This window comes from Eretmochelys imbricata, chromosome 3, assembly GCF_965152235.1.
Source record: "Eretmochelys imbricata isolate rEreImb1 chromosome 3, rEreImb1.hap1, whole genome shotgun sequence".
In the NCBI taxonomy this organism is placed as follows: Eukaryota; Metazoa; Chordata; order Testudines; family Cheloniidae; genus Eretmochelys; species Eretmochelys imbricata.
This window is the reverse complement of record NC_135574.1, coordinates 148,960,042-149,103,153: the sequence shown is the minus strand read 5'-3', so window position 1 is coordinate 149,103,153 and position 143,112 is coordinate 148,960,042. Positions and strand designations below refer to the sequence as shown.

The 143,112-nt window shown below is 46.7% G+C and overlaps 3 protein-coding genes across 12 annotated transcripts; 1 reads left to right on the top strand and 2 right to left on the bottom strand.

The window, feature by feature from the left end:
- Positions 1-41,890: 41,890 nt before the first annotated feature.
- On the top strand, positions 41,891-60,845 carry CCDC167 (coiled-coil domain containing 167). 2 transcript variants are annotated; one of them, XM_077813606.1, is made up of 4 exons: positions 41,891-42,033; positions 49,852-49,946; positions 56,537-56,589; positions 59,902-60,845. In XM_077813606.1, exons 1-4 carry the CDS (start codon positions 41,995-41,997, stop codon positions 60,003-60,005), a joined length of 291 nt encoding a protein of 96 aa, XP_077669732.1. In that variant the 5' UTR covers positions 41,891-41,994; the 3' UTR covers positions 60,006-60,845. The 2 variants fall into 2 exon arrangements, with proteins under 2 accessions (XP_077669732.1, XP_077669731.1); XM_077813605.1 differs by lacking the exon at positions 41,891-42,033 and adding an exon at positions 42,476-42,640.
- A 634-nt stretch (positions 60,846-61,479) lies between these two features.
- On the bottom strand, positions 61,480-118,402 carry CMTR1 (cap methyltransferase 1). Of its 3 annotated transcripts, XR_013345702.1 has the most exons (25): positions 118,259-118,402; positions 112,822-112,953; positions 104,857-105,008; positions 91,423-91,581; positions 86,388-86,480; positions 85,680-85,751; positions 84,922-85,016; positions 84,748-84,820; positions 84,334-84,532; positions 82,199-82,317; positions 81,852-81,948; positions 80,500-80,632; positions 79,011-79,190; positions 78,547-78,603; positions 77,564-77,621; positions 76,524-76,592; positions 74,580-74,711; positions 73,931-74,053; positions 72,494-72,585; positions 71,764-71,832; positions 70,181-70,228; positions 69,407-69,519; positions 68,820-68,873; positions 64,021-64,876; positions 61,480-63,394 (listed from the first exon to the last, which is right to left on the bottom strand). XR_013345702.1 is itself a non-coding variant. In XM_077813603.1 (24 exons), the coding sequence occupies exons 2-24, from the start codon at positions 112,946-112,948 to the stop codon at positions 64,572-64,574; spliced, it is 2,619 nt and encodes an 872-aa protein (XP_077669729.1). In that variant the 5' UTR covers positions 112,949-112,953; positions 118,259-118,402; the 3' UTR covers positions 61,480-64,571. The 3 variants fall into 3 exon arrangements, 2 of the variants coding, with proteins under 2 accessions (XP_077669729.1, XP_077669730.1); XM_077813603.1 differs by having other exon boundaries at positions 61,480-64,876; XM_077813604.1 differs by lacking the exon at positions 61,480-63,394 and having other exon boundaries at positions 64,613-64,876; positions 68,820-68,928.
- A 1,552-nt stretch (positions 118,403-119,954) lies between these two features.
- RNF8 (ring finger protein 8) lies at positions 119,955-141,053 on the bottom strand. 7 transcript variants are annotated; one of them, XR_013345700.1, is made up of 10 exons: positions 140,934-141,053; positions 136,075-136,203; positions 130,879-131,631; positions 128,942-129,004; positions 126,713-126,802; positions 125,401-125,508; positions 124,367-124,578; positions 123,448-123,560; positions 122,308-123,364; positions 122,079-122,215 (listed from the first exon to the last, which is right to left on the bottom strand). XR_013345700.1 is itself a non-coding variant. In XM_077813601.1 (9 exons), the coding sequence occupies exons 2-9, from the start codon at positions 138,304-138,306 to the stop codon at positions 122,064-122,066; spliced, it is 1,554 nt and encodes a 517-aa protein (XP_077669727.1). In that variant the 5' UTR covers position 138,307; positions 140,934-141,041; the 3' UTR covers positions 119,955-122,063. The 7 variants fall into 7 exon arrangements, 3 of the variants coding, with proteins under 3 accessions (XP_077669727.1, XP_077669726.1, XP_077669728.1); XM_077813601.1 differs by lacking the exons at positions 122,308-123,364; positions 123,448-123,560 and adding an exon at positions 138,253-138,307 and having other exon boundaries at positions 119,955-122,215; positions 124,374-124,578; positions 140,934-141,041; XR_013345699.1 differs by having other exon boundaries at positions 122,308-123,560.
- Positions 141,054-143,112: the final 2,059 nt, after the last annotated feature.

The following is a 143,112-nucleotide window of genomic DNA, read 5'->3' as shown; positions in this document are numbered from 1 at the left end:
ATCCCTCTGCCCATTAGGTCTGTGTCCTCACCTTCCAGAGCCAGAGGAGCAGGGAAATTTGGTATGGAGGCAAGTGCTCTGGACTATAGGCTCTAACCCCTGATGATAATCATCATTGTAAGACAGCAGGCATGCAGCAGCACCTGCTGCAAATCAAAGTGTACTGCAACCTCAGCAATGAGCAGAAGAGAGCAGCATCAAGGAGCCCAAGTGGCACTCTTTAAATATACATCAGCATTTCAGATCACCACCTTCCTGCAGCACCCAGCAATGTGAGAGACAGATCATGAGCCCAAGACCACAGAGCGGTAATTAGAAAAGGCGAGACTGGGTTTGTGTCTGTGTTTTGTGTATCACAGCTTCAGAGCGAGAGAGACTTTGGTGCAATGAGACTTGAAATACACTCTTCAATCTCCTGGGTCCTAGAAGAAACTTCTTAACGTGCTTCCATAGGAACACAGATATTGCCAGACTGGATTAACCCAGGGGTCCATCCAGCCCAGTATCCTGTCTCCAACAGTGTCCAGCAGCACACGCTTCAGAGAAAGATGTGAGAAACTCTGCAGTAGGGAATTAGGGGATAACCTACCCCCAGGAAAGGTCCTCTTATCTCCACATAGTTAGAGGGTGGCTTATGCCCTGAAGCACCAGGTAACATCAGATTTTCAAAGCTCTCATCAAGTAATGCCCAACTCCTCTGTACATGAGATGCTGTGTGAGAGTGAAGGCTTCTGTCCCTGGTAAGTCTCTCCAGCCAGCGTCACCAAAACCCAGGGATGTGGCTAACATATGGAGATGGAGAACCCACCTAAAACTTTGCCCAAGAGTCAAACCATTCTGTGTCTGCTGGTTTAGTCCAGAAGCAGATGCACTAAAATTCTGGGAGCGGGACAGTCTCATGGTATTTCTGACCCAGCCAGAACCAGGAGGCACTGGAATGCACTCAAAGAAGCCTGTTCTCATCAGACTTGCAGCCCAGTGACCTTCAGATAAATTTGAAGGAGCTCTGGACAAGCATCTGGACTTCTGGGTGCTCCTCTGCACCTCATGTCCTTTTGAGGTCCCACTGCTAATGCCCATCAGATGGATCTATCAAGCAATTGGGCAATCTTAGCTCCTTAGCTCTGTTACTGGGGGTGAGGGATCAAGTTCACCCAGAGTCACTAAAATTACTTTATGTAGATTTTTTTTTTAAAACAAATTACTGGATGGATCTGAAGAGTGACCACCTGCCTATCACAATCACTCAGTTGTCCAAGTATAGTACCTCAAATAAGTCATTCAGCAAACAGCAGTAAATTATGTGACCAGCTTTGCAAACTGGGCAAGTAAGGGGAGGAAATAGGTGGTGAATATTGTTTTTTGATGTAGGAATCATTATCCCCATTTTACTGATTGAGAAATATACAAAAAGAAGTTATCACAGGCAGCTGACCCAAGGGTGCACAGTCAGCATTATTGCTCAGGAGTTCTGGTCTCATAGCGCACTGTTCAATCCACTAGACCATGTTACCTCGCCTGCATTATTACAGATGCTCACAGTCCCGTTGGTTACTTAGCACTTGGCAGACTTCCTCAGTGGATTGCTGTGGCTAGTCAATGGTGTTTTTTGTAGTGGGAGCTCCAATTCCAAATCTTTCATGGTCATAGCTCCCCTCTTTGATGTGAGTCCCAGAGTATGGTTGGGGAAAGGCTCAGGGAACGGGCTACAGAGCATTTCACTCCTACATCACTGGCATGAGTCTGGCCCATATCAGTAGTCACAAGAAGTCATTAGCACTCCAGAGCTGTGTGGTGGCCTGTGTGAAACGAACTTTTATAAAATGGATAATCAAAGCATTCCCAGTGATACTAGAAAGTCCAGTCTAAAGCCCACTGCTCCCCCTATATAAGGCTGCTCTTGGGAAGACAACCATGCTGTACATTATACAGAGGGGAGCTCAATTCTGCCCTCACTTGCATTCGTGCAACCCCCACTGAAGTCACTGGGGCTGCCTAGGTGGAAATTACAGCTGGATTTTGTCCACAAAGTGAATCACAGACTTGAGCAGGGAGGACGAGAACTTTAAAGAAAAGAGCACTATAGAGAGGGAGAAGTGTCTCACCCACACCATGCTCATGCATAGTACCGTGGACTGAAACCAGCCCCCTCGTATATATATGTCAGACGCCATTAGAGTATCCTAGAGTAACAGCCTCCAAGCTGCATCACCGTTACTCTACGCCATAGCAGTTTGGACCCGGGCTGTAGTATTTTTGTTTTGGATGTGCAGATGTGCTATGACATTGCTGTTATCTGCGGTGAAGAGAGGATAGTAGCACAAATCCCAGACTCATCACGGGCTATTTTGTCTTAGCACAAATATCTCCCTATTGTTCTTTTGCTGCTCAAGCCATCAGTAAAATACAAGCCTCTGCACCAAAAAAAGGAACCACAGTTCTTGGCTGGCAGATACCTCCTGGTCCTCTGTTGGTCCCTGTAACAGGGCCGGCCAGCACCCACTTGTGGCCAATGGTGCCTCTGTTGTGCCCTGCCCCTGTTTCCCCCTCACCAAGGCTCCTTTAACAAACCCTTCCCCCCCCCCGCCCCTCAGGCTTTAGCTGAGCACTGCCCTTCCCCTTCCTGAGAACTGCCCCTTCCCTGGGGAGCACTGCAGGAAACTCTCCTTCCCTGCAGCTTCCTGCTCCCTTTTACCCTGGGATCACCTGATTCAACCCCAGGGTGGCTCGTCCTATACTCAAGACTGGCTTACCCTCAGGCTCTCTGGCTTAGGGCAAGCCACCCTGTTACATTCCCTAGGTCCTTGCTTAAATATAAGCCCTAGCTCTATCATTAACCCTAAAGCAGTCAGGATAAGAAGTATTATTATCCAGTAGCTGAGCTAAACGATTAGCCCTAGCGCTGTGCTGGGCTTCTATGGCTACACCATAAACCGCACTGATGCTCTGCAGCCATCTTGAATTGGCTCTTTCTCCCTGTCATACTTATTGCTGTGGTAGCTCATGGCCATTATCTTATCAGTGAGACTTGGACTGATAGGCCCAATCCTGCAAGGAATTGTTTTCTCCTCTGGAGAGCTCGAGTATATGATATTATCACCCATGTCATGAGTGGGCTAGAGCTTAGGAGGCTCTGCTGCTGGGGCAAAGCCATCATTCGCACCGCTTTTATAAGCCTCACATGAACCCCCCTCGCTGCCCACTGCATAGGTGTAGAGGAGTTTGTCACTAGTGCTCTCCACCTTTAGGGTACTGGGAAAGAGGAAGGGGTGTCTCCTCTTGTTCATTTTGGGTAAGCAAGCTAGCCTGACTGAAATACAGGAAATGCCACCTAACCGACTTGGGCCCATAGACCCTGTACTGAAGGTTTGGTTTGAACTAATCCAGCAACAAGCACTAACGGCCCGATCCCAACCCCATTGAACTGATGGAAAGGTTCCCATTGATTCTACTGGCCTTTGAGCATGCCTCAGTGGAATCAGGGATTTGGCATTTGTGATGGGATTGGTCGATGGCTGGCTTGTAACCCGCCCCCTTCAACCAATGCTTGCTACTGAATCTTCAAGATTCAGGGGTTTGTCTACACTTGAAATGCTAAAGCGGCACAGCTGCACCACTGTAGTGTGTCAGTATAGACAGTACCTACGTCAGCAAGAGGGGTTCTCCCATCAGAGTAAGTAATCCAGCTCCCTGAGTACTGAGCTAGAACTGTGTATATCAGGGATTAGGTTGGGTTCATTACGGTGCTCGAGGAGTGGATTTTTTACATCTCTGAGTGATGTAGCTGGGTAGCCTAACTTCTGAGGGCAGACCAGGCCTCAGTCTCTGCGGCGGAAAGGAGAGTAAGGGTTGTAGATGGTAGCAGTGGTCTGAAATGTAACTACGGGAAATATAGGCTGGACACCAGGAGAAATTTCCTGGCATAACAGGTTTCAGAGTAGCAGCCGTGTTAGTCTGTATCTGCAAAAAGAAAAGGAGGACTTGGTGTACCTTAGAGACTAACAAATTTATTTGAGCATAAGCTTTTGTGAGCTACAGCTCACTTCATCGGATGCATTCAGTGGAAAATACAGTGGGGAGATTTTATATACACAGAGAACATGAAACAATGGGTGTTACCATACACACTGTAATGAAAGTGATCAGGTAAGGTGAGCTATTACCAGCAGGAGAGGGGAAAAAAAACACCTTTTGTAGTGATAATCAGGGTGGGCCATTTCCAGCAGTTGACAAAAACGTGTGAGGAACAGTGTGTATGTGGGGGGAATAAACATGGGGAAATAGTTTTACTTTGTGTAATGACACATCCACTCCCAGTCTTTATTCAAGCCTAATGTAATGGTGTCCAGTTTGCAAATTAATTCCAATTCAGCAGTCTCTCGTTGGAGTCTGCTTTTGAAGGTTTTTTGGTGAAGAATTGCAACTTTTAGGTCTGTAATCGAGTGACCAGAGAGATTGAAGTGTTCTACGACTGGTTTATGAATGTTATAATTCTTGACATCTGATTTGTGTCCATTTATTCTTTTATGTAGAGACTGTCCAGTTTGGCCAATGTACATGGCAGAGGGGCACACGATGGCATATATCACATTGGTAGATGTGCAGGTGAACGAGCCTCTGATAGTGTGGCTGATGTGATTAGGCCCTATGATGGTGTCCCCTGAATAGATATGTAGACACAGTTGGCAATGGGCTTTGTTGCAAGGATAGGTTCCTGGGTTAGTGTTTTTGTTGTGTGGTGTGTGGTTGCTGGTAAGTATTTGCTTCAGGTTGGGGGGCTGTCTGTAGGCAAGGACTGGCCTGTCTCCCAAGATCTGTGAGAGTGATGGGTCGTCCTTCAGGATAGGTTGTAGATCCTTGATGATGCGTTGGAGAGGTTTTAGTTGGGGGCTGAAGGTGACAGCTAGTGGCGTTCTGTTATTTTCTTTGTTGGGCCTGTCCTGTAGTCGGTAACTTCTGGGTACTCTTCTGACTCTGTCAATCTGTTTCTTCACTTCAGCAGGTGGGCATTGTAGCTGTAAGAATGCTTGATAGAGATCTTGTAGGTGTTTGTCTCTGTCTGAGGGGTTGGAGCAAATGGGGTTGTATCATAGAGCTTGGCTGTAGACAATGGATTGTGTGGTGTAGTCTGGATGAAAGCTGGAGGCATGTAGGTAAGTATAGCGGTCAGTAGGTTTCCAGTATAGGGTGGTGGTTATGTGACCATCGCTTATTAGCACTGTGGTGTCCAGGAAGCGGATTTCTTATGTGGACTGGTCCAGGCTGAGGTTGATGGTGGGATGGAAATAACAGAATACTGAAGAATCCGGCATAACAGAGTACTGAAGAATCTCCCAAGGGAAAGGGTGGGAGCCCCATCACTTGGGACACTGAGAATGACAATGGGCAACTACGTTGCCTCTGGGGGAATGCATTGCAAGGGGCTGTCCTGCACTGGCTGTGCTTTCTGCCATTCTATAAAAAAGAGGAATGGAAAGTTGCAAAATGCCCCTTTCTGAGGAAATAGGGGCTGTTAAAGCTAAAGGGAGTATAAAGAAAATTGGAGGCGGGTGAAGAGGGAGCTGAACAGGTTGTAAGTCCCCACAGCTCAGCTGGAAAATGCTCTAAGTGAGAAGAAAAGCAGCCCTGAGATAGTATGAAAAAATTGAGGCTTTAAAGACTCAGTCACGCAGATAGAGTGTCAGATTTCTGAGTGTGCCGCCTGGAGACGTGAACCTGCTGAATGGAGACGTTTTCCTGGAAAGTGTGATTAAAGATATTCTGAAAATTATGGAAACAGATCACCCTCCGACAACTGGAGGTACAAAGCAAATCCCCAGCTGTGAGCCGGCAGCACCAGGGAGGCAACCCAGACCAATTATAGTGACATTTTTAATTTCCAGGAACCTGGAGGAACAGTAACCTAGAGAAGCAGGGACAATTGTATTATAACTCTGCCAGGGCTGCACTTTCTCCAGATTACACCTTGGAAATCCAAGGGGAAGAGGCGAGCTTTTAAGGAGGGTTTTAAAAAATAATAGTTTAGCGACAAGAGGATAAAATAGTGCCTGGGGTTGGGGAAAATACCCCCAAATGGAGACTCTGCTGCGGTCAGCAAGGCTAGACTTGAAATTGCATGAAAACAGCCAACTGGAAAGATTTCAGGGTACTTCCTGCTCCCAGCTGGGGCATCAATACATCAAGAGCATCCTGATATGTCAGTGTAGCCACAGGCACTGACTTTTTTTTCCCCAGTGGGTGCTCCACCCCTGCTCCATCCTGAGGCCCTACCCCCACCCTGCCCCTTCCCATCCTTGCTCTGCCTCTTCCTGCCCCTGCTCCAGCCCTTCCCCTGAAACCCCCGCCTGCCACTCACCGCTCTCTGCCCTCTCTCCAAGAGCCAGCCACCAAACAGCTGATCAGCAGCCCTGCCAAACAGCTGTGGCGGATGGGTGCTAAGCACTCCCTATTTTTTTCCCATTGGTGCTTGAGCCCTGGAGCGCCCATGGAGTCGGTGTCTATGAGTGCAGTCACTTCCAGATGCAGCCCTCACCAGGAACAGCAGAGCTGATGGGTGAAAAAACAAAACAGTAAGGGCTGGTGTGAGCATAAAAGGGGAAGGAACCTTTCCTACGGCTCACGTCTGCCCAAGAGAGTCCTTAAAGTGAAACTGGGGGTTGCCATTTTAATGGACTTCAGTGGGGATTTGGTTAGTGCTGGGTGGGAGGGAGGGGGGAGCTTAGCACAGGTGGGGAATTTTTATTTTAAGAAAAATAAGTTAATCAACTGGCAGATGGGGACCTGTTGTGGTGAACGGTTATATGAGACATCAAGTAGGTTACGAGAACTGGCTATATTTAAAAGGAACAGGAAAAAATGCTAGGAACTGGGCTAATGAGCAAATGAGGAGAGTATATAAACATGATAGTTAAAATTATACATATACTGTTCTCGTTTGCCTCTCAGACAAGCCACTAGGATTTGTTTTTCTCTTTTGTCTAATTTTAACTGTTACTCTTAGTCTGTTTTATACAGAACCTAACCTTTTCCCACATATATACACATGTGTGAACTAAGAAGACGTGCTAGATCTCACCCTTTGTCTATCGCTTGTGTTTTTTATACTGCAAGCTCTTTGGCACAGATCAAGTGACCTATGTTTGTCCTAGCACAAAGGTGCCTCTGTCTAAATCAGAGCTTCTGGGCACTACCATTATTATTATTTATTATTATTAAGAGTTATGGCTCTGTACAAATGTAAATATTTTAAAATGTTTTCCACTTGCTAGTCAATCAAATTGGCATCCGGTGGGGTAGAAACTTTTGGATAAAATAAACACTCAACTTTTACCTGGCATTTATACCAAATATTTCTGTGAAATAATAATTTATAAACATATATTAATTTGTAATACTACTAATATTTTCAAACATCTAAAAAGGTTTGGTTTGAAACCAGAGTAAAAGTTCAGGGTGATGTGATCATTTATCCAAATGGTTTAACCACTCACCGCTCTAGTGTAAATGGGTCAGAAACATCCATCTGAGAATATTATCCATGCCGGGTTCCTCTCTAGCAGCCACAGAGCTGGCTTCAGGGCTGTACACTGGTCCAGCTCCCAGCCCTCAGTGGAGATGGCAGGGAGGGGGCATAGCAAGAATGCCCTGTGTTACAGCTATTCTTTGCATGCCAAGGCCCATGGAGCAGCCAGTAGGCTGCTCTAAATTACACTAGAAGCAGGGCAGGCCTCCAGCTTATGCTAAATAAAGGTAGCAACTGTAAGCCACCTTTGACCCCACTGCTATTCCTGTGCTGAGCACAGAAATGGAGCAGCTGACAATCAGGCCCTTTGTGTGGATGGACTGTACTTGGTAATGTGACTAGCCAGTAGTCTTCTTGTTGCTACAGTGGACGTGTCAGACTGGGGCACAGTATATTTGGTAAGCGTCATGTCATGAAGTTCCGTGTGGTTATGTTAAAGTCCCTAATAATGGCACTGCAAAGGAAACCATGGGAAATTATTCTGATTTGAACTGCTGTTTAGAAACTACTGTTGGGTTTCTAACATGGAAGGTGGGGGGAATAAAAAAGGTTGTTCAAAGGCACAGACAAAAAAACACTACAGTTTAAGAAGCAAAAGCCTTCTCTGGCAGATAGCGAACAGGAGAAAATGAAAAGTAAATGGGTTGCTAAAATGTTTTACACTTCATACTCATCACAACCAAGGGGAGTCGCCGTTTAATGAGCAGAGATGTATCATTTCACTTATTGAGCTGTCCAACTGATGATAAAGAGCCTTACATTAGAGCGGCAGGATTAAACAACCTGCAGATAAGGATTATAAATTGTTGTGCACCAAATGTGAACAAATTGCCCTTAAATGTCACTCTGACATGGATAAATCAATACTATCTGTAAGGAATAGTGTCAAGGGCAAAGTTGAGGGGCGGGCCTAATGCGCCCACCTTTACTAAACAGATCTTAATATAGGCCCCAATTCTACAAAGGGATTCACCTGCTGTACCCTTATATCCACACACTGGTCTTTGCAAGATCCAGGTCACAGACATTACCTCTTCCACAGTATAGGGGCAGCTGGAGTTTGGGGGTGAGATCCCTGTTATGCTGGGTAAAATGGCTACAGCAGCATACAAATCACCTGTTCCAGCTGAGGGAGCACAGGTACTGTGGAGGACGGCCAGAAGGCTGCTTTCTGAGGACCCCCTCACAAGCCCTGGCATAGGGGTTGTGCCAGAAGCAAGGCTGGGGTGGGAGGGTTGTGTCAGGGGAGGGCTGCAGCATACATTGCTGTCTACTGTGCTGGCGTCCGCAGGCCAGCAAAGGGAGGCAGCTGTAAGTAAGGCTAGGTCTACACTACAGCTTATGTTGGCATAACTTATGTCACTCAGGGATGTGAATAAACCACCCCCTGGAGCGACATAAGTTACACTGACATAAGCGCCTATGTGGACAGCGCTATGTCGGCAAGAGAGCTTCTCCACTCACGGAGGTGGATTTATTATGCCGACTGGAGAGCTCTCTCCTGTTGGCATAGAGTGTCTTCACCAGAAGCACTGCACCAGAGCATCTGCGCCAATGCAGAGCTGTATGTGTAGCCAAGCTCTTAGACTGGTTCCTAGGGCTGTCCAAATTATGCCAGGTACCTCTCCAGCCCCTTGAGTAGCCCAGGATCGAGGGTGGCTTAAGGCCACCTCAGACCCTGTCCCCCTGGTATTAGAGGCACAGCACAGAATCACATCCTGAATCTCCTACAATACACAGACACAATCCCAACCCCACTACTGACCTCCCTTTTATTCTCACATCTTTTAGCATATCAGATGTGACATTACCCAGGGTACAATCTGGACAGATGAACAGCTGTGTACCCTCTGTTCTTTGACCTGTAGTGCCTTTTACATGGCTTTGCTGTAACAGCTACCACTCCTGTTCTGCTCACACACAGCCTCCAGCATGTAAGATACTCCCAGTTATATTGTATGAGTGCTATGGCCAGACATTCTTGAATTATGTTGCAGAGTAACACTAACAAATTACCAGTCCCAGGGTTTCCCCCAGAAATGTGTGTCTTGTACTGCCCAGCTTGCTCCTAGACAATACAAACTCATATAAAATACGTCATTTCATTAACAGAAAATGATATGCACAAATCCTGTTATCCCAAATGGAGTTTCCCAAGCACTTCAATTCAAACACACTGGTTTAGATAAAAACAATAAAACAAATGTATTAACTACAAACAATAGATTTTATGTGACTACTGTAGAACTGATCAATGAAATTGTTTTTAATTGTTCACTTTATTAATATAACTTCATAAGCAAAGTTTTATGAATGAAACAACATTCATTCGTAAAACCGGTTACCCCAATAACTGGCTAATTGAGTTTCACTTTCTATCCAATTGCTGCTTAAATTGCTGAAACTTACATTGTTCCAGCATTGTGGCTTCTGCTCACTGTTTGTCATTCATTATACTTGTCTATTTTGTAACTTCTGTTCACTGTTTGCCATTCCTTACACTTGTCCATATTGTAACTCAAACTCCATTTTAAAATGCTCACTCCATTTTGTAAAAGCTTGCATTTTTGCAAAACCCTTCATTTTTGCAAAATCCTGCTGTAATCTTACTAGTTTAGTTTAGATGTGTGAATGAAGTATGTATGGATGATAGAATCAACCTCCAGCCCCAGCCTGTCATGATGAAATAAAGTGTAAACAGCAACAGCTGAAGATGCAAACAACAGCCCTGACAAAGCAAGAGGAGTCCATCCTAAAAAGAAAAGAACAAAAGTACAACTGAAGAAACATCAAAGCCAGGTCCCAGGCTGAAAGTCTTGTCTGCAGTTGACGGGTGATCAATCACACCGAACCCAGAGGCAGCATGACACAGCAAGACCTATAGACTCTGGATCCAAACTAAAGCCTACAAAAAGGATGGGTGAAATGGAAGACTTTGGAGGGTAACATTCTGCTGCCAACATGGAAGGGCATCGGTGCATGTCCAACAGAGACCCAGTTCTTCCTTGTGCCCAGCTTTCCTGGCCAGTTAGCCGCCACAAGCTACGAACCCAAGCCACGAACTCAAGCTACATTCAGAACTGGTAACTATACAGCAGCTGCAGAACATTTGGTGTGTGTGTGTGTATGTACATAGGTATTAGATATTAGTTATTGGTCATAAATCAAATTGTGTTATTATAATAAACGTGACATCTTGTCTTGTCCCCTGAAACGATCCTGTGTAGTTTTGTCTGCATAATACTACAAGTAATGAAGCATAAAAGTCAGAATTCATTACAAGAAAATACAAGCAAAATGCAAGTAATGCCTAACTTTACAATCTAGAGTGAATTCAAAGCAAAGTTTCTCTCACCACATGTTCCAACAATCTTATTGGCTGAATTTCTTTCAGTTAGGATTCCTCCCCAAGTCCAATGCTGCTTCCTTTGTTCTTCAAGTGTTGTCGACACTCTGTGTAGAGAGAAGGGAGAGATAATTTGGGGTGTCTGGTCTCCCTTCATATTGTTCTTTCTCTTCTTTGAGAATTATCTCCAGCTGAGGTTCAGTAGACAGAAAGTTTGTGTGGATGGAAACCCCCAGCTGTTTCTTTGTCAAGATGTAGATTTTTCGCTCATGCCCTCTTTCCTGCCAAAGAATGGCTACTTAACCAGGTGATGGTCCATTTTATTTTATTGACACCTGCCTGAGGTGTCAGCTAGCCTTTTGTCTCAAGGGAACTAGTTTGTGACTGCTTTCCAGACTTGGAACATTTCTTAGTAATATCATAGAGTAGAATCTTATAACTTTACAAATAATGTTGCCACACATATTTTACCAGGACAATAATGATCAGTGAATTATGAGTTTTCAAATGATACCTCACAAGGCAAACTTTATACAAAGTTTATCATAGTCTTGTAAAAGGGGTGATCATAGGAGTAAAGACAGTCACACCCGGTTCACAGATGATGCCCAATGTCATTCAGTTTTGCTCCTGGGACAGCCTCTCATAATAGATCTTAGCACCAGAGCCGTGGAGACAGGAAGCTTCTGTCTCTGCTACACCGTCATGACTCAGTACAGCTGTCAGTGGGGAGCAGCATGAAATTCTTAAACCTTGACTACTCTAGGATTAGGACTAACATTTCCCATCATTGCTGCCAGTGGCTCAGCTCCATTGATGTTAAGAAAAGGGAGAACACTAATGTAAGCAAAATGCCAGCAACCATTGGTGTTTTAAGCTCCACATTGTACAGACCTGTTCTGTGCAGAGTCAGACAGCCTAGTGGTTAAAATGCACGTGGCTGCCAGGAGCCATGTCTTCAGTGGTACTCCTACCATTACTACCACTGATGGAGCTGCATTAGTAGTAACAACAGTGAGAATTTTTTGGCAAAAAACCCTCGTCTAAAGGATAGGAGTACTAGTGGCACCTTAGAGACTAACCAATTTATTTGAGCATAAGCTTTCATGAGCTACAGCTCACTTCATCAGATGCATTCAGTGGAAAATACAGTGAGGAGATTTATATACACACAGAACATGGAAAAATGAGTGTTATCATATACACTGTAAGGAGAGTGATCACTTAAGATGAGCTATTGCCAGCAGGACAGCAGGGAGCTTATGCTCAAATAAATTGGTTTGTCTCTAAGGTGCCAGTAGTACTCCTTTTCTTTTTGCGAATACAGTCTAACACAGCTGCTACTCTGAAACTAGTCTAAAGGATGCAGACCATGAAATGGCAGGGTCACATATGCATAGTATAAGTGCAATCAGCCACTGACCGCAAAAGAAACAACAAGTCCTCTAAGTATATCAAAAGCAGGTAGCCTTGCAGAGAATTGATGGGTCTTCAGAACCACCAGGGAGTAAAGGGAGCAATCAAGGCTGATAAGGACATTTCAGGGAACCATGATGATTTCTTTGGATCAGCTTTCCTCAGAGAGGATGTTGGGGAGGTAAATACCCCAGACCCACACTTTACAGATAATAAAGGTGAGGTATTGCCCAGGGCTGGGATCTCATAAGAAGAGGTGCTGAAACAAAGCGATGAATTGAAGAGCAACAGGTCTCTGAGACCAGATGGTACATCTAAGAGTGCTGAAGCAAAAACAACATCATATCTATCTTTACTAAAGGTGAAGGATGGAGTGCCCCAAGGTTCTAGCCCTAGTGGATTGCAGAGGAAAGCTTGAAACTGTGTCCCCAGAGCATCCCCAAGTTTCAAATGAAAAGAATGCCAAAGTTATTTATTTTTTAAATCTCATGGTTTTTAAGCCAATCCCATGATTTTGGGAGGGCTGACTTGTAATTTTTGAATGCTTGGGGTTGGCAATATTGGGAACCTAACCAAGGTAGGTGAATGGGCAGCCCAATGATGATGAAATTTGGTGTTGCCAAAGGCAAAGGAATGTATGTTGGAAGAAATAAACTGAACTACTCACGTGCATTGCTGGGCATCACTGAGGACACACCATGAAGAGCTGCCAGATATGCAGCAGAGGTCTACAAAATGCACAAAATGTTAGGGTGCATAACGAATGGGATAAAAAATGCTGCAAGCATCATCATGGCCTGAAATACTGGGCCTGATTAACTGTTGTGTGACCCAGCAGGGCAACTCCACTTGATTTCAACAAAGTTACACCAGCATAAAACTGGAGCACTGCAGAAGTGAATCAGGCCCACTGTGTTCAGCTCTCATCACTCTATCTCAAAACAGATATAACAGAAAAAGAGAGGGGCCAGGGATGGGAGACAAAAATGATTAGAGGCCTGGAGAGACTTCCGAATGAAGATGGATGGGAAGATTGGGACTCTTTACTATAAACAAGAGATGAATTGGAGTGGGTGTGCTTAGCAGACACATTAATGAATGTTCTAGCAAAGGGAAATCAGACACTCCTAGTGGCCCTCCCACACTACAAGAACCAGGGACACATGATTAAACTGAAAGCAACACATCTGAAACTGATAAAAGGAGAATTTTTTTACACAATAAATTATTAACCTCTAACATTCACTGCCACAGGATTTTGCTGGGGCCAAGAGCTTAGTAGTATTCAGAACAGGATGAGACATTTATGTGACTGATGAGAACATCTACTGCTGCTCTAACCAGAACAGAATATTTCTTGAAGGGATATTAATCCCTCCTGCCTCAAAGCATAGCCCACCCCGATGGATGGGGGCAGGAAGAAACATTTTGCATGGATAAGTTGTCCACTACAAGATTGGTTGCATCTTCCTCTGAAGCCTATGGTACTGTCACTGTCAGAGACAGGATACTGGACTGAATGGATCTCTGGGCTGAACTGGTAATTCTTATATTCCAGTGGAAGTGATTTTAATTATTTTTCTTATCCCTCTCTGTATTGGTCCATCAACTGTCAAATATTGAAATCTAAGAAATTTAGTGCCTCAGGAGCAAAGGGTATTCTTGCCTGAGATTAGATTACTGCTTGATCTCCTGTAAACATTTATTTAGATTACAACCTGACCAATATTAGTGTAACCTTTCTTACTCAAATGGTTAGCCAATTTGTGGTTGGCTGTTCCTGTTAGTATGAGAAATTGATGATGGAATCAAGTATTTCTTTGATGCAAATCTATTCATTTACAAAGTTCTGTTTCCTTGAATCAAACAGCAGGAGACAGTCTCTTTGCTCACTGTTCCAAGCCCCTTTCTAGCCAATACTTAGCCCAAAAGCGCTCTCTCTCTCTTTGCTTTCTCTGAGTCACACTGCCAGTGCTTCTGTGGCTGTGACTGGTGCTTCCTTGCTGCCTTCTAAGTCTCTGGAGGCTGCATCTTCTCTCTTTCTCACACACATACCTCCCATGTAGTTCAGTTTCTGAACAGCCCTGTGTTATAGGCAGTGGCTCTATTCCATAAAGGAGCTTGATTGTTTCTTACATTTATCTGAATGAAGGTCACCTTCAATTAAATTACCCTCAGCATAACAATATGTTTTGACCTCATTCACCATTATCAACTTCATTAATAATTCATAGCATGTTAAAAATGTCTCAATTATCAGAAACTGGAGAATAAACACTTTTGTGTTAATGGATTGAAATAGGGGTTGCAAAGCAAACTGAATTCGTTTACATGATATTTTTCATTTAATATTGCACCTTCCATCTGAAGGGTTCAACCTCTTTTACAATATTTCATTTACATGAGTTTTACAACCCCTTTCTGAGGCTCATCAGAATCGTTACCCCCGCCTTCACAGATGGGGAAACTGAGGTACCATACAAGTAAGTGATTTGTCAATTTCCCACAGGGAGCCTGTGACCAAGTCTGGAGTAGAACTCAGATCTCCCAGAATCTTCTGTGCCTTCACCACAAGGGCGTCCTTCCTCACCTGAGGGCTCATAGCAAGGCACCACTAATCATAACACTGGCCTTTGTATAACATCTTCCACGTGAAGAACTTAGAGCACTTTCCAAATATTAACTAACGTCTTGTCTATACTACACAGTTTTGTTGACAAAAGTCAGGTTTCATCGACAAAACAGTGGAGGTGTACACACTACAATGCTCCTGCCCTCGATTTAACTCTCCTGCTACACCGACATAATAAAACCACCTCGACGAGACGCATAGAGCTTTTTGCAACAAAGCTAGAGCGACGCAGTGTTAGTATAGACACTGCACTTGCTTATGTTGCCCTATGTGGCCTCCAGGAGGTGTCCCACAATGCCCATCAAGACCACTCTGGTAAGCAGTTTCTACTCCGCTGCCCTGCATCCCTCCCCCTTTAAAGCCCTGGACATTTTTTAAATTCCACTTCCCGTTTGCTCGGAGTGGACAGTTATATCACATCTTCCTAGCTGACCATGCTGGCTTTCCACAGCAAATGTGCTCCTGCCAGGAGTACACCGGAGTTGTTGGATCTGCTGGGTCTGTGGGGAGAGGAGGCTGTGCACTCGCAGCTCCGATCCAACCGTAGGAACTTTGACATCTACGAGCAGATTGCCCATGGCATGGATGAGAAGGGGATCAAGGAGCTGAGGCAGGTATGCCAGAAGGCAAGGGAGGCCAACTGTCAATCTGGTGCAGCACCAAAAACATGCTGCTTCTACAAGGCGCTACACACCATCCTTGGAGGCAACCCTACCTCCACTGCCAAGAGCCCTGTGGATATTTCAGGGGACTAGGGGCAGCAGCCAGCAAAGTCAACTCTGAGGAAGAAGAAAAGGAGTACTTGTGGCACCTTAGAGACTAACCAATTTATTTGAGCATGAGCTTTCGTGAGCTACAGCTCACTTCATCAGATGCATACCGTGGAAACTGCAGCAGACTTTATATATACACAGAGAATATGAAACAATACCTCCTCCCACCCCACTGTCCTGCTGGTAATAGCTTATCTAAAGTAATCTTCAGGTTAGGCCATTTCCAGCACAAGTCTCTAAGGTGCCACAAGGACTCCTTTTCTTTTCACTTCAGAGAGTGCTGCTCATTGTCATGTCTCTTGTAAGAAATGTTAATCTGTGTATTGCTGTTTAATAAAAATTTAGTCTTCCAAAGACAGTTATTCTTTATTTGTGACCTACACAGGGTGGTTGCAGCAGAAATTCATACACAGTAGCAATCGGCATATTTGCAGACTACAATTAACGCTCAGACAGGAATCATAACAGGGGTCATTCAAGGTGGCAAGTAAACAATGCCTGGCTCAATTCATTATAGAATCACACATTATTAGGGCTTATTGTCAAAATGCTACTTCAAAGCCTCCATGATTCGAATAGCCCCCGATTGACTCCCTCTAATAGCCCTGGTGTCTGGCTGCTTGAAATCAGCCACCAGGTAATCCACATGAATGTTCTGCGCCAAGAAAACTTTTCCCCCTTGGCTTCACAAATGTTATGCAGAGCACAGCAGGTGTCTATGACCCTAGGAATATTGTCCTCATTGAGGTGTAACCTGCCAAAAAGGCAGCACCAGTGACCCTTTCATCTGCCAAACACACATTCTACAGTCATTCTGCACCTACTGAGCCTGTGAAGGTTTCCAGTGTAAGACTTCATGAGCCATGGGAGTAAGCGGTAGGCTGGGTCTCCCAGGATCACTATTGGCATTTCCACATCTCCTTTTGGAATCTTCTGGTCTGGAAAGAAAGTCCCTGCATAGAGCTTTCTATACAAGCCAGTGTTCCTGAAGATGCATGCATCATGCACCTTCCCTGACCACTCAGCGTTGCTGTCAATGAAACGACCCCGGTGATCCACCAGCACCTGCAATACCACAGAGAAGTAGCCCTCTATGTTGAGGTACTCTGTTGCAAGATAGTCTGGGGCCATGTAATGGTTCTCCTCACTTGAGGTTGGTTGGGAAACATGGCCTAGTGGTCAGGCTGCAAACTTTGACCAGCAGGGGGGTTGTTGGTAGGGGAGCCCAGGCCCTCCAATTCCATCGGACTCCAACCCACGGCCCTTTGGGCAACCCAGGACCCTTTGGGCAACCAGTGGTCTGGCAACTGAGGCTGCTTAAGGCTGTCCTCCCTGGCCACTTCCTATATCCTCCCCTACACATCAGCTTGGTTCAAGGTTTTCCCTTGCTGGGGGAAGTCCAAATCAAGAAAATAGAGGGGATTACCAATGTCCAAGGTCCACATGCAGGGAAGGGGGGGTACTTCCCTCTCTGGTTGTTTCTGGGTTGAGTTCTCCCTTCCTTCAGGATGGGCCCCTTTGGGGCAGTTGTGTCAGAGACTTCCACCTTCCCTCCGCTCTGCGCTATATTGTGCTGCTGGAGCTCTGGGCTGCAGCGCTTTTCTCCTGCAGGTCTGCCCCCAAATGAGCTGTTTCCCTGCCTGTTAATTCCTCCACCAGATGGAACATTTGCTGCAGGTGTGGCAGGGCAGGGCTGGCTTGGTCCAAAAAAATCACTTAACCCCTTGTTGCTCAGAGTGGGGTTTGTACACCCCATCATAGGTCAAAATTGGGATATGTGTGCCATCTATTGCCCCGCCACAGTTAGGGAATCCCATTGCCATAAAGTCATCCACTATTTCCAGTACATTGCCCAGACTCATAGTCCTTTGTAGCAGGAGGCAATTAATGGTCCTGCACACTTGTATCACTGCAACCCCCACGGTGGACTTCCCAACTCCTAACTGATTTGTGACTGATCAATAGTAGTCTGGAGTTGCCACCATCCACACCAGCAATCACCACTCGCTTCTCCACCGTTACAGCAGCTCTCATTTTGGTCTCCTTCTGCTGAAGGGCGGGGGCGAGCTCTGCACACAGTTCCAGGAAGGTAGCTTTGGACATCCAAAAGTTCTGCAGCCACTGCTCGTCATCCCATACCTGCATCGCAATCTGGTCCCACCACTCAGTGCTTGTTTCCTGAGCCCAGTAGTGACGTCCACCATGTGCAGCTGCTCCGCGAATGCCAACATCAATCTTGAATTGTTTCTTTCCATGACACACAGCAGGGCAAGCACCACTGATTCCTGTTCAGATTCGCTGCTCATGAAATACTGCAGGATCAGCTGCGTTGTGTTCATAACATTTATCACAAGACTGGTGAGCAATGCAGGATCCATGCTTTCCGGCAGACATGGTGGGTGCAAAGTTTACAGGGGCAGCTGAAAAACATTATGAAATATACTTGGAAGCCCTTGGAATTATGGAACAGAGAAAACTGCATCATGGAGGGGTGATCTCGCCCCCGTGATGCACTGCGATCCATTCTCAGAACACATAGTGAGAGAAGGTGGTGATTTGCACAGTGGGATAGCTACCCCCGGTTCACTGCTCTCTCTGTCAGCGCTAGAGCACCCACCGTGGATGTGCTTCGCCGACACAAGGAGTATTGCGTGAACATGCACAAGCAATGTAATTACAGCGGTTTATGATTGTCTACTTAACTTAAATCAACTTACCTCTGTAGTGTAGACATGGCCTCAGACTCACAATGTCTCTCTGTGCGGAGGCGGGTCAGTAAACATTGTCTCTATTTTGCAGATGGGAAAACTAAAACACAGAGAGGTTAAGTGACCTTCTCCCATACAGCAGCATAGAACCCAGGAGTCCTGACTCCCACTCCTCCTCTGCTCAGCATGGGAGGCTTTCAAGTACCGTGTCACAACGGGTGACATGCTGAATCAAACCAGTACATCGTTACAGAAGAAGATGGAAAAGAACGTGTCAGTACTAAGACTGGAATGTGAGGCAAATAAAAATAGAGAGTTTTCCACAAAGTGCTATTAAAATATTGGAAGAGATGCTGAACTCAGCCTGTCTGAACAGTACAGTACATACCATGCATGGGGAATAGTCTAATACCCATGAAGGTGGTGATAAAGCCAAGAAATTATTAGCCTGCCTGGTGAAAAGAGAACAAGAAGATAAAAATATTCTCTTAGAGAGGATAAAGAGGGATGTTTATTATCCCAGCAATAAGGTATCAATGATGTTTTTGTGGATTACCATACATGATTATATACACAGCTAAATACGGTGTACTCAGAGCAGGGTTGATAGCCTGCTGGGAAGATATAAATTAAAGCAGTTTTGGAGGATGAATAAAGAACTTTTCAGATAAGGATATAAAGATCAGGGAATACAAGAAGCCATCCAGTTACCGCATTAAGGTAAGAGCTTACCTGCAGGATGTAATAAAGGCATTTCATCAGCAATTCACCCTTTAGTTAGCCAAGCTACATACTGAAACGTTCAGCAAAATAACAGTGGAACCGAACTGCACAAAGGCCCAGAGCCTCACAGGTAGTTAGGCACCTAACCTTTGATTTCAATGTGAGCTACCTTTGAGGATCTGGGCCCAAGCCCTCCAAAACCTGAGACTTTTCCTTCTTTTTCTTTACATCTTTCTAATGTGGAGCTGGTGAAAGGCCCCAGCCTGACATCCCTGGAGACAGGAGTCCTCATTTTAGCTGCAGAACTGGTAGAGGCCAGGGAACAGCATTGCAAGCTACGCCACATCACCCTGCTTTAGCAGTGTAACTGGCCCTGAGCCTGAGGGAAATCTAGAGGGAAGTTCAGTCTCCAAGATCTTGGCCTCTCTGCTGAGGCTGACAACAGAGAGGCAAGTGACAATAAGCTAATCCCAGATGTGCCAGTGGTTTCTGTGACGTGATACCTGTTCACTGGGAACTGGACTGAGACCTACCAAACTCATTTCACATGGAGGCTGCCAAACGTCTGTCCGCTCTTGTTAACTTCTGCTGGTGAGGATTTCTCTGAATGGCCGTGTGATGCAATGTAGTCTCCCAAGAAGAATTAGGAGTCCTAAGTTTCTCCACTTCTCTGTAAAGCAGCCGAGAACAGGCCACTGACAACTAAATAGAAGATTTCCCCACCAAACCTAGACTAGGTTGGAAAGGGGTGAAGCAACCAAACTTCCATTTTTCTTCTTATCACCAAAATCCCACAATCCTTTGCAGCTGGGCTTCAGTATGATTTTTTGAGTCAAGAGCCTCAGGACTAGGTGGAGCCTTCTTCCCCTCTCCACCAGGCAAGAGCAGTCAGTGCTCAGAAAAAGGGCATTCTGGGAAATGGAGTCCTAAACTGACAGCAGGCCTATGAGAAAGAGGCGCTAGCACAGTGTGAAGGGAAGCTGTGAGGAGCTGCCTCTCTCTAAAGAGAGGGAGACGGCTGGAGTCAAATGCAGGGAATACTTACTACCACAGGGGCAAGCCCTCCCTTCTGTCCTGAGTTAAAGGGCTTACAATAGCCCAGGAAGTTGTGCGGGAGCATTCTGGCTTTGATTTTCAAAAGTGTCCTCTCATTTTTGGGTGCCTGTGTTTTTTAATGACTCGTTTGAGACAACTTAGATGTCTGTAGTTTGGATATTCAAAAGCTGAAGCACACAGAACAAGCAGACACTGGAAAAATATATGCCTGTGGGTGCAATACTAATTGAATAACTGCACAGAGCTGGAATGAGCAGGTGCAGTACGTGTTTGAGGACATTAGAGGGAGATTAGTTATAGGGCCAGACAATGAGAAGGGAAAGATACAGCCAGAACACAGGAAGAACACCGTTTCATCCTACTGACTGATTGCTTTCATCAAAACACAGCTGACTGTGAGATTTGGCCCACAGCTGCACTTAGCCCTGGGTATATGCCATAGCCAGGGGCAACCTTATGTAATTTATCAGGTTATTCCATTGTTTTGGCTTCCTGCTTCTCAATATCTGACTTTTTATGTCTTCTACTTTGGGACTAAAACAAATTGTCCAAACAATAAGGCCACATTATGAACAGTGAGAGTGATTAATCACTGGAACAAACTGCCAAGAGAAGTGGTGGATTCTCCATCTCTTGATGTCTTCAGATCAAGACTGGGTGCCTTTCTGGAAGATAGGCTTTAGTCAAACATAAATTATTAAGCTCCATACAGGAGTAACTGAGTGAAAATTAATGGCCTGTGTAATATAGCAGGTCAGACTAGAGGATCAGATGGTCCCTTCTGGCCTTAAACTCTATGAATCATTATATTCTCCCTTTTAGAAACCGAGGTACAGTTTATTCTCCTGACCGGAAGCCAGGAACTCCTGATCCCAGCACTAACACCAAGTCACTGCGTGACCTCTGGAAAGACAATTCCAAGTCTCTATGCCTCAGTTTCCCCATCTGTATAACAGGAATAATACCCACTTCACAGTGGGGCTGTGTGAATTAATTAATTTTAGCATCATTCTGAGGATTAAATGCAGTAATGTTTGTGCAGCGCTTTGAAGATGAAAAATGCCGAGTCCTAGCAGTTGCCAAGGTACGCCTGAATTTGGTATCTTGGCTGCACAAGGTAGGGTTTTATCAGCTGTTTGCACACTGTTGTGTGTTGTGTTTGACGTGTATAAGCCTAATTAATTTTTTAAAGAGACAAATCTTGAGTGAGGAGGGGTGGGAAGAGAAAGTCTGAGCTTGAATCAAATGCAGGGGAACATGGTGACTCTACAAAAAGACACGGGCAAGACAGAGTCACTAATGTTTTCCTGTTCTCCACAGTGGTTCCATCTGGATTCTTCTGACCAGAAGAGCTTTTAAAGCATTAGGTTACACATCCTAAATCCAGCCTGAATTTAAAATTAAAAACTCAAAACACCTCTCCTTAACTCAGTTTCTAACTTTAAGCCAGAAAGGGGGCACGGGGCCCAGTTAGACCAGCGATCCTCTCCCTACCTTGCACACGTCCCATCCTTTGCATTCCTTATGTTGTCCCATTGTACTGTCATGTATTGCTGCCGTGCTTCAATTCAAGCTAGGGGCAGGACAACACCTCACAAGAATGTTGTGGCTCTTGGCAATACAATATTCTCTTTCTCTCACTGGCTGCTTTGAGTGAATGGGGCTGTTCCTTTTCTCTCACCACTTCTTGGGGGTGCAGGGAGAGGAGCCTGGGGCCTCTGATTCAGTGCTCCTTGTGCAGCCTTGTGTATGAGGAACACTCTGCTTACTTTTGCGGATACAGACTAACATGGCTGCTACTCTGAAATCTGCTCACTCTGTTTTCCTCAGTTCCCCCATCTGTGCAGATAGTATTTAGCTCCCTCTCCAGGGAGTTGCAATCCTTCCTTAACTAATTAGCGTGTGTAAAATGCTTTGAGATCCTCAGAAGGAAGGTGCTAGAGAAGGGCTAAATACTATTATCACCTCTATTTTACACATCACACAGAATTATTGAGGAGCTGGCACTGCCTGGAGAACCCTGGTGAACAATTCTGCTTACATAGCAGGTACTGCCTGCATTTCTGTTCCTCCATTATCTTAATCGCTGGGGTTGTTAGCAGGAAAACAGGATCTTTGCCTGCTCCTGTTGCTTATTCCCCATCTAAGGTCTGAATTCCCCATTCGTGGCATCCCAATTAGCTGCTGTGGAGTTGATTGTGATGTTATAAATGGGGGATTGTGATCCTAGCTGGGGAGCAAGCTTCAGGGGCAGAGGAGGTTTCTAAGGGCCGGGATGCCTGTTTTCATGCCAAGGCCCCTAATAATGAACTGTGACGGGAAGAGAAATTAGCTAAACCAAATGGCCTCTAAACTGAGCAGTTCTGAAGGTTTCTCCAGAAGGTTCTTCCAAGCTAATTCTGTTACCAGTCCCTCAGTCCACGGGTCTTTCCAACAGCATTTTGGGTCCCTGCAGCTCACAGCACTGGCAGCCACTCAAGGCCCATAAGAGTAGCCATTAAACAAAAAACAAAAAACAAAAAAACTGTTCTCGATAATTTGAAAGTCAGCTCTACAGTTTAATAAATTCAGAGCTGGAAGGGGACCCTTTCCTGAGCACAGGCAATTAGAGAAGCGGGTCAGGGCTCAGCTGCTGTATAAACCGTCCCCCCGCATGCCGAGACAGTACATGCTGGGCAGGCTTGCACGTCATGAATAGAGCAGGACCATGGGCTTTCCTCAACAGGAACTAGGGCATGACTGGCAAATTCTAAGTGCTGGCCTGAAATGGAGAGGCTCCTATGGGGCTGTAAAACTTTGCATCAACTCTGTGAGCAATATGGGATGAGTAACTGGGCTGGAAATCCTCCTGCCAACCAAGGGCAGCTACTGGAGTAGCCCCCACAGCTCCTGTGCTCCCACTTCATGGGGAATTAGCCAGTAGGTGCAGATAGTCATGGATCCACCAGCCCCACCACCTGCTGAGGTCATCAGCTCAACTGGTCCCTGGTCCCTGCTCTGCCCTCAAGATTCTCTGTATGGCTGGGGCATAGGGAGCTGTCTGGAGCAAGGGGTACAGAGCTCCTGTGTGAACCCTGCAATCCTTTTCTCCAACCCACAAACACTAGTTCTGTTGCAGCCAGAGATCTCTGAGACATGGTATGGTAGGGGAACTGCCTGAATAGTAATGGGAGAACCTCAGCTGGTTTAGGGAAGGATCCCAAAGAACTGCTTTTTCTAACTTTCTCCCAATGGCCCAAAGCTCTTGAGGGCAACAAGTCTGATAATAATAGGCCATCTTGAGAGATTTCTATTCCTCCTGGCATGTGCAGCAGCTGGGAATGCTATGGGAGCAGACTGTCTTGTGGTATTCCAACCCTTGCCTGATACCAGTAGCCATCTAAATGAAAAATAGTTTAAAAGAAAAAGTTACACCAGCATCAGCACCTCAGAGTTCAGCCTGGTGCCCTGGGCTGAGACAGGTTCCAGTACTAATGTGGTCCAATTCTATTACTTCATCGCCTGTTCAGAAATGTGAGAACAGTAGGAGAATGGAACAGACTGCCTAGGGAGATTGTGGAAGTGCCTTCACTGAAGGTTTTCAAAAGGAGGCTGGATAGCCATCTGTATGGGATGGTTTACACACAGCAAATCCTGCATCTTGGCAGGGGGTTAGACTAGATCAGTGGCTCTCAACCTTTCCAGACTACTGGACCCCTTTCAGGAGTCTGATTTGTCTTGCGTACCCCCAAGTTTCACCTCACTTTAAAACTACTTGCTTACAAAATCAGACATAAAAATACGAAAATGTCCCAGCATACGATTACTGGAAAATGTCTTACTTTCTCATTTTTACCATATCATTATAAAATAAATCGATTGGAATATAAACATTACACTTATATTTCAGTGTATAGTCTATAAAGCTGTATAAACAAGTCATTCTCTGTATGAAATTGTAGTTTGTACTGACTTCGCTGGTGCTTTTTCTGTAGCCTGTTGTAAAACTAGGCAAATATCTAGATGAGTTGATGTACCCCCAGGAAGACCTCTGTGTACCCCCAGGGTATGTGTACCCCTGGTTGAGAACCACTGGACTAGATGACACTTGCAGTCCCTTTCTAACCCTATGGTTCTATGAATCTATGATCCTAAGTGCACTGGCCATAGGGGCTCACTTTGGAAATACAAGGGCTTGTTGGCTGATCCATCCGCAGATGCAGCACTATATGCAAACGGATGTGTCTGGGAGCAAGGCATCAGGTTTCCAGCTAGGATGAAGAACCACTGAGATGGCAGCAGAACACGCAGCCACAGGATGGAAAAGTATTTCCTCCCCTCCACCCGACAGTGAAACACTGGCAGGCCATGGCAGTCTAAACGGCTAGCTGCACCTGGGACTGACACAAGGTAGTTTTGTCTGTTTTTTCTAGCTGCTTTACGTTTCTCCCCCGTTCTATGTTGTTCTCCATCCCGCTCCAAGCCCCTGACAGCTTCTCCGAAGCAGCACTCTTGATGTCATTTCTAGGACTGGCCACTGGAGGCTGGAGCTAAGTAGTTTGGCTTGTTTTCTCCTCTCTCTAGGTTGTAATGTTTGGGCACAGTGGGGTCCACTTGTATGTCATTATGACACATTCAAATCCCACTTGCCTGTGCCATTTATAGTTCAAATCTCAAATTAGAAAAGAAAATGTTCGTCTCACGCATGGGAACCTTTTGTTACCATCTCATGCCTTCCGCTATGGTGTGCTGACACTGCATTCGCAGCCAAGCAGCTGCCTGCAAGAAACAATCTGGATCAGCACATATTTATCTGGCCATGCACTAGCACTGCAAGTACACATTCTCCCAGTTTCTGAGCCATCAGAGGAGCGCTGGACTCCAAAGTGGGTTGATCCCTTGTTGGGGAAGAAATGAGCTGACCCAGACCAGGAGACTGTAGTCCTAGTCTGCTTCATTCACAGACAGGTGTACTCGTGAGCAACGATAGCAGAAGCCTCAGCACTTTAAGAATTGCGGCAAAAGAGCAGAGTCTGTACCCCATTAGCCAGCAGCAGCTTCTCTACCTTCTCAAATCAGTTCAGGTCAGTGTTTCTGTGTGTCCCACACAAACTAAAGAGAGGCCTCCAGCTCAAAAATCCTCTCCTGTCCGCAACATCAGGCACTTGGTTCTGAATGTTGAGCAAGTCAGCTGGCCCCCCCCCTTCCTCTGGGATTGTCCTGCTAATAGAGAAGAAGCCATTTTAGCCTATTGCATTTGAAGATGGGGTTCTAGGTGAGGTTCGTTTGCTGTGGCCCTTATGTTTAACTCTTTGATGCAGAGTTTCACCTCACAGGTTAATTTCAAGGATGTATTTGCCATAACAAATCATAAAAATAACTCTTAGCCCTTTTCAGCACAACAGCCCCTTTCTCCTGAGGATCTCCCTGCGCTTGGCAGATATGAATGATTCACACCCAGGGGAAAGTAGCTTAGTATTATCTCCGTTTTACTCAAGGGGAAATTGCAAGACAGAGAGAGGGTAAGTGACATGACAAAGGATAGGGAGTGAGTCACTAGCAGAACCAGCAACAAAGCCCACAAGTCCTAACTTCCAATCTCATGATCTAATTACTAGACAGTGATTAACCCATATGCACAGACACATCCCTCCTCCTGTGGGATCCCATCTCTTGACCTGGGGATGGATGATGTGGTTTGCATGCATCTGCCTTTTTCGTGAATATATCAAAGACCGAAAGCCAAGATTTCTTGCACGACCTTCTGAAGCCAATTGTCCAACTGTGGCATGTGATATAGTGCTACATATATCGCTCCAGGCAATCGTCACGAAGGTACCAGGGTTACATATGTGGATCCTCGACAGCCTGTGTCTCTTTCACAGCTTCAACAGGATCCTCAGAAAGTCACTGGACATTGTTGGTGGATGGATAGCTGGAGAAGTTAGAAGATGCAGTGAGAGCTGAGTCTATGGCAACTAGTCTATGGTCTAAATTTTCTGGTGCTTCTGCACCATCGAAGACCCAGTGAGATTTCACTATGAGGCAATTTCTGAAGAGGATGTGTTCAAGGTCTATCAAACCTGTGTACTACCTGTACTTCTCTATGGGTCAGGAACCTGGACCCTCTTACAGGAAGACTTGGAGTGGTTAGAGGCATTCCATATGCGCCGTTAGCACCAAATTCTGAGCCTAAAGTGGTTTGGCTTTGTGTAAAATGTCACAGTCTCACAAAGATCTGGCCTTCCTTCAGTAGCTCACTAGATTCAAAAGTGGCGTGGCAAGCTCTTCAGCCTTGTTGCCAGGATGGACAAATACACCCCACCACACCATGCTCTCAAACTCTCCATCGAAGCGCAAGGAGGTGCACGCCCTGACCCTACCTGGTGCCACCAGAGATATGTGGATTGGCAGGATTATGCCAGATCTGGAAAATTCGCTATCCAATGGCTGGCATGATGCCATCGACCATGGTCACTCTGGCTGATGCAAGAGCCCTCAGCAGGCTATACATGTTTGATGGTGAGGATAATGATTGATGATATGGTGGATGAAAGCCCAGTCTTCACCCATTGCCCAAAGTGAGTTGTCTCTGGAGCACAGAGAGCTTGGTTAACTTCCTGCACCACGTTGTCTGTCATTTTCCTGCTGTCTCTGCCCTTCCCAGTTGTGACTAGGGTTACAACTTCTATAGCACCACTGGTGGACATGGTGCAAGACGCATGGGACAGCCAGGTCCCTGCCTCTGAGGATAAGAGGATGTACTTGAAAGCTCACCTGCTCTCTGGTTTAAAACCTATGGAGCCAATCCTGTCCCCTGCCTTGTGCAGGTCTGAGGCCCTAAAAACAGCACAAGGGCAACATTTCTGCTGTATGTGGGCAGGCTGGCTACCCTGCTCCATGCCCTCCGGAGGACAGCTGGGTGGCAAGTATCTCCAAGGCAGTGTGCAGAAGGGATTTTGCTTATGTGTCTTTGGAAGGGAAGAGCATGGCCGGGGGACCCACAAAAAATGCAGGTTTAGCCAAAATATGTCTATTCCTTCTAGGGGTGCATAGCCTGCCACCGTCGATGCTACAGCCTGAAGGCTGCATGGCCAGCTGTGACGTGACTGCTTGGCTGACCCATGCCCTGGCTGAGTTTGAGGGGAAGGTTCCATCTTTTCTACAGCACGTAGCTCCAATGCAATATCCAACTATATACTCTGCAGGGCCAAGGAGAGGAGAATTTGGCCCTAATTTTGCAGATTCTAGAAGCTGAGATAAACTTCCTAGCACTAGCGGTGACCCTGCAAGGGAAGGGAAAGCATGTGGTGCCTGGGAGGGCACATACGACATATAGTCTTGGGCAATGACTAGGGGGGCTTGGTACATCTGCTGACTATGATTTAATCCGATATTCCTCTTCCATGGATCAATAGAAGCTGGGGGAGGAGGGGTGTCTGAAGAGGAGACATTACTGTACAGCCATTAAGTAGAAGGTAGTCAGAGTATGAGGCCTGGTGAAACTCAGCCTCTTTTGTTGGCAATTTCTCCAGAAGTGTGCTCGTACTGCATCAGATGAATCTCAGCAGCAACTGACAGGGAAGATTTCAATCAGAAATCTATCTCCTTTAAGGACTGCTTTTGGGGCCGCACTGCGAAAGCAACCTGCAATCTGTTTCCTAATGGTGCGTGGTAATGGGGCCGGCTCAGACCAAGGGCGCATGATGGAGCAAGAGTAAATGAGTCCCCTGAACACATTGCGGAGAGGGAAACAATCAGAGCAGTCACTATTGAAATACAGGCCAATTCCACTCGAAGTCCCTCTGTAATAATAACAAGATCCCCAGCTCTCCCCCCCACTCCACTTGCCTCCTAACGTTGAGCTAGTGAGCAAATATTATCCTGACCATGAACTGGATTCTAAATCACTTTGGATGGGTCCCATCTCAGCAGGCCAGAGACTGGTGGCTTGAACTTGTGAATGTGTATTATTCTGCTCACCTCTGCCTCACTGTGCAGGGCTGCCTTCCACCTTAGGCGCCAGGAACAGCATCCTTTATAATCAAAGGTGTATGCTACTTGAAGGATAAGACACACTCTAACCATGCACTGACATAAAGTGGGGGTCGGGGGGAGATATGCAAGGAGGGAGGACTTGATTAAGGTCTAAATTCCCCCCGGCACTTGGAGAGAGAACTAGAAACTCTCCTTTCACCTGACCAGCATTCAGGAAGCTCCTCCTTCACGGACATGCCATTGCCTTGGAGGGAGGTCGCACTACCCAACAGTTATCGCTTTGCAATAAAGCAAAACATGGCTGCTGCGTCCCCGGTTACTAGGACTTCATTAAATCAAGGAGCCGAGGCTGCATGACTGCAACCCTTATGGATCCCTGCGCAGGACAGGCATCTCCACAGCACTGACTAAGCTCCCCAGATGTTATCCCAGCAGGTGCTGGGCTCAGGGTAAAAATTGGGCTGGATTGTAGTGAGGGTGTTAAATTTCTTTGGTTGTTGCAAAGTCCTGGTCAAAAGTTTGGAGGAGCTTGTCCCCAGGATAGTGACCACATCTCGTTTGAACAAGGGCCAGGCAAATGCAGACTAGCTTCTGCCTGGGATGTGATGACAACTCCAAATGGCACCTTTTTACATTTCAAGCCCAGCTCCAATTCTCCTCCATTTGTGCAGCAGCGGTGGCTGTTTACTTAGCCTGGTAAATAATGCATACTGTTCTCGCTGCTCTGCAGCCAGACAAAGGCAGGTAGTGTATCAAAGAGTAATATTGTACAGCGAATTGCAGTGTAATGGCAGTAATTTAGTGCCCTGTAGGTGATCAGAAATTCAGAAAGTACCAGAGCCCCATGATCTGTGCTGACTGGCAAGGTGACTGGAGATACAGTAGAGAGTTTGACCTTTGGATTGTCTCCAAGCTAAGTGGAACCATAAAAAATTCAGAAGACCACACTGTCTCCCAGACAATGGGTTGTTGGGTAGATAAATAGATTTTGTGTGTGTCTCTGCATATCTATGCACACGTAGTATATTATGTGTGTCATATGTATACATATATGCGTACACACACACAGAATATATTCGGGGGGTGCATGCAAATTATCAAAGAAAGACTGATCATGAATCAGTCTAGTTATATAATGAATAGGCCTGGGGCAGCTGAAGGTTTCTTTGGTTATTTCTTATTGTCTGCATGCAAGAATGAGAAGGGACTTTTCATTAGGGTTCCAGCAGGATCCTAGCTGGGGGAGTCTCAATTCATTTCACATGCAGGCTCACAGATAATGATATGTCAGCGTGTACTGGGGGAAGATTCAGCCTCCTTGGCCACCACAGCCTTGAGGGCATTAACATTCCTTTCCGGAGTGTTTGTCTCTGCTGATCATCCTGGAAGTCATTCCAGGCTGGAGAAATCATATCAGGAGAAATATGCTATTTTCAGGCTCCCTGCTAGTTCCTGGATCCGAGGGCAGCTGGAGGCGTGCTGTGTGTTCCCTTGGAGCTCAGCAGAGACCTAATAATCACTCCCCTGCAGTATGTCTACCCTACGAAATTAAGTCGAATTTATAGAAGTAAATTTTTTAGAAATCGATTTTATACAGTTGATTGCGTGTGTCCCCACTAAAGACCATTAAGTCGGCGGAGTTTGACCACAGTACTGAGTCTAGCATCGACTTCCCGAGCGTCGCACTGTGGGTAGCTATCTCACAGTTCCCACAGTCTCCACCACCCATTGGGGTTCTGGGTTGAGATCCCAATGCCTGATGGGGCAAAAACATTGTTGCAGGTGGTTCTGGGTACATGTCATCAGCCCTCCCCCCCCCCCATGAAACCAACGGCAGACAATCGTTTCGCGCCTTTTTTCCTCGGTTACCCGTGCAGACATCATACCATGGCAAGCATGGAGCCTGCTCAGCTCACAGTCACTGTACATGTCCTGGGTGCTGGCAGACGTGGTACTGCATTGCTACACAGGAGCAGCTCATTGCCTTGTGGCAGCAGATGGTGCAGTCCGACCGGTAGCCACCTGCTGCTAGCCTATCCCTAGCCACCTGTACCACCTGCTGCTAGCCTATCCCTTGCTCCCCCCTCCCTCCCTCAGTGAAAGCAACGGCCAACAATAGTTTCGCACCTTTTTCGGTGCAGGCACCATATTGCTGTCAGCATCGTCATCCACCCGCCGCTTCCGCTGCCACTCTGCTCTCCTGCAGATGCCATACCTCAGCAAGCATGGAGCCCGCTCAGATCACCGCAGCAGTTATGAGCATTGTAAACACCACACGCGTTATCCAGCAGAATATGCAGAACCAGAACCTGCAAAAACAGGCGAGGAGGCGACGGCAGCACAGTGATGAGAGTGATGAGGACATGGACACAGACTTCCCTCAAAGCATGGGCCCCAGCACTTTGGACATCATGGTGGTGATGGGGCAGGTTCATGCCGTGGAAAGCCGATTCTGGGCCCGGAAAACAAGCACAGACTGGTGGGACAGCATAGTGTTGCAGGTCTGGGACAATTCTAGGCTGCGAAACTTTCGCATGCGTAAGTGCACTTTCATGGAACTTTGTGACTTGCTTTCCCCTGCCCTGAAGCGCAAGAATACCAAGATGAGAGCAGCCCTCACAGTTCACAAGAGAGTGGTGATAGCCCTATAGAAACTTGCAACGCCAGACAGCTACCGGTCAGTCGGGAATCAATTTGGAGTGGGTAAATCTACTGTGGGGGCTGCTGTGATCCAAGTAGCCAACGCAATCACTGAGCTGCTCTTATCAAGGGTAATGACTCTGGGAAATGTGCAGGTCATAGTGGATGGCTTTGCTGCAATGGGATTCCCTAACTCTGGTGGGGCGATAGATGGAACCCATATCCATATCTTGGCACTGGACCACCAAGGCAGCAAGTACGTAAACCGCAAGGGGTACTTCTCAATGGTGCTGCAAGCACTGGTGGATCACAAGGGACGTTTCACCAACATCAACGTGGGATGGCCGGGAAAGGTACATGCCGCTCACATCTTCAGGAACTCTGGTCTGTTTCAACAGCGGCAGCAAGGGACTTTCTTCCCAGACCAGAAAATAACCGTTGGGGATGTTGAAATGCCTATAGTTATCCTTGGGGACCCAGCCTACCCCTTGCTCCCATGTCTCATGAAGCCATACACAGGCACCCTGGACAGTAGTAAGGAGCTGTTCAACTATAGGCTGAGCAAGTGCAGAATGGTGGTAGAATGTGCATTTGGACATTTAAAAGTGCACTGGCGCAGTTTACTGACTCAGTTAGACCTCAGTGAAACCAATATTCCCATTGTTATTGCTGCTTGCTGTGCACTCCACAGTATCTGTGAGAGTAAGGGGGAGACGTTTATGGCAGGGTGGGAGGTTGAGGCAAATCCCCTGGCCACTGATTACACGCAACCAGACACCAGGGCGGTTAGAAGAATACATGAGGGCTCGGTGCGCATCAGAGACGCTTTGAAAACCAGTTTCATGACTGGCCAGGCTACCGTGTGACAGTTCTGTTTGTTTCTCCTTAATGAAAACCCGCCCCCTTGGTTCACTCTACTTCCCTGTAAGCCAACCGCCCTCCCCTCCCCCCTTCAATCACCACTTGCAGAGGCAATAAAGTCATTGTTGTTTCAAATTCATGCATTCTTTATTAATTCATCACACAAATAGGGGGATAACTGCCAAGGTAGCCCGGGAGGGGTGGGAGAGGGGGGAAGGACAAGGCCACACTGCATTTTAAAACTTATTGAATGCCAGCTTTCTGTTGCTTGGGCAGTCTTTTGGGGTGGAGTGCTTGGTGCCCAGAGGCTCCCCCACCGTGTTCTTGGGCATCTGGGTGAGGAGGCTATGGAACTTGGGGAGGAGGGCGGCTGTTTACACAGGGGCTGTAGCCTCTGTCCTTCATGCCCTTGGAGATTTTTTCAAATGTTTGGGCATTTCATCTTTTGGAACGGAGTTCTGATAGCACGGATTCATCTGCCCATACAGCGATCAGATCCCATACCTCCAGTTCGGTCCATGCTGGAGCTCTTTTGCGATTCTGGGACTCCATCATGGTCACCTCTGCTGATGAGATCTGCACTCACCTGCAGCTTGCCACGCTGGCCAAACAGGAAATGAGATTCAAAAGTTCGTGGGCCTTTTCCTGTCTACTTGGCCAGTGCATCTGAGTTGAAAGTGCTGTCCAGAGCGGCCACAATGGAACACTCTGGGTTAGCTCCCGGAGGCCAATACTGTCGAATTGCGACCACTCTACCCACACTACCCCAAATTCGACCCAGCAAGGTCAATTTCAGCGCTAATCCCCTCATCGGGGGAGGAGTACAGAAATCGATTTTAAGAGCCCTTTAAGTCGAAAAAAATGTCTTCGTTGTGTGGACGGGTGCAGGGTTAAATTGATCTAACGCTGCTAAATTCAACCTAAGCTCGTAGTGTAGACCAGGGCTCAGAGAATACAAAACTGTGCAGGGATGCGGAGGACTGTCACCTCACATTTGCAGAGACCTCGGTGCGGGAACCAGCTTTTTTCTCCTCACTGGCTCCCACTGTGCTGTGCTGTATGGAGGGAGCTCTCAGCAGCCCCACCGTCCTCCAGTCCCTGTAACTCTCTGTCATGCTCAGGGGGGTTCTGGGCTGGGGGAGCCAGAGACATCTTCAGCAAAGCTTTGTGTAAGGCCGGGGGCCTAGCCCTTGCTGGTGGGCCTGCACACAAGGGCCTGAATTGTGTGTTTAAATAAGTGAGAGTGGACTGAAACCGGGAAGTGCTTGGGAAGGACAGTGATTAGCACAATGATAATGCACTTTCTTTTTAAATAGCATCCCGTGTCCCGGAGAACCACCGCACACTTTACAGGGTGAGTCAATCACAAGCCCCTCAGAGGAGGAAAGACTTGGCCTGACTTTCCAGAGAGGCATTTGAGCATAGGACAGATCTGTTGGCATCAGCTGGTGCACTCGCCAGCCCATCCATCGCTCGACATGCCTTCTAAGGAACTGTGCAGCACCACTGACAGTGCAGGACTAGAGCCTTTCATTACCCTTTAGCAACACCTTGCAGCTTCTCATTCCCCTGCAGACAAATCTCCCACAGGGCTGCATTTTTCATAGGCAGGCAGCATGGCCTAGTGTTATAGCCCTGGTCTGGAACTCAGGAGACCTGTGCTCTATTGCTGGCTCTGCCACTGGCCTGCTAGGACACCCTGTGTAAGTCACTTCACCCTGTGTAAGTCACTTCAAACCCCACACTGAGCAACAAGGGCTTAACGCAGGGGTGGGCAAACTACGGCCCGCGGGCTGGATACATCCCTGCAGCGCCTGGCGCCTTCTGGCACCGCCCTCCGCAGCTGCCATTGGCAGGGAACGGGGAACCATGGCCAATGGGAGCTTTCGGGGGTGGCACCCACAGGTGAGGGTATCACGCAGAGCCCTCTGCCCCCACCAAAAGCCGCAGAGACATGGTAAGGGCTGCTTCCATGAGCGGCACGGGGCCAGGGCAGGCACGGAGCCTGCCTTTGCCCTGTTGCACGCCACTGCCACCCTGGAGCCACTCAAGGTATGCGGCTCTGGGCCAGAGCCCGCACCACAAACCCCTCCTGCACCCTGCACCCCGCATCCCAACTCCCTGCCCTGAGCCCCCACCACACCCGGCCTGCACCCCAACCCCCTGCCTCACCCCCACACCCCTCCTGCACCCTAACCCCCTGCCATACCCCTCCTGCACTGCCACCCCCTGCCCTGAGCCCCTTCCTGCACACCGCACCCCCTCCCGCACTCCAGCCCCCTGGCCTAGCCCTACATTCATGGCCCTGCATGCAATTCCCCACGCAGATGTGGCCCTTGGGCCAAAAGGTTTGCCCACCCCTGGCTTAAGGGCTCATTTTGGGCTCAGCCAGCCCCGCCCCACCACAAGAGCAGCAAATGCTTCGACTGCTGGAGGAATGAAAAGGCAGCAAATTAGCTCAGCTGGTGAGCAGTGCTGAATGTGAGCAGACTTGCAGCCCACAGCTCCAGCAGAGCAGAGCAAAACCTAAAGGCTCTGATGCAGCTGCCTAAAGGGGCCCTCCGTGAGGAAAGAGGACCCTCTGCGAAGACAAGCAGAAAGGGAAGTATTTTGTGGTGACTCCCTCTTGCTTCCTTGGGATTTGGATTTTCCCATCAGGTGAAGGCCTTGGACTGAGGTGACCCCAGGAGGGGAGACAAGAGAAAGAGGCCCAGGGAGGACAGCCTTAAGTAGTCTTGGTTGCCAGGTTACTGGTAGCTAAAAGGGCCCTGGGTTGGAGCCTGGTAGAGTGGGAGGGCCCGGGCTCCCCTCCCCACAAACCCCTTGGCAGTCTGGGGTTGTGGCTGTGACCACGAGGCCATGCTTCCCAACCAGACCCTGAGTGGTGACCATTACACAGGGTTATGGAAACACAGGTGTGTTACAGAAATACAAGTGTGAACCTCAACTCTCCTGCCTTGTAGATGGACCTCGGTCTTGAATTTTCCCTTTCATCCCCTCCCTGGTTCTGAAATCACCAAATCTTCAATGCTGGAGCATTTAGCTGCAGTTAGAATTGCCATCTTTAAAAGTATCAGGGGCTAGCCGTGTTAGTCTGTATCCACAAAAACAACAAGGAGTCTGGTGGCACCTTAAAGACTAACAGATATATTTGGGCATAAGCTTCCGTGGGTAAAAAAACACTTCTTCAGGTGTTTTTTTACCCACGAAAGCTAATGCCCAAATAAATCTGTTAGTCTTTAAGGTGCCACCAGACTTCTTGTCATCTTTCAAAGGTCATCATCTGGACTCTGTGGCTTCAGGCTGGTGCACTGTTCAGAAGTGAAATGCTACCTTAGCCCTGAAGACATCCATTGTTCATTGGTGAACAGGTTCAGATCACATAGGAACCAACCCAAACTCAGCTTCTTAACTAAGTTTGAAAAAGTTTGGTTAACGTTTCCGCTCGTCATTAATGTTCATTTTTTCATGTCTCTCCCAGATTGTGGCTAGAAACTACAGATCTATAGCACAAAAGGTCATTCTTGTGGTCTTACTGCCCTGACTGGAAGCAGGAGACATCTCCTAAGAGAGCTTGATGCAAGGCAGAATGACCTAGAGCAGGTGAGGGCCACATCGGGTTTCCAAAATTGTATGGAGGGCTGGTTAGGGGAGGCCATGTCTCCCCAAACAGCCAGGTGTGGCCCGGCTCCCGCTTCCTATCCGACCCCCACCGACGGCTCCCCCGGACTCCTCCCCATCCAACCCCCCGGGCCCCTGACAGCCCTCCTGGGACTCCAGCCCCATCCACCACCCCTTGTCCCCTGACCAGCCCCGGACCCCCTACCCCTGACCGCTCCCTGCCGCCCCATCCAACCCCCCCACATTCCTCACTGCCTCCCCGGGACCCCTGCCCTATACAACCCCCCTGTTCCCTGCCCTCTGACCCCCCCGACCCCATCCACACCCCTGACCACACCCCCGAACTCCTCTGCCCTCTATCCGACCCCCTCCCCGCCCCCTTACTGCGCTGCCTGGAGCACCAGTGGCTGGCGCAACAGCCACACCGCCCAGAGCACCATGTCAGGCCGCGGCTCTGCAACTGCGCTGCCCAGCCGCCCAGAGCATGGCGCGCTGAGGGGGAGAGAGAGGGGGAGGGGGAACAGCAGGGGAGGGGCCGGGGGCGAGCCTCCCGGGCCAGGAGCTCAGGGGCCAGGCAGGAGGGTCCCGTGGGCCGGATGTGGCCCGTGAGCTGTAGTTTGCCCACCTCTGACCTAGAGGAATGGGCATAAGCTAAGGACTTAGCACTTACAGGGGTCATTCCTGAAACTTCTAGTAACTCCCTTGAGCAACGCTCTGTATCATCACGAATGAGGATAATGATCCCTCCCCACGTCTCAGGGACTAGACAACATTTTTAAAGGCAAGTGATGCTGTTCTTATGACTTCTCCAGACCAATCTGGCAGACTTCAGGTAAGTTTAAAGACTACATATTTGACTTAGCCCTGCGCCAGTGCCTGAGCTCCCGCCGAAGTCAATGGAGCTTGAGAGCAACTGGCAATTTGCAAGAGGCATTCCACACCTTTGAGAGTCACGCCTCCGCACATGTCCTAGGCTTGCAAGTCAAAGGGGAGCCATGCATGGCAGTGAAGACAAGCACCAGCCCTGGTTGTGGAATCCCTTTTCAGCTGAGTTGCTTACTTCCCAGACACAGGTAGTCTCGTGGTGGGTAATTTGATTAATTTCATTCTAATTAATTCTGTAATCTCAAACTGTTCCTGAAACCTGTGCAGAGCCCGTCAAGGTAGAAGCACAGAAGGCGACACAGGCAAACTAAAGATTCAGTCCACTGGCTTCTCTATATTTATCTTACCAAGAAAAACAGCCAACAGCAGCGTCTTCCAGCCTGCAGGGTCCTGATACCAATTTCTGTCATGCCCACGTTTCCCGGTGGTCCAGCTCAAGAAAGGGGTGGACGTGACTGCATCAGAATTAGTGTCCTCTGGGCTATAATCATCGCAGGCCAAATTCATCCCTGGAGTTACAGTATATGGGCTGGAGGGGGGTTAGCCCCATGGTATTGTGGGGGACAGGGAGGGAAGGAGAAACAAAATGTAAGGGAAAGTCCTCTTGAACATAGGAAACTGTTCCAGTCCAACATGCCCCATTCAGTTCCTGACTGCCCCCCCTCACCCATCCTTTCCCTGCAGCACCCCACATCCAGCCATTTGCTTCAATTCACCCTCTGCAACCTGTTTTGTCAGCAGCCCTCTCAGCCCTGAGAAGTAAATTAAGGGGGCATCTCTGTCCCAATCCCCTACCCTGGTAACTTCTGTTTGTTCCCCTTTGCAGAAAGCAGTTCTGTACAGGTCCCCCATTTTACTCCCACTTGCCGCACCATCACATTATTTCCCCCTCCTTGTTGATGCCTTCACTGGGGCAAACTGTTTCCCACAATCCTCTTTGGAATTTTAAAAATCCAGCAGGGAGTGCTTCCTAGTGATCAGAGCTGGGGCCAAGGAGTCAGACCTACTGGGTTCTGTGCCCACCTCTGCTACTTACTTGCTGTGTGACCCTGGGCATGTCACTGCCTCAGTCTCCCTATCTATAAAACGGGAGTGTTGATCCAGATCTTCCTCACAGAGTTGTGAGAGGATTCACTCATTATGCTTGCGGAGCACATTGAGAGGATTCACTCATTAATGCTTGCGGAGCACATTGAGCTCCTCACATGGGAGAGGGCAGAAAAGGGTGAGGGTTAGAGATTAGTGTCTGCTATATCAGATTACCCCAAAGTCTTACTCCTTTCCAGTGCAAATTAGCCCAATTTCCTCAAACCTTCCTGAAAACTTAAATTCTTTGGACTTGGTGCCTCCTCAATACCCGCCTTTTTGGCAGGGCCATAATCCCCTTGCAGTGGGATCAGGGCCGGAGCCGGATTAACATTTTGTGGGCCTAGCGCCAAACATATTTGTGGGCTCCCATAGGGGCAATGGAGCATGGTGCAGGAAGGTCAGCCCACAGAGCGAGGGGGGCAATGGGGCATGGCATGGCAGGAGTGGCCCCGCTCTGCCCAGCCCAGTGCAGGGCACTATTTACAAACCGGCAGTTGCCAGACACACAGTGGCCTGCCCGGACCTGTGCTGCCAGCGTGCCCCTTCCCCTCAGGGGTGGGCCCATGGCACGCCACACAGCTCCCCCGCCTAACACCCCATAGGTGCTGACTCCGTGGGTGCTCCGGGGCTGGAGCAGCCACAGAAAAAAAATATATAGTGTGGGCTCAGCACCCACCGGCAGCCCCGCTAATCAGATCCTCCCCCTCGTCCCCTCCACCTTCTGCCTGCTGCTGATCAGCTGTTCAGCAGGAGGTGCTGGGCGGGGAGGAGCAGGGGCAGAAAGAGGCGGGGGCACTCTGGGGAGAGTGCAGAATGGGGCAGGAAGAGGCGGGGTGGGGGTGGAACGAAGGCAGGAAGAGGTGGGTGGCAGGGCCTTGGGGGAAAGGGTGGAGTGGGGGTGGGGCTTGGCACAGAGCTGGGGTCAAACACCCATGGGGAAATCAGAGATTCAGCACCTCTGCAACACGCCCCCTGACTCCCTATGGCCAGAGGCCCCCCACTCCCCCCCCCAACACACACACACACAAATGCAGAGTGCCCTGCACAACCCTGCAGGCTGAGAGGAACAAGTGGTGGACGGGGGCCAGCAAGCGGAGCAGGCCAGGGCCCCTTCTGAGCATGGGCCCGGCTCCATGGTGCCAGTGGCGCCATTGTAAACCTAGCACTGAGTGGGATGGGCCCTAGGCCGGCATACAGTATCCCCAGCGGGGTCTCACTAGGGCCTTATCCAGGCCCAGCGTTGCCTCCTTTGCTTTGTGTTCCACCCTTTTGCTAATACAACCCAGTGGGTCCCCTTTGCGGTCACCTACTGCTTTTGTTTGATCATCAGAATGATTTTCCCACAGGAACCCCCTGATTCTTGGAGTCTGAGCTCCGTGGGTGAACAGTTAGTTTCTAAAACAGTTTGGGGGCTATAGAAAATCTTCCCTCTCCACCCAGCTCTGTGTATACAGGTTGCATTACCTGAGTTAAGGCTCCAGCCACAGGGAACCCATTGCTGACAACAAAATATTTTGAGTCGTTTTTCATGTTATGTATAAATGCATTTTTAAATACAAAGTCTGAGGCCCTTGTGTGCCACAACTTCAGAGCTAATCCTGAAGAATACTTCCTTATTTATTTACTGCTGTGTCACTGGCTAAATGGAACCCTGAACAACATTAACAAGGAAATAAACATGTAACATGGGAGCCATGTTATCAACACACTGCAAGAGTCGAGGATGACGTTCTAGCTCGGAGCTGATGTGGGAGGCATGGGGCCATGTGAACGGCATGATGAGGTCGTCAGCTTGACAGATCTGAAACCGACGGGGATGAAAACATTAAAATTGATCATTGTTGGTGCTGCTTCTTGCATTGCGGTGGTAGCAGAGGCTGGGGGGAGGAGGGATTGATTGACCACCCTCTCCCCACAAAATGGTATGGCAGCAAAGGGGCCCCTTGGCTGCCTGTAAAGGGAGGGTGCGGGAATTGACAGCTGTGAGGCCCTATGCTTTTTGGAGTAGGAGGCTGAGTTCTAGCCCCACCGTGACCTTGAATCAATACTTACTTTTGTAAAAGAGAAAATTCTTTCTGCAGGATTGATGGATATTTTGTCCAACTAAAAACCATGACAGATGGGTTTTGTTCAAACCTCTATGCTTTTTAAAATTGCATTTACACTTGCTAAACAAGAACTGTGTCTGGAACAAACCTGTCTCCCGCTCTCTTTTCATTTTCTCCTCCTTTGGGTCCTGGGCAGCCACAGGGCTGCTGGGAACCTGTGCCCAATTTAGAATTGGGTCCTGCTCAGATTCTTTGGGTTTATTCTTTTTAACCTATTTTTTTGCTGTTCAGAAAACAATGCTGCTCTCTACAGAGGAAATGGGAGTTTAGGTTCCTTTTGGTTGAGATATTAAACTCGTGGTCCCTACAGATCCCATAACACATTGCCCAGTGGATTGTACACTGGACTGGGAGTCTGAAATGCTGTGTGGCCTTAGGTAAGCCACTTTCACTCTCTGTGCCTCAGTTTTCCCGGCTGCAAAAGGGGGGATAATACTACTTTTCCTGCTTTGTAAAACCTGTTAGATTTATGGATGAAAAGTGCCCTATAAGAGTTCAGTGTTGTTATCAGTGCTTTTTTTAAAAGCAGTGATGCTAGCCCCTGGCAACAGTGCAGCTCAGATAATTACATTCTGCCCAAGTAAAAGTCCTCCTGTTTTACCAGTGAACACTAGTGTTGCCTTCCCTTCCATTCTGAAACTGCTGTTTTCTCTTAAATAGTTGTCATGTCTGTTTCCCCCCCGAAGTGATTGCATTCAGTGGTAAGTGTTGGCACTCTTATGCACTATTGCGTGTTTTACAGTAAAGGGCTTTTGGGATCTATCAGGATGAAAAGTGCTGTAGATATATGACAGCATTCCTAAGATTCTGCCATGAACTGGCTAGTGCACTGTCCTCTACAGATCAAAGCAGGACAGCTCAGCTGTGTGTCATAGGCCCTGTACCTCCTAACTCTTCATGGAGATTCTCTTTTAGCTTAAGTGGTAAGGCCCTATGCTTTGGAGTAGAAGACTCCAAGTTCTATCCCCACTGGCACCCTAAAAATCCAAGTGTCCACAATCTGCAGCAGAACTACAATTATTTTTGCCTTTTCATTTCTTTTTCAAAGAGATCATCTTCCTAGCTGGAGCTCTGAGCATATCCTTCTGCTTTACAGTCCCACTCTCTGGATCTCATATTGCAGCCACCACCTACCAGCACAGCAAAATTGGATTTCGGTTCCTGAACAGCACTGACGCTGAGGTGTGGAGCTGGCTGAAGGGCAGCTGGTGTTTGCGTCCTGCAAAAAGACTAGTCATTCTCGTCCAGTCTTTTTATCTTGTTAATTTACAGAACTTCCTAGTGCTGGCAGCAGGGCAGGGAAGTAGCCAGGACTCTTCCTGTTAACCTTTATCCCTTTGCAGTTCTGGCCTTTCATAAGAACGGCCATACTGGGTCAGACCAATGGTCCATCTAGCTCAGTATCCTGTCTTCCGGCAGTGGCTGGTGCCAGATGTTTCGGAGAGAGTGAGCAGAACAGGGCAATTATCAAGTGATCCATTCCCTGTCATCCAGTCCCAGCTTCTGGCAGTCAAGAGGTTTAGAGACACTCAGAGCATGGGGTTATGTCCCTGACCATCTTGGCTAATAGCCATTGATGGACCTATCCTGCATGAGCTTATCTAATTCTTGTTTAACATAGTTACACTTTTGGCTTTCACAAGATCCCCTGGCTACGAGTTCCACAGATTGACTGTGCACTGTGTGAAGAAGTACTTCCTTATGTTTGTTTTAAACCTGCTGCCTATTTATTTCATTGGGTGACCTTTAGTTCTTGTGTTATGAGAAGGGGTAAATAACACTTCCTTATTCACTTTCTCCACACCAGTCATAATTTTATCGACCTTTATCATATCTCCCCCCTCCCCCCCAAAAAGCTTCACACATTTGTTTCATGCCATCTTTGTTTGTCATTATCCTCTTTCCTTACCAGTGTCATCATGTCCTGTGGTTGTCTAATGGAAGATACACTCCTATTCCCAGTGCGATCAAACATTATAGATTCTTTGGGTCAAGGTTCTTCTTTCAGTTGCTGTAAAGTGCCAGGCAAAGGTATGCGGCAAGATACCTATATCTGTGTTACACTAATGGTTCTGGATTACACTATGATGGTTCTGTGATGTGATGCAATGAAGAGGGGGTAGACACCACCAGCACAATGTGAGGAGGGATGAAAGTGACACAGGTTACCCAGGGCAGGTGAGAAGGGAGAGAACTACTTAGAAGCCAAGGGAAAGGGAGTGTTGTGTGTACCCTGGAGCAGAGCAGTGGGATGGGCACAGACTGGGAGACCAAGAGAGAAGAGAGGCCTGATGCCAGAAGCAGAGGGGCGCCCTCCTAGACATAGGGTCTGAAAGGCTGCCCCTCCCTTCCGATGGTGGCTGCTTTAGATAGGAACCCTTCACAAAGATGGCGGCGGGTAGCCCTCAAAAAGACGGCGGCTGTAGTTAGGCATGCCCCTCACAAAGATGGCAGTTGCGTTCAGGCATGCCCCTCACAAAGATGGCGGCGACTGCCCCTCACAACGGTGGCAGTTGCGTTACGGCATGCCCCTCACAAAGATGGCAGTTCAGGTGTCGTCCCCGATAGCGGGTTGGTACGTGGCCCGTACCAGTAAAGGGACCGTGCGCATGCGCAGTTGTGGCAAAGCGGAGGAAGATGGTTAAGAAGCGAGAGGGGCTGAGCGTCGCTCAAGAGGTGACAGCCCCTCCCCTCCCCTCCCCGGGACAGCTTGGAGCGGGGTCACTGGGGGATAGGCCAGGAGGTGTGCGTTGGGGGGCGAGAAGGGGGCACGGGGTGGGAGTGATGTGAGGGATAGGGGGTGAGGCGAGGTGGGAAGAGGCGAGGTGGGAGCTAGCCTAGGGGGCAGGGGCGAGGTGTGGGAGGGGGTGAGGCGAGGCCCAGAGGGGAGGGGGAGGGGATGAGTGGAGGAAGGGGCGGGGAAGAGGCGAGGTGTGGGGAAGGGGTGAGGTGGGGCCTAGTCTAGGGTGCACGGGCGAGTGGGGAGGTGAGGTGGGGGAAGAGGCGAGGTGTGGGCTGGGAGCAGGGGTAAGTGGGGGGTGAGGTGGGGATGCAGGGAGTGGATTGGTATGTGTAAGGGAAAGATCTTCATTGATGGGCTAGCCTGCCCTCCAAATCCATGGGGCCTCTCCTGCGGATTGTAGCTTCAAGAGTATCCCATACCTCTGGGACCATTTCTGCTCTTCCCCTGCAAACTGTGGCCCTGGCTGGTGCTGCTGTTTGGAGTTTTTCTGTCCTGCTGATGTCATGTTTCTGCTCTCCAACTTACTCCCTTCTGCCTTGGGTAGGGCTCTCCCTTGGAGGAGGCAGTGGTTTGCAAACACTTTTGGGGAGTGAGATTAAAAATCAATCTCTTCCTAATGAATAGGAGTACTTGTGGCACCTTAGAGACTAACAAATGTATTTGAGCATAAGCTTTGTGAGCTTATGCTCAAATAATTTTGTTAGTCTCTAAGGTGCCACTAGTACTCCTTTTCTTTTTGCATATACAGACTAACACAGCTGCTACTCTGAAACCTGTTCCTAATGAATTAAAGAAATAGGCCAGAACCAATCAAATGAGATTCAGTAGAGAGAAATGGGAAGTGGAGACATAATCCAGTGAACACATACAAAACAGAAATACAGGTAGGGCAAAAACATCATTGAAGAGGCTTGTATTACACTTTTTGTGTGCCACTGTGACCAAAAAAGCAAATGTCTTATTAAGCTCTATTTTTTTTTTTTTTTATAGGAGTGTTGCGTGTGGTGGTTTTCTGCCCTGTTTAGCCCTATTTAGGCCTTTATTTGAGACAACAGTTATTTCTGGGCACCATGTTTCACTGATAGAATTCAGAGGAGAGCAGTCCTGAATGAAAAAAGGTTTGGACAATAAGCCCTAGCAGAAAGGGTTCAGAGTACTGAGGATGTTTGGTTTGGAGATATGAGAGCCAAGAATAGACATGGTGGTAGTTTCCACCTCCATGAAGGCACATTATAAAGAGGACATGGCCTGATTATACCATCTGATCACAGATTGAGAAGTGATGGAGCTTTAGTTGCAGCAGGGAATTCTGGTTAAATATTGGAGGGTATGAGGAATCTTTTAACTCCAAAGAGTTTGGGTGATGAAACAAGCTGCTTTAGGATGGTGTAAAACCACCTTCGCTGGGGCTGTCAGAGGCTGAGACCTGAAACCTGTCTACCAGAGGGTGGTTTAAGGATATTGACTCAGTCCTGCCACAATGATGGGGAAGGGACTAAGTGAGTGTCCCTTCTAACTACAAATGATTCTGTGAAAGGCAATTTTAAAAAAGGGATGAATTTGGTCTCTTTAAGCCAGATGGAGTGGGATCGGAGTCTTTGGTTTGAAATATGTGGACACCTTTCAGATGCATCTTCATCTTCAGCATTTAAACTTTCATTTAACACCACTACCTTCTAAGCCTCGATGCTTGTGAAGAAAACCTTCCAAATAGGAATGGATTTGAGCTGATGCAAGACTCTTTTCCTGAGCCCTGCTCTAAATACAAAGGCACACTGCCTCAACTAAAAGTGTAATGTCAAGCAGATGCAACTTTGTGTGTGGATGCTTGTGCCAGGTTTAAGCCAATGCAAATATTTGAGCTTGCATCTATAAATTACAGATGCAAACCACATCAATTTTAGCCTGGTTTAAAGGGATGTAACCAGGTCCTCACACAAAGTTGAATCCATTTGACATCATGCCTTTAGTTAAACTGTTTCAACTTCTGTACTTAGACAAGCTCAGGATCTTCCAACAGGCAGCCCCAGTGACAATGCTGCTACTCAGAACTTCCCTGAGCCCTAACAGCAGGAGAAATTAGCAAGACTCTGGCTGGTTTCATGGGCACTGTTCAGAATCTGGTAGGTGGTGGTTTAACTCTGCTTCTGCTTCAGAAAGTTATGAACGGCTGTGGTAGATACAGGAGCTAATTACATAGGGAAGGAAGGACCCCCCCAATGATGGCGAATAGGTGGGTGGTTGATGCCCTCACTCCCATCTCAGTAGCCATTGGGCTGGGAGAAATAGAGTTGGGCACCCAAATAACAAACAGGAGCCTGAAAGGTGGAGGTCCAAGAGAGAGGTAGCTCCTAGCCAAAAGTGATCTGAAAAATAAGTCCCTAGGAGGGGCCTGGGGAAAGCACCTTGGTAGGAATCCTAGCACGCTCCCTTCCCAATGTTTGGAGTAGATAGTGAGGGACTGAGCTGGTGGATCCTCCGTCTTCATTCTGTTGTATTGGCCTCTGGCTAGTAGGTGTCTGGTAAATGTTTTCAGCCCTGCTGGATGTACTATCTATTGTTGGTGAAATGATTTGCTGAAATGTAAAATTATTGTAAGACCATAGTGAAAATTGAAATAGGTCTATTAACCAAGAGGTTAGCATGTGAACCTAAACAAATTCAATCTCTGCTGGGCTGATATTAATAATCGAGCCTACAACAATGGATTCAGGAACCATTGACTAACAAATGGAGAGAAATGCCTTGAACCTGTTAGCAGATGACAAGGGACAAGACTACTTCTCGGAGGTGATTTTCCCCCCAATGCTTTTGTTTGGCTTTGATCTGTTTTATGAGGGTCATGAGACAAAAACCTCATTACCTAACGCTGTTGGATGTTGGCGTATGTGTGATATGGCTGTTTGCCAGCATCTTAATTAGGGGATTCATAAAGACGGAGGGCAGATGTCATTTCTTGAAAAGTGCTTTTAGCCTTTCTGCTAGGAAGAATGCTTTTATTAATTCAATACAAAATGTATTAAAAAAGGATCCAACCCAACTCTGTAAGCAAAGCTGTTTCTTTCCTTTCCTGCCATGTACGAGAGGTTTTGGACTGCCTTCCCAAGACTGCCTGGGCAAATGAGATTTGTAACAAACATAAAGCCAATTTGGATTGAATCTGCCCCAAATCTCTGTATTTTCAGAGGTCTCCAGATGGCACATGTATGAAGCCAGAATTCAGTGCAAATTACTGTGCCTGGTGGTACCTCTCACGGCAAGGGATTCAGCTGGCTTCAGAATGTTCTGCAGCTTGCTTGTTATGTGCAAAACTGCTGGTCCCTCACCCCAGAGCTCCTTTCATAGCAGTTGATCAGATAGCAGGAGGGCAGTGGCTGTGCAGGTGAAGGGCAGCTGTGCGTGCTCTGATTGCTCTCTCAGTGCTGGTTATTAAACACCTGCTTCAGTTATTACTTTAAAGTGAGACTGCTACTAGTTGAAGCTGATGTTGACTTAAATGAAGTCCTCTGTCTGGCTATGGAACAAATAGAGCTCAGACAGCTATAATGTACACAACATGTGGGAAGCTTATCAGCCCAGTCCTGGAGGGGACGCCCTCTAAGGGCCATGGGGAGTAGGGGAAGGAGTGTGGTCACTGTGACCCATTCACTTTTTGGCAGAGGCTACCAATAAGGAGACCAATTGGTGTGAATTATATTGATGATCCTGTGTCCCACGAGGAACCTGGACCAAGAGTAACTCCTATGCAGCTTCATTTCATACGGGCCTCTGATAAGTCTATGGTTGTACCCTAGCTAACCTCTCCATGCATTCGTTAGTAGGAGCAAATGCTTTTCATCTACAGCAAGTTCAAACACACAGCTGTTTCTAGGAAAGCTCTGTGGAGAGTTGCCCCTGGGGATTTTGTGGAAGCTTTACCGTTTCTCAAGTTCTAAAGTTTTACAGTCTACTGGGCCCTTGGGAGATTCTCTGGCAGCCTTCAGAACAAGGGGTAATTCTCAACTGGGTTGCTTTAATTTCTTCCCCATCACTTATTATATTTTTTTCTTTTCTTTTGCTGGCAGCAAAAGGCCGTGTGGACTGTGCAGCCGGTGAGAAATACACATGCGCAGTGCCAGCTCCTGAGTCAAAAACCCCAAATGAGGCAATGGAGCTGCCGTACTAGGATAGCTCATACACACAGCCTTCTGCCCATTTCTACTGCCATTCCTCTGACAATCTCTAAGCCCTTCACAAACAATTAAACCTTCCAATCCCCTCACCCTCGGGAGGTAGGTAGTAGTCCCCCAATTTACAGGTGTTGTCACCTGCCTCCAAGGTAACACAAGGAATCAGTGTTAGGGACAGGAACAGAACCTAGGAATCTTGATTCCAGTCTCTTCTTATACCCACTAACAAGGCAGAAGAACCAGGGAAAAGAAACAAAATGTCCAGAGGAAGGGATTTTGTTCCATCACGAATATTCCCCATTCTCTGTGTTCCTAGTGGAGCTTATTTTCACCTGTTTCTGCACCAGCCTCAACAAAGGGGTCAGCACAGCTCTGGGGAACATAATTTGTTGCTTCTGCAGGAGCCCAACTTTGGTTTTGATGAAATGATAAAAAATAGCTGGAACTTTTTAAACATAACTAAGAGTCTGGAGGATTTTAGTTGGTAGAAAGTCAAAATGTGAGGGAGTGGCACAAAATAAACTCTACTTACATCATATTGAATGGTGAAAGTAGTGAGTGAAGCGTGCACTGAGAGATGGAAAACAAAATGAGAGACATCCTTAAGGAAGAGCCAGTAGTTGGTGGCTTTGAGAGGGGAACGGAGAGCACAGGAAGGAGAAGAGACATTGGGAGGAAATGCTGGCCATGACTGATTAAGCATTGGTGCTAGCTGTTGACTACTCTGTCGTGGGGTTTGTCTAACTAGACTAAGATAAAAGGTGAACGTGTTAGCTGGCATGTGTTACGTGTTCTGTCTACACTATGCATTAACACAAGTTAGTTAAAACACTTTAGGTAACACATTTTAAAAATGCGCCTTTTATCATCCCACTCGACACAAGCTGTTGGAGGGGTTTCTTTGATGAAGTGCTAATAATATAGTTGCTTGTTAAATATGACCACTCACTTCCCCCCAACCCAGGAAATCCAGACCATGTTCCCTGGATCGGTGCAAACTGTGGGCTGTATAGGATCAGGGAAAGCTGGTGTTCTTGCTGCCAGGAGGATCCACACAGTGTTTCATCAATGACAGCAAGGTCCCATCTCTCTGTATCAGTCTGTTGTCTCTAGTGTGGTACACAGATTGTAAGCCCCTTGGGGCACGGACCATTTTTGGGTCTGTGTTTGTACAGTGGCTGGTCCATGGCTCCTAAATGCTATGGAAATACAAATACTACTACTACTGACTTGGAAACTGCAGTCTGATAAGAAGCTGGGGGGCTTGAATCTCGCTGTTATAGGTGCTAAATTATTGTGTGTGGGGGCCAAAGGGATGTCTTGTGGCACCACCCCGCTGGAATTGTTGGGGGTGGGAACAGTGGTTACAAAATCCCACACCAGCCCTTGTGTTCCTGTCCCAGGCAGACCCCTACGGTGCAAGAAGAGAAGCCACCTTTGGCCACCAGCTCCACCAAATCATAATTTGTGGCTAGTGGAAAAATTCTACTGCTGGTTCATGGTAGAAGGGGCAAGTGCTGCCTTGACTTCACCAGACTCCCCTGCTGCTGCCCTCTAATGAGCCCACTCAGTTACTGCCCTCATTGCCCTATGCCGAGTCTGGTCAACTGCACCCCTCTGCATGAGCCTTTCTGTGCTTGCCCTGAGCAGAGTGAGAGAGAATTGTTAATTAGTCCAGGATTGAGTTGTAAGTGGTTAATCAGAGATCAGTGTCATTGATTTTCCTGTGTAATGATTGGTGGTAACATCCTTTCTCACTACCTTGGAAGGTGACGTGGTCTTCGAAAGCCAAGGCAGCTGGGTTTAATTCCACCAGGTTAATTTACACAGAAAACTGCTGTTCCCCAGCTTGCAGGTTCTAAAGTATCTCACCATGTGAGAGCTAATTCTTCTGGCTGCTTGTCCCTCCTCAGCCCTGCTTCTGCAGCCTGCTGCTCATGCATAGCACAGGGTGTGGTGGAAGATGATTGCAATGGGGCTAGCAATGATTTCAAAGCTAGTTAATGTCAAAGGTCATGTTCTTCGTGGGATTTGCGTGTCACCTTGTCTAATTATCCCTGATATTTCTCCCACTGGACTGCAAGCGTGTAAGGCAGAAGTTCCCCTCTGGAAAGCTTAAAGCCCTGATTGCTGGGTTTGGAATAGCCAGGATTCCCTCCAGAATTGTTCAGCTGTGGTATAATTGATTCCTGGGGGAGTCGTTCCCGAACTCAAGCATGTTGGTCACCTCTGTTTGTGCTTCAGCCATTTGATTTTTTTTCTTCCTCTTTCCTTTCCTCCTCACCCCAGAATAAAGGCAGCTTCTTGGAAAATAAATTAGCCTACTAATTAGATGACTAGCTTAAGTAGCTGCAGTAACTTCTTGCTGCACCGTGACTGAACCCAGATGCTTGGTGCAGGATGGCGATCTCTCAGCAGGGCAGAGGCAACGGGGATGGTTTTGGCCTTGCTCTACTCTACCAAATATTGGAGACCTCTGTGCTGAGCCTGTTTGTTCATCTGTGGTTCAGGATTTCTACAACTAGTCTGTGCTGGAGGCCATGGAGCTAACAGATTTTAATGAGGAATGTGACATCCGCTGCTCCCTCCCACCCCCCATCACACAGCCAGCCTGAAGTGCCTAATGCTGTCTTAGAATCTTAGCATATCAGGATTGGAAGGGACCTCGGGAGGTCTAGTCCAACCCCCTGCTCAAAGCAGGACCAACACCAACTAAATCATCCCAGCCAGGGCTTTGTCAAGCCTGACCTTAAAAACCTCTAAGGAAGGAGATTCCACCACCTCCCTAGATAACCCATTCCAGTGCTTCACCACCCTCCCAGTGAAAAAGTTTTTCCTAATATCCAACCTAAACCTCCCCCACTGCAACTTGAGACCATTACTCCTTGTTCTGTCATCTGCTACCACTGAGAACAGTCTAGATCCATCCTCTTGGGAACTCCTTTCAGGTAGTTGAAAGCAGCTATCAAATACCCCCTCATTCTTCTCTTCTGCAGATGAAATGATCTTGTTTCCCATTAGCGTCCCTGACTGCTTGTTCCCCTTTGCAGCACTAATTCAGGGCCTAGTTCCTGAAGTTCTTGCCAGGATGAACAATCTCTCCCACTTGATCCCCTTCCTCACTGTGTAAACATCTTTAGGTCACTTCTCTGCCCGTGGGTAAAGGGGCAAAGCCAAGGCAAATAAAGGAGAGGGACAGAATGAATGGAGGAGGATCAGATCTTAACAAGAGGCACTGGCCTCTACGGGCTCTTCAGCACTACCCCAGTTACAACTGGAGTTGATAGCCCAAGGACTTAGCACCCCAGCTGTGTGGGATGGAGAAGTACTGAATTCTTACAATGATAAATATCCATGTGCTGTGACGGCTGTGTCCCAACCAACTTACCCACCCGCTCCGCTCAGGCCAGGGAATCGGAGAGCCTCATGAAACCTATAGCTCAGCTGATTTTTAGGAGTGAGGTGGCAAGATACTGCAGTGGGGCTGCCACCCCTTCTCCTGAGCTGGGAAGGCTGGAGCTGCTGGGCTGTGGAGGGAAATCAGATGCCGGTGATGATTGTGGCTGCTGCTGTGTGTTTCAGATTGATGGCCTGGAGGAGAAGCTGTCCCTCTGCAGACAAAGCATGGAGGTGGTGGACCTTAAGCTGCGCAGAGAGGAGCTCAGTCCCGAAGGAAGGTACTGGTGATTCCCCTCTATTCAAACCCAGATAGTGATGCTGCAGGCTGTGTGCTCATGCAAACCACTGACCGTTAGCTTTGTTAGTAGTACCCAGTAAAACCCCTTTGCCAAAAGAACAGGAATTTGCCAGGCTGGGCCCCCTTTTTGGAGCTTGTTTAGGAATGGAGAGAACTGGTTTTCTTTCTCTTCCAGGGAGGTGGGGGGTGACATGGTGAGAGTGCTGAGCTTGCCTTCAGCTTCCCTGTTTGCAAACCCTCTGTGCATGCAGCCCAAGCAATGCCCAGTCCAATCTGCACTGGTCTACACTACGAGTTTAGGTCAAATTTAGCAGCATTAGGTCCATTTAATCCTGCACCCGTCCACACGACCAAGCCTGTTTTGTCGACTTAAAGGGCTCTTAAAATCGATTTCTGTACTCCTCCCCGGCGAGGGGTTTAGCGCTAAAATTGACCTAGCTGGGTTGAATTTGGCGTAGTGTGGACGCAATTCGATGGTACTGGCCTCCGGGAGCTATCCCAGAGTGCTCCATTGTGACCACTCTGGACAGCACTCTCAACTTGGATGCACTGGCCAGGTAGACAGGAAAAGCCCCGGGAACTTTTGAATTTCATTTCCTGTTTGGCCAGCGTGGCGAGCTGATCAACACAGGTGACCATGCAGTCCTAGAATCGCAAAAGAGCCCCAGCATGGACCGAACAGGCGGTACTGGATCTGATCGCTGTATGGGGAGAAGAATCCATGCAGGCAGAACTCCATTCCAAAAGACAAAATGCCAGTATATTTGCCAAAATCTCCAAGGGCATGATGGACAGAGGCTATAACAGGGACACACAGCAGTGCCGTGTGAAAGTTAAGGAGCTGAAGCAAGCCTACCAAAAAACAAAGGGTGCAAACGGTTGCTCCGGGTCAGGGCCCCGTACATGCTGCTTCTATGATGAGCTGCATGCAATTCTAGGGCGGGGGGTCCCTACCACTATCCCACCACTGTCCATGAACACCTGCAAGGGGGGAGTCTCACGCAACAGGGATGAGGATTTTGTGAGTGAGGAAGATAGCGCACAGCAGGCAAGCGGAGAATCCCTTCTCCCCGGCAGCCAGGAACTGTTTATCACCCTGGAGCCAATACCCTCCCAAGGCGGGCTCCCGGACCATGAAGCCAGAGAAAGCACCTCTGGTGAGTGTACCTTTGTAAATATAATACAGGGTTTAAACGTGTTTAATGATTAATTTGCCCTGAAGACCTGGGATGCATTTGCGGCCAGTATAGCTACTGGAAAAGTCTGTTAACGTATCTGGGGATGGAGCGGAAATCCTCCAGGGACATCTCCATGAAGCTCTCCTGGAGGTACTCTAAAAGCCTTTGCCACGTGGTGGGGGAAGGCCTGTTCATGCTGAGCTGTTTGCGTTTAGCTGAGAGTGATCTTCACTGATACTAGCCACACGGTGGGCTCCCCCTATCATCTCCATCCCAGAAGCTAGCGCAGATAAAAACACACTCGCGATGACATGTTCTCAGAGCTCATGCAGTCCTCCTGCACTGAAAGAGCTCAGCAGAATGCGTGGAGGCAAACAATGGCAGAGAAAAGCGTTAAATGAATGCGCTGAGAGGAGGGAGGAGGAGGCAGGGTGCAATGCTGAGCCTAATGGAGGAGCAAACTGACATGCTCAGGCGTCTGGTGAAGCTGCAGGAAAGGCAGCAGGAGCACAGACCGCCGCTGTAGCCCCTGTATAACCTCCTGCCCTCCTCCCCAAGTTCCATATCCTCCTCACCCAGAGGCCCAAGAATGCGGGGAAGAGGCTACGGGCACCCAGCCACTCCACCCCAGAGGAATGCCCGAGCAACAGAAGGCTGGCATTCAATAAGTTTTGAACTGTAGTGTGGCCTTGTCCTTCCCTCCTCACTCACTCCTCCTAGGCTACCTTGCGAGTTTTCCTCCTATTTGTGTGATGAATTAATAAAGAATGCATGATTTTGAAACAATAATGATTTTATTGCCTCTGAAAGCAGTGATTGAAGGGGGGAGGTCAGTTGGCTTACAGGGAAGTAGAGTCAACCAAGGGGGCCAGGTTTTCATCAAGGAGAAACGAACAGAACTGTCACACCGTAGCCTGGCCAGTCATGAAACTGGTTTTCAAAGCTTCTCTGATGTGCAAAGCGCCCAGCTGTGCTCTTCTAAGCGCCCTGGTGTCTGGCTGCGCGTAATCGGCTGCCAGGCAATTTGCCTCAACCTCCCACCCTGCTATATACATCTCCCCCTTACTCTCACAGATATTGTGGAGCGCACAGCAAGCAGCAATAACAATGGGAATGTTGGTTTTGCTGAGGTCTAACCTAGTCAGTAAACTGCACCAGCAAGCTTTTAAACATCCAAAGGCACGTTCTACCACCATTCTGCACTTGCTCAGCCTGTAGTTGAACTTCTCCTTACTACTGTCCAGGGTGCCTGTGTATGGCTTCATGAGCCATGGGAGCAAGGGGTAGGCTGGGTCCCCAAGGATAACTACAGGCATTTCAACATCCCCAACGGTGATTTTCTGGTCTGGGAAGTAAGTCCCTTCCTGCAGTTGTTCAAACAGAACAGAGTTCCTGAAAATGCGAGCATCATGCATCTTTCCTGGCCATCCCACGGTGATGTCGGTGAAACGTCCCTTGTGATCCACCAGTGCTTGCAGCACCATTGAGAAGTACCCCTTGCGGTTTACGTAGTGGCTGCCAAGTTGGTCCGGTCCCAAGACAGGGATATGCATTCCGTCTATCGCCCCACCACAGTAAGGGAATCCCATTGCAGCAAAGCCACCCACTATGACCTGCACATTTCCCAGAGTCACTACCCTTGAAAGTAGCAGCTCAGCGATTGCGTTGGCTACTTGGATCACAGCAGCCCCCACAGTAGATTTACCCACTCCAATTGATTCCCAACTGACCGGTAGCTGTCTGGCGTTGCAAGCTTCCAGAGGGCTATCACCACTCGCTTGTGAACTGTGAGAGCTGCTCTCATCTTGGTATTCTTGCGCTTCAGGGCAGGGGAAAGCAAGTCAAAGTTCCATGAAAGTGCCCTTACACATACGAAAGTTTTGCAGCCACTGGGAATCATCCCAGACCTGCAACACTATGCTGTCCCACCAGTCTGTGCTTGTTTCCCGGGCCCAGAATCGGCTTTCCACGGCATGAACCTTCCCCATTACCACCATGATGTCCAAATTGCCAGGGCCCATGCTTTGAGAGAAGTCTGTGTCCATGTCCCCATCACTGTCGTGATCACGCTGCCGTCGCATCCTCGCCTGCTTTTGCAGGTTGTGCACGTACTGCAGGATAATGCGCGAGGTGTTTGCAATGCCGATAACAGCAGCGGAGATCTGAGCGGGCTCCATGCTTGCCGTGGTATGGCGTCTGCAGGAGAGCAGAGTTGCAACGGAAGCGGTGGATGACGACGGATGCCACGAGAATAGATATTTATACAGAACGACGAGAGGACCCGCGAGGTGGATTCATGGCACCAGGAGAGCGTGGAAGTGGTGGATGACGGTGGTTAGCAGTCCTACTGCACCGTCTGCTGACAGCAGTAGGGCATCTCCACGGAAAAAAGATGTGAAGTTATTGTCTGCTGTTGCTTTCATGGAGGGAGGGGCAACTGACAACATGTACCCAAAACCACCCGCGACAATGTTTTTGCCCTATCAGGCATTGGGAGCTCAACCCAGAATTCCAATGGGCAGCGGAAACTGCGAGAGAGCTACTCACAGTGCAACGCTCCGAAAGTCGACGCTAGCCACGGCACTGTCGAGGCACTCTGCCGACTTAATGCACTTAGTGGGGACACACACGATTGACTGTATAAAATTGATTCCTAAAAATCAACTTCTAGAAATTCAACCTAATTTCGTAGTGTAGACATACCCTCAGTTTCCAGAGTTTGGACCCCAGCACTGATAGGAAACAGCTGTGTGAGCTGGACAGATGTTCTGGGTAGCAGCGTGCAACTGATCTTGCCTAGCCCACCTGAGCTCAGAGGTGCAGTAACTAGTGTGTGCTAAATATTTAAAGCACCCTAAGCCAAATCCTAGGTGGAATCCAGTCAGAATAATCCCAAGGGGACTGAATTTTGACTCCATCCACCATGATATGTTTGCATGGGGACCTGGTTGCAACAGGCATCCTGGTGATAGCCTAGAGTGGACCTAACTATGTCTCTCAACAGTGCAGTGAGATGGTTAGTTTCCATTTCCACTCCCCAATGGAACCTTGCTGTAATTTGGTCCCGCTAACCCTAGTAGTGCTATCGGCAGAGCCTTTCCCTGAATGTGATCACCCAGCCTCAGCCATGTCCCGGCTGAGACCTGTTTCTTCCATTTGTTAGCAGCCTATTGCTCCCCTCCTAACAGAGAAAGTGAGCCATCAAGTCTAGGCACAGGAAGAGAGCAGCCCACCAACTAGATCCTGTCAGCCCATTGTTCCATCTAATTTATTCTCCAGAGCTCAGCCCAGTTCTAGGTGTCCCAAGCAATGTGCTTTTACCACTTCCCTTGAGAAACTCTTTCAGACTTGCCATTAAGTTCTTCTATTCAGCCTAAATGTTCCTGGGCTTGGTTTCTCCCCATAACTCCTAGTTTTCCCCCATAGGTTATCATGCTCAATTTCTCTCCTTTCTCAGAGTTTTCTGTCTCCTCTCTCCCCACTTTTTCAGTCCTTATCTCTCAAAATTCTTTTTGTCCTGAGTTAAACTCTTCCTTGTATGTCACATCACCCAGCACCTTCTATGCCCTCCCTCAAGTTACGTCAGTCTCTTTCTGTTAATGATGTGACCAGAAGCCCCAACCTTACAGTGACCCACTGACTATCTCCCCTGCCCTCAAATTCAATGTATTGCCACTTATCGTTACCCTGAGTTCAGCCTTTCAGCCAGTTCCCAATCCATGTGATAAGGCTCCTGTCCTTAGAACAAATTTGTCAGGAGAGGTGCCCAGGTCTGTGACATCCAGTCAGTCTTCTGCCAAGGAAGTGACCAAGCTTGGCCGCTCATGCTTCTGCTAATGTCTAGCTATCTCCAGATTTTTTTTTTTACTGTTTGTCCCATGAGGGAAGCTATTGACCTGGTGAGCCTAAATCACTGGGATAGGTCTGCTTTCCAATTTTGCTCTCCGCACCCTCCAAATAAAGCCTGACTGGATTCATAGTAAGTTTAGTGTCTCATTGCCTGGGCTCCGTGTCATTCAGTCCTGCGGAGCTGCATGTGTTCAGCTTGGCTATGCTTTTTAAACCGTCTCATTTCCTTCCTAAGCATGAGAGCCTTTCCCCTTGATTTCTCTAGCTAGGCAGGCTTGTAAGCAGGGATACAGCAGCTCAGCTACTTTGGAATCTGCACTCTGCATTTCCTTTTCCCCAGTGTATTTCAGAGTCCTTCTTTTCCTCTCCTGCTATTAATGCACCCTGCTTTATTACAGCCCTTCTCTCTTCCCTTAATGAACTGTACCATAAGGCTTGGATCCAGCTGAAATACAAGTGCCTGCTTTACCCTAAAGGGCAACAAACTGCCCTCTGACACAATGCCACAGGGCCTCCCTGGAGCAGGGAGATAGATAATTTGTTGTGTGTTTGTTCACCCCTCCCCCTTCCCCCCCCCCCCCCCCCGAGCTGCTGCAGCAGCTTTCAGGCCTTTAAATTGTGGATTAATCAATCATTGTGCAGATGAAGATGCAGGGTTTTCAATCACCCTGAATTGTGTGATACAGCTGGTTCTTACTGCAATCAGACAGCTCCTTTGCCTGAGCCATTGGGGAGTTTGTGCAAAATGGGGGCCTTGGAAGCAAAGTGAAGAATGTTTCAATCTTTGGCTCTGAAATGTGGGAACAACATGGGGCCTGTGATCTGGTGAGCAGAGTCAGGGAGTTCTCTTCCAGACTCTGCACCAAGGCAATTCCCTCCTTTTCAGGGTGATGGGAGAGGGGCACTGTGAGGCTTCATGTGTGCGAGACCATCTGTGAAAGTGCAGAAGCTTATTTGTATCCAGTGGTGTTTTGACAGGCCTGAGCCTCCACATGCCCTTTTCCCAGGGCCAGGTGCTACTTTTCTTTGCTTTCCCAGAGCATTCTGAACAGCCCAGCCTGTGGGCATTTTCCTCACTGGATCAGAAGAGCTCATGTCTTCCCTAGGGAAGCCAGAGCTGCAGGGATGTGATCACCCACTGTACGAGGCCCTGCCTGTTCCTGGAGCGGACATCAGAGCCTCTTGCTCCAGAGGGAGCAGCTATCCCAGTTACTTGGAAAGGCATTTCCCCTGTGTCAGGTGGGAGTTGCTTTTTAGCCAACCCTGCAGCACTGTCCTAGTGTTCAAACAGGCTGCCCTGAAGTGGGTGTCTTAGCTACCATTCATGCACAGCAGTCTCCAGGGAGGAAGACTTCTAACCCTTTGGACCCTCCCCTTCTGCAGTAAGGGGATGACAAGCTGCCAGCCCCCCCAGGAGAATGGTGGAGGGTCTCATTTTGTGTACAGCCCAGAACTCCTCTTTTGGGGCAGAGGCTTTCCACCACCCTACTGCAGAGCAATAGCATCTGCCAGTGTCTAACAAGGCTGCATCTTCTCATTACAGAAAGTCACTGGAGAGAGAGAGAAGCCTGCTCCTGACCAAAGCTGAAACCTATGGTAAGGCTATCTTTCAATCTAGCCACTCAGAGCGAGCAGCAGCTGGGCAGGATAAGTGCAGTGCAGACTGTGGTCAGCTTCCCATTTAAACTCCTGCCCCACTCTCTGATTTGCCTTGGAGCTTGGGCTCAGCCAAAAAGGGACTTGGAGGGGGAAGTTGGGGCAGATCTATTCAGCTGCTTTTAATCTGAGAGCAGGCGCCTGCTCAGGTATCCCATAGCAGGGACCAGCCTGAGGCCCGTTAAAGGGGTCTGGCTTTGCAGGAAGTGCTGCACACCTGCCCTCTGGAAACCAGACCCCTTTAAGGCCATCTCAAGTTGGGGACCTAAGAGCACTCGTGTCTCTTGAAAGTCGTGGCCAGCAAATTGGCCTCCCCCTGTCTCAGCCCGAGAGTCACCACAAAGGTTCAAAAAATAAAATTCAGTGCACCTGAAACCTCATCCAAATGCACAGTAGAAAGCCATCCGGCAGGCTTCTACTCACATGAGTGTCTGCCCATTCTCTAGTGGCTCAGGCCCCAGGCTGGCCCTGGAGGGCACATCAGTCTGCACTGATGCAGCTGGAGTTCCTCAAGGCCAGAGCCAGCTCGGGGAAGGCTGAGCATCCTGCCCTCCCCATCCTATACCCATCCCCCCAATGGACTCATGTGAATGTGGCGTAGCCAGAGTCCCTCTCAAGTACTCTAGGCATGCACCATGGGTCAGCTGCTGGACTCCTTCCCCACAATCACCAGCTTTGTATGTGGTGCAGTCCCCTGCACTTTCTGTTCCAATCTCCAGCCAGGAAGTGTGTTTTCCTCCCTCTCTCTTCTGGGTGTCCTGCACAGGAACTGTGTGGCATTAGGCTGCCCCCTGCTGGCAGAATTGAGGTTTTTTTGTAGCCACACAACTCTTAAACTTTTCCCCTCATCAGGTTCTGACACAAGGCTTAGTTAGATTCATTGGAGTCTTACCTGAGGCCTGCGGGCCTGATCCTGAAAGGGGGCTGCATGCCCTCCCTGCTCCTTGACATCAGTGGTAACTAGGGACACTTATTCCCTTGCAGTGCCAGGGTCTGCCTGTAGCATCCTGTGCAGGGATGCTGGAATTGCTGAGCAGAGTTGCTGTGGTTGCATTAGTCAGCGCCCACTGCTCCTAGTTCCTCCCCGGGCAGAGGCATCAGTAGATGATTCCTGAGGCTCTGCTGCTGCATCACTGAGATTGATCCTCAACGGGTTTGTCTGCCATGTCGATCCAGACTCCTTGAAGTGAGTGAACGTGTGGGGCTTTCCCAGAGTGAGGGAGCTCCTGGCAGCGTTCCCTCATTGACACAGCAGCTTATCTGTGCAGTCCCCAGCGCACAGGCGGGTGTCAGCCATGCAGACAGGGAAGCTGCATAGAAAGCTGCCATGTGTCTTGTGCTGAGTACTGTACCCAGCACAAGGGGGCCTTGAGTTTTGATGCTTCCTCCTCTCCCCACTCTGCAACTTCCGTCTGAATAACTAGGCTGGGCTCAGCAAAGCCCGAGGTAAGGTTTACAACCTGTCGAAGGAAGGAAGAGACCAAGCTTTGTCTTCAGCCCAGGCAGCAGCAAGGATTGGCCTATCACCCGCTTTGAGCAGGGTGTGGGATGCTGGCAGCAGCTGGGATATTGTGGAACTAACAGGCAAACCCTTTTCTAGATTAGCCCTTCCCCTGTCTTCAGGACACATCTGACAGAGCTCCGGATCCACAAACTGTCACCAAGCCGAGGGCAATTGGAGGGGACGCAGTGCGCTGAGCAAGCGGGGCTTGTGGGAGTTGAGAATTAGGACTCAGCCATGGGGTAGAGCTCATTACTCATTGTTACAGTAAGATTGCAGGGGGGGTCATGTGGGTAAAGCAGATTCAGACAGACCTGCTGCTGCACTCAGAACAAACAGCATCACCAATGAGCCCCTTAACAAGTAAGCACTTCTCGTAGTTTAACCTCCCCTTCTGAAGTCAGCTAGCAGCACAATGGTCCCTAAATAGACTGGATTCCCTGTGGCTGTTCAGCAGGGTGTATGCAGCAGACCCAGTGCCACACTAAACACCCCTGCAAAGAGCTGAAATCCTGCTCTAGGAACCCATCACAGGGTAGGAGCTTGCCTGTCAAATGCTAATAGCTTACAGCTGCTTCAGAAAAATCCTGCAGGGGAGAGGACAGGACTGGCCTAGAGAGAACTTGGATCTAGTAAAGCAGAGAATCAGTATTCAGGACTCCTGGGTTCTGTGCTCTGCACTCTTGGCAGCCACCTACTGTCCCTGCCCCTCAGTCCCCCTTTGTCAGACAGGGCAGTGATCCCCACCCATCTTCACAAAGCATGTTGAGATCTCAGGCTGCGTGGCACAAAATTAGCGTTGATCAGAATTCAAATGCTCCTTCAGACAAGTGCACTAGGCTCTGAACTACCACGTGTGCTACCTATCTATCTTGCACTGCCAAACTCCTTTCCCAGCCCACAGGGGTTATCCGCCTGGAATCAGCAGTGTCGAGCAGGGAGGGATGGATCTGTACTAGTGAAGTGCCAAGGAACTGTTCAAAGGTGATACAATGTAAAGATCATTAACTGCTTCTGCATAGGCCACAATGCCTATTTTGTAGGAGACAGCAAAAGACACCTATTAGAGCAGCTGACTGACTGTATGTGCGGCTGCCAGAGCTTGAGATGTGTACGGAGTTGTGTCCCAGGTCCTGATTCAGATGGTCACAGGGAAGAGTCAGGAGGCCAGCTGGGGCAGTGACACAAAGAGGTGGTGTTGGTTTTATTTCCCATGTGAAGTTAGTTAGTGGCTGGTGACAGGTGCTAGACAGCGTCCTGCAGAGATCCATGTACAGAACAGGTACAGCACTGGCAGCTGTCGTTATAACCACCCTCCCACACCCTTCTCCAGAAAATGAGGGAGGCATTCTATCTCCAGGGCCCATTCAGGCCTTGGCCTTCAACAAGGGGTGATTTGTACAATGAGGCTACCTAGCTAGCAGTAGGAATTGGACTGAGGCCAAACCCCTATTAGCGGATACCTTTCAGACACTACTGAACTGGGCGGGAGGCCTCTCTCTGATCTTGTGCCTGTCCAGTCCCTCACAACGAGGGGCAGTTTGAGTAGCAGAGCTCTGCATGTTTACAAGGAACTAGACTAGAGCAAAGCACCTGGCAGGTCGCAGCAGTCGGATGAAGCTGATCCTTGCAAGGAGTTTCCCTCCATGAGTGAGGAAAAGGGGGTTTGCTGTTCCTTGGAGCAACGGGTGGCAGCTGTGAGGCAGGAGGGGAAGCGGCATCTTATATGCTGGTTTGGTTTTGTTTTCCAGAGAAAGAACTGAAAGTGCTCCGTAAGGAAAATCGCAAGAATGCAGCCATTGCAATGGCCATAGTACTGTTGATTATTGTTGTTTACACCTGCTGGACAATGTAATCACGGTTCTCACGACTGACCACAGGGCTCCACTGCAAAGACCTCTTCCTTCAACCGATGTGCCTCCCACCCAAGGGCCTGGTCAGCTTTTCAAACCGTTAGTCACCTGCAGTCTTCACAGCCTGATCTCTGGCAGCTGAGGATCTTGAAGGCAAAGGGAAGCTACAGACACAGAACAAGTGGGTTTGGAGAGCAGACAAGTTCAGCTGGAGCCGTGTCCTCCACACACTGTATTGGGGGGCCCATGGAACAGAGAATGCAAATTAATTTCAGGGGGCTGAATGACCCAAGTTCCCCTTTTCCTAGTGGGCTCTCTCTGTTCCTTGCTGCTCACTACAAGGTTTTGGAGCCTGAAATCATCACTGCTCAGCCCAGTCAGAACCTGGGAAAGCTTCCCTCTTACTGTACTTCAACCCTGAGCTGAAGGGACCAATCTCTAGAGCTCAAAGGGGCATTCAGTCATTGTGCCTCTCTCCCGTGATTGCCAAAAATCCCCATGTGTAGTAAAGTGCCAGTTACAGGGACACTTTTCAAAATATCTTCCCGCTAACCTGTCGGGAGCCAGAGGAGTCACTACCTGAAAATGGGGTCTTGGGGGTGGTGTTTTCCTGCTGCTCAGCCAAATGAACTAAGAGGGCAGGAAGACAATAGCAGTTCCTAACCCTGGGTGTTGGTGTGTATCTATGTACAGCCCCCTGAGGCAGGGCCCAGCAAAGGGAACTGCCGTTTCAGAGGGATAGTTCTGGGACATCAAGGATCAAAACTCATTGACTTAATGGCAGGGGCACTCTGAACTCAGGGCTGAAGCTGTATTGTTTTTTAAATAAAGTCCTTTGAACATACGAAAGAGCAAATGCATCTGCCTGTAGCCTTCCCCTGCCTGTGCACTTCCTGCAGCTGGAAATCTCACCAATCAGCAACCAGATGGCTAGTATGAGGCCCTTCCCTCAAGGCTGTGTCAGCCTGGCTGTAACACCATGACTTCAGAATGCACCATCCCATCCGTTCCAACATGGCAGGGAATATTCTAGTCATCAGTGGGCAGAATCCTAATGATTTTGCTGAAAATCAGAACAAACAAATGGGGCTACATTGAGCCCTTGACATCTGGTTAGCAGAACTACCAGCTTCAACCACCTGTAACTGTTTATAGAGCAAAGAATTGGTTGATGGCAGCTATTAACACATGCCAGTATAACAACACCCCTCATTTTAGCTCTGCCCAGCCTCCCAATATGGTTTAAAAACATCGCTACTCTGAAAGAGGAGGGGGCACACAGAGCACCTGGCATGGGGGTAATAAGGGGTGGGTTACAGCAAGTCCCTGAAATAGAGGAGTATGGGAGGGTGGTGCACAGGTAACTTGTGGGGTAGAATGGATGGGCATAAGGAGTCCTTCGGCCATGCACAGGCCCCCCCCCCCCAAGTTTTGTGTTCCCCATGGTTTTAGGAAACACAGACCAAAGAGCATCAACACCTTTGTGAACTAAAGAGCTGTACTGGTAATACACAGACAATGAAAGCAGAGAAATCAACACAAAATGATACACAGCTTAATACAATACATTGTGCAATCAACAGACGTAAACATTCCCTTCAGCAAGACATTCCTCCTCCTCCCCCTGGAGCCAGTGGGAGAGCACAACTTGGGTCAGCCCCTAGCCCTAGGCCAAGTTTTCTACCATCCCTTTGATACTAAGGCATTCCCTGCCCCACATGATCAGACTGAACCCCCTTCCACTCCCCCCACACTAGGGATGAGCAGCTCTGACGCACACAAAGCAGGGTACGTACAGGGCTTTGTCCTCTGGGTTCCTGGCCTTTCAACTCCGATCAGATCCTTTTGGGCATTTCAAAGCAAGCCATGGGTTCCCGAGCCCGGAGGAGCAATGGGGGATAGGAGAGTCTTGAGCCAGAGAGGGAAGAGGGATAAAACCTTTTCCCTGCAGCAGGGAAGCAGTAGTGAGGTGCTGGTGCTTCCCTCCCACAAGAGGGTGGGAGGTGTGGTTCAGTGCATCCAAAAAATACATCTCCTTGTAAAAAATACAATCGACTAAAAGCAAAGGAAACTGGGGCAATGGGGAAAGCAGGCAGCATCTCTCAAACCGCCTGCAAGCAATTGGGTTTCTTCTGCACCCTGGGTTTTCAGGACCAGGTAAAGGCTAATGGAGGCCTAGATTATCCATGGTGTATTCCCTGCGGGACGTCTCCATCCCCACAAACAGGGAGGGGCCAAGGCCCTCCGTGGGGGACACACCCTTGAGGCTGCAGAAGACACAGTAAAGGACCACAGGAAAAGGAACAGGCTCCAAGGTGGCCTGTTGGCTTCTTGCTGGCATCATGGCTGCCTTGGGGGGTTGGGGAATCAGCAGAAGCACCAACACTTAAATACATGGTTTTAAAAGCCGAAAGTGTGAAGGCTCCGAAGCGAAGCTACTGGAGGCACCATCTTCCCCATTGCTCCTCATGGAGGGGCCTTCAATAAATATAAAGTAGCCAATAATTAGCTGCATGGGGGGGCTACTGCCCTCTCCAGGAGAAAGGCTGCTCTTAGGCCAGGTGCCACATTCTGCCAAGGCTTTGGAGCACCTGGGACTAAATTCTGCTAAGGGATTTGAGTCAGAGCCACATCCTGCTCTTGGACGGATTGGCAAACCTTCCCCTTGGCTGCTACAGGGCACAGGGAAAGTAGGTCTGACACTTCCTCAGCCACCTTTCTGGAAAGGCCGCACACCCTGAGCTTGCAAGAGGCAGTATTCTAAATACGCCAGGTCTCTTCTGGGTTCAATAGGGGGATACCCAAATACAATGTGGGCTCCCACCATCCTCCAAAGCTGAGAGCTTAGTCTCCCCGTGCAATGACGCTCCAAGGACAGCATTAGCCCAAGGCTGGGCAAGCTGTGACAATCCCCGTTCTGCAGCCATCAAGCCTGAACGTGCGGATCCACGTTACAAGGCACAGCAAAGAAACCACCCATGGTTAAACTCATTCACACCAAGCAATTGGGGGATTAACAGACAGATGCCTGGCCACCAACTGATCCTGCAGACGCGGAAGGCTGCGCGCTCGGAAAGCAAGGCCTATGAGCTCAGGGTGAAAGTCACCCTGTGCATCACTTGAGCCCTATGAGGCTCACAGATCTTAAGTGATGCCCAGTCCTTGCGCTGCCCCTGGTTCCGAGATGAATCTCACCCACCAACTTCTACTTCCGCCAGAGCTGAACTCTCCACGTCCTAGGATACAGACCCATTCACATCCTGCATTGGCATGGGGAGGATGGAGGGGGGATGAGAATCTGAAAGGCTGCCTCTAGTTTCCAGGAGACCCACAGCTTTCTTTAAGGCACGGTCCAGGTAACCCCCCAGTCAGCTTTTCCCTTATTGCCAACCTGTGTAAGAAAAAATAAGTGACTTTGCTGCATGGACCAGAGCAGCCAACTGCCTATTAACTTCTGGTCCAGTGGGAGAACAGGCCAGAGGCGTTTCTGAAGCCCAGCACGAAGTTAAAACAGGCAATGAGGGCAGCCCTGTCCTTTGCGGGGGCTTTGTGTACATGACGTGTAGAGGGCCCAGCACAGAAATGAGTCATGATTTCTGACTGCGATCTGCTGAAACACCGATGTCCTGCTTGCCATGCTAGAGAGTCCCAGGTTTGTGCCTTCGCTACAGACATGGCTCCAGCTCTGGCCTCTCCCAGACACGGGGAGGGGGGGTGTTCAAAGCCTGTTTTAACCAGGAAAGATGGGTTTCCCCTACAACGGGCCTGGTCATGGGATTGGATTTGACTAACCAGCATGGTCAGAGTCAAGGTCTCCTTCCCACATGACAAGACAAGGACTTCCACAATCTCCTGTGAAAAACTCCTACACCCAAAGGCCTGCAGCCTTCCCCCTTTTTCTTTCATCCCTGAACACAGAGGGAGGGCCATTGTTAAAGGGAAACTGAGGATGGTTTTGAGCACTGAAAAAGGCAAAACATCTCAGCATTGTCCTAGGGCAGATTCATGAGCTCACACCTAGGCTGCTGGCTTGGAGTTAGGGACCTCCTGACACGAGGACTGACTCCCTTCCACCGAGATCCTAGCATCCAGGAACTCCCGACAACCTGCCAAGTGCCTCTGGAGTGGAAGTGCTGGAGCCACTAACAAAAAGTGACCATCCTTGCATGCCAAGAGCCTGCATTTCCCGATGAGTCACCCAGCGTTCAGGAAAGGCCCATCGGCTTGAGGCAAAGGAGACTGAGGTGGCTGCTGGCAGCACTGCAAGGCCATTTAAATGCACTCTCCCCCAGCTCATTCCTCCTTGCAGTCCTGTGACCATCCTCCTTTCCTCTTGGTGCTTCCAGGGAACCATACGCAGCCTCCTAATTGCTCCGGCACATGCAGGAGGGGAACCCAGAGAGCAGATGCCTGGCTGTAGTTTGGAGCACTAGGGGGGAAAGCTGCCAGCCCCTCATCCCCAGGAGTGCAGTGGGATAGTACAGAAGAGCATCGGACTTCGGCTCCAGGCATCCCACCTCCGAGGCACCCACAGCTGTGCTGCCTGGGCCAGATACTTATATACACTGCTACTCACAGGCTGGAGCTTTGTTCCACTTCTTCTGAGCATCAAACCCCACCCCCCACCCCCCAGGAATCAGTCTGCTCCACAGAAGGCTGCAGCTCCTGGATGAAAGACTCCCTTCTCCTGTCTCAGTCTCCCCGCTCCAGTCAGTCCCCCACGATTCCAAGCTGGGGGGGTCAGGGGTAGTGCGCCTGGATGAAGGACAGGACTTCCTCCTTTGACAGCTTCTCCGGATCTTGCCTTTTCTGGGAGTCGTGCACTTTGACGCCTTCCCCCCACTCCCAGAAGAGACGGCTGAAGTAGCAGATGCTGCAGGCAGAAAGAGGAGGCAGACAGATCAGCACAGCAAACACTGAGAAGGGATGCGCTCAGCATAGGCTGCAGAGACTCTTTAGAGACAGCTGGCCTGGGACCACACACGACATGATTCGAGGGGGTAGCGTCAAGGAGGCCCAGGTTATTTGTTCTATTAACCCTGAGGGTTCTTCACATTTTTCTCTGCCCCAACTCCTAACTTTGGCTCTGCAGTGCCGTGCCCGGCCTGCGTCGTCAGCCGCAGAGGCTGAACCAAGGACCTCTGGATGTAACCTTGAGTGTCTACCCCCTGCGCTGAAACACCCAGCTCCGTCAGCAAAGGCTGTTGTAGGCTCATCCACTTCGGTTTGTGGCCAGCCACACGAGACGGGGAAGCACCACACCAAGTAGGTGTAGGCTACAGCTAGTAAGAATAGCCATCATTTTGTAGGGCCTACTCAAACAAGCATGTGCTGACACAAACCCAGACACCCCAACATGGCATATAAACTGAAGCGTGTTCCATGGAAACGGCCCTGTTAGTTGCAGCTCTGGTCAAAGCAGCAGGAGGGACGAATCAATGTCCGCTGAGACCAGGAACAATCAGTTAGGGAAACTATGTTTTTCAAGTTCCTGAGAGGGTGAAGCAAACAAAGTAATTTCATTAAAGACTCCAGAAAGGCCTGAACAGAGCACTTGGAAGGGTCAGTGGGCAGAATGGACACAGCAGGGTCTAAGCACTCAGCACACTATGGATATAGCAGGGGTGGGGGAGCAAACTAACCCTCACTTTGCCAACATGGGCCACAAGTACTCCTTTTCTTTTTGCGGATACAGACTAACACGGCTGCTACTCTGAAATCTGGAGATACAGTGACTCTCCAGAAATCCAGCCCTTGACTCTTCCCTGAGCATAGACTCTCCCTGCCCCATCTGGCTATTAGTCACCCAGTGTGAAACCAGAGCTGCTAATTGCTGCAGACACAGCAGCCTTAGATTCCTACAATTACTGACACTTAATATTCACAGCTTATTTAGGTATGCTGTTCTAACAGAACGATATTAGCATAGCGACAAACGCATGTGTCAGCGGCTAATTACAGACACATTAGTGCTCACTAACTACAAGGCAGAGCATCCATTACAGAGTCACACACAAACCCCTTCCTTGCTTTGTTTTCATAGCAGTGGTTGAGTTTGGTGCTGGAATTCTGCCGGGGAGGCTGAGAGGGGCTAGCACCCTCCCCAGTTTGTGAAGCGGAGCCCTCCCAGCACTGGGATTACGAGAGCTTTTTCAGCTAGCTGACAATGGAAAGCCTGAAGGATTCTCAGAGCACAGCTGCAAGCCGAGGAGGAGGCTAGAGGGGTGTGCAGGGAGCCCCCGTTTCACATCAGCCTCTCCAACTGGGACACAATCCAGGGGCCTGTGCAGTTTGCATATAGCTGCACTGTGCTGAGAAACAGACTCACAAGACTCACTTACCTAGGAGACAATAGCATAATGATATCACACGGTCCCTATTCTCTGAACCTTAAGGGCCAGACCTCCCTGTCTAAGGAACTCTCAGTCTGTCTCCATGATCTACCGACTCCCAGTTACTCTGTTCTTGGAGTCCCAGTTTCCCAGGAACAGAAGCCAGAAGTCTGGAGTCCCAGTTTCCTGCTCTAGAGTGCACACTAGGGTGCACAATGGAAGTGATGGGTTGAGTCTGATGGTCGGGAAGAACGCCCAGAGATCCCCTGCTGGGGAGTTATCAAGTGATACGTTCCTGGAGCTTCACGGAGGGTACCAGGTAATCCGTATCCTTCTTTCCCTAGGAGCCAACACGATGCTCCTGTTTCACAGGTCTCCTTCCCATTCCCACAGTGCTGCTCCGGCTTCATGCCCACAGGAGAGCCCGAGACAGACAGTGCTTCTTCCTCTGCTACCACTGGGTAAAGCTGCCTGGCATGCCCAACACCCCAGCCCACCTGGAGTGCGCTGGGAATGCAGCAGGAACCCACACACACATGGTTAGACTGTGGAGCTGCAAGCGCCTCTGGATGTGGTGCCCAACACAAAAGTCAGAACTAGGGCTGTCGATTAATTGCAGTTATCTCATGCGATCAACTCAAAAAAATTAATCACGATTAAAACAATTGATCTCGATTCATTGCCGTCTTAATTGAACTGTTAAACAGTAGATTACCAATTGAAATTTGAAACCTTAAATATTTTTGGATGTTTTTCTGTATTTTCAAATATATTGATTTAAATTACAACACAGAATACAAAGTGTACAGTGCTCACTTTATATTATTATTTTTATTACAAATATTTGCACTGTAAAAATGATAAACAAAGAAATTTTATTTTTCAATTCACCTCATACAAGTATTGTAGTGCAATCTCTTTATCATGAAAGTGTAATTTACAAATGTAGATTTTCTTTTTTGTTACATAACTGCACTCAAAAACAAAACAACATAAAACTTAAGAGCCTTAAGTCCACTCAGTCCTACTTCTTGTTCAGCCAATCCTAAGACAAACAAGTTTGTTTACATTTACGGGAGATAATGCTGCCTGCTTCTTATTTACAATGTCACCTGAAAGTGAGAACAAGCGTTCGCATGTCACTTTTGTAGCTGACATTGCAAGATATTTACATGCCAGATAGGCTAAACATTTGTATGCCCCTTCATGCTTTGGCCACCATTCCAGAGGACGTGCTTCCATGCTGATGACACTCGTTAATTAAATTTTGACTGAGCTCCTTGGCTGGGGGAGAATAGTATGTCTCCCGCTCTATTTTACCTGCATTCTGCATATATTTCATGTTATAGCAGTCTCGGATGATGACCCAGCACATGTTGTTCGTTTTAAGAACACATTCGCTGCAGATTTGACAAAACGCAAAGAAGGTACCAATGTGAGATTTCTAAAGATAGCTACAGCACTCGACCCAAGGTTTAAGAATCTGAAGTGCCTTCCAAAATCTGAGCGGGACGAATGTGGAGCATGCTTTCAGAAGTCTTAAGAGAGCAACACTCCAATGCGGAAACTACAGAACACGAACCACCAAAAAAGAAAATCAACCTTCTGCTGGTGCCATCTGATTCAGACGATGAAAGTGAACATGCATTGGCCTGCTCTACTTTGGATCGTTATCGAGCAGAACCTGTCATCAGCATGGACGCACGTCCTCTGGAATGGTGGTTGAAGCATGAAGGGACATATGAATCTTTAGTGCATCTGGCATGTAAATATCTTGCGATGCCGACTACAACAGTGCCATGCGAACACCTGTTCTCATTTTCAGGTGACATTGTAAACAAGAAGTGGGCCGCATTAGTTCCTGCAAATGTAAAGAAATGTATCTGTCTGAGTGACTAGCTGAACAAGATTTGAGTGGACCTGTAGGCTCTAAAGTTTTAGACTGTTTTATTTTTTGAATGCAGTTATTTTCCGTACATAATTCTGCATTTGTAAGCTGCACTCTCACAATAAAGAGATGGCACTGCAGTGCTTGTACGGGGTGAACTGGAAAATACTATTTCTTCACAGCACAAATATTTGTAATAAAAAATAAACATAAAGTGAGCAGGGTACTCTCTGTTCTGTGTTATAATTGAAATCAATATATTTGAAAATGTAGAAAACATCCACAAATATTTAAATACATGGTATTCCATTATTGTTTAACAGCACGATTAATCGTGTGATTAATTTTTTTAATCGCTTGACAGCCCTAGTCAGAACCTCTTTACAGGGCTCCAGGAGCAGATCTTCAAGAAGCTCTGCCAGTTAGCACCATTACACAGTGTGGCGCTGCCAGGGCAGGGCCTACCACCATCACCCAAGTGCAGAGCACTTGCCTGCTGGAAAGGATGAGGCACACTGCGGAGGCACGGGGCCCTGCTGTGGTATGCTGCCACGCCTCTGCCCCCCTGGTCGCCTGACTGCTGGGACGGTACTCACTGAAATGGTGCGATGGATTCGTGAGGAAGGTCATACGTCGACTCCTGGGTCGTCCTGTTATAGAAAAATTTCCTCTTGGAGTTTTTGCTGAACGCCATTGTCCAAGGATCTAGGGGCAAAGCCACAGGGAACAAACAGAGGGCGGGACCAGAATGGAAGCACATCAGATTGGGGGTGATTTGAGAGGCCAGCTTGACATTCCACTCTTTTCTCCTTTCAACCCCCCAAAAGCCCTGTGTACCCAAGCTGCTGTCAATTCAATGAGGCACGCACTCTGCACTCCCAGGTCAGCCTGAGCTAGTTCGGAGAGTGATCTTTCCAGCTACGAAATCTGTGATGGCAAAAACCAGTCACTATGCATGTGACTGAACTGAAACCCCAGAGCAGCTACTCAAACCACAATGGGGGCAGCGGACCCATCTTCATCCCAATGCTGCCCGATCCAACCAGAACAGGACCTGGGCCAAATTCAGCACCGATTTCCATGGAGTTACACCAGGCAGAGCTTGGCCCTGTATTTTTAAAGAAAAAATTCCTTCCTTTTCCTGAAAATGGTGAGGAAGAAAGGCTTGCAGAGCTCTCCCTACCATTCACAGTCCTAACGATGTAGAGTCCTGTGGGCACAAAGTGCCGGTCATCCCGGCCCGTGTAGGACAGCCGTGGTATTCCGCCTGAGCTCTTGATGATCTTCATCTCTAACCTGAGTGCCGAGAGAAGGGAGAGTGGAGGAGTTTACCCAAGGACACACACGCACTTCAGAGACAGCTGCAGTGGAATTGGATAGCACTGCATATAGCAGAACAAACCAACAGGCCCCTGGTCAGTTCTCCATGCGTCTCCCTGCCGGGGCTAGGGAAAAGAAGCCAGAACTCTGTGTGTGCACAGAACGTCAGCCAGGGAGCCAGTGCTGGAACAAGGGCTATGTCAGTGATTTTCAGTATTTAACCAACCAGGGTTTCCATTACAGGTACAATCAAACTGCAAATCTGTCCACTGGCAACCACAAGTGCAGCTTTCCCCTGGTGCGTGACAGGGCAGGAGGGGAATGGACCTCTTTGGGCCTGGGAACAGCTATCAGTGTGGGAGGCTGCAGACCTGGCTACAAGGCTAAGCGAGCTGCTTCCCTCTAACACAGCGAAGCCCCGCATTCTGCTCCGGAACAGACTAGCCTCTGCAATGCAGAATTAGCAGGGTGACTGTCTGACCCACAAAGAACACCCCAATGGGTGACCGTGGGCTCTGCTACAGGGGTTCACTCCCAGGTACTTGTCTTGCAAATAGCAATAGATCCCTCTTGTCTCTGCGTGGCAGTTGCGAACACTGACTTGCTATGAAGCGTCTCACTGTTTCTAGTCACTTACCTTACAAAAATCTTTTCCATCTCCTCCAGTCTGTACACCTCCTTCACCCTGGGGGAAGAGAGAGAGACGCACACACTCAAGGGTTGGCACTGCGGAGCTAACGGCTATGATCTCAGGGCGAGGCAGTGAATGTGGCAAAGGTTCACCGTGCTCCTGAATCTTAGCCCCTGACACGTGGTTCGTCCCAGCTCAGGAATTGGACACCTGCACATACACGGCTCAGTCCCCATAGGCAGCATGCAGGGTCGCTGTTCTGCTGCTCAGAAGTCAGCCCACATTGTTTCACACAACCACAGTTCCACACAGCTTGGGGATCTAAGAGATCTTTTGCTAAAGCCACACAGAGAAACCTTTTCACAGAAGGGCAGTTCCCCCAACCCCACCCACCCTCTGTGCCCCCTTCCCATATGTGGCTACAAGCATCAGGCTTACTCGGGCAGAGTTTTAAAGCCCTTCAGAAGCAGCAGTGTGGGAGCCTGTTGAAACCTGTGGGCACTTCTGACATTATAGCCTGTTCTTTTCCCCATCAACACCTCAGGCTCCCCCAGCTGCAGTTCCTGGATGTGTGTTGACATTAACTGAGATCCACTTGTTCTCCATCTCCAAGCCTCCTGCCCTCGCTGCCCAGCCCCTTCTCCACATATTACCCTGCCCTTCCATCTTCCTGTCCCCTTTCCATATCTCCCCCCACCAAACAGCAGAACAGAACTTACCCAGGAAATAGGAAGAGGCTTAAAGGGGAAATGACAGGAATAAGGCAGCCATTTTAAGGCCCCCCCCAATGCCTGCCCTCCCTTTTTTAAGCAATTTGAGCCAGCCAGCAGTGCACATGGCTAAGCTGGGGACCTGTGTCACTGTTCCCCTCCACCTCCAGCCCCTCTTCCCTCCAACAGCTTCTTCTTCCAAGCTAGACTCTATGTTCTTTGGGGGCAGGGACTGTCTTCCTAGGTGTTTGTTTGATGCCCAGCACCATGGGGCCCTGCTCCTTTCGGGGCCTCTGCATAGTACCAAAATAAAACTAACAAGTAAAGATGAAAGGTCAGCAAGCGGCCAACAGCTGGAACACTCTATCAGCACCTTTCTCAGGGGTGTTTCCTAGCAGCACATGTGCTTAGCCCTGTACCCACGGCCTTATTTCAGACTTTTAGCGATCAGACCTGTAGTCCTTGTCTGTACTAGGGAACAGCCCTGATTCAGCCATCAGCGGTCAGCAGCATAGCTGACCCGTCAGTGTAGACGGGGGCATGTTGTGGTTTGGGCCTTAACTGGGCCTTAGCTCAACTACAAGTATGCATGTGAGATTAGCACCAGCTACTCATGAGATGGAGAAAGCATGAATGTCTGATCTCCAAAAGGTTAATCTTAGAGTACCTAAAACATCCAGCCAACAGCATCATCTCCGAGATGTAAAGGGCCACTTGCCGCCTTCTAGCAAACATGATGAGACTATGAGCTCTGGCTATATCTTGTGTAGGCCTGGGAGCGGGCCAGGCTACGTTTCATGTCTTCCTCCTCCAGCAAACTGATCCCAAAGCCCCAGCAGTCCCAAGATGAAGGGGGATGCAGAAGGAGGGGTCACTCACCGGATGGGGTTCATATCCGGCCGGCTAGGCTTAGAAACGGCTTTGACAAACTTCTCCGCTAGCTGAATCCTGAACAAATGGGAAAGAGAATTCTGTGTTTTAGTTGCAGCTCTGGTGTGTTGGGTAGGTGCGGCTTCCTTGGGACAGGAGGGAGGGAGGGAGGGAGTGCCAACGGGACCTCTACAGCCCAGGCTGACACCCAAACATACTCAGAAACTGTCGGCTCACCCAGCACTCCCAGCTTGGTGTCCTGCAACTAGCAATTATACAGTAGGGATGGTTCCCCATAGGCTCTGCTCAGCAGACCTAATCTAGTAACAAATTCAGTAATGAGTCCATGTGCTGATGAGCCCATTCATGTATGAGCAGGAGAGCGGGACTGGCAGATGTGCTCTGCTAAGGAAGGAACCGTAGGGCTCTTCCCCCTCCGCAGCAAGTCACAACCCTTCCCATTCAGGCTGCCAGCGGTGCTTGGTCTATCCGTTTTGGGAACAGCTCACTCCAGTCTCAGAAGGGAACCAGGCCTTTTCTGCTGCACAGAGGGAGTGGGTGAAGAGAGGATGCACCCACTTCAGAGAGGGTTCTTCCACGGCTCATCTTTGTACAAACGCATCAGCTAAGTGCCCTCGGTTCCTCGTGGCCAATGATCAATAGCGCGGCCAATGAACCAACGGAGTTCCTGACAGCGCTCATCCACATGCATGAGAGGAGCTCCCAAAGCCCGACCTACCGCTGGTTAAAGTGCTGCTCTCGGACGTCATTGCCATTCAGCACCAAGACATCCAGGATATGGATAGCCTTGATTTTTCGCTGGGCTTTCCCCTAAGGAGAGAAACACAGGGAGTTACATTACAGGCTGGCTGTGGGTATTCCGTCTGTTTTATGCAGAACACGAGCGTCTGCATGTCTGCCTCCCACCATCGCCTTGCTAACTTCAGAGGAGGAAACCCCACCTCCTGCCACTGGGAACTTGTTTCTGCTGCAGGTTCTCCCCCTCCCTCCCACATTTCCCCTGCTTTAATCTTCCATCCTAAAATAGCTGTACATGTCCAATGCACCAGTCCCTCAGAGGAGGGCTGGGCACAGCTCTCTGAAGCACGTTACCACATCTCTGAATCAGCTGGATGCCCTACAAAGTGCTCCCCTCACAAGGCTGAGCTTGCTGCACCATCTCCAGGAGCAAGGACATGAGCCTGGGCCCTGAGCTCCCATGTGACCATGCCACGTAGCGTGGGTAAGCCTCCAGACTGGCCCCACCTGTCTGTTTTTAAGAGCTGCAATCATCAAGTGGCTGAGCATATGTGGACACACAGGCCTGTTCTAGGGTCAGTGACTACTCAACCTCATACAAACTAGCCACAGGAATCTACTCAGCTTAGTTCACAGCAGATCAGTGCAGTAACAGCACCATCTTCTACACACAGTTCAACCTCGACCAGCCGAGTTAGCAAAGGGTCACGTTTCATGACCTCTATTGGTTACACTGAAAATTCCCTTGATTATCAGAACAAGTTCAGCATTCCCCCCTCCAGGACAGTCACAGAATCAAAACTGAACAATATTTCAAGAAGCCTGTGCATTAAATATTCCCCGTATGTTGTTTGGGACAACTAACGTGCTCAGTTACAGATCGTTTTCACGTGCATGTTACCGAAATAAAACAATGCCAGCTGCCAATCAAACAGTTCAGCAAATGATCAAAGATCAATGTTGGACCAGAGACAGTGCAGGAGGGTAAATGCTTCTGCAAACACCACCCACCAGTTGGTGCTTTTGTAGCCCCTGATCCAAACCCACTTCACAAACACAGTATATTCAGCATCCTTGAAAGGCAGCCACCTTTGGAGCAGAAGGGGGCAGGCAAGTGGAGCACAGCAGTACTGCACAACACATGCATGTATATGTGAAAACCAAAAGCCACTGAGGCGTATTCAATTAGACAGTAAGTCAACCATGGAGGTGGTGCAGAACAACCACCTGAAGGGAAGCAAACAGTTATCCACGGATCTCTGGTTCTGAACAGGAGAGGAGAGCTTATCCCACAATAGCTTCCCTGGAAATCCTCTCTGAAGCTGCACAGCTGGACCATCTACCATGTAAAACTAGCCATCACAAACTACAGGCAGACTGCATACTGCCCCCTTACAGGGAAGGAACAACATCTGACCTCTCCTTTCAGCTCATGAACAATCTCCACAGACAGAAGGGTAGCCCGTGGCAGCTCAGTTTTCAAGTCCAGTTTCATCCAGCGATCTGACTGGCGACCATCCCAGGTGTAGATCTGGGACTTCTGTGTGCAGACAAAGAGGAACAAGGCAAGGTTAGACCCAGACAGGAATGGGACAAGTTCTTTCTGCCTTAGTTGAAAAGTAGCCCTGAGAGTATATTCCTTCCTTCCTGCTGACAGCAGAGAACATTTCTTTACGAGACATGTCAAGGAAGGAACCTATAGCTCAGCTGCAGAGAAACCAACACATAGATCCTAACACAGCTCATTAGGCAGGGTCCCTTGCCATCCCACAAATGATACTGTTCAGAGATGGGCAGTGAAATGAATTATTAGATGGAGGGAATGCAGCATTCTGTGTGAGGAGAGATTTTCAAGACCAAGATTATTTAGTGTGGGGAGTAGACAGCAAGGAGAAAGGAATACAAAATAACCAGTGGTCTTAAGAAAGGTCCATCAGTCACTCCAATCCCTCTATCCCATAGTACAAGGGCAAGCAGGTTGGGATGAAATTGCTAGGCAATATCTTTAAAAGGAATTGTAATTAGCCGTGGAACTTCCTGCTGTCAGGTTAGATGTCAGCACTTACCCCTAACCCTAGCAGGAACTTCTGTTCACTTCCAGACACCATACATCTGTAATCTAAGACGTGGCGGATCTTCTCCAGGGTTTTTGAGTTGAGTGGTGTTGGTTTAAAACTAAAGATATCGATGTCTGTTCCCTGAAGCACAACGGCAGGAGGAGAAAGATGAGTTACACAATACAGATACAACGACAGGTGCTACAGCAAACACAAAAGCTTCGGGTGCATCGGGATGTGCCCTGATTTCGGCCACAGCTGTTAGCTACACTGGTGTGAATCCGAGCATAGACAGGCAAAGCTGCTGTTTGCACCCGTAGGACTCAGCCTGGTTTCAATCGCACTACTCAGGGTTCTAGAGAAAAAGCCAGCATTCCCAGTGTAGACAAAGGTCTAAGAGAAGTTAGACAGCTGGAGAGATCATGAGCTCTGCTCACAAAACTGCTCCCTTGTACTAAGGGGCTATTTTAATTTCCCTGCTGAGGAAGCACCAAGGTAAGAGTGTGAAGGGAAAAGAACAGGCCTGGATACAGAGCTATTTACCTACCTTCTACAGAATTGGTAGTCCAGGCCAAAGCTATCTCTTAGCTAGAAGGGGATTCATTTCACCTTCACAGTTTGTTGGGTGCAAGCGACTAAGCTGGCCTCCCAGCCACAATGAGTGCTTCCACTGCCCCCCTACAGCATTAGAAAGGGAAGGAACCTGCCCCTTCCGAGCCCAAAAGCAGCACAGGCTTAAGAGAAGAAGTGTGCCCAAAGGAGGGGACAGAATACGAGGGGAAGTGCTGCAGGGGATACTCCAGAATATTCATAGCTCTCTGCCAAGGGCCGATGGATGGACCAGGCTCTCTTATGGGTTTCCACTCTTCACCACACACCCCCTTTTCTATAAATGAGTGTCACCGTACAGCATTTCAGTAACAACAAGATCACAGGTTTCAGAGTAGCAGCCGTGTTAGTCTGTATTCGCAAAAAGAAAAGGAGTACTTGTGGCACCTTAGAGACTAACCAATTTATTTGAGCATAAGCTTTCGTGAGCTACAGCTCACTTCATCGGATGCATTCAGTGGAAAATACAGTGAGATTTATATACACACAGAACATGAAAAAATGGGTGTTATCATACACACTGTAAGGAGAGTGATCACTTAAGATAAGCTATTACCAGCAGGAGAGCAGCGGGGGGCGGGGATGGAGAGGAGGGGAAAACCTTTTGTGGTGATAATCAAGGTGCTGCTGGAAATGGCCCACCTTGATTATCACTACAAAAGGTTTTCTCCTCCTCCCCCCCCTTGCTGGTATTAGCTCATCTTAAGTGATCACTCTCCTTACAGTGCGTATTATAACACCCATCTTTTCATGTTCTGTGTGTATATAAATCTCCTCACTGTATTTTCCACTGAATGCATCCGATGAAGTGAGCTGTAGCTCACGAAAGCTTATGCTCAAATAAATTGGTTAGTCTCTAAGGTGCCACAAGTCCTCCTTTTCTTTTAACAAGATCACAGCACACCTGGGCAGGATGGGAATGGACCAGGAAACAAAAGGGCCTCATGGGAATTCAATCCTACTACAGGCTTAAAAAAGTATGCAATTTTCTGGTGCTCCTTCACTTAGGGGCAAGACCTCTTCTGCCAAAGACCTCTTTATTCCCTGGCTCCCATATGGTGTCAGAGCTAACAACCTTAGGGAGACACTGATCATTAGACATCTATCAAGTCTGTGGAAGTGTCTCTCAAAGGAAATAATGGAAACCCCATTGTTTAAGTCATTTTAAACTAGGCTGCCTTGTTTTTTAAAATAGGCACCCATCACCACAGCAGCTGAGTGCAAACCCTAAACAATATACTGAACTGAACAGCCCAGTGCTTGTCTTTTCCATCTCTGACTCCTGTGAGTAACAATAAGCATTTCACCCACGTGTTCAGAACAAACTTCAGTTTAAGGGCTCACCTGGATAAGTTCAAAGAACTTGGACCTGGGATCGGAAGAGGATGGAGCAACTCGGGCCTGATCTGGAATCTGGAACAAGACAAAGGATCGATTATAAGTCGTACTCCTTTTTGCACAGTCATGTTCCCAAGGCCAAGGCTCCTCTGCCACCAAGGACACTCCAACCCCTGACCCCAAGGTTCTTTCCATTCATATTGCTGATGCCGGGCTCCCCTCGCACAGAGGGGAGGTACGCAAAACACATGTGGCTTGACACAGACACAGCATCTTTCATAGGATATGGCAGGTGATTTCAATATGGAATTTAGGTTTTAAGCTTTTCAGGACTTGTATTATTTCTGTATGTTTTTGGAAAGTGCCTGGCAGATTTTGTGTGTGCTATACAAATAAACAAACAATAATGGGAACAGCAGCTCCAGATGAAACAATGCTTTTTCACCCAACACTCATGATTAGCCTGTGGAACTCACTGCCACAAGATCCCCACAACCCTAAGCTCATAGGGAAGACAGGCTGTCATCTAATAACTAAGATTTTTTTGGAGTGTTTTTCTGCCTGGGACCTACTGGCCACATAGCTTATTCAGTGCATTATGTAATATTCTCAGCTGCAGTATAACCCTGCCCTTTTGTGTACCCAATGGCCTGCTCCACAAGCAATACACACCGAGCATCTGTTTAGCTGATAGGTTTCAGAGTAGCAGCCGTGTTAGTCTGTATCTGCAAAAAGAAAAGGAGGACTTGTGGCACCTTAGAGACTAACACATTTATTTGAGCATAAGCTTTTGTGAGTGCTTATGCTCAAATAAATTTGTTAGTCTCTAAGGTGCCACAAGTCTTCCTTTTCTTTTTGTCTAGCTGATGTTTCCTGACCTGCACAGCCCCAAATGTGCACAGTGATCTCAGATACTAACATAGTTCTGCCCTACAGGAAAGGTGTTAATGCTATGGGGGTTCATCGAGTGTCAGAGCCCCTCCCACTCCCCACTGTGCCACCGCAGGAATGGAACCCACAACTGCCTTGTCAGTAGCATTACTCACCCCCCATAGCCGGAGGCATTCCTTTCGGATGTCAGCCTGCCGCGGCTCACTCAGGGTCCTAAAGGAAAAGCCAGCAGGTTGTTAACATGGTGCAAGTCTCTTTGGTCTTGCAGCCCTAACATACCCAGCCCTGTCAGCCTCCTCGGAATAGCTGCTTTGGGAGTGAAACACACAGTCAGTCCTTAGTGCCAGAGGGCTGCTGTATTCAAGGGAAGCCCTTTTCCCAATCATCCACCCACTTCATAACCTGAACCAAAGATCAGCAGCTTCTACCTGCCTCCCAGCAAAGAGCTGATCACTGGAGGCTGCAGGGAGGCTTCTATCACCAGGACTTCAGTGCTTTTATGAAACACACTAAAGCACCGTTAGGACCTTAGCTTTTCACAGTGCTGCATAAACACAAACTTATTCTTTCCCACAACTCCCCAAAGTTACACATAGAGAAATAGCAGCACAGAGGTGTAGGGACTTGTTGAAGGCTATACAAAAGTTGGTGTCAGAACCAGCGTTCATTCCCCAGAGGTCCCTGGCACTGAGCCCTGTGGTCTGTGCATTACACCATGCTGTCTGCAGATGGTGTTTGAGCAGCAAGTGCAACTACCTCTGCGTAGCACACAGCTATATGCCACAATGTGTTTCCCTCTATGTGCTACTCCTCTATGACCCCTCTCAGAAACAGACCCATGTATGGGAACTGGAAGGTATGCAGCCCTTTTGCAAGTCCCTTTCATAGGGGGTCCTAGTAGCAGTTATAAATCATCCCAAGCCAATCAGACTCCTTTAGCGATCCCCGTGCTGCAGAGAACAGCACATGCAGTGACACTAGCCAGCCTCGTAACTGTAAGTGCTACTAAGCCTCCTGCTTCAGGGCCAAGCCAAGGATCAGGAAGACATTTAAAGCAAGCAGGCCACTGAACACAGCTGTCCAGCAGGTAATTCAGTCCTCACCCAAAGCCCCGCTCCCTCTTGAGGTAGATACTCACGTGTCTTGAACAAAGGCGTGAATTTTGGCTAGTGCTTTGATCTGAACTTTACAGTGGCTGAAAGAGAGAGTGGGTTTCAGTCAGGGAGTGAGTTATCAACCACGCAAATCGTCCTGCTGCACAAAGCAGGATGAGCAAGTGCTGCGGACCAGGAGCAAGTGTGACTGCTCTAAAGCAGAGCTGGACTGTCACAACCCAGAATGCCATCATGACGACTGCAGGGTCACTGGGGAGAGCACCCTTTATGTTCCCAACACGGCAGGTCAGATCTTCCGGTGTGAATGCTCACCAGTGTATCTCCCTTTGCTGGGCCAGTCTGCTGCACGGGGCCTCTCCCAGAATAGGACTCTTGTAACCAAGCAGTTTGGCAGCTTAAGGTGAAAAGGCCCCCACCCCAGCTTCAAACAGCTGTAAGTCACAGTTGTGCTGGAACTGGCTTTCCCTCTTGTTGCTTCCGCACTCACCTTTCATTTGATCGGACCATGTAGTCGTAGAACTCGTGGTCACCCTTGATCACTTCTACGGGGACGACAAGATTTACATCCATGTCAGAGTTGAGTAGCTGGTTGAGTTTGATGTTCACCATGAAGAGATATTCCCGCACGTCATCAATGCCTGACTTTAGCCCTCTACACACCACGTACCTGCCAAGCAAACCAGAGACTCCGCTTGGAATCAGTCCTCCCGCACATCCAACTTGCCTTTCACACTCCCACCATCTCAGCAGCCCGCCCCTCTGGCTTCCCCAGTGTCAGGAACGTCTTTGCCCCAGGATACCCTTCCATAGCTCATGGTAGTGCAGGCTAGCCCTCTGCAGGGCCGTTCTATATCCTCCCGCTTTTCCTACTCTCTGCAAGAGCTGGTGACCTCAATCCTTCACCAAAAATCCCCAAACTTCACAAGCTCAGATCTCTTCAAAGAAATAAGCCAGCAGGACTAATGCTAAAATAGAGAGTCAGTCTTAATCCTGTTCCGGCCGCAGGTGTAACTAGCCCATTACCAGCTCACAGCTCTACCACAGCCCTGGTATGGCAGTGTAAGGTAAAGCCTCCCTGTACAGGCTCAAATGTCTGTCTCACTTTATTTCACAGCACACTGCATCTGAAGGACACCAAAATCAAGCATGGCCCTATAATAGGTTAGAGCATGGGACTGGGTCTACAGACACCCGGCTTCTGAGGGCAGCTCTGGTATGTCTTTCATATTTTCCACAGCTCATAGACTGCTTAATGCAAAATAAAGATTAAGAAGGACAAGAGATACAGGTTTCCAGATGATTTTGGAGAGAGACAGCAGTCAGATGAAAGGCAGAGATAAAAGGAGGATGTTCTAAAATGATGGAAGTTGCAGTGGAAAAGGCTCTCAAACTAACAATCGGCAAATGGTGTGAAAGCACAGAAGTGTTACTTAAAAACAGATGTTCTGTGTTGACATTAATGTTCCCTTGGCATGTCTTGTAAGAGCTGTGGCCTTGGAAAGTTTCTCTTCCTATCCCTGTTGTGGGGCATGCTGAGTGCTGTCTGGTTGCTATCATCCTCCCCAGAGATGGCTGCATCTTAGGGGTGCCACATGTACAGTTTGTACAGCATTAAAAGATCCAAAGAAATGAAAATACACGACTGTAATGTACATAATATGCCCTAATTTAACTGGATCCTTAGATTGCATCTTGCAAAACAGAACAGATTTTATAGTAAACTCCATTGTTCTCACACTGGAAGTAGACAGCATAGGCAGAAACAGACCATGGTAATTTGGTAAATAGCCTCTTAAACCTGTCAAACACTGTCACTTTTTAAACATTTAAAAGTATTTCCTCCTATGAGGCAGACATTAGATGGCTCCCAGCTGAGACAGTTCGTGGAGGTTACACTAGACCTGCAGTTACACAAACAGAGCTATTGCACTGTTTAGGAGAAAGAGCTGCTTTTAATTCTCCCTCCAGAATCTCACCTCTCTGAGTTTGCGGGACGGCTCGTCACAGGTTTAAAGAGACTCACTCGCTCGAAGCAGCAGTACAGCAAATATACAAGTCCCACGCTGAATGGTGTGAACAGGTCGAAGGTTTTGCAGACAAAATGTCCTCCTGTGGCAGAGAAAGGAAGCACATTGCAGCTAGCAGGTTACAGGAAGAGAGGGGAAAAATACTAAGTGTCTCAATCCACACACACGGAGGCTTTTGTACAGTTCAAAACTGCATCAGAAAAACAGTTTCATAAATCAATGTAGTAAGACTGACCAACTGGGTACCATGTACCATCCCCCCACTTAGCTCCCCGCCTCCCAAAGACCCAGGAAAGAGAGAGGCAGCTCCCAGCCAGGTGGAAGGGATGTCACCTAAGAACAAAGCACTCTGCCTGCTGCTTCCACAGCACTCCCACCCCAGGGGCCCAGACCGCCAGCATGGCACCACCCTGTGTGCAATCCTTGACAGTGTGCAGCTCTCATCCCTCCCCAAGAGCCTCATGCTGGGGAAAAAACTGGATCTGAAATGAAAAGCTAGTTTAAAAACACAAGTCATCTCAGTAGAGGAGTGTCTGTGCTCTATACCTTCAAGTGAGTCTCCTTACTTCCTCAGGGCAAGACAAAGACACTCAGCTTTGAGGTTCTCATTCCCCCAGGAGAAAGCCCCAGAGGAGATGCTTGACTAGGAGAGACATAACGAAGGCCACTCTGTCAAATCTCACTGAGAGGCAACTGGCCCGCTGGGTCACGGCTTCAAATACTTGTGAGCCCAGTGGACAAGACAAGCAATCACTTGGCGAGTGTTTCTAACCGCCTCCACTCTGGCTTCTCAGTGCAGGACCGCCCGCTCTGAAAGGGCGCACGGAACGCTAACCAATCCCATAGGATAAGAGTCATCAAAGCAGATGCAGCTATGGCATCCATCGCTAAGGAATAGGTAGGAGAAAGGGAAGCATCTTCTCACTCTGAAGCCAGGTGATGATTTCAAGTGGGAAAGGCTGAAAGTCACAATTGCACAAACTCTGGGTTGCTCTTACCAGCCAAATGGTTTGCTCAGGAAGAGGCTGCTTTAGCTGGTAATGTGTAAGAGTCAACAGTAAAGCAGAGATTTTACGAAGATATTTTGCCCCTTCTCCAGCTGGAGGGAGCACAGCACTGGCACAGCATGGTTCCCTGGCCATCTTTGGCAAACTTGTCTCAGGGTTTAGGGAACACACCTACTAGATTCAACAGAACCTAACATTACAACGGGAGTGACTCCATGCACTGCTCTATAGCATCCATCTGCAAAGCCACCCAATCTCTGGAGAGGAAGGGGAGAAACAAAGAGAAAAAGATACCTGTCCGGATGATAGAGAGTCCTGTAAGGAACTGGCAAAGCATCAGCTGTTTGCTTAGAATTTCCTGCAGGTTCTCCTGACCCTCCACAGAGAAACCCTGAAACACACATCAAATGGTGAACATCTTCGCAAATCTGTTGGTTAAATGAGGGAGTCTTAAGGAATTTACAGCTAAATTTTGTAACTCGCAACAGTTTCTATTCCCTGGGATAAACTGCTAATGTCAGGACATTTCATGGCAAGCCTCGCCAAATCTCATGCAGTAACTGAGAAGATGTCACGTCATCACTGTACTCTGGCTGATGGCTACGGTCACTCATTGCAGAGCAAAGGAGGAATGAACGCACCCCATCCGCCATTAAGAAATGCACCCCCTTGCGATCAGTGTTGTCCAAAACAAAATTCCGGAAAGCAGTGATGTTCTCTGGGCGGGTGATATCTCCATCTCCATCAATCCCACCCTCTCCTAAGAGGAAAAGAAAAGGCAGTTATGAGCATGTTTGCAGAGTGCTTGCAGGAGACCGGGACACGCAAGCGATCAACACGCTGACCTCCAATGATCAAACATTACCAACAATCAGTGAACGAATACACGCACCTTGGACACTGCATCAGGACCACTCCCAAGAACTCTCACAAACACGATTCTTGCTAGAAAGGGGACAGCACAACTTTCTTTGGCTAGATTGGCTTCTGCTTGCGTTAGCCAGACTGAACCAACCCACATTATAATTTGGTTTTAAAAAACTGTGCTTCAGCCTTGGGAAAGCCTAGATTGTTCCCTCCTCTCGCGGCTGAACAGGGCCTGACTATGCTACAACACAATGTTGTCCCAGGAAGGAACAAGACCAAATTGGTCTCATCAGAGCTTTAACAGTGTCCATTTCCTAGTGCAGATAGATCCTTAGTCGGAAGCACAGCTTTGTCTATGCCAGCCAGAGAAACTGCATTAGCAAACTTTCACTAACATCCATGATCATCAGCGTTCTCTGGAAAGGCACTAACAGTTATTTCCAAACTCACGGTAGTTTGCCTTTACAGAACCCTGCTCATGTGCAAGTGTGCTCAGCAATCAGCTAGAAAGGGGGAAGATATGTTCAAGAGCAGAACTGTTTTTAAAGGCAGCATTTTACAGATTTCTCATATGGCTCTTTTAAAGGGTGGGTCTATATTTTCCCATAATTGGTATTTTAAAAAGTTGTGTCCTAGAATAGACTCTAGATATTCAACTAACTCCCAGTCCTGTGGTATCTGTAACGTACTGTTGATTTCTATTCTCTGCACAGTTTCCTGGTCTGCTGTTTCTATTAATTGAATGACAAGTGACTAGAAACGAACATTATCAAGAGAAAACAGCAGAGCTCGGGGTGCACAATAGTTCTTTGGTAATGAAATGCCTCATCAGTTATTCTGCCACTGAGAGGAGTGGGACTGGCATTTTTTTCCAGTCTTCTTTGCACTTGGCGCAGGGTTCAAGGTGTTTTCCTCCCATCACCAAGAGAGGAGTTTATACGTGACTCAATACATTTTAGAGTGCATTAGGCCCAGACAAAAAAAAAGGGAAACATGAAAATGCATCAAAATCATTGAGCTATTCACTCTCACAGCTATCAATTCCCTCCATAAGAGCACTGACCGAGAGTGAGATATGAAGATCCAAATGCTAGGATGATCCTTTTATCCACCTTGCTGCTCAATGAGAACTTTCCTCTTACTGAGCTGATCCAGAGGTGCCAGACAACCATCAAATTTCATGATTTGCAGATGTCAAAAGTGACTTTGGCTTTTCAAAATCAGCCAGAAAGTAACTCACTGGCACCAGCGATAGGTTGTTTGGGGTTCTTGCTGCAAAGGCAGACTGGTTACTTCATTTTTTGCAATTCAATCATACTTAGGTTTCCTTAACAAAGCCTGAGATTTGCTGGCAATCCCCTTATTCCACTTTCTACTAAAAGATGCAGCAGATGGAATCAGAGCTACTTGCAGTTAGCAGGAGTCCAAAATAACTTAAATCACCACATAAACAGTGGAAAGATCCTGTAAAGAAGCAATCTAGTAATTAATGCTTAGGGACGGAGTCAGATCTAGGTTTCTATTCTTGGCTCTGCCAAATGATCCTTGGGCAAGCCATTTCATTGCTTTATGCTTCAGTTTCCCCATCTGTAAAATGGGAGCCAAACCACTGAGTTATCTTAAAGCGCTTTGTCAGCCTCGGACAGGAAAGTGCTGCAAATACAAAGTATTATTATAATACACACAAGCTGGAACCTGAACTGCAGAAATATAACTTGATGTTCAGACTTGCCACCCTCAACCCATTACAGGGCAGTTCCTCTTCTTCTATAAGGATGGCTCTGGATGGCCATTGTGAACAGGTTTCTTTTAGATCCCTAACACTAACAGGCTATCAGTCCTCCGCCTACTCTGAAGCTGAACCTCTGCAATGCAGGCGATGAGACACACACACGTACGTGACCCATACCGTAATAAGGCTCAAAGAGCTCGCTGGAGGCAGAATAGAAATCCTCCAGTTTAAAGTCATTTGGTCCTTTCAAGGTCATGCCGAACCCTTTCGCGTGCCACTTCTTCCTCCAGAGAACGTATTCTGAGAAACCACCAGGGCCAGCACACACATCAGCAAAGTAAAGCAGCTCTGCGTCCCGCTCCTTGATTAGGGGCTTCTGCAAAAGGAAATTGGGACACTTCTAGTAGTCCGATAGCAACTTCCCACCAAGCAAGCAAATTACTGCAGCCTGCTGCTATACTCTTGTACCTCTAAGCTAGAGTCTCTGCCTCTTAAAAGCAGCCTTTGTCCCCAATGGTGCCCTGAGGAATCTTCCCCCACTCCTTTCCCTTTTCTTTGGGAAGGCATTCAAAGGACAAGAGAGATCCTCACCCCATGAGAGTCCTTTGGGTTTGTGAACATGTGGTCAAAGACGTAGTCCATGTTTGCCATCTTCATCGCCGCTCTGTGAATGCACAAAAAGGGCACCTGTTAGTTTGCCCCAGGCTCACCAGGCTGCTGCAACCCAAAAGAGAAAGGTACTGCAAACCCAAAGGTCCTGCAGACCTGTTCAGGAAGAAGACTCCCCGGATCATCTCGTAGGGGTTGGACCTTGTCCGGGCTCGGCGCATCTCCTCTCCATCCAGCTCATCGAACACGCTCTGCAAAGGCAGAACCAAAACTACACTAGCCACGGCACCGGCAGGAGGGACAGCCAGCTTGGGTGGTTCCTAACCCCATGGTGATTTCCCCCTCACAGTTCTCTCTAGACTGGGTGACACCCACACAGGAACATTTCCTGAAGCTGGCATCCTTCTTCAGTCACATATCTACATCCAGTCGTGGTCCCACAATTCTTACAGTAAGCTCAGGGATGGGGAATGGTGCTGGACTGACAACTCCACAGCGTAAGGCCTACTTAGCCAGAGATTAGACAATCACAGCACAAACTCCCCCTCCCCGCCAGCCATACACACACATCCACCCTGGGAGGGAAAGGGCAGGAGCACAGCAGACCAGGAAGAAAGTGTTTATCTCCACAGCCCCATTCAGTCTCTGCTGACACTGCCATTGAAGGGGCAGTTATGTCAATTGCCTCTGTGGTTTGTGTGCTGTCCACACTCATCATTTCACACAGGTTGCCAAACAACCAGGCAGTAATGACTTCCCACTGTTACCAACCCACGCTGAATCTGCACTGGGGGCAAAAGGCTTCCTATTTCATTGCCAATGGCCAACGCTTCCCACTCCCACGAATGCCTTTTTACGAGCTCTTCCCTTCTCCTCCCCAGCCCTAAAATCGCTCTCCAGCAGCATGCGCTCACCTTGCACTGCAGGACACTGTGCAGAAACTCTTCTCGGCAGAATTCCGTTTCATCTTCAATTACCAGCTTCCTCTAGGGCAGAGCAGTGAGAAAACCCCCCTCAGTTAGCTGACTCTGTGCCATTTCTTTCAGTGGGGCACTTCCCAGAACAAGCTTGCTGTATTATTCCTGTGTGTTGCAATGCTACAAGTGAGAGAGCCAGGCTAGGACTGGGAGCAGTGTCAAGCGGCAACCCTAGTTTGCCCTCCGTGTGTGAGCTGAATGCGGATCGCAGAAGCACTCCCCAGGCTGTCCCAATGACCCAATGAAATGACCCAATTGAGGGAAGCGGACAACCCTGAACTGCCTCCAGCCCTAACCACCCCTCCAAAGAGCAAGGAAGAGGGGAGGGGGAAGAGAAGGATATCGTACCAAAAAGAGTCACAGAGCGCAACCAAGAGAGTAGTGAAACCCAGATGCTATCTTGTGACATCTGTATCAATGGCAGCAAAACATAATGATGAGATAACTCAACTTGACAATGCAATCCCCACAATGCCATCAGACTGGGACTGGTCTGACTAGGGACTTATCTGACCTTCATCCCCATAATATCTGTGGCTCTCTGCAACTCTGTTTGATGACAAAGCAGTGTGCCAGTTACACAAGATTGAGCACCACCAGTCTAAACAAAAGGAACTACTGGGACTTTGTTTTTCAGAGCTATACCTTCCCAACGGTCATCCACTCCTTCATCTCCTGTGCATCGGGGATTTCAGTGGTGCATTCTGGGAACCAGTCCACCTGTTCATAGGCACTGGGCTACAAACGTAAGACAGGAGGATTCAAAGAAGGCTCACGCTTTTTCACAGAACCTGACAACCTCATAATTACAGCAGGCTGGCGTCCCAACCCCATCACGACCTTTACGTGGTAGGCTTTGTCCCAGGACTTTTAGGGCTAAATAAGCAACTTTCTTCCTAATGTGACACACTCATCAGAAATAACTTTAGTATTTCTAGACAACCAGAATGCTGACAATATCCAGAAATAAAACAGCTGAAGCACACCACCCCAAAGGGGTTCATTTCAGCGAGACAGCAGGGGAGATGCTTGTATGCAAAATTCTCTTACTTCCTACGGGTGCTTAACATGTACACTCTCCCCATGACACTCTGAAAGGCCCTCTCGCTGTAACGTTTTACAATCTCAAGAGGAAATCATTTAAGCTGTTGGGTAAGCCTAAAATAACTCCAATCCTCCAGGAAGTGGAGCTGCACCCACTTGCTTTGACATTGGAATCATTATTTGTATTATTGTAGTGCCCAGAAACCCCAGTCACGATTGAGGCTTCATTGTGCTGGGTGCTGTACATGCATAAGACAGAGTGTGCCTGTCCCCTCACAATCTATATAGATCATAACTGTGACATTCGCACTCAGTGTTGGTTTTTTACCAGATATGTACCAGATGTTTTAAATTTCATATTATTAGCACCTTATCTGTCACTGCTGGGATGCTGATTAAGGATTTGTTTTCATGTAATGACCTGTCTGTCCTTCCCAAATTTCCTCCATGCTGGAAGACCTGAGAGGATGCAGGAACATAGTTCCTCTGCATTTCATATGGAACATACTAACAAACACCCCTGGAAAACATACTAATTATCAGATACATGGGAATTAAATTTTACCGCAAAATTTTTTTTGTCCCTTCCTCCCCCACCTTATACCAATTTCTATCCAAACTGATGACCCCAAACACAGTGAACAACTATCCAGAGGAACTGCCATGGCAAGTCAGAAGAGTGATCAATCTCAGGGGCTCTTAACCTTTTCCTTTCTGAGCCCCACCCAACATGCTATAAAAACTCCATGGCCACCTATGCCACAACAACTGTTACTCCTGGGCGGATTCTGCACCAAAAAATTAAAAATTCTGCAAAATTCTACATATTTTATTTGTCAAAATAATGCAATATAATCACACCACTTTCACTTATTTTGGTAATTTACTTAAACTACCATACAGAAAAAAAAATCCACAGTAGGTGTTCAGCCTTTCCTAAAAACATGAAAGTTAAGTTATTAATAGTTGGTAACCAGTACCCTGCATTCCAGTTATAATTCTGGATTTTCATTTAAATTACATTACAAAACACCAAACACCAAAATAAAAGTAAAGCAGAGTGTCATTTGAAATTGCTCAAACTTTCACACATGAAAGTCACACAGTTTTGCTAATCATTGTCCTGTATTTCAGTACAATCTAATATTTTCATTTAAATTATAGTCCAGAAAACAAAGAGCCTTCAAGTTTTTCTCACTTAGTGATTTCCTTCTGGCAGAAAGGATCAAACTGTACAGTGAAAAACTTCTCTCTGCAGCTGCAGAATTTGAGACTGCATTTATGCAATTCAAGGCCAGCTTGGCGATATTTGGAATTCTCTCTTTCACTGAAAGCCAAAGCACTTACGGGTCTACAAAAATAGGTTGACTTTGAATAGTTTCAGGCACAATCTTTTCCCTGTTCAGGTACCTCAGAAAAATGAGGTATTGCTTGAAAATACTCTCAGTGTTCGGGCAGGATATAAACATGATGAGGATCAAATAACCTACAAGCCTTCAGAAAATTCAGACCTGGTTGTCCAAATCACAAATATTTGTCAAGCTTTCCAGAAGCTTCATGGAATATCTCTTTAAAGAATCTGACAGGCAAGTCTTTCAACAGTAGATAAGTTTTCTGCCTCTCTAAATTTGAAGAGCTCTGAGGTGCTTTCTGAAGGCAGCTCTAGATGTGAGCTGAAATAAATTTATTAGTCTCTAAGGTGCCACAAATACTCCTGTTCTTTTTGCGGATACAGACTAACACGGCTGCTACTCTGAGTCAAACCCTTTAACAGTGCAAGGCTTCCTGCTCTCAAATGCCAGATATAAACTCAGAATTTGCTCACATTTCTGTGCTAGAAAAGTGATCTGCACTTTCAACAATGCATACTTAGTTGGGTCATTCAGCATTTTTTGAGTAGTTTGCACAGAAACTGGAGAGCTGCTGTTACACTCTTCATTAAAGAACTCCTTGTAGAACTGAAAGTTCTTGCAGTTTCTGGTTCATTAAACAGAGGTATCTCCCTTTCGTACTACCAGAGTTATAGAACATGTTTTTGAAGCACCATACAAATGCATCAACCAGCTAAAAAGGCTTTCTAAATGATTCACTAATTAAGTTTACAGTATGTGCCAAACAGGTGATACGCACAGAATTTGGAAACAGTGTAGTAAACACAGAATCAAATACTTTTTTCATGTAACTAGCATTGTTAGTATCAATTACTACAACATTTTCATGATCAATCTGGTACTCATTTACTGCTTTGACTACAGCCTGTGAAGCAGCTGAGTGATTAACAGGATCTAAAAACACTGTATCCACCAAAAAAGAGTAAACATGCCCACTGCAATCAGGTTCTAATGGTGCAAGCAGTACATTCAGAACTGATCTCGCCTCATCATCACACCATTCAAAAACAGCAGCAATTTTCTTGTCTTTAAGCTTCAGTTTTCCTTTTCTTTGAGGTACACTTCAGTCAGCTGTGTCCTACCAGCAATTGCACCACCATTCCCAGACCCTGCTGTCAAGAAATTCTCTCACAAGTGGGTGGTCAGTCTTTGACAAGGTGATGTTGGCACCTGCTAATGTCTTCACCCATGCTGTACAAATCTGAAAGCAGAAGAAGTTAGATAAGTCTTGAGTGAGGACAAATGTTTACTACCCCGTAACATCGTTAATATTAGATTAATACATTTATTCGTATTATATTTAGTCCTGAATTTCTAGATTTTAATTTAGATTTATAATAAATGATCACATGATTACACACACACATACACACACAGAGTAATATTTAGTTATCTGGCTTATGCCTCTATCCATGAAGACTAACTCAATAACAAAAATGCATTATTAAATTACAATCAACTGTAAAACATCATGTGACAGCTAGTGCAAAAGTTACATAGTGTAGAGTGTATTATCAATAGAAAACTGACCAAACTCATCACTTAAAATAAAAAGTTTAAAAACAGAGCTGTCTATTCAAGATCTTTGAGCAAGTTAAGAGACCACATCGCTATAGCTCTTCTATGCTACTTATTTTATATTTCAGTATTATAACATTTTCTTAATTTCCACTCACCTCCACATGTTCTTTCTTTTGTTTTTCAGTGTACTTGTAATGGCCTTCTGATGTTGGTTTCTGCCTTCCTCTTGAGTCGCGTCTTCCTTCAATATGTGTTTTTTTGATGCAAAATGATCCACAATTGCAGACCGTCGGTCATGATTGAGAACAACATTACAGGATGTGCAAAATAATTTGTCCCCATCTGCATGCAGTTTCGTAGGGGATTCTGGAGTACAAGAAGCTGGTGCAGCCATTTTTGATGCATGATATGAAGGCTGTTCAGGTGGTGCAAAACAACAAATATCCCTTTGGTAACTTCATCTGGACCTGGCTGGCTACTCTGGGAACTGCTTGGTTCTGACTGTCTTGACATTTTATTGACTGCTTGACAAATGTTTTATTTGCCCTCAACGTTGTTGTTTTTTTTAATATGGTAAGTAAAATAGACTCTGAGCTGTAATCTAACCCCATTGTGCCACTCTGGCACAGGAAAAAAGCAAGAAAGCACATAGACCTTCTTAGCTGAGGATTCCCTTACGTCATTTACTATAAGTCTCCTTTACACCACTCTGGCCATGTAAAAGAGCCTTCAAACTTTTACACCTGTTTTAGGTTCCTGGAGGAATTAGGGTGACCAGAAAGAAAGTGTGAAAAATCATGACGGGGTGAGGGCTAATAGGCTTCTATATAAGAAAAAGTCCCAAATATTGGGACTGTCCCTGTAAAATCAGGACATCTGGTCACCCTAGGGGGAATTGACTAAGAATAGGAACAATTAACTGACAGCCGGAACATTAGAAGCCTGCTTACTTAGCGGTTACATTTCTGGTCTGCCTCAGGGGACAGAGCCTGGCTCACAAAGCCCTACCCCTCCAAGCAGGGGCACCACGAGTCTCTCACGCATTTGCACGCAGACACACACCCAGCCCCGCCCCCTAAATGTCTCTCCATGCATGCATGCATGCACGCCCGCCTGCCCAGCCCTCCTCTTGCTCCCCTTCCCCATGTGGTGATTTAGGTCTGCCGGCTCCTCCAGGCAGATGCGCCTGGGCTGCTGGGTAAGGGGCACGCGTTCCCCACAGATTTCTTTGCTCCCCCATTTTTCTGCAGGGTAGCAAAGAAATCTGTGGACAGTATGGATTCTGTGCCCTCGAAATGGTGCAGAATTCCCCCAGGAGTAGAAAGTTTTTCTGCAAAAGCCAGGGCCGGCGTTAGGGGGTAGTGAGCAGGAAAATTGCCCGAGGCCCCATACCACATGGGACCCTGCAAAGCTAAGTTGCTCAGGCTTTGGCTTCAGCCCCAGATGGCAGGGCTTGGAGCCCTGGGCTTATGCCCCACGTGGCAGGGCTTCCACTTTTCACCCTGAGCCCCAGTGAATCTAATGACAGCCCTGCTTGACGGACCCCTTGAAACCTGCTTGCATCCCCCCAGGGGCCCTGGACCCCTGGTTGAGAACTGCTGATCTATCTGATCAGGCATTTGGCCCCTACCCGTAGCCAGCTGCAAGAAACCCCCAGGATGGTGAACCCAGCCTAGAACAAGGCAGAGCAGAAAAGGGACGTGACACGGTGAATAGTTAGTTACCTCTGGCTCGTCCCGCCAGTCAATGTTCAGATCCCCATCGAACCCTTTCAGGGTCAGTCCCAAGCCTCTTCTTCCCTTCTGATTAGAGGCCTCAACGATATCCTTCCTTCCCTGGTTGTATTTCCCCAGACCTTCTCCTTCTCGGAAGCCCATCTTGGCCTGGAAGACAAAGCAAATAGAGCATATTGGAAGCATCCAGACACAAATGTATGCACTCCTGTGAGCTGTGGGCCAGCGGGATAAATGATACCAAGTTGCACTGCTGTGATTAAAAAGTATGGAGTGTGCTTAATGAATCTCAATTGAGGCTTTCAGGATTCTCCTTCCGGCTCATTCCCATGATGAAGTGGGAACTTGATCTAGAGAATTAAATTTGTAAAGACAACATCATTAGAAACGGTTTAGCTTTACAAGAAAAACCTGCTTCATTGAAAAAACAGTGGGGAAGCCAGCAGCCATTTGTCACCAGAGCGTGGATGGTACAAGCTCTACAAAATGCTGGTGCAGAAAGTTTCACACTGGGATGAATCTGGCTGCAAACAAACAGATGCCCACAACTACCAGCTAAAATGCACCTGTAAGAACCTGGAGCAATGCAGGACTCTCTCCCCCTTAAGAGCAGCTTTTATGACTTAGCCTAAGAGAAGAATTGTCATTAACTTGCACTTCTTACAGCTTTTCTCTTTGTAGGTCTCAGCCACTAGACCGTGAAAAGAACCTACATGGTCACGTTTCATTCTATTTAGTAGAGGGGGTGCACACACACGTACGCACACTTAAACATGGGCTTAGGAGGAGTCAATTTTAATCGCTAAATTGTCTATTTCTCCCTTCATTTGAAAACCATTGTTAACTACCAGCCTTTCTGAGAGGGGAAGTTAAACACATCAGATGGGCAGCAGGTATCTCCATGGGCAGCTGTTCTACTGTCTATTCTATCTGGCAATGAATTCCTAACACACACACTGGTCAAATCTGACAACTACTGAATCAGTTACATATTGACTTCTACGGCCATTGAATTTTGAACAAAGATTTAGTACCGAAGGGTTTTTGGTTTTTAATTTCCTGCTAATACAAAATTGTTAGTCTCCCTCTGGCAAACACTTTGACGGATACCATCAAATCTTTATACCCAACAGCGTAAAAAAAATTAAACTTCCCAAATGTACGTATCTGTGCTAGGTGCTTGAGAGACTCTCAGGGCAGCAGAAAAGACAGTTCGTAGTTACAGCACTGGACTGGGATGCAGGAGAGCTGGATTTGATTCCTGGCTCAGCCACGGACTTCCTATGACACCTCTGGTAAGTCACATGCCTCAGTTTCCCAGGTGTAAAATGGAAACAGCACTTCCCTACCTCACGGGGTGTTGGGAGAATAAAATCCTTTAATGATCGTGGCGCTCAGATACTATGGTGGTGAGGGTCAGATATTTATTATTTGTATTAACAAAGCACTTACGAGCCCTAGAGATAAAGGCCTATACAGAACTGGATGCACAGAGAAAGACTCTCACCCTGCTGTCTGTCTACTCTAAGCACAGGGATGCTGTAGTCCATTTAGGGCCTATTACCAAAAGAAATCCTATTATTTTATTAGAACAGACAAAAGTGGTGTAATCCATGGGAGGGGGTTGGTGATCGTCTTTAAAGCTCAGCTGGCAGCCTTTCTATAAAGATTCTGGCTCTAAATGCGATGGACCCTAGCTTTAATAAAACAAAGTCACAGGTGCTTTCTTTGCAGAGGGTTAAACATAAATTTTATTTCACCTTTCCCCAAACTGCGAAAGGACGTGCCAAAGCATCAGAAACAAACCAAAAGAAATTCTGATTTTACAGCCAGGGTTTTCAGTATGCAAATCTTCCTCGATGCTGCCCCAGCTCATGAGGTTGAACCATCCCAGCATCCAGATTCGGCCTGCCTGTAGCTTTCAGCCTTCAAACTGACTGCATAACAGTTTCAGTACTCTGCTCTCAACTTCCTGGTCTGAGCATCCGGGTTTTCATTCTGAAGGCAGCAGTCTCAGTTCACAGGCTTCAGCCTTACCTGCACGCATAAGGCTTGCAATCTTTCAGAACTACTCCCCATTCACACACTCAGGAAAGCTGCTCTTACCTGACCCTACCCCTGTTTTGACTGGCCCAGACTCTACCTTCCTCACCAAGCCTCACTGGATCTTTTCATAGTTGGATTAGTTCCTGTTTTCCTGGCTAACTGTTGTCATGACAGCCTCAACTTATTTCAAGGTGCCTGCACTCAAACTCTGGAATTTATTTAATTCCCAAAGAAAGTGAAAAAGGAACTAGAACAGGAAAATGCTGCACCATAGACAGACAAAACAGGTGGGGGGAGGAAAGGGAAACATTCATACTCCATTCATATAACTTTTACTCAATCATATCTCATGCAACACAATTAGTTTTATAAGCCACAGAAACTTCTTAAAAGAGGAAAAAGGCTTCCCTAACTCATACAGTTCCACAAAGCCTCAGACAACCCTGTCACATGCCCTTCCCCTTAAGAGGGAACTACTGTTTCCATCTGCATCTCTCTATATCTCAACAGGTGGTCAGCATTTTTGTGTTGACTTCCTGCTTCCAAGTTTTCTCTCCAATTAATACAGTTGTAGGGCTAAATACCACCTAGTAAAGCATGTGTTCTTATCCTTCATTGTATTTAACCAGGTGAGCAGATGGTGATGAGTTACTAGGATGAGAATGGAGCCTAACAAGTAATATCTTTGCATTTCTACATCTCATTTTATTGCAAGACATTCTTCTTCTAGCGCACTGACCCATTGCTCCCTTAGGAATAGTTTCCTACTAATATAGGAGATTAGGTATTTTTCTCCTTTCTTCTCTTGGATTAATACAACCCCCAATCCTACTTCAGATGCTTCTGGTTAAACTATAAAGGGTTTCTTAAGACAGGATTTACAGGAGGAGTTCTGTGCTACAGGCCTTTTTTAATGCATCAAAAGCAATTTGACATTCTTCAGTCTAGTTTAGCCCTTTTCTTTTTGGCTTTTTTACTAAATCCATCAGAGGAACAGTAATCTGTGATAACTGGAGAAAAAACCTATGATAATAGCCAGCTAATCCCAGGAAAGATCTCCCCTCTTTCTTTGTGAGGGGGATTGCAGCCTCCATAACTGCTTTAACCTTGGACACTTCTGGCTTAATTTTTCCATTGCTAACAATATATCCTCATTATCTGGTCTCAGAACTGCCCAGCAACACATTTGAAGATTAACAGTCAAATGGCTTTAGCTATCGCACCTGTCACCAACTCTATGTGCTTCAGGGGACTTTCCCCATCAGGACTGTAAATGATGTTATCCAGGTACACCATAGCATAGCCTACATAAGGCCGTAATAGCCAGTGCACAAGGCACTGGAATGTTGCTAAGGTTCCAAACAAGCAAAACAGCATTATCTTAAACTGATACAGTCCCTGAGACAAGGTAAAGGCAGTTTTACATTTGGACTCCTTCTCAAGGGGAACTTGCCAATAACCTGAGGCTAAATCCAAGGTACTGTATGTAGCACTGCCTAATAAATCTGACAAATCATCTATCTGTGGCATAGGGGAATTATCAAATTTTGAAATGGCATTCAGTTTTCTTAAATTTATACAGAAGTGGCTTTCCTCAGGTTTGTTTGTTTTTTAGCTATCACTATTGGAGAGCACCCAAGGGCTGTTTGATGGCTCAATTATTCACAGAGCTAACATTTGCTTTATTTCCTCCTCCACTTTTAAGTTTCAAGATGTCCTGGAATCTGACATGATCTTCTGGGGAGAGGAGCATGCCCTTCCCTGTCAATAACATAATGAATCACATCATTTGTTCCTGGCACAGCAGAAACTATGTGCTGGAATTTATTGATACACCAGTTCTAATCTGCGTGTTCAGCAATTAATCCACTGCTTTGTGGGATGATCTCCTGTCTCCTGTACTTTTTAATCTGTCATAATTACATTATTATGTACTTCAGGGAGAACTGATGTTAAATTCCTAGTTTTCCTTTAAATCCAGAGTTTAACACATTTAACAAATGTATCTCTCTCTTTTCTGAGAGTTTGATGTCATAATCCACCAGTTTTACTGGTTTTATTATAATAAATGGGCCTTGCCATTTACCTAGCAGCTTATTTTCGGTAACAACAGAACTTTACTCCCCATCCTAAACTGTTGTTCCCGGGCCTGTTTATTGTACCACCTAACTTGTCTAGCTTGGACATTCTGTAAATGTTCTTTAGCTAGTGGAAGTGTTCTGCAAGTATGTTCCCCATGTTTATAACATAACAACACTGGAGGAATCAACCGTTTGTCTCTCCCAACCTTCTTCAATCACGTCTAATGGACCACGAGGGCTGGTGGCCACACAACAAATTGAACCGAGCTTGTGGGACTTCTCAATATGAAAATAAGAGACAAAGCAACACTGTAACCCTTCATCTAAATTCTGATTACACAGCTTTTCAACGTCTTTTTAAGGGATTGAACAATCCTTTCCACTAGGCTATATGGGAATAATAAGGGGTCATCTGCAGGGGTTTAATGCTCAGGAGTTGGTATAATTCTTATCAGGGATGCCTGGAAATTAGCTCCCTAATCCATCTGAATTTCTCTTGGGATTTCCACCTGTGACCCTAAGAACCACTCATTGCGAGCTGACAAAGGATTCACTACTTAGGCTATGTCTACACTAGCCCTTTTGTCAGCAAAACTGTCGCTCAGAGGTGCAGAAAAAAAAAACACACCCAAGGGCTGGTCGAATTTAGCCACGTTAGGTCAATTTTATAAGCAATGCGGCTACACAACCAACCTCGTTTCGTCGCCCTAAAGAGCTCTTAAAATTGCCTGCTGTACTCCTCCCCGACGAGGGGAGTAGCGCTAAAATTGACCTTCTTGGATCGAATTTGGGGTAGTGCAGACGCAGCTTTGTGCAATTCGACAGTATTGGCCTCCAGGAGCTATCCCAGAGTGCTCCATGTGACCGCTCTTGACAGCACTTTCGACTCCAATGCACTAGCCAGGTACACAGGAAAAGCCCAGGGAACTTTTGAATTTCATTTCCTGTTTGGTCAGCGCAGCGAGCTCAGCAGCACAGGTGACCATGCAGTCCCAGAATCACAAACGAGCTCTAGCATGGAGCAAACGGGAGACACTGGATCTGACTGCTGTATGGGGAGAAGAATCTGTGCAGGCACAACTCTGATCAAAAGGAAGAAATGCTAATATCTATGCCAAAATCGCACAGGGCACGGTGGAGAGAGGCTACACCAGGGACACACAACAGTGCTGCGTGAAAGTTAAGGAGCTCAGGCAAGCCTACTACAAGACAAAGGAGGCAAACGGTCGCTCTAGGTCAGAGTTTATACATGCCGCTTCTATGATCAGCTGCATGCCATTCTCTGGGGGGGGCACGACCCTATCAGTACCCCACCACTGACCCTGGACACCTGCAAGGGGGGAGTCTCACGCAACACGGAAGAGGCTTTTGTGGATGAGGAAGAGGAGGAGGAGGAGAATGCGAGGCAGGCAAGTGGAGAATCCATTCTCCCTGACAGCCAGGACCTTTTCATCACCCTAGAGCCAATACCCTCCCAAGGTGAGTTCCTGGACCCTGAAGGTGGAGAAGGCACCTCTGGTGAGTGCACATTTGTAACTACAGTACAGGGGTTAAAAGCAATTGTGTTTAATGTTTGATTTGCCCTGAAGAATTGGGATGCATTCACAACCAATACAGCTACTGGAAAAGTCTGTTAACGTGTCTGGGGATGGAACTGGAATCCTCCAGGGACATCTCCATGAAGCTCTCCTGGAGGTACTCTGAAAGGCTTTGCAGAAGGTTTCTTGAGAGAGCTGCCTTATTTCATCCTCCACGGTAGGACACTTTACCACGCCAAGCCAGTACCAAGTATTCTGGAATCATTGCAGCACAAAGCATGGCAGCAAATGATCCTGGGTTTTGGTCGCACTCATACAACATTCGGGCTTTATCTTTCTGTGTCAGCCTCAGGAGAGCGATATCATTCACAGTCACCTAGTTGAAATAGGGGAATTTTTGTAAGGGAACAGTAAAAGGACCCTGTTCGTGCTGGACTATCTGTGCTTGGCTAAAAGGGATCATCCTAGAGAATAGCCACGCGGTGGCAGGGAGGCGTATGCTGCACATCCACCCCAAAACCGCAACCCCTCCTTTTAAACGGCAAACCCCACTGGCATTGCTTGCTATGGGAAAGGAGGGCGCTGCAGTCTGAAACCATTCCCACATGTTATGAAGGCAGAAGAAGCCAACCCCGTGTAGTCTTTGGCTTATCATGGCTGCCTGGAAACCGAATTCTGTTGCCCAGCTGTGTGTGATGTGTCACCATACCAGCAGGCGCTCAATATAAAAGGCAAAATGCGACCTTGTACCTAAAGCACAGGTGCTGTCTGCTGTGAATTGCTTGATTCACTGTGAAAGTGTCTCCCTTTTGTTCTCAGAAATGTATCCTCTTAAATTTTATTCTCCCTTTTTATCCCCCCTGCAGGTGCAAATATTTCTATGCTCCCCGTATCAACTCAGTCTCTGAGATTATCACAGATTAGAAGGTGGGAAGAAAAAAAAAAAAAAAAAAAAGCACTTGCGATGACATGTTTTCCGAGCTCATGCAGTCCTCCCACGCTGATAGGGCACAGCTGAATGCATGGACCTTTCCTGACCATTCAGTGGCAGCGGCCAGGAAAGCATTCAGTGAGCGTGATCAGAATACGCAGGAGGAGATGCTGCGGCTGATAAGGGAGCAAACGGACATGATCAGGCATCTGGTGGAGCTGCAGGAAAGGTAACAAGAGCACAGACCGCCACTGCATCCATTGTATAACCGCCTGCCCTCCTCTCCAAGTTCCATATCCTCCTAATCCAGACGCCCAAGAAAGCTTGCGGGGGGGGGGGGGGGAGAGGGAGGAGGAGAGAAGGCTCCGGGCACACAGCCACTCCACTCCAGAGGATGGCCCAAGCAACAGAAAGCTGTCATTCAAACAGCTTTGATTTGTAGTGTGACTACAATAAGCAATGTGGCCTTATCCTTCCCTCCACCCCACCCGGGCAACCTTGTCAGTGATCGCACTTTTTTATTTTTAAACAAAGACAGACTACATGGATTCAAAACAATAGGGACTTTATTTCCTTTGTCAGCTGTGGTCAAATCGGGGGACGGGGATTGGCTTACAGAGAAGTAAATTCAACAAAGGGGGCGGTTTTGCATCAAGGAGAAACACACACAACTGTCACACCATAGCCTGGCCAGTCATGAAACTGTTTTTCAAAGCCTCTCTGATGCGCAGCACACCTAGCTGCGCTCTAATCGCCCTGGTGTCTTGCTGTTCAAAACTGGCCGCCAGGCGATTTGCCTCAACCTCCCACCCCGCCATAAACGTCTCCCCCTTATTCTCCAATATTATGGAGCACACAGCAAGCAGCAATAACAATGGGAATATTGGTTGCACTGAGGTCTAAACTAGTCAGCAAACTGCGCCAGCAGGCTTTTAAATATCCAAAGGCATATTCTACCACCGTTCTGCACTTCTTCAGCCTATAGTTGACCTGCTCCTTACCCCTGTCCAGGATGCCTGTGTATGGCTTCATGAGCCTTGGGAGCAAGGGGTAGGCTAGGTCCCCAAGGATAACTATTGGCATTTCAACATCCCCAACGGTAATTTTCTGGTCTGGGAAGAAAGTCCCTTCCTGCAGCTTTTCAAACAGCCCGGGGTTCCTAAAGATGCACCTTTCCTGACCATCCCTCACTGATATCGGTGAAACGTCCCTTCTGATCCACCAGCGCTTGCAGCACCATTGAGAAGTACCCCTTGTGATTTACATACTGGTTGGCAAGGTGGTCTGGTGCCAAGATAGGGATATGCGTTCCATCTATCGCCCTACCACAGTTAGGGAACCCCATTGCAGTAAAGCCATCCATTATGACCTGCACATTTCCCAGAGTCGATAACCTTGCTAGCAGGTGGTCACTGATTGCCTTGGATATTTGGATCACAGCAGCCCCCACCGTAGATTTGCCCACTGCGAATTGATTCCTGACTGACTGGTAACAGTCAGGCTTTGCAAGCTTCCACAGGACTATTGCCACTCACTTCTCAACTGTCAGGGCAGATGTTATCTTGGTATTCCTGCGCTTCAGGGCTGGGAAAAGCAACTCACAAAGTTCCAGGAAAGTAGCCCTATGCATGCAAAAGTTTCGCAGCCACTGGGAATCATCCCATACCTGCAACACTATGCGGTCCCACAAGCCTGTGCTTGTTTGCCAGGCCCAGAATCGGCGTTCTACTGTATCAACTTGCCCCACTGCCGCCATGACGTCCCAATTGCCACATTTCGTGCTTTCAGGAACATCTCTGTTCATGTCCTCCTCACAATTGTCCTTGTGCTGGCGGCTCCTAGCCAGGTTCTGTACATACTGCAGGATAATGCACAAGGTGTTTACAATGCTCACAACAGCAGCGCTGAGCTGAGCTGGCTCCATGCTTGCCATGCTATGGCGTCTGCATGGATAACCCAGGAAAAAAGGCGCAAAACGATTGTTTGCCATTGCTTTCAAGGAGGGAGGGAGGGGAGACTGACGACATGTACCCAGAACCACCTGCGACCATGTTTTTTGCCCCATCAGGCATTGGGAGCTTAACCCAGAATTCCAATGGGCAGCGGGGACTGTAGGATAGCTACCCACAGTGCACCACTCCATGAGTCGATGCTAGCCACGGTATTGAGGACGCACTCCGCCGACCGACTGTGCTTAGTGGGGACATACACAATTGACTGTATAAAATCGCTTTCTAAAGATCGACTTCTATAAAATCAACCTAATTTTGTAGCGTAGACATACCCTCAGTGACATACGTTACACCAACAGAAGCACCAGCGTGGACAGCATTATGTCCGTTCGCTGGGGGTGGTTTAATTATGCCAACAGGAGAGCTCTCTTCCGTTGGCATTGAGATCTTACAGCGGCAGAGCTGTTGTAGCACAGCTGTGCCGCTGTAAGGGCTCTAGTGTAGACACGGCCTTAATGTCAACAATTCCTAACAGATCTGAAACTCACTATACCTAATACTACATATGGATAAATACCATGAAAGAGCTGTGCCTTGATCAATGTCAAACAAAAGCTGGTATCACACTGGTCATTAATATCGCTATGATACGTATGTCCAGACGATATTTAAAGAGGTATGTGCTCCTACTGAAAACGTGTTTTAAACTATGTAACAAGGCAGAGTTGACCAACAGATTTTCTACCAGGCAAAGCATGTCTATTCACCTATCCCTGTCCTCTGATGTGAATTAAACATTATAACCCAGACACAATGGGAGCTACATTTGCATGTCAAGTCAACATAAGGATGCGAAGTTGACATGGGGTCAGCACACTAGAGAACAAACAACCAACGAGGGCATTTCAAATGTTTACGGGACTCTACCTGGAGAAAAGAAAGCCATTTGAGGTGTCCATTTACTGAAGAAATCACTTCAAGGGGATGGGATATTCATGAAAACTTGGATCCTGGTTTTGACTGAAAACCAGCAGCACTGTCAAAGACTGAATCCTTGGGAGAAAAATCTTCATTAAATAGGAATCTACTTTATTAAATAGGAAAAAGATTTTATTAAATAGGAAAGGTAACCATTAGTAAGTATGGACGTAGGATTGCATTTTATGTTATATGTGTAACCCTGTTTCCATTTATCTTCACTCGCTACCTTTTAAAAACTTAACCTTTGATTCACAATAAATATATTTCAGTGCCGTGATGTTATAAAGGACTTGATTTTTTACCAGTGAGTTTGACTGGTGAGTTTTACCAGTCAAGCAGTGTGTGTACACCGTTGCTTTTGGGAACAACATACCTGATAATTTCTGTGAGCGTCCAGTGGTTAAGGACTGGATACTACAGGGGGATGCTTTCAGAGGAGCTTAGGGATTGGAATGCACCTATTGCTAACCTGCAAGGGGAAGTGAGGGCTTGCAAGGCTTTGAGGAGTCTGCTTGGGTGGCTAAGACTGGCAAATCAGGTCAACCAGTTTAGCACCAGCCAGACTCTCTCTTGGTGAGGTAGGAGGGAAACAATGGTGACTCTCAGTCCTGGGCACCGCAAGAAACTGTCACACCACCCTAGTAAACATGGTCACCAGCTCCTCTGCAATTCTCCTGGCAGTAGCACTGTGTAAATGGAATGCCTCAGGATATCGGGTTATACAGTCAAATAACTAAAATGTATCTGTTCCCCGGGGTACTCCATTCTGACGGGTCCACAATATCCATTACAATCCTTTCAAATTGTATGTGTACAGTAGGACTCAATCAATGGATATCTGTCTTAATTGCTTCTGGTGCCACCAACTGACATTCAGGGCAGAACTGACACCATTAAGCTACTTCTTCAGGAACACTGGGCCAGAAAAATCTTTGTAAAATCTCTTGTTCCTTAAGTGGGCCTACGGGGAGGGACTTGATGAGCCATCTTCATGAGCCCCTGCCTAAAACCCTGGTGACTACCAGCTGTTTCACTCACTTTTCAGTCTTAGGGTGCTCACATATCCATACAATATACCATTCTGGACTATACGGTAAGGGAATTTAGTTTGACCAACATTCTTCTCACCTAGTCCTTGAGAGAAAGGTTTGAGGGCATAATCCCTCTTGCTGATATTTAGCAATATCCATATTGTATATATGGATACTTGCAAGCCCTTAGCCCTTTTCCTTTCTCCCCTGGTAGGGTGAGTCTTTCCCCTCTCCTTCAAAAATATCTGAAAAAAGGGAAGATAGATCCTCATCCTCTTCTTCCTTAAAACCTTTTCCCAACTGATTATGACTGTTACTACTTGAAGTCAGGCTATCAGTCTCCTTTATTAAAGTTAGTGAAATTAGGAAGATCTTTCCCCAATACTACAGGGAAAAGGAAGCTTTTCAGCCATGCCCGTTCTCATAGGAATCTCTTGTCCATCTACTTGGAGCTTAACTGCTGCCAGGGAACATGCTTTAGTGTCTCCATGGACACACCTAACTGTTATTGAGTTTATTGGCTGTGTATGTTTCAACATGTTCTTGAACCAGGGTCAGGTGACTCTCAAATCCACCAAGGCTTTTACTAGCCTTCCTTTTAGTACTACTAGTTTTGAAGCGAAGGTCTCCCCCACCCAACATGGAAAAGTTACCAAATTTTCCCCAGGAGCGGGTCTTAGCCCTGGAACAAAACCTCCTCAGGTGCCACAGTTTGTCACATTGGTAGCAATCTTCTTTTTGGGTCTCCCATCCCACAACGTTCACCTCACAAGTAATGATGGGATTTGTTCTTAACCAGATTCAACATTGTTCCTGCTTCTGCCTTACAGAGAGAAAATCCTGACATTAGGAGAAAGAGTTCCCCAGTCTCTGCTCCAGAGCCCAGATCTGAAGATCACCTAGCAGGTTGGATAGAAACAATTCCAGGACAAGTATCTTAGTCATTTGAGCAAAGATGCAACGTTTCTGGACTTAATCCATTTTTTAATTAAATTCCTTCAGATGTTTACTATCTTCAAGGGTCTTCAGAATTTCTATATCAGAAGGACTAGGACCTTTGTTGCTAGATCTCTGGATTATACTACCATCTCTACAGGGTTTCCATAACCCTTCTGTAGCCCTAGGCTTCTTGGCTCTCCAGTCCACTAGGCTTGTAGAGCCTTTCCAGTGAGATATGGGGTAAGCCAGATGATCTTGTGGCCATCTGCAGGGCTGAGTTACCCTTTTGAATGTCAAGAGACTTGCCTCCATATCTTCTTCTATTTCTGGATTCTCCCATTCTGCGGTCAGGCGGGGTCATCTCAGCCCACTGCTGATCCTCCTATTTGCTTTGCTCTTCTTGGCATTTTCTGAACTCTGCTGTTAGTCACTGTTCAGTCTCCATCTGCTATCCATCTTAACATCCCCGTCTCTTTCAATGTTTTAATGTCTGCAACTGGGGACTTTAAAGACCACCCACCCTCCACTTGGGGCCCTGCCATCCAGGCTCTGGTCCATGCCTAGTGTAAGGCCCTACCTCCAGTATAGCATCTCCAGTGGCTCCAGCTAGCTCTTCCTCTGACCATCTTTCTTTCCTGGGTAGTCAGCAGCCAAGCAAAAGTCTTCCCACTGGGTCTTTTGGGCTTTGGTCCAAGTTCCAGGGCCTCAGACCACTCTGTCACAATGCTACAGAGCAGCAAAGGCTGGAAGAAATATGCATCATGTAGGCAACTATCAGAGACGGGAGGATCAAAAAAAAGAATTGGTCACCTGAAATTACAAGTTAGGCAGGCATGTGCGGGACAAGGCTTGAAAAGTGTAGTGCAGCGTCAAGATAAGTGGTTAATATTGTATGGCATGAGCACTTCACTGACAAATGCCACACCCTAGAAGATCGAGCTAGTAGTCTTTTCTCCAACACACACAGGGCTAGTTAGTGAAGTATACTCAGAAAGCCAGGCATTGGATTTGCCACTGTTGGTGTCCAAAGTGGACTTAATTTGCAAAATCCCTTATTTGGTGACCAAACTCACTCTGTCCATGCACACACGCGCACACCACTGTAGACAGAACTCACACTGAATCCATTGTGCTCTACCAGGTGAAGTCACCAGCTCTCCAGTTGGCTGTGCCATTAGTACCTGTGCTATTCCCATGTCACAAAGGGGTATCACTACTTTCACGTCCCCTTTTTCTGATATTTGTTAGCTCTAGAAGTTGCTGCCCACTCTCAGGCTGATGTCTCAGAAGCCCACAGGGGATCTGGTGCTACTTGAAGGAAAGATTATTTTTAGTAATATTTGGAAGGCCCGCTCTGAAGTTATAGCAAAGTACTTATAGCAAAGTAAAGCCTGCATGACACTTTAATAAAAGCTTCTGCAGTTGCCTCAGTGGAAAGGTCCCCAATTTGGAAATGGTGATATAACACTGATCTTCATCAAGTTTTACAAATGATGCAGGACTCCAGCGCCTCAAGCTCACAAATGCATTTACATTTAAATGTATTTCAAAGATTTGCTGAGCCACAAACTTCCTTGAAATTCTGCTGCCTGGGGCTAATAGGAATAAGTTTCTGTACAGAATGTGTGTGCAGCAAGGCTGACTTGGATTTGAATGGATCACGTATTTAGCTGGACTGAGTCTCCCTTGCTACTAAGAAAGATGAAATTCACCATGGTTCTAGCCTTCTAATTAGCATCTGATCTGCCCGCCGTCAGTCATCACTGACTGCGATTAGTGCAAACAGAACAGCGCTCTGCATAAATCCTGAGCTTGAAAGATACAATGGTGAATGCCAGGGGCATCTCTCACAGCAGAATGTACTCAATTTTGCTCTCAGCTGCTCATCCAGTTTTAGCAGCATGCTCAAAAGCGACTTTGACCTACCATGAGCTTTTGGGAGACGCTGTTATACATGGAGTAGCGGGAGGAAGTGCCCTCCACAAGAGAGTCTGCTTTGAACTCATTGCTGCCAGAGCCGAAAACTGGACGCCTCTCATCGCTCTCACTGTCAGACCCACTGCCGCTACTGGAAGACTCTGAAAATGAAACAGAGGGGAGAAATTAACAAGCGTTTGTTTCGCTAATCAGAGGGGAAGCTGTATATGGGAATTCCAAATTCACATCCCAGAAGGCTAGGGGATAGTAAAGAGTCTGCTTCAATAGCTCAGACTGGCTGTGGGGAGCATGCAGACTTCAGATACAACTCTCAAGACAAAATACCAGCTGTCTTGCTACCTCATTCCACCATAAAGAAGGTGAAAGACAACCCCCTCCCCCCCCAGGGCTGCCACTTGACTTCTCCCTTGAGAACAAGCTGACATTTACATTTGTGATAAACACCAATTCACACTCTTTTCCGACTAGTAGAAAATGTTTTAGATATGTGGATTTACCGTACCTGATAATACCAATGGGGAAAGTGGGGGTCATTCTTGACCACAATGATAATCCACTTATGCCCTGAACTAGGATATTTAATTATCCTTATCTTGCTGCATATAGGTAGGACCAAATTCTTTACCTTGCATATGTAAGGTGCAGATGTACCATAGCCTTGTATTAAACATATCTCCTTAGCCCTCTATAATTGAGCAGTACACTGAAATGCTGTCAGAAAGTGATCCGAATTTCAGCAGTCCTGAGGAGACCCCCATATGGCAGAATCTTCCACAACAAAGAGTGGGCAGCTGCCAAACCTCCTAGAGGTAGTGTTATCAGGGCAGTGGGACTGTTACTGAATGAGATTATGTGGGAAAGCTGGTGGACAATACTCCTCCTTGAGCAGATACACAGCTCAGTGAGGCATGCCGGATACCTAGAGTGGAATACCAGCCCAGCACACTGGATTCCAGGAAGGCAGATGCTGGGATTTATCAATAAAAAAACCAAGAACAAAATAAAGCTTTTTACATGAAACCTGTTACACTGGAAACCAAACTCTACCCACTTGCTGGGAGTAGGTCAGTGTAAAAGGCTCCAGCTCTCTCTCAAATACCTGCTCACCAAGTCTCTCTGGCCCAGTCAGCATTAAGGACTTTACACTGGTGTAATTAGAGTGATGGAGCTACACCAGTGCAAACCTCCACAGACATGCAAACCCTTCACATAGACATTTTTTGCAGCTCTTGCTACCTCCACAAAATACTGCCTCACCCCCACAAAATCAAACTTAAATGTTGGACTGTAGCTTCCCAGTGTGTGCGTGCGTGTCATTTCCCAGCCACCTGACATATAAGATCCTTGGATAAGGTGGCAGGGACTGAGTTTTCCCTCCTCCTGAACCAGACCCCATCTCACCCAAAAACAGGGAGCAGTGGGCTAAGGAGCAAGGCAGCGCCGGCTGGCCTGACCACCACTGGTAGCAAGCCTCCCGACTACCTTCCTACCACAGGGTTCTGTGGGGTATCATCCAACTTATATAATCCTACCAAGCAGGGAGCTCTGTGGGAACCCCACAGTGCAACCCTCTGCTTGGGTTCAATGGTCCAAATGCTGACACCCATCAGTATCCCCTGCTGCAGGGAGTGGTAGAGGCCCTGCCCAGGGTCATTTACTCTTTGAAGCAGTGGCTGGGGTTCCAGCAGCAATGACCGGGTTTCCTGTTCTCCTAATAGCAGCCGTCAAGTCCTTTCCACCTCCCTACTCCCCTCCCCATAACACCACAAGCGGCACAAAAGCAGCATGGCTGCACCAGGTACACTTGGGTCACTTTTGGAAGGTTTCCTTCACAACCATAAGGACTAACACAACCTCTCTTAAAAGGAAAGCTGACTCAAGAGATTGAAGGCACTTGCCCAGGAAAGATTCCTGATCATCCTGATCGCATGAGTTTTTCAAGCCTTGCTCTGGCTATCAGAAGTTCCACAGATTGATTGTGCGTTGTGTGGAGAAGTGCTTCCTTATGTTGGTTTTAAACCTGCTGCTTATTCATTTCATTGGGTGACCCTTGTTTTTGTGTTAGGTGAAGAGATAAATAACACTTCCTTATTCACTTTCTCCACACCAGTCATGATTTATAGACCTCTGTCACAACCCCCATTACTCCCATTATTTTCCAAGCTCAACAGACCCAGTCTTTAATCTCTCCTCATATGGAAACTGTTCCATACCCCCCCGATCATTTTTGTTGCCCTTCTCTGTACCTTTTCCAATTCTAATATCTATTTTAAGATGGGGTGACCGGAACCACACACAGTATTCAAGCTGTGGGTGTACCACGGATTTATATAGGGGTGTTATGATATTTTCTAGTTTATTATCCATCCCTTTCCTAATAGTTCCTAACACTGTTAGCTTTTTGTTTGGTTGTTTTTTTACCACACACAGCCGCTGCACACCGAGTGGATATTTTCAGAGAATTATCCATGACGACACCAAGATCTTTCTAGAGTGGTAACAACTACATTAGACTCCATTTTGTATGTCTATTTGAGACTATGTTTTCCACTGTGCATTACTTTGCACTTAACAATAAATTTCATCTGCTATTTTGCTGCCCAGTCACGCAGTTTTGAGAGATCCCTTTGTAACTCTTCAGAGTTAGCTTCGGACTTAACTATCCTGAGTAATTTTGTATCGTCTGCAAATTTGCTACTTCAGAGTTTACCCCCTTTTCCAGATCCTTGGGGGACCCTACTGTTTACCTCTCTCCACTATGAACACTGACCATTTATTCCTACCCTTTTTGTTTCTTATCTTTTAACCAGCTACTGGCTCATGAATGGACCTTCCTTCTTATCCCATGACTGCTTACTTTGCTTAAGACCCTTAGGTGAGGGACCTTGTCAAATGCTTTCTGGAATTCCAAGTTCACTATAGCTAATGGATAACCCTTGTCGACAAGCTTGTTGACACCCTCAAAGAATTCTAACAGACTGGGAAGGCATGATTTCCTTTTTCAAAAGCTGTGTTGACTCTTCCCCAATATACCATGTTCATCTGTCTCTCTGATCATTCTGATCTTTACTATAGTTTCAACCAGTTTTCCTGGTACTGAAGTTAGGTTTACCAGCCTGTAATTGCCAGGATCACCTCTGGTGCCTTTTTCAAAAATCAGTGTTACATTAGTTATCCTCCAGTCATCTGCTACAGAGACTGATTTATGCAATAGGTTACATACCACAGTTCGGAGTTCCGCAATTTCATATTTGAGTTCTTTCAGAACTCTCGGGTAAACAGCATCTGGTCCTAGTGAATTATTCTTAAATTTATACATTTGATCCAAAACCTCCTCTATCGACACTTCAATCTGGGGCAGATCCTCTGATTTGTCATCTAAAAAGAATGGCTCAGGTGTGGGAATCTTCCTCACATCCTCTGCAGTGAAGACTGAGGCAAAGAATTAATTTAGTTTCTCTGCACCTCAATTATCCATTGGCCCACTGGTTATTTGGCAGGCTTCTGATGTACTTTTTTTTTTTTTAATTGCTATTTGTGTGTCTTTTGCTAGTTGGTCTTCAAATTCTTTTTTGGTCTGTCTTATAATACTTTTACACTTGCCTTGCTAGAGTTTATGCTCCTTTCTATTTTCCTCAGTAGGACTGACTTCCAATTTTTAAAAGGATGTCTTTTTGTTTTTAACTGCCTCTTTTACTCTGTTTAACCATGGTGGCATTTTTTGGGTCCTCTTACTGTTTGATTTTTATTATTTGGGGTATAAATAGAGGCTCAAAATTAAATTTTAGTGTTTTTAAATAGTTTCCATGCAGTTTGCAGGCATTTCACTCTTCTGTTTGTTTTAATTTCTATTTAACTAGATTCCTCATTTTGTGTAGTTTTTTGAACTCCCTTTTTGAAGTTAAATGCTACCGTGATGGGGTTCTTTGGTATTTCCCTTTTACAAAGATGTTAAATTTAATTACATTATGGTCACTATGCCAAGTGGTTAGTTATATTCACCTCTTGAACAAGATCCTCTGCTCCTTTCAGGAGCTTGCCTCTCCCCTTGTGGGTTCCCAGAACAGCTGCTCCAAGAAGCAGACATTAACAGTGCCTAGATATTTTCTCTCTGCATTTCGTCTTGAGGGGACATGTACCCAGTCAATATGGGGGATAGTTGAAATCTCCCATTATTAGTGGGTTTTCTGTTTCTGTAGCCTCTCTGATCTCCCTGAGCATTTCACGATCACTATCATCATTCTGGTCAGGTTGTCGGTAGTATATTCCTACTGCTATTATTCAAGTCTGGAATTCAGTGGTACAGTTTGAATCATTTAAGATATTTACTATATTTGACTATGACTTTCTTTCACATATAGTGCTATTCCCCCACCAGCATGACCTACTATGTCATTCCTATATATGTCTAATTATTTATTTTGCATCTTGGCACAAACCAGAAGCAAAACTAAAGTAGTAAAGAAGCAATACTGCTCACAATTTTCTAAACATACTAAAAATATACAATAAAAATCTAAATATTAAGCTATATAATTGCTTAAATAAGTGTATATAGTTATACTGTACCCTTCTACGTAGCAAAAAGATGTACCAAATCTAGCATAAAGGCTCTATGTAGTTGTAAATCAACATGTTTTAATGGCTATATCAACCTGTAAAAATGCACCTTTCTTTAGAAAATAACTGAAGCACAAATGGAAAAGTTGATTAAAACTGGTTATTTAAATTGTGGCTTTCCACGTGGTGATTTAAATTGGTGACTGAAATCAATCCACCCTGGCCCCAAGGGTCCTTGGCACCGACATGTCGTTCCCAGTGAGGATGGAACAGCTCTTTCAGAGACGTCAGGTTGCCAAGGTTTTGTAGAATATTTTTAGTGATCGCTCAATAACTCTCTCTATTGGCTGGGAACATTTAGCAAGAATAGAGACTAGAGACTGTCTGGCAAGTGTCACCACAGCCACATCCTAGTTAAAGAGACCCAGCTCCAGCCTGGAGCACCCACGGAGTCAGCGCCTATAGGATTGACTGGGAGCTAGGAAGGTTTCTGCACTGCAGGGCACAAAGCTGCCTTCTCCCATATTGAGCTGGAATACTGCCTGAGGCCTAATATTTTCAAAGTAGTCTGAGTGGGAGAAGACATTAGCCACAACTCCCATCTTAGTCAATGGAAGTCACTCAGTTAACACTTTAGCACAGCTTCGCAATCAGCCATTCAGCATAAGCAGAGCTGCTGGGCACCACTGTGGTTCCATGGCTAATGCTATCCAGTTAGAACCCAAGAGTGGGCAAAGCTATTACATTTAAAAAAAAAAGTCTAAATGTGAACATAAGAAATCAGGATTTTACAGGTATATGGAAAAAAAGCAAAATGAGTTTAAAGCAGAAAAAATATACTTAAGAAAGTTCCATTAAGGCCTTAATGGGCAATATTGTAATGACAATATAATTAACCTGAGTAATATGACCATCCTCCTTTAAAAAAAAAAATCACAAATTTTTAGGCAAAGAATTACTCTGCCAAAGCAAGTGACAGGCATAACTGCCTCTACAAGGACCTTGTCAGTTAATCTGTAAAACATTATTGAGAATCCAAGACATTATTTAGGATTGTCATTTAAGACTTTCATCTGAACTAATGCAGCAGTTACTCTTATGGCTCTAGGAGAAAGGAAACAGATCAGGAGTAAGAGATAGCACATTCTTCAATACATCAGTGATTCATAGATACTAAGGTCAGAAGGGACCATTATGATCATCTAGTCTGACCTCCTGCGCAACGCAGGCCACAGAATTTCACCCACCCACTCCTGCGAAAAACCTCTCACCTATGTCTGAGCTATTGAAGTCCTCAAATCGTGGTTTAAAGACTTCAAGGAGCAGAGAATCTTCCAGCAAATGACCTGTGCCCCATGCTACAGAGGAAGGCGAAAAACCTCCAGGGCCTCCTCCAATCTGCCCTGGAGGAAATTCCTTCCCGACCCCAAATATGGCGATCAGCTAAACCCTGAACATATGGGCAAGATTCACCAGCCAGATACTACAGAAAATTCTTTCCTGGGTAACTCAGATTCCACCCTATCTAATATCCCATCACAGGCCATTGGGCCTATTTACCATGAATATTTAATTATCAAAACCATGTTAACGCATCATACCATCTCCTCCATAAACTTATCAAGTTTAATCTTAAAGCTGGATAGATCTTTTTCCCCCACTGCTTCCCTTGGAAGGCTATTCAAAAACTTCACTCCTCTGATGGTTAGAAACCTTCATCTAATTTCAAGTCTAAACTTCCCGGTAGCCAGTTTATATCCATTTGTTCTTGTGTCCACATTGGTACTGAGCTTAACTAATTCCTCTACCTCTCCGGTATTTATCCCTCTGATATATTTATAGAGAGCAATCATATCTCCCCTCAACCTTCTTTTAGTTAGGCTAAACAAGCCAAGTTCCTTGAGTCTCCTTTCATAAGACAAGTTTTCCATTCCTCGGATCATCCTAGTAGCCCTTCTCTGTACCTGTTCCAGTTTCAATTCATCCCTCTTAAACATGGGAGACCAGAACTTCACACACTATTCCAGGTGAGGTCTCACCAGTGCCTTGTATAATGGTACTAACACCTCCTTATCCCTACTGCAAATACCTCTCCTAATGCATCCCAAGACCGCATTAGCTTTTTTCACAGCCATATCACATTGGCAGCTCATAGTTATCCTATGATCAACCAATACTCCAAGGTCCTTCTCCTCCTCCGTTACAGTTGAACAGGGCAGCAATATATCTGGTATTTAAAAACAGAGTAACATCTCACAGGGCATGCTCCCTGATGCAATGTATATCTAAAGTGAGTTCAAAGGAAAAAAAAGACATGTGTGATGAATTTTACAGAACGCAATCGCACCAATTAATAAAGTACTAAATTTCATCTGAGTTACAGCCAAACGGTGAATCATTAAACCAGCTTTAATAGCAATCTTATTTTTAAGAAGCCATTTGACCAAGATGAAGGTTAGGTTTTAAAACAAATAAATTGGTTTGGGAGAAGGAGTTAATCAATCCAGTGGTCAAATACCATTTTACATTTACAAAATAAATTTATCAGAGTTCATGCTAAATTCAATCACAGCCATCTGCAACCAATGTGGCAGAGCCTAGTGCGTGCACACAGAGATGCCTGAGGTGTGCCAAACTGAAGGCTATATTGGCAGATTCCCAAGAGCCTGAATGTGACACCGATACCTTTTCTGCTTCTTCCTAATGGACAGATAGATATGGGGGTAATGAGGGGGTTTGTGTGTGTGTTTCGATATTTCAGGCCTGTTTTTTAATGTTAGAAATCCAGGTAGTGACTGAAGAACAAGTGAAATGAGGTCAGCAGAAGAACAGAGAACTGTGAAAGTTACAGCAGTGGAGAGAAGAAGGGAAATGTAACGACTTTTAAAAACCTCTGTTAAGGTTATTCAACTTCAGTGACTAATTAACACTACAGAGAATGGATACATTTGGATTCAGCACACTGCCCTTTCAATTAAGGTGCATGAGCTCACAATATGCATCTTTTGAGAAATTCAGAAGGTCGTCCAGGTAAGTCCATCCATGACACTCTTAATATTTCTAATGTACAAAAGAAAAAGAGTAGATACAAGGGACAAAGCAAACAAAGGTTATATGATTCGTTGTTATTTTCAGATGGCAGTAAAGAGAGTGTCCAGATAAGAATATGGAGGGGAAAAAATTAATTCCCCCCCACCCCCAGTTTGGGGATAGAAACTGTATAGTCCTTCCTTCTAGAGAGGAAGGATGGTCCTGTGGTTAAGGCACTGAATTGGGATCCAGAATACCTGCATTCAATTCCAGCTGATTAATTAAATCCCTGAAGAGAAAAGCAGCCTTTCCTACAAGGCTATCTCCTTGCAACTCTGGTGTCCGTACTACTTCTGATCTTACCTTGAGTTGCATGATTACTACATGGAGGTTCATCATCGGAAGTGGAACTGAGGTTCAGTCCCAGATCTTCTGCCCTCTTTTTCTGCTTCTGGTTGCTGTTAAATTCGGGCTCTGCTCGTCTCTTCATTTTTACTGCAAGGAGAGAACAAACAGTAAGCATCCAGCAAGTTCATTTCCTCCAATACTGGGGCAAGGTCTGTGTTGTTGCTGCGGTCCAGCAGAGTGCATGGTTTTTCATGCTATTTGGGCACTATGCTTTGCCTCCAAAACCTGCCACAGATAAACATGGTTGCTTTTCCCTGGCTGCCATCCAAAGCTGTTAGTTCAAAAACAGGGAACCAGGACACACAGCAGCTTTCCCTACTGTTGACCAATTTAAACCACAACTGTATGTGAAACCCCACAACCAGGAGAAGAAAGAGTAACTGGTGAGAGGTCTCCCCACACTTGGGAACTCAGACATTTGATTTGGCTCCAAAAGGGCTTTTTAACAGTGCATATTAGAGATTCGTTCTGCACTAGCAGTACATAATTGAGGAAATGTAAGGTCAGTTCAGTGGGTGTTTTCAGTTTCCTCTGAAAAGCTGCATAAAGGAGTCAACTTCTTCTGAAGGAGGCAGAACATTCTGAAACCTGATCCTGCAAACGCGGATTTTTAAAAATAGTTTTCCCACCCTTTTTATAGCAAAGCTGTAAATAAGGATGCATACAGAAGTCTCTTTCCCATTACACTACATTAGTTGGGACCTGTCTTTCCTATTAAATTACATTAGTTGGGACCCTCCTTCCAGATGACATCATGGTATCCTCTCGCACTGAGGATCTCTCTCTGGGGGAGGGAACTCCAGTTATTAGGAAGAGACAGGTAAGTTGTGGGGGATTTGATCATTAGAAACACAGATAGCTGGGTTTGCGATGACCAGGAGAACCGCATGGTGCCTTGCCTGGCTGGTGCAAAGGTTGTGGATCTCCTGAGACATCTAGATAGACTTATGTGTAGTGCTGGGGAGGAGCCAGTGGTCGTGGTACATGTAGGTACCAATGACATAGGAAAGGATAAGAGAGATCCTGGAGGCCAAGTTTAGGCTGCTAGGTAAAAGATTGAAGTCCAGGACCTCCATGTTAGCATTCTCTGAAACACTTCCAGTTCCATGCAAAGGGCCAGTTAGACAGGCAGAACTGCAGGGTCTCAATGCATGGATGAGATGATGGTAGAGAGAGGAGGGGTTTAGATTTATTAGGAACTGTGGAAACTTTTTGGAAAGGGGGAGCCTAAACAGGAAGGATGGGCTCCATCTAAACCAAAATGGAACCAGATTTCTGGCACTTAAAATTAAAAAGGTCATAGAGCAGTTTTTAAACTAAGGGCTGGGGGAAAGTCGACAGGTGCGGAGGAACACGTGGTTCAGACAGAGACATCCCTTAGGGGAGGATCTATTATTGGAGATTCTCTATGTCCTAGGAAGGAGGAGAGGATGGAAGATGATAAAATACAGGTAGGATCTGATGAGAAACAGTCAAATGAAAAAAAGTCCAATTCAATTACATCATGTACTGGCAGACAGCTAAAAGTGACAAGTTTTTAAAGTGCTTATATACGAATGCTAGAAGTCTAAATAATAAGACTGGTGAACTAGAGTGCCTCATATTAAAGGAGGATATTAATATAATAGGCATCACAGAAATTTGGTGGAATGAGGATAATCAATGGGACATGGTAATACCAGGGTACAAAATATATCGGAAGGACAGAACAGGTTGTGCTGGTAGGGGAGTGGCACTATACGTAAAAGAAAGTGTAGAATCAAATGAAGTAAAAATCTTAAATGAACCAAACTGTACCATGGAATCTCTATGGATAGTAATTCCATGCTCTAATAAGAAGAATATAGCAGTAGGGATATATTACCAACCACCTGACCAGGATGGTGATAGTGACTGCGAAATGCTCAGGGAGATTAGCGATACTATGAAAATAAAAAACCTCAATAATAATGGGGGATTTCAACTATCCCCATATTGACTGGGTACGTCACCTCAGGATGGGATGCAGATAAAGTTTCTTGACACCTTAAATGACTGCTTCCCTGGAGCAGCTAGTCCTGGAACTCACAAGAAGAGAGGCATTCCTTGATTTAGTCCTAAGTGAAGCACAGGATCTTGTCCAAGAGGTGAATATAGCCTGGCAGTAGTGAAGATAACATAACTAAATTTAACATCCCTGCAGCCCAACTTGTAGCATTTCATTTCAGAAAGGAGGGCTACACAAAAATGAGAAAGTTAGTTAAACAGAAATTAAAAGGTACAGCGCAAAAACTGAAATCCCTGCAAGCTGCATGGAAACTTTTTAAAGACACCATAATAGAGGTTCAATGTAAATGTATACCCCAAATTAAAAAACATAGTAAGAGAACCAGAGAAGTGCCACTGTGGCTAAACAACAAGGTAAAAAGCAGTGAGAGGCAAAAAGGCATCCTTTAAAAAAGTGGCAGTTAAATCCTAGTGAGGAAAATAGAAAGAAGCATATAAAACCTGGCAAATTAAGTAGAAGAATATAATTAGGAAAGCAAAAAAAGAATTTTAACAGCTAGCCAAAGACTCAAAAAGTAATAGCAAAAAAAATTTAAGGACATCAGAAGCAGGAAGCCTGCTAAACAACTAGTGGAGCCACTGGACGATCAATTTGCTAAAGGAGCACACAAAGATGATAAGGCCTTTGCGGAGAAACTAAATGATTTCTTTGCATCGGTCTTCACAGCTGAGGACGTAAGGGAGTTTCCCAAACCTGAGCCATTCTTTTTAGGTGACAAATCTGAGGAACTGTCCCAGACTGAGGTGTCATTAGAGCAGGTTTTGTAGCAAATTGATAAACTAAACAGTAATAAGTTACCAGGATCAGATGGTATTCACCCAAGAGTTCTGAAAGAACTCAAATGTGAAATTGCAGAACTTCTAACTGTAGTCTGTAACCCATCATTTAAATTGGCTTCTGTACCAAATGACTGGAGGATAGCTAATGACACGCCAATTTTTTTAAAAGGTTTCCAGAAGTGATCCTGGCAATTACAGGCTGGTAAGCCTGACTTCAGTACCAGGCAAACTGGTTGACTATAGTAAAGAACAAAATTATCAGACACACAGACGAACATAATTTGTTGGGGAAAAGACAACATAGTTTTTGTAAAGGGAAATCATGCCTCATCCATCTACTAAAATTCTTTGAGGGGGTCAGCAAGCATGTAGACAAGGAGGATTCATTGGATACAGTGTACCTAGCTTCTCAGAAAGCCTTTGACAAGGTCCCTCACCAAAGGCTCTTAAGCAAAGTAAACTATCATGGGATAAGAGGGAAGGTCCTCTCATGGATTGGTAACTGGTTAAAAAATAGGAAACAAAGGGTGGGAATAAATGGTCAGTTTTCAGAATGGAGAGCAGCAAATAGTGGTATCCCCCAGGGGTCTATACTGGAACCAGTCCTATTCAACATATTTATAAATGATCTGGAAAAAGGGTTACACAGTGAGGTGACAAAATTTGCAGATGATACAAAACTACTCAAGATAGTTAAGTCCCAAGCAGGCTGCGAAGAGCTACAAAAGGATCTCTCAAAACTAGGTGACCGGGCAACAAAATGGCAGATGAAATTCAGTGTTGAGAAATGTAAAGTAAATGCACATTGGAAAACATAATCCCAACTATACATATAACATGATGGGGTCTAAATTAGCTGTTACCACTCAAGAAAGAGATCTTGGAGTCATTGCAGATAGTTCTCTGAAAACATCCACTCAATGTGCAGCACCAGTCAAAAAAGTTAACAGAATGTTGGGCATCATTAAGAAATGGATAGATAATAAGGCAAAAAATATCATGTTGCCTCTATATAAATCCATGGTACGCCCACATCTTGAATACTGCACGCAGATGTGGTTGCCCCATCTTAAAAAAAAAACTGGAATTGGAAAAGGTTCAGAAAAGGGCAACAAAAATTATTAGGGGTATGGAACAGCTTCTGTATGAGGAGAGATTAATAAAAGACTGGGACTTTTCAGCTTGGAGAAGAGACTACTAAGGGGGATATGCTTAAGGTCTATAAAACCATGACTGGTGTGCAGAAAGTAAATAAGGAAGTGTTAACACAAGAACTAGGGGTAATCAAATGAAATTAATATGCAGCAGGTTTAAAACAAACAAAAAAATATTTCTTCACACAGTGCACAGTCAACCTGTGGAACTCCTTGCCAAAGGATGTTGTAAAGGCCAAGACTATAATAGGGTTCAAAAAAAGAACTAGATAAATTCATGAAGGATAGCTCCATCAGTGGCTATTAGCTAGGGTGGGCAGGGATGGCGTCCCCAACCTCTGTTTGCCAGAAGCTAGGAATGGATCACTTGAATATTACCTGTTCTGTTTATTGACTCTGGGGAACCTGGCATTGGCCACTGTCAGAAGACAGGATACTGGGCTAGATGGACCTTTGGTCTGACCTAATATGTCCATTCTTATGTTACTGAAGAGTTTGCTGACAGATAAATAACCATTGCATAACCCCAGGGAGCAGAAACAAATGAGAGTCAATTACCCTCCATTGAACTCAACCAAGCCTGAGGAGTTTGCTGGGAAAAATGCCAGGGAACGGAATGCGGCATAGGGATAAAAATACATACACTACTTAAGAGCAAGAGCTAGGTTCTGTTGGGGTAGGTGAAGTGCTGCAGGAATCTCAGTTAAATATTTAACACGAAGAACAAACAATATCAGTGTTTGTAGTCTAACAGGATTAAAACCCAAGGAAATAAAGAACTGAACGCTAACGGTCCGACAGGACCACAGAACCATCCAGCCTAAAAATCCACCCAGGTGGAGCCACGGGGCCTTGAAGCTACTCTTACAGTAGCGTCAGCAGGAAGGAACTGAGCACAGTTCTGCCAAGAGATACACGTCGAGGGATGTCGCGAATGTAAGTGGATGTTGCGGGATTGTAACCAATGGCAAAATTAGACCCACAGGTGCCAGCGATTCTCTCCTACTCGGAATTAGGAGGTACGTACAAAGCCCTTCACAAAAGACCGCAGCATCGCCAGATTCATTAGCCCAACGGGGCCCACTTCATTGGGGGCCCGCAGTCTGCTCTCAGGGCGGCGTCCCCAGAGGGCAGCGCAGAGCGGGACACCGTTCGCAGGGATTCGTGTTTCTCCAGCCTCTTTCCACCGCAGGCCCCCGGGAGCGCTCCGCGGGCCGGGAGCACGGGCGCGCCCGCGATGGGGGGAGGGGAGGAGGGGCAGGGCACCACGGAAGAGGCACAGCACAGCCGCCGCGCAAGAGCCAGGCCCTGGGGACTGGGGCAAACGCCGACCCCCGGCAGCTCCCCACGGGGAGCAGGAAGGCCCTTGGGCGGCGGGCGCGGCAGGGCTGAGGGTCACGGGCGGCACTCACTGGGGCGGGGTCTCAGGCCGGCACCATGGCCCGCAGGCGGCGGAGGCGAGAGAACCAGGCCGACTCCGCTCCGCTCACTTTCGTTTCTCTAGCTCCCCGTCGCGCTCAGGGTCCTCCCTCTCTCCTGGCGCCTGCCAGTGACGTATGAGCCGGCTCCGCGCCTGCGCCCAGAGCCGCTAGGGCCGCGGGGCGACCCGAGAGCGGGTTGAAAACAGGGCGGGGACGGGAGGGAAATGAGGAGGAAGGAGAAGGGGGCGGGACCATTAGTCGGGGCCCGCCGCTGCGGGGCGGGGCATCCTTGGGCCACGCCCCGCCACTAGGAGGGGCTAGAGCCGGAGGAGCAGAGCGGCGCTCTGGGGTACCCGGCTTTCCCCTGTCCCCACTCCGCTCTGGGGGCTGGCCCTGGCAGTCTCTCTGCATGGACGCAGAAACCCTAAGGCCCCGTGGGCTACTGCCTAGGGCTGGACGGAGAGGTGGAGCTAGGCCCAGCTTCCATAGGAGGAGAGATTAAAAAGACTAGGACTTTTCATCTTGGAAAAGAGACGACTGAGGGGAGATAGGACAGAGGTTTATAAAATCATGAGTGGTGTGGTGAAAGTGAACAGGGCAGCGTTACTTACCCCTTCACCTAACGCGACAACGAGGGGTCACCTAAGGAAATAAACAGGCAGCAGGTTTAAAACAAACATAAGGAAGTATTTCTTTACACAGTGCACAGTCAACCGGTGGCGCTCGTTGTTAGGGGATGTTGTGAAGGTCAAAAGTATAACTATGTTCATAAAAAGAATTAGATAAATTCATGGAGGACAGGTCCAACTTTGGATATTTGCCAAGATGGTCAGGGATGCAACCCCATGCTCTGGGTATCCCTAAACTTCTGACTGCCAGCACCTGAGACTGGATGACAGAGGACTGATCACTCCGAATTGCCATGTTCCGCTCATTCCCTCTGAAGCTTCTGGCACCAGCTACTATCGGAAGACAGGTTACAGGGCTAGATGGACCATTGCTCTGACCCACTATGGCCGTTCTTATGTTCTTGCATCAGGAACAAGGTCGATGACTAAGACTTACCAAGGACCTTAAAACTGGAAAGGGTTAAATGCAAGATGCCAGGTTTTAGCCTTACTCTTGTTTTCCAGAGTTTTCACTTACCAGGCCATGTATTCTGTCACCACCATAAGGTAAATCTTATTTTACATGCTTTACTAATATCTATTGGACGAAGAACTCTATTTGTGCCTTAGAACCCAAAATACATGAAGCTGCCAACTATTGCTCCATTTGAAATATTGCTGTCACAATCTGGTGCCCGTTAAGGTAACCCTACTTAGCAGAACTCACTTTTCACATGGTTGTTCCTTGGATAGTCTGTCCTCAGTGTGTTTCTGCTATTCTGCTCCTTGCAAAGAGCACATTTAATTTTAAAGGGGGGAAATTTACAGTTGTGAAGGGCTATTTTGTTGATAAAGGGTACATGCAGGTGAGCAATGCCCTGGTCTATCACATCATCTCATCTACACCCAATGCACCTACTACTGACAGTATTGGAAGGTGAGCAGATTTCATTAATCCTAGTCCTCCTTGCATTGTGGTTTTAACTGGCTTTAGGGAAGAATAGAAACCACCCACAGACACCCTGAGAAATTAATTTCTTTGACTTAAGTTTTGGAACAGGTATAATTAGACAATGACAGAAATAGCAAAGAAGCAAAATAAATATATTTAGTAAAAATAAAACAGGCAGAAAGAATAATACAGCAACATGGCAAAATACATCAGATAGAAGAAATCTGTAATCCTTGGGCTCCCGAGAGTTTATCCCATGTTAGATGGAAACAGATCCCCTTCTTCCACAGAGAGACCTGGGTTAGTGTCAACCATTCCCAATCCTCTATTGACACTCCTCCCCCGCAAGTGACTAGCACTTCTAAAGAGAATATGCATGTAGGAACTGAATGTCAAGAGCACAGGAGAGCAGAAAACCTCAAGGTAGTGTTGGCTCCTCCACAGCAGGAGAGAAACCTTATACTGAAGTTTAAGGAGGGTGATAGTTACCTGCACCTTGGTTCCTAGATCAGACATTTTGTCCCTGTTACAATCCTGATCACACAAATCATGTCAGGAGGACACACTTGCCTCATGGAATGGCAGCACCCTTCACACATTCCTGCAGTGAGTCTTTTCTTTAGCACAGGATAGTTTAAATTAAGAAATACTACATCCCCAGGGTTAGGGTGCTGTGTGTTTTAACTATATTAAATTGTTGGCTTATCTGCCCCAACAAATGCAGGGCACAATGGTCTGTGTGATTTATCGTACAACTCCCTGAATGAACGAGTCTTTTGGAATAACTTCATAAAAACAGTAAAATGCTAAGGCTGCTATGACTATCAGAAGGGAAAATGTTTTTAACGTTAAGCAACCAGATCTATAAAAACGAGATCAGGACCCATTTTTATCATTAAAGTCAAAAGTAATTAGCAGAATGAAGTTTGTGTCTCTGGGTGTGGCAGGCAGAACAGCAGAAGTGGGTTCACATTTCTCTTCTTTGAAGCAGGAGAAATACAGAAACAGGTACATACGTACACATGGATAGAGAAATACTACTACAGATAAATGTGTTTTTTTTCTCTCACACACTCAAACAGTACCTTTCAGCTAACAAAACTAACTCAAGTATATAGGCCAATGAAAACAGAACTTCACAGTCAGGTGCTTGCAAAAACGAGGCAAGATTTGTTCACCAGCTCTTCAGTGAGGATTTTCTTTGCTGCAAGGCTAGTGTTATGTCCCAGCTGAACAGCAACATTTTGTAAACAGTAAAAATATGTAGATACAGTACTTTCCCCCTTCTTGCCTTGTGTTTTGCCACAGATGCTACCTCCCCACCAGGACCACCGGACATTCCATTAACTCAAATAGCAGCAGCACTTCTGAAGAGATAAAAGTTATCTCCGCTTCCGACAGGGACTGACTAGGTTTTTTAAGTTATTGTTCCTAGATGTGCTCATTTCCCGCCTCCTTTAAGCAGGAAAAGGCCTGGAAAGAGAATGACTAAGATGCTTTGCGAGCAAGAGTACAGCACTGGTTAAGGCCGACACTTGGGTAATTCAGTCTTCTCCATCTCTACCTAACAGAAAATAAGTGACAGCAGTAGAGTAGCCAGAGACCCAGCACCCCAACCTACAATGAACTGAGCACTCTAGGATCCAAGGACGGTACAGGTACAGTCAGCCAAGTGTTACCGCTTAACGACACAAAGACGAGCATGAGTCAAGCTGTCATGTAAAATCACACAAAGAAAACCCATATTAAACTGACACTGTACTGGTGTGTTAGGTGTACCTCTGCTATCTGCTGGATGGAATGGCAGGCCTGCTCAAATATCTATCCATTCTCTCCACTAGCTGAAATAAAGGAAACAGACAAACATTTGAATAGGTGTAATTCAACCCAGCAGACAAGCAGCGGAGCATGCAGGGAAACCAGGACGTTATTCTACTGATCAGGTCACAAGTGATCATGGAAATCAAAGTTTGTATGTAAACATACTTAGCATGACACGCATTAGTTTACCCCCACAATTCCAGTTTGTATGCTTCAGAGGGCAAGAAATTATACATTCATTTAAAAACAAAAACAGTGCTCTGATAAACACTCTTCGTCTGCAGCTCGAATTCCAGGCTGTTCAACGCCTATCTTTCCAAACATCCAGTACATTCACCTCTGACAGCAGTAGATCCAAGCACACTTGGGTTGATTCTGCATGGCTCACAGGCAATCCAATCTGTGATATGGGAGTTCAGATACCATAGATATCATAGATATCATCGTAGTCAGAGTCCTCCTCAAAGTCATCACTGTCATAACTGCTCATCGACAAGATGGAATAGATAGAAGAAATGATACTGCTCTCACTGTCCGTGGCTGGGTTCACTAAGACATCCTGTTTCTCTGCATTCAAAACATACACAGATACTGTAGTTAGCTGGTGGCTAGATTACAGTCAGTGCTAATTGCTAGAATTCTCTTTGAAACTTTAGTACCTCCTCTTACTGCCACACCGTACGCTTTACAGCAAGTTTTTCAAGCTGTAGGTCTGGAGACCATCTGGGTGGGGCTTGTCTTTTCTATTTATAATCTTGAAAAAACAACATGAATGGGATTTTCTTTGATTTCTTGTATGCGTATTCCAGTTCCAACAGGGCTGCAGGAATAGCACTGAGGGCAAGGAGACATTCTCTTCACCTCTTGTTAATGCTCTCCCTGTTGGTACCCAACCAAATGCTCCCTTGTTGGTACCAATCAATGTGGAGTCACCAGAGGAGATTGCAGCAGCTGGCTACCTCAGGGCCTTATCAGTAAGGAGGGTGAAAAGGAACAAAGTCAGAGAGGGGCATCAAGGAGCAAAAGACTTCGGAGGACAACAATGACTCCATTCAAGCCTCTGGAAACTATGGGCCTGCTGAGGCAGGGATTGTCTGCTGTTACTTGTTTGCAGAGGCCCTAATCTTTGACTGGAGTTCCTAGGTACTATTGAAATATAACTAATCATTCCCTGTTGAGCCTGTCTCCCAGCCAGTTCCCTTCTGGAATCCATGTATAACTGGAGCTCATTCCAGTTTCAGTCAATCTTTCCACCACTGCATAGAAACAAGCTCATCCATCTCACTGAAATGTGTCAAAATAAAGGCTATTATAACGCTTTCTTTGCCGTAGTATTCAATTAATAGTTAAACACTGTATCGGGCTCACATGAAGTTGGGGCCTGAGGAAAGGATAAAATGTTTGAGAACCACTGATTTCCTGTACGTGAGAATGAAGTGGATTCCCATAAAGACACCATTTCATCTGGTCACCGTTAACTCCACGACAAGACACTTCAATGCTGCTTTGGTGTACTCTACAGATGTGCATATTAGGCTATTACACCTGAGCAGAGTCAGTTCTGCAGAGATGAAAGCAATCCATGAAGCAGTGCTGGAAAGCCTCTGAGCAGTGCAGCATTTTCTGAGGGAATCAGACTGATTTGGCTAAAGGTGGTTTTTTTCAGGTTAGCATTGACAATGTCTAGTGATGTCATTCTGTTTCACCAAGGAGGATCTGAAATATTTCAAAAGCACCTTTCGTTAGGATGGATCCCAAAGAGCTGTACACATTATACATAAAAGGGATCATGCACCCACCTCTAAAGGGGAACCAAGTAGTGATTTAACAGCACACAGCAACAACCATTTTTAGGAAGAGCAGTGGAGAATAAATTCTGTATTTCAGCACCTAGATAGTAGTGATGGGTGCTCTAGAAAGAGATTTGAAACAGGGATGTAGAATGGTGTTACCCACATTGGAATTTTGGCAGGATATCAAGCTTCACACCCTTACTAGTCTTGTTTTAATGACAAGTGGACAGGACCATGGTTTTGTGCCTCAATCATGCTGAGGCACTAAATTCAATATTGACTCAGAAGGAAGAGTGAGACCTGCTGAATCAGCAACACTACACGCAGCACTCCAGTTATCTTCAGCGGTCTCCCATCCAATGCCAACTATAAATTACTCCTCTAAAAAAGCAGATTAGAAAACAATATCCAGTAACGGTGTGCTGGTGCCACGCTTCTCCCTGGCATGTTGCCCGTGGAACTTGCCAACCAGCCCTCCCACCACTCAGCTTTCATATTGACCTATAGCCAGTAGGTTTAACCCACTGTCTAGAAGTCACTTGGTAGATTTTTCAAGACCTGCTCGGAGCAATGATAGTTTACTAAAAATATCACCAAATAAACTAATACTGCTTAGCCTCAGGTAGTGAAGTCTTCCCACTTCCCTGACTAGTACGGTTCATACAATATAGTCTCTAGAAAGTTCCTCAAACTATTTTACAATGCAACAATCTGGCTATGTAACATATTCTGAAATGATTTCCCATCCTAACCTCTGAAAAATCTACTGGAAATATTGACACAGCCGTAACCTCATATAGGAATAAAGGTTCATTCCCAGGACTCTGTGCATTCCTAGTGCATTCCTGTGGTATACAAGTGCCAAAGGAAGTTCTGTTAAAGACACGGAGACAGAGACAGCATTTGTCACACCTCATCCACCCACCTCTCACCTTTGCGCTCTCGGATGAGAGCCAGGCGGTGCTCCTTCATCTCCAGGTTCAAGTTTTCTACCATCCTGTCAATGCAGTTGTCCAGAACCAGGGAGCGCGTCTTGGATTGTATCTCCCGCCTGCAGATGGGACACTCCACTTTACGTTTCATCCATTCATTGATGCAGTAGGAGCAGAAGCTGTGTGCACAGTTCAGAGTGACAGCCTGTGGAGGTCAAGAGGAAGAACACCATCAGAGCACTGAGATTGGGATAAAAAAAAAAATCCTGTGAAACTAGCAAAACATCATATGGGCATTTCCTCTTAGAGAAAATATTAGTGCCCTTCTTTAGTACCTGCTGTCTAAGGATCACACAGTACTTATGAAACCACCAATCCTTACAAGACAAGCTACGTAAAGATTATCCCTATTTTTCAGATGGAAAAACTGGTAAATGAAGTAACTCACCCAAGATTACAGCAAATCTGTGGCGCACTCGGAAGAGAACCAAGAACTTCAAAATTCCAGTCCTGAGCCTTAAACACTAGACCATGCTTTCAATTTAAAGCATATTTCCTGAGGCACCACTCCATAGTGAAACTAGATGGAGTTTAATTTTCTGATTCTCAGAGACTAGAACAAGGTCATTGTGTTCAGGTTTCAACTGCTAAGAAGGAATTTCTAAATGACCCACTGAAATGAAAATAAACATTTCTATTCATGCTTTAATAGCCTACATTTCAGGCCTAATCTGAGTTGAGTGTCCCTTCTAGGATTACTGAAGGGGAGTCAAATTCTACCCTTAGTTATAGCCATGCAACCCCAGTTAATTCAATGTAATTGGGTAGGTATAACTGACAATAGAAAGTGACAATACTCAGCAAGGGGAGCAAAACACAAAAATCTGGGTCAGTGTGAATAATTTCCTAGATCTAAAGGGAAGAAACTTAAAAACAACAACAACAACAAAAACTTTGCTTTGACTTTTGAAAATAAAAGCTTCTTAAATCCTTTCCCTTCTGAACAAAGCCATGTCAGTTACTGTACCTCAATAAAGTGTTCAGAACAGATTGTACACTGCAGCTCATTCTCCAGTACATCATTCATCTGACTCAAAACCTCCTCCTTTTGCGCTCTCGCCTTCTCCTTCTCCTCCTGTAAGGAAGACACACATGGTCACCTGCTGAGGAGCAAAGGGTTTACTAAATAAGGGCAGGAGATGGGGTGCAGGAGCAGTGGAGGAAAGAGACAGATACAGCACACAATCCCAGGGTTTTCTTGTTTCAGGTCTGCATTCTTTCTATATGGAGAGGAGAAGAAAAGGGTTTCAAATCAGCAACCACAGCAGTACAGAGAACAATCCCAGACACTGCAGAGATAGTTGTTACAATACATAGTTTCAACAATTACTGACGTCCTACTTTTGTGAAGAAGGTACAAGCTGAGTCAGGCTTTCCAGAATATCTTCCAGATCCTTCCTAACTACTTAAAGGATATTTCCTTGAAGCAAAAATTCACCGCAGGATGAACTTGGCATAAAAGGTCTAAGGTCAGAAGAACTATTGTAGCAGCAGGAATAGAAAGTATCTGTTCAGCCAAAACGGTTCAAATGGAGGAGTGCAAAAAAACAAGTAGAAGCTTGGGAATTTAAGATGCTTCCTTGGTCTCATAAAGTGATGTAGAGTGAAATGTAACAGGTTGCTAGTCACCAAGGTATACTAGGCATCTGGTCTACTTCCTAAGTAAAATGGAGAAAGTCACAACCAAAGCTACATTTAAAACAATTTTAAGGTTCTGAAGGAACCGAAAGTCAAAGGAAATGCAGCCAAAGATGGGAGATGCCATGTCCTCCTAGAGTAGGCACAATAGAGAGCTGTCTCGATTGCTTTCCATCATGCCCTAGTGCAGGAGGAGACATGCCTTAATTCAGTCAATTCCTTTGCTGTTTTCAGTCCCAGATAGAAGCTCAATGCAGTTTTAGTTGTATGAACTTTAACAGAAAGTGAAACACTAGTTTTCAAACTCACTCAGTTCGGTAGGGCTTTTTCTGAGGAAGGAAAGATTGGGCCACTGCTCCTGCACATTGTGCCACGTTTCTCTGCTCTGCACTCTCTCTTTGGGTTTGAGCTTCCTCCACTAATGCCTATTCACAGTGCCACTCCATGTAGGGGACTGTCAAAACAAGGCATCTTTTCCAGTCATCCGGAAAGCAAGCCAGTCACCTCCTCAATATACAAGATTTCCACTGCTCCAGGCAATCGGAAGCTCTAAGGAAAGTACTGAACAACCTGTTTCCTCCATGGCAGCAAATTGTGCTGCTCTAATGAACATAACAGAAAAATCAATTTCAGTTCAGTACCTTAGTCACTTCCAACTCTTTATTCTTTGCTTGAATGATCTCTTCAAAATCCTTCTTGCTACGGCTCAGCTCATCCATCAGGGCACGATGCTGTGAAAATATAAATCCAGAGAGATTCTCATAACTTGCCCCAATGAAACGTACATGCTCCCTACCATCCTGATCACTCACAGATTTTTGCCAATTTTTTAATGAATCAGTGCAACATGAGCCCAACTCCTAGGGGCTTAAGGACTCCAATTACTTCTTTAGATGAGGAATCAAAAGGATCAGTCTTCTATAAGCAAGTAAAATGTAGGCCACACGGTAACGCACAACTGGAAAAAACTCAAGCACTAAGTAAACAGACTCTCAGTTAAAAAGGGTAATACCCTTATGTAATACATCAATAGATGGGTTAGTCACTGAATTCAGTATAGGTTAGAAAATACAAACCCAGTTTATCAGAAGTACATTTCTGGGGAGATATAAATCATACCCCAGTTGTGCCTCACTACACCAGGATGTGCAGGAATGGTGTCCCTAGCCTCTGTTTGCCAGAAGCTGGGAATGTGTGACAGGGGATGGATCACTTGATTATTACCTATTCTGTTCATTCCCTCTGGGTCACCTGGCATTGGCCACTGTTGGAAGACAGGATACTGGGCTAGATGGACCTTTGGTCTGACCCAGTATGGCCGTTCTTATCTTATCAGGTAGTGACATAAGAATTTGGGGGTTAAATCCCAAGAGGTTCCAGGGTTTTCCAACTCCCAGTGGGAGTGTCTCCTTGGGCTGAGGATAACCAGGATAGCCCTAGTTAGCTTCTTATCCATACCTCAGGCCTTGTCTACACTAACACTTACTTCTGTATAACTTATGTCGCTCAGGGATGCGAATAAACCACATCCAAGAGCTGGTGTGGACAGCGCTATGCTGGCCGGAGAGCTTCTCCCACCAATGTAGCTACCGCCTGTCGCAGAGGTGGAGTTGTTATGCTGACAGGAGAGCTCTCCCATCGGCAAAGAGCATCTTCACCAGACGCACTGCAGCGGCGCCTAAGTAGCGCTTCTAATGTAGACTAGGCCTTAACCTAAGTAGGCTTTGAGCCTAACAAAAAATCTGGGCTCCTTTCAGGGAGGAGCAGATGGTGCTGCCTGCTTAGATCCCAGGACAAGGAGCAATGGAGACACAAGAGCTGTCCCATTCACATTAATTTACTTTGGTATTTAAACACAAAAACAGATGAACAAAGTTCTTTTATTTTAGTCATTCTAGAAAAAATATAAATACAAGTATAAATAAACCTAAACCCCTTAATAAAGACACTGGACTGATGGTTTATAACAACAGTCTGTAACCCACTAATCTCACTTTTTGTCCTATGACTAAAGGGGTGTTAATGGGCCACTTCACCTTGAATGGTCCCATCAAATATGTGCTAACTACTTATGCTAAACTATCTGTTCATCTTGTATTTAGCTGTGACACTCTCAGGCACGTCTACACTACAATCTTAAATCAAGGTATGTTAGGTCAACTTACAGCCACCACAGTAATTACTGCGGTGGCTGATGTCCACACTACCCTCCCTGTGTCGGTGGTGCCCATCCTCACCCGGAGCTTTTCCAGCGACTGAAGGGGAGAATGAGGGGGGCACAAAAACTTGCCAGTGAAGACATAGCCTGACATAGTTAGGTCGACATAAGGTAGCTTATGTCGACCTAACTCTGTAGTATAGACCAAGCCTTAATACCTTTCCCAGACCTGAAGAACTCTGTGTAGCACAAAACCTTGTCTCTCACCAACAGAAGTTGGTCCAATAAAAGATATTACCTCAGCCAATTTGCCTGTCTAATATCCTACAACAACACTGCATGGAAATACCATGACATGTGCCAATAAAAGCTGATTTAGAAAAAAGAAAGCAGCAGCTAGAGATGTGACAGCTAGCTTATAAAAAGCCAGTTAGCAAAGGTTCAGCCAACTGAGAAGTTAAATATTCATTGAAGCTACCTAAAGCTTTTAGATTGTATTTAGTGTATTTTTGCTCTTTTTCCACAGTATTTCTGTTTGCCAATTATCATGGAGTGTGGAACTTGTCACCAATATCACAGAGACGAAAAGCAGTTGCAATCTGTTCCTGAGGGACAGTCCTAGGGCTCCTGGCCAGTTGCCGGAATAGCAGGCAAAGTTTAGGCATTCCCCACATTACACAGCTGGACCACGCCTAGCTTTGTAGTAAATTACCTCCTGCAGAACCTGGGCCAGTTGCTCCTTCAGATTCTCTTCCCCTTGCTGCTTCTTCACTCCCTGAAAAAATAAGACACAAAAGGAGAGTTTTGCTGGGAGGAAGAAAAACAATTATGGAACCAAACTAAGCAATATAAAGAGGTCAGGAACAGCTAGTTAATTATTTTTGTCAAGATATGGTCACGGTCCAGACTCCAGAGAAAAATAATAATAATAATAATAATAATAAAAAAAAAAAAGATAAGTAAATAAAAAGATTTTGGGGTCCATTCAAAAGTGTCTGGCAGTCCGGCTTTGACCCACAGTCTGCCAATTGACTACCTTTGGGCTAGAGCAGGGATCTCAAACTCAAATCACCATGAGGGCCACATGAGGACTAGTACATTGGCCCAAGGGCCACATCACTGACACTTTTTCATACAAAGATATAAAAGCCCACCCCTCTGCCCCCGGCCCCACCCGCACTACACCCCTTCCATGAGGCCCTGCCTCTTGCCACCTCTTCCCTGCCCCCATTCCAACCCCTTCCCCAAAGTCACCACCCCATCCCAACTCCACCCCTCCCTGCCCCTATTCCAACCCCTTCCCCAAATCCCTGCCCCTGCCCCGCCTCTTCTCCGCCTCCTCCCCTGAGCACGCAGCTCCCAGCTCCTCCCCCTCCCTCATGGAAAGCGCTAAGTGCCTGGAGGTAGGTGGAGGAGCAGGGACCCGACGCGCTGGGGGCGGGGGATGAGGGGAGCTTGGCAGCCACAGGAAAAAACACCGGGGGGATGGGGTTGGGAGCTTGGCGGACCGCAGCAAATAACTCCACGGGCCGCCCTGTGTTTGAGACCCCTGGGCTAGAGGAACAGGGAGAAGAGAGAAAACAGGAGTTTCTCTCATGTTCGAAACAGATTAATTAAGGAAGTGTCGCCAGTGTAAAGCAAACCTAAGAAATATCTCACATTCAGTGCTTCCCAGGCTCTTGAATGATCAGAGCCATTTAAACTCACACATTATAACTCTTTGTAGACAATATCCTTCGGTATTAAATATCTGAAACATCTCCAAGTTATTTTAGCTTTAATGGGACTAAAATGTTCATAAGGCAGAGAAAGGGAAGTAATAGGCTGTGAGTGGGGAAATGGAAATGTTTTAACTCCATTTGGGAACATCTAAAGAGATTAATTACTATAGACAACTCCCACCTCTGCTTTGGATCCCTCCTCCAGCATGGGCAGAGAGAGAGAATCATCTGTCTTCCTGTATGCAAGGTTTCTACAATGAAATGTTCAATTATCTGGACCAATAGGTTTTCCTGGGTGTTCCCAGTTACTAGGCAGAATGACCAATCCACTTTCAGTTGGATTCTCTCTTGCTTTCAAACATACTTGTTAACAAACTCAAGTACAGAGAGACAGAGACCAAAACTTTTTTTTTTTTTTTTAAATCTGACAGCTAGTTACTTATCTGCATGAATGTATACAGGCCTGTAAAACTTCCAGATTGAGCACTTTGTGAAGGAAACCGTATTTACAGGTAAGGAAATTGTCTAATGAATAAAATGCAGGAAGGGCAATCTGGATCAATGGAATAGCAGTGCCCACTGATTCTCCTGCTTGAATGGGAAGGGGCTTCCAATGCAACTCAGTCTTGACCTGGTAACCTATGTCTAGAGGTAGAAGAGGAGTTCAGTCTCAACGACCCATTCAGTCCTTGTCCTCTCTACAACCACAAGGGAGAACACAGAAACAATATTCATTTCACACAGACTATTCAGCTTTCAAATGGCAATAATGCTTTTTACTATCAATTTGTGCTGAACCTGCCTTTGAGGTTAAACCCCATTACTAATCTCTTGCCTAGTCAAGCCCCTCTTGTTTCTACCCATTCTCTAGGTCTGTATGTTTGGCATACTTTGGAATGGATGATAATTTCCATACAAATGTGCATACCTCCAGAAGCTGCTGCTGCTGCTCCTCATAGAATATCTTCTCCAGTTGTTGCACCCTCTGCTGCTGATGTTCCTGTTCAGTGCACAACTGGTCCTGCAATTCCTGCAGCTCCTGCTCCATCACCCTGATCTCTTTTTGGCCAGACTTCCTGCTCTTCTTCACACTCAAAACAGCTGTCTGCTTCTCGTCCACCTTGACTTTCAGCCTCATTATATTTCCCAGGGTTTTCCTCAGCATTTCCAAACCAGTCCAAGACTGTGCCAGGCTAGAGGCTTTCTGGTCCTTATGGCTAAGAGATATAGCTTTCTCAGAGTTCATAGGATTACAATACACTGTAGCTTTATCCTCCTCCATGCTTGGTCCAGGAGAAGGTAGCTTGACATCCATGTTTTCTGTTGGCTGTTTGGCCAGTTCTGCCCTCCCCCATGAAATACCCAAAGGTTCACTATCGCTGGACACTCTGTCCCTTTTAGATCTTGAATTCGAAGGGCCTTCTACTCCAGATGCCTCTGATTCCTCCAAACTAAGTTTACGTTTAGTTCTTGCACCCTTAGGTTTCCCCATCAGTTGGTCATTCCTCGGGGCTAAAAATGGACTAACTTTCTCCCATTCTTCCTTAATCACTTCATATTCATATTCAGCAGTTTCTTTGTTATCCAAAGGCACTCCTAGTTGAATATGATCTCCTTCACCTATTGGATAGGCCTTTGAAGGATCAAGACGTTCCTTATTCAACCAAACACCATTTAAACTCTGAAAACAAACAGAAATCAGCAAAACTTATCAGGAGTACTTGTGGCACCTTAGAGACTAACAAATTTATTAGAGCATAAGCTTTCATGAGCTACAGCTCACTTCATCGGATGCACAGAATGGAACATATAGTAAGATAAATAGACAGATAAGTTGGAAGTTACCATGCAAACTGTGAGAGGCTAATTAGTTAAGATGAGCTATTATCAGCAGGAGAAAAAAAAACTTTTGTAGTGATAATCAAGATGGCCCATTTAGACAGTTGACAAGAAGGTGTGAGGATATTTAACTTAAGGAAATAGATTCGATATGTGTAATGACCCAGCTCACAAAAGCTTATGCTCTAAATTTGTTAGTCTCTACAGTGCCACAAGTTCTCCTGTTCTTTTTGCGGATACAGACTAACACGGCTGCTACTCTGAAACAAAACTTATCAATGTACATTTAAGTTAACTCCTCCACAAGTTATATTTGGTTGCTGCAAACAAAGCCTACCTTTTCAGAAAGAATATTTCAAAGACGATTCAACAAATTGTCTAACTAGCTTTTGCACTACCCAAACAACTGAGTCAGTGTCTCTTTTTCGTGTGTATGTGTGAGAGAGAGAAATTTAGTTATACCATTAGTAAGGGTTTTCTTCTACAACTCTTAAGAATAAAATTGATTTAGGCAACCACATGGAAGAAAAGGAAGGAACTATCTACGGTGGTTTAAAGAAGAAACAATGGTCTGAAGCTTAATGGGAAATGCTTGAGCTAGCCCCTAGGAAAGACTCTGCAACAGAGATCAATGACACACTGGAATGATTTGTCAAGAACACTTATTTGGGCATGTCACCAAAGAGTTCAAGAACAGGCTACAAAGAAAGACGGTTAAAGGGACTAAATTTATACAAAAAGAAAGCAGAGGGGAAAACGTAAACCAGCTCTGTACAAAAGTAGAGAAACACAAAAGGAAAGAGAAGACATACAAGAAGATGTATAACATAGCAATGGTTTTATACTAAAAAGAGGGCTATGTTAGATTAGACACCAAGAGAGGAAAAACTTCCTAACAATAAGAACAAGTTGAGAATTGAATTGTGCTCAGTACAGACTGTAGTGTCATCAGCAATGGAAGTATCCCAAAGAAATATGATAACAAGCTTGAGGGAACAGTAGAGATGATAACATGCAGCAGGTGCAGCAAGGGGTTACATTCAGTGGTGAGCTGGAGCCGGTTCGCACCGGTTCGCTGGAATCGGTTGTTAAATTTAGAAGCCCTTTTAGGACTGGTTGTCCAGCAAGGGACAATCGGTTCTAAAAGGGCTTCTAAATTTAACAACCGGCCACTCCCCCCACTGATCACATCAAAAGTGGTACCTTAGGTGCCGACTCCGTGGGTGCTCCGGGGCTGGAGCACCCACGGGGAAAATTTGGTGGGTGCAGAGCACCCATTGGCAGCTCCCCTCCCCGCCACCAGCCCCAGCTCACCTCCGCTCCGCCCCCAAGTTACGCTCCACCCCACTCTGCTTCCCCGCCCCTGGCTTCCCGCAAGTCAGCTGTTCGTGCGGAAAGTCTGGGAGGGCTGAGAAGCAGGTGGCGGCTTCGCACTCAGGCCCAAGGAGGAGCAGTGGAGGTGAGCTGGGGTGGGGGGGGTGCGAGGAGGGCTGCCTGCGCAGCAGCGGGTAACTGGGGGGGGGGGGGGAGAGGAGGAGCGCAGGGGAACCGCTCCCTGCCCCAGCTCACCTCCACCTCCCTCGGCCTGAGTGCAAAGCCGCCGCTTGCTTCTCAGCCCTCCCAGGCTTCCCGTGCGAACAGCTGATTCACGGGAAGCCGGGTGGGGGTGGGCAGAGCGTAACTCAGGGGCAGAGGCAGAGCGGAGGTGTCCTAGGGCCGGACGCGGGGCAGGGAGCTGCCAGTGGGTGCTCTGCACCCACCAAATTTTCCCCGTGGGTTCTCCAGCCCTGGAGCACCCACAGAGTTGGCACCTAAGGCGCCACTTTTGATGTGATCAGTGGGGGGAGCGGCCGCTCCCGCTGCTCCCCCCCTCGCTACGCTACCCCGCTCCTAGGAGCCAGAGGGACCTGCCAGATGCTTCCTGGGAGCTGCCCCTGCCAGATGCTTCCCAGGACCTGCCCCAGGTAAGCACCGCCGGAACTCCCCACCTCGCCCCCCAGCAGGTCTCTCTGGCTCTTAGGGGCGGGGTGGGCACCCACTTCGGTGGCCCACGAGACTCTCCTGCCCAGTTCCAGGGGCAGTCAGTGGACAGGGGAGGGGGCTGGATAAGGGAGGGGTCCCGGGGAAGGGGGGGTGTCAAGGAACATGGGGATTGGATGGGGGCGGGAGCGGGCCATGACCCCCTCGTGGGGTGAGGAGGCCACCCTTTGTTAAGATTTTGGCAGCTCATCACTGGTAACATTTGATGATTTAGCACAATGGTTTCCAACCACTGCTATATACTTCAGGACTAGAACTTCAGATTTACATGACTGGTATGGTAGACACCTCTACCTAGCTTAACAAGGAACCTCTGTTGCCCCAATGAAAGACAGGTTGGTATAGCCAATGGTATTGCTGTGGATGACTGGTACCCCCCAGAAAGATTGGACACCACAGATTTAGAAGGTCTCTTCCAGCCCTAACTTGTAGGAAAATTTGGAGATCAGTAGTGCAGTATTGTACAAATATTTCAAGGCAACTGACTGCAGGACTCAGCAAGGCCTTTTCTACTCTGATCTACTACAAGCCAGCTAAGGGGTGCATTTCAACACTCTCAGAAATAGAACGAGCATAGTTAAAGAATGCCCTCTGACTGAGAAACTATTGAGAGAGAACAAAGTGAAGCATCACAATGCAGTTAGATATACAACCTCAACATCCAGATCATCTAGAAGCTCTCAGTTACCCTAGCCCCAGAACAGAAACTGGAGCTTTGATCCTTCACCGTGTATTTTCTTGCCTTTGTGGACAAAAAGAACAGAGGTGGAGCTGCCATCACAGACAACACATTGTTCACCCGGAAGAATTTTAAACAGCAAATGTAAAAACAGAAGGTCTCAAGTATAGGAAAGAAAAAGTTAATACCTTTTATTTTTAGTTTACTTTTATAGGGATCTAGCCTATTTCTCGTCTCTATTTTTCCTTCCAAGAAAAGTGTGAAATTTACTTCTGTGGAAGGAGAACTACAGCTAACATGGTGAGAAGGTGCATATGAACAGATGATTGGGGTCAGCACATCTCCTCTCCCTTACTGTCTCCAGTGGGTGCACACAAGTCACTCTGCAAGGACTGTAGTAACTAATCTTCTATTCAAAGTACAACACCGCTGCTACTTGGGGCTGTGTGCAGGAGACAGAGGGCTGCTGATAGGGCATGAGGGATCTTTCCATTTAAAATTTACTCCTCTCACTGCATTTCACCTCCAAAATAACTGGAATCTGTTGACTATTAGGGCATGCTGTAGAGCCCACCTCTTTTCCTGGCTCTCAGGGAGGGAGGGATTCTTGGAGCTAGTATTTGTAGATGGGAGATTGGTTATTTTCTGGTTTTTTTTTTCATATTAAAAATACAAAGCATTTAGAGTCTTGGCTATGCACTTTGTATTGTGTGCATCAAAACAAACTAAGGTTGAGATTTTAATAATGCTCATTGTACGTCTTCTAGTCCCTCCACCTATTCTTGGCCTTACAACTGAATCCTTTATAAGTCAACTTGTACTATAGAACATTCCAAATGTTACATCTAACTGGTTTTCACTCAGCTTCCTGACTTTAATAATTTTCCAGCCTGAAGGAAAGTGTGGGGAAAGGGACTTGAATTAAAGGGGCAAGCAACTTGCCATTGTCAGCAAATGAGATAGTAGGCATTTTAGAACTTGAATCTCAATTCTCTACTCTAGCCAAATGATGAAGATGTGTTTCATGTCCACCAATGGAATCAAAAGCCACTTTCATGATCAGAAAACCATCTCCAACTTTAGTTTATTAAAACTAAATTATAGTTGTGCCACTACAATAACTGGCACCAGCATTTAATTAACATTGCAAGAGCAATATCCTTTTTAAGAATGCCAGCCTTCATAGTTATTCTTTGCACAGCAATACAAAGTTCACAGACAGGCTCTTAGGACCAATACTCCCCACAGCATTTCACTATCTGATAGCATTAAAGTGCTCTATTAAAGAGAAGAAGCTAAAAGCAGGAAGTATCCCTTGTAGTCAGACATGAATAAGCCTCACACTGCATTCTGGGCCTCAGCTAGGATGAAGTTCCAGATTCGGGGTGCACAACTAGAAGCAAATGTTCCCATAGGTCTTTTACCCAAGTTAGACTATATTACAGCATGACTCAAGGTTACCTGTACTTCATAACTATGACCCCGCAGCTACTAAGACACAGCTCCCAAATGGGAAGTCATCTTCAATATCTCTCAGTGCAATTAAAACTCCTTCAATCTCAGTACCTTGTTGTCTGTAACTGTCCACTGGCCTTGTGCATTCTGCTTGAAAACACAGTGGTAACGAGAGATCATCAGTGGGCAGGTTTTTGAGACCAGCTGGTAGGTGAGACCAAATCCTCGGCCTATAGTTACCTAAAGATAAAAACAGTTTAATAGCCACCATCAGCAACAATAAAGAAAGAGTGATTTGCTTTGATTTTAAATACAGTAATATAAACACATGGTATGAATTAGCTTTGTACAGTAGTTTCTACTGGGGTACAAAGTAGTAAGTTTAACACTAACCACACAAGTGGTTACTACTTATAACTTTTATTGAATGTGACATAACTTCATGTTTAAATCCAAGAGTCAAAAGCTAGAGGGAAGCCTTGAAAAAGCCTGACGCACGCTGGTGTTTTAGGAGTGGGGACATTTGTGTCCATTTAACCAGGGTGGATGTGATTTAAATCATGATTTAAATCACTAGTCAGAAAGACTTGATTTAATCATGGATTTCTACATAAAAGTGCATTCCTGTTGGGTGAAGATCCTGCATGTTCAGACATGTTCCTTTCATCATCTTCAACGCGACTTCCTCCTGAGAAGGAACACTCCGCATGATGTTGTTTCCTTTGGGCAACCAGGCCTTGCATTTCTTTGTTGCACTGTTTGAATTTTGCACGCATGCCTGTCTTACCCACAGGCAGGGGAACTTAATTAAAATATTCCCAAACTGGGTCTCTTTTATGGACTGCTGCCATTATAGGTTTGCCCTTCTCATGAGAGACTGGTCTGGTAGATCTCAAATCAATGAAGGCTACACTCAGAAAGACCTCAAGACTTCTGGAATATGCTACTCAAACAGTTTCACTTTTCTTTCTACTGCCTGTCCCTCCCTTCTCACATTTATCTCCAGACTTCTTCTCCTTGTCCAGATCTATTCTGCCCCAACAATCTTCTATTCACTGAACTTTTTGAAACTTTGCACTCTTAGAGAGAGGTAAGGGATTGACTCTGTGTATACAAACTGAGGGGGACAATAGGGTTGAGGTCTGTTATTTTGCACCTCTATATATTATTTATTTAAAAACATTTTTGCTGTTAACAAGCATGTTATCTCTGGAAACACAAATCCACAGTCTGAGAACCGCAAAACTAAGCATCTGTGATGGTATCTTCTAGATTGAGCACTGAGTCTCATTGAGTAGATAGAAAAATTAACCTAAATAATCTATACAGAAGCCTGTGGAACACCATAAGATTGGGTCCCTAATCCATGAACTATTGGAACTCATTTACAAAACTTTTCTTAAACATTACATGAATATATTATTTCATACTATAGAGTTAGAATTTATAATCCCTATTCCATGATGAGATATCTTTGAGCTATAATCTTTAGATAGGTTTTTTCGTCAAAAAGCATTTTATCAAAAAAATCCAAATTTAAAAAAATCTGATTTTTTTTAATTTTTTTTTTTAAAAAACATTGATATTTATCCACCCTAGATTTAACCGATAACAAATCTCCTTTAACTGAGTACTCCAACAACCAACCCTCTTCTGCCTTCTGGCTAGAATACTTGGAGCACATCTTCACTGGCAACGTGGCTTGTGCAGAGCCTCTCCCAGCGCTCTGAAAAAAAAGCCACCTCCACAAGGGGCATGGCTCCCAGCGCTGGTGCTCTGTCTATAGTGGCAGGTTACAGCACTGAAACTTGCAGTGCTCAGGGGGGTGTTTTTTCACACCCCTGAGTGAGAAAGTTGCAGTGCTGTAAAGTGCTAGTGTAGACAAGCGCTTAGTAAAAAGTCTCTGATAAAAGCTTCAGAAAAAACGTGAGGCTAGCATCCTCACGTTTTCTTTGTTCAGAACTGAAGTGAGCAATCTTAGAAGCTTTAGCTGCATAAAGTCCTTCAGGTTGGTCAAGCATCTACAGAGACATTGATGTATAGCAGTATGACTCTCCAATCTTACTTGAGACAGCTAGAATCTCTTACTGAGCTGGAGTTCAGACACTGAAGGCTCACTTGGAGAGGAGAATTTTCCTTTTGAATAATGAGAGCAGGAGTTGTGGTTCCTCTAACTTGGGAAAGGCTGAAGTTTTTTATTGTTCAATCTCTAAGTCAATTTAACAAAGCATCTGAACAGTTTAGTTATTTCCTCCAATCCCTGTGACTCTCACAGGAGTCATCATTTACCTGAAGAGTATGGCACAGCTGAAAGACAGTCATCAATGCAACTTGAAAGTTCATGCTGAGAAATGAAAAATACCATTGTGGTCCAACAATTAATAGCAAAGGCAGCAAGATAAAGGTAACATCATTGATGTACTGTACTTAGATTTGATAACAGATGACATTTTGATTAAAAAACTAGGACAATGTAAAATAAATATGGCACACATTAAAGGGATTAAAAGTTGGCAGATAGGTCTCAAAATGTAATTGTAAATGGAGAATCACCATTGAAAGGGTGTTTCTAGTGGGGTCCCACAGGGATTGGTTCTTGGCCCTATGCTATTTAACATTTTTATCAGTGACCTGGAAGAAACACAAAATCATCACTGATAAAGTGATGACACTAAAAATGGGGGAGCGGACAGGCCCCTGATTCAGAGCAATCTGGATTGCTTGGTAAACTGCACACAAGCAAACAATATGTGTTTTAATACAGCTAAATGTAAAGGTATACATCTAGAAACAAACAATGTAGGTCATACTAACAGCATGGGGGACCTCATCCTGGGAAGCAGTGATTCTCAAAAAGATTTGCAGGTCGGAGTGGATAGTCAGCTGAACATGTGCTCTCAGTGCAATGCTGTGGCCAAAAGGGTTAAAGTGACCTTTTGTGGCATAAATGGGAATCTCAGGAAGTAGGTTATTTTACCTCTATATTTGATACTGGTATGACTGCTGCTGGAATACGTGTCCACAATTCAAGAAGGATGTTGATAAATTGGAAAGGATTCAGAAGAAACACAAGAATGATTAAAGGATTCCTTATAGTGATAAGAAAAGGAGTACTTGTGGCACCTTAGAGACTAACCAATTTATTTGAGCATCCAATGAAGTGAGCTGTAGCTCACGAAAGCTCATGCTCAAATAAATTGGTTAGTCTCTAAGGTGCCACAAGTACTCCTTTTCTTTTTGCAAAGACAGACTAACACGGCTGTAACTCTGAAACTTATAGTGATAGACTCAAGGAGCTCAATCTATTTAGTTTAACAAAGAGAAGGTAAACGGGTGACTTGATTACAGTCTGTAAGTACCTACATGGAAAACAAATATTTAATAATAGGCTCTTCAGTCTACCATAGAGGTTCTCAAACGGGGGAGGGGGAGAATTATTTTGGGGAAGTTCTATGACCTGTGTTATACAGGAGATCAGACTATATTACAATGGTCCCTTCTGGTCTTGGAAACTATGAAAGAACACAACCCAGCATTTCACATATTTACCAAACAATCCAGAATTGTGCAGAAAGTCACATGATCCTCAAGGAAGTGAAAACTTACACATGCATACATCAGTATTGACCATGTCTTTTTCAAGGCCCTGAGTACTACTCCACACATAAATTACTTAACCGGTATCTACTTTACATTAGTCATTTCTGATTATTGTACCCTTTTTAGCTTCTGTAAGGCACAGATCAGAAAGACTCATTTTTACAGAGGATTCTCACCTGTTTCTTACATTAGGAATTCATGCCTTGTTAATCCTGATTTTCTAGTATTGAGAGGGGAAATTAACTCACTGCTTAAAGCCTTATTTTGGTTTTTTTGTTCCATTCTGTTTAATATATATCTGGTAAACAGCAGGGTGGAAGGAATCTGTCAGAATTTCAGCATCTCATTCCTTCAATTAAAGATTGAGAAAGCCCCCACTCCAGTTCCCTGAACCTCTGAAGAAAAAAAATTCTGCTTCCCCTCCATCACCACCCGCAAACATTTTAGGCCTTTTCGATGTCCAAGAGGAAACAAAAGGTCACAAACTCTCTGCTAGGACTCTAACACCTAGCAGGACCTGTAACACCTCTGGAGAAGACTTTCACTCATTCAAAGGACCATTAAAAAGCAACTCTGAGGAAGCTGCCACCACTCTGTCAAGATTTCCACACTTCTGCCCTAGTCAGCAAAGAGACCCTCCGCCTGTAAAGCAGAGGTGGCTTCCCCCAGTGAGTGGGAGGAGCTTGCACTCACCACTACCCCCTGGACCACGCCCCCCACCACCGAAGAGACAAGGGCTGGAATGGAAACCAACCAACCCTCGCCCCATACCCCAAGGGCTGCTGCCTCTACAGCAGTCAACCAGGGATACGCATACCCCTGGGGCTACATCAGCTCATCTAGATATTTGTCTAGTTTTACAACAGGCTATACAAAAAGCATTAGCGAAATTAGTACAACATAAAATTTCACACAATGACTTGTTTACATTGCTCTATATACACCATACACTGAAACGTAAGTACAATATTTAAATTTCAGTCTATTTATTTCATAATTATATGGTAAAAATGAGAAAGTAAGCCATGTTTCAGTAATCGTGTGCTGGGACACTTGTATTTTTATGTCTGATTCTGTAAGCAAATAGCTTTTAAGTGAGATGAAACTTGGGGGAACACAAGACAAATCAGACTCCGGCAAGGGGTACAGGAGTCCGGAAAGGTTGAGAATCACTGGCCTACAGGGCTCAGGGCCCCTTTTCAACAGTGGCTTTGGGGCACATGGGGAACACCAGGGAGCCCTCAGCCCCACCACACCTCACTGCCCCCTCCCCCCACCACCAGCCCACGGACCCCTTCCCCCTGCTCATCACCCCCCCGCCCCTCCCCCGCCACCACCCGCGTCCCCCCGCTCATCAGCCCCCGCCTCACCTCGCCGCCGCTCTCCAGCAGGAGCCACTGGCCGCTCATCCCCACTCGCCTGAGGCACCAGGTCCGGCCGCAGCCCCCCGCGGGCGAGGAGCCGCCGAGCTCCGCCATCCCGCCTGCACCGTCCGGCCTCGGCAGCAGACAGGAGCAATCGCTAAAGGGGACGGTGGCACCATCCAACTCCGGGCGGCAGGACGCTCGCTTGCCTCCGGTACCCACAACAAAGATGACACCAAACCCACGGCGCCTGCGCGGGGCAGCAGCCCAGTCAATCGATGCCAGAGCCGTAACTCTAAAGGGGCAGGCTCTGTTCTGCGCGTGCTCAGCATTCACCCCGGCGGCCAGCGTCTGCAGCGGCGAGCCCAGCCCGTCCAGCTGCTGCTCTGCGTTTCACTCCCCCAGCCCCGCGACTGTTGTTACTGGCTGCTGCGTGGACTCAAGTTAGGGCCATAGGTTGCAGGCAGGGGTCAGTGATGCTCAAACCGTAGCTGCCCCGGCCTGGCTGCTGACATGTCCTGCTCCCCAGGGTGCAGGATGTGGATCCCAACCCTCCAGGGCTCACCCTCTGGGCCATGATGCCCACGAACTAAGCGGGAGGAAACCAGCAGATCTCCAGCCCCCATTGCATGTTTATGAGAGGAAGCTACATGGCTCTCTCCCCCGGGGCCACCATGGCTCTGTCGTGTGTACTCAGCGTGCTGACCCAAGCCCAGCAGAATAGGCCCACGGACTGTACCGGCAGTACGGTAAATTCAGGTGAGAGCTTCACACGTGAAAGCCCTATCACCCCTTGCACAGAGGATTGTCAGTACACAAGCAACTTGAGGAACGATACAGAGGTCAAACATGTCCTCGGGTCTTTTCACTTTATGGGACTTAGAGGTATTACCTGTAACATGGTAGGTATACAATTTTGACACAGAAACATGATTTTTTCCAGGCTGTAATCTTCATTTGCTGTTGCCAACTCTCGTGATTTTATCACAACTCCCACAAAATTTTGATGTCTTTCTGAAAATGTCAGCTCTTGGAAGCAAGGAATTAAGGGAGAATCTCACCTTTCATTTAAAAAAATAAGTTTCTGTCCTAATAGGGAAAAAAAAGTTTGAAAACAAGACATGAAGGTAGCGTGAAGTCACCAAGGACAAAGGCAAAGAAAAAGACCCCAACATTTTTTTTTAAATCATGATTTTTTGGGGTCTGATTCATGACTCAGGGTTAGCAATGCTGATTATTATTGAACATTAGAGATATGGAAAGTGTTGTCCACAACAAAAGAAACCTGGGCCCCAGCATGCAAAAGTTAATAAATATATGATGCACAGGGCCCCAGATTGGTGGAACCGAACAACAGGCTAACAGAAAAGTAAGACCCACCAGCTGCCAGGCCAGTCAGAGAGGAGCCAGGTGGACAATGCTCAAGGGTCCAGGTTCATCAGAGAGGGGAACTAGGGTTGCCAACCCTCCCGGTTTCACTGAGAGTCTCCCAGAATCAGGCCCTATCTCCCAGAGGCTACTGACACCAAAATGGGAGATTTTACGCCGCTAAAAGTCCGGCAGCGTAGCGGGGCTAAGGCAGGCTCCCTGCCTGCCTTGGGCCCACGCTGCTTCCGGAAGCAGCCGGCACATACCTGTGGCCCCTGGTGGGAGACAGGCGGTCTCTGTACGCTGCCCACGCAGGCGCCAACTTTTGTTGGTGTGGCTGGGAGCTCATGCCCAGGCCCCAACTCTGCCCCCTCCCTGCCCCTATTGGACCCCTCCCCAAATCCCCACCCCAGCCCCGCCTCTTCCCTGAGTGTGCCGCATTCCTCCTCCTCCCACCTCCCAGCGTGGCAAACTCTCGGAGCCAGGGGGAGAAGCAGGACATGGCGGCACGCTCAGGGGAGGAGGCGGAGGCGAGCTGCCGATGGGTGTAGAGCACCCACCAATTTTTCCCCGTGGGTACTCCAGCCTGGAGCACCCACAGAGTTGGCGCCTATGGCTGCCCGTGCCCCAAGTGCCAACCCCACAGCTCCTATTGGCCAGGAAGTGCCCTCTGTTCCCCATCTCCCCCAGGAGCCGCAGGCTGCTTCCAGGAGCGGTGCGGGGCCAGGGCAGGCAGGGAGCTATCTTAGCCCCACTATGCTGCCAATTGGGAGCCACCCCAGGAAAGCACCTCTCAGCCGGAGCCTGCACCCTGAAC

What these genes read in the sequence shown, in the direction of transcription:
- CCDC167 (XM_077813605.1), top strand. Translation starts at nt 42,476, where the DNA reads ATGGGGCCTCTCCTGCGGATTGTAGCTTCAAGAGTATCCCATACCTCT. An exon ending in CTTACTCCCTTCTGCCTTGG is followed by an intron (nt 42,641 to 49,851) that starts GTAGGGCTCTCC and finishes TGTGTGTTTCAG; the next exon opens with ATTGATGGCCTGGAGGAGAA. An exon ending in GACCAAAGCTGAAACCTATG is followed by an intron (nt 56,590 to 59,901) that starts GTAAGGCTATCT and finishes TTTGTTTTCCAG; the next exon opens with AGAAAGAACTGAAAGTGCTC.
- RNF8 (XM_077813600.1), bottom strand. Translation starts at nt 141,041, where the DNA reads ATGGCGGAGCTCGGCGGCTCCTCGCCCGCGGGGGGCTGCGGCCGGACC. An exon ending in TGGCCCAGGTTCTGCAGGAG is followed by an intron (nt 126,803 to 128,941) that starts GTAATTTACTAC and finishes ATATTTTCACAG; the next exon opens with CATCGTGCCCTGATGGATGA. An exon ending in GTTCTGAACACTTTATTGAG is followed by an intron (nt 124,579 to 125,400) that starts GTACAGTAACTG and finishes TGACCTCCACAG; the next exon opens with GCTGTCACTCTGAACTGTGC.
- CMTR1 (XM_077813603.1), bottom strand. Translation starts at nt 112,948, where the DNA reads ATGAAGAGACGAGCAGAGCCCGAATTTAACAGCAACCAGAAGCAGAAA. An exon ending in TAGTAATCATGCAACTCAAG is followed by an intron (nt 105,009 to 112,821) that starts GTAAGATCAGAA and finishes TTTCATTTTCAG; the next exon opens with AGTCTTCCAGTAGCGGCAGT. An exon ending in ATGGTCCGATCAAATGAAAG is followed by an intron (nt 78,604 to 79,010) that starts GTGAGTGCGGAA and finishes TCTCTCTTTCAG; the next exon opens with CCACTGTAAAGTTCAGATCA.